We start from the raw sequence: 144,179 nt of genomic DNA, 5'->3' as shown, positions 1-144,179 counted from the left end.
CCAGTGCATTCTCTTGGCAAAACTCTGTTAACCTTTGCCCTGCCTCATTTTGTACTCCAAGGCCAAAGTTGCCTGTTACTCCAGGTAGCTCTTGACTTCCTACCTTTGCATTCCAGTCCCCTGTAATGAAAAGAACATCTTTTTTGTGTTAGTTCTAGAGGTCTTGTAGGTCATTACAGAACCATTCAACTTCAGCTTCTTCGGCATTAGTGGTTGGGGCATAGACTTGGATTACCATAATATTGAATGGTTTGCCTTGGTTTGCCTTTTTATAGGTGTGACATCTGGGTCTCAGTAGGAACAACTATGACCTGTCTGGCAAAATCAGGTGTTAATGAAGCTGAGCTTTGCACAATGGCTATATCATAGCCAATGAGATCTATCTGTGGTACAATTATTGCTAATTGAAAAGTGTGCCACTACACCAAAAGAACTTGAAATGTAGTTGGCGTTGTCAATGGTTGAGAGTCTCTGTGGAGACTGAATTTTTTTTTAAAAAAAGTAGTAGTATTATAATTAGGGAAATTGAAGCTCAAACTCAGGTTTTTGTTTCAATCTAGTGCTGTTTCCACTATGCCATAGTTGGATTTCGGGGATTTTAACTGGCCATTCCTTCTTAAGTTCTAAAACAAATCATGAGATAAAAATCTTGTGCACTGTACTGTTTATTTTATTACCTTTTATTTTTCAATAAATAACAAACTGTAATGATGTACTTGGGGCTCTTAACCTTTCCTGCTTGGGCGTCATATTGGTATTTCAACACCTAATTCTCTCCCACTCCTGAGGTTCTTCTTAAAACACAGGCTTTGTGTTAGCTGCCTCTTTGAGGGACATCACTAGACACTGAGAGAAAGCCTCTGGTAATGATGGGAACTTATTGTTCATTCCTTTATAAAGGATTTTCTCTCTTCCTCTCAGGTTGCATATCAAAACTTGATGGACTTCTTCACTAATGCATCATTTTTTCCTCATAGATACTCTTCAACCCTGTGGTTAAATACAGTTTCTTCTTAATGCTTCAAGCTTAGGGCTCATTTTGAGTTCATCCTTGCCAAGTGGCCACCGCCTCCTGGATCCTGTGTCGTGCCCTCACTCCTAGTTCCGTCTTTCCTTCCTCCTTCATGTTATTTACCTCCTATCCACCCTACAAGTTGGATATTAATTTTATTTTGCTACACTTCATCTTTTTATATACTGAAAACCCTTATGGAACAAATCAAGCAAGCAGCATTGGCTTTTGTATGTAACTGATTTCAGAATACCTGGCTGTTCCAGAGAAAAACCCAGAGATTTTTGTTGTTGTTTGTTTTAATCTAGTTTCGATTCACCCAGCCTAGTTACAGGATAACAACCCTTAGGTTCTATAAGAGGTTCAGCACTGCTTCTGGGCAGTCAATATGCTCATAAAGTGATTAAGTATCCATACAGGAAGTTGTAAGCATGTTTGTCTATGTTAGAATTATTAGGCCACAGAATATTTTGTTGAGGAAAAAGTAGGGAAAAAATAAAGCCTTTCTTATTAGTCATTTGAAAAAGAAGACTAGACAAGGTGTTACAAATTATAGCATGGAAAAAATGCTGGGCTAAAAACTGGATTAACCAGAAGATCGAAGTCTCTCAGTGAAGTCTCTCATTCATAAATCAAATGATTGGATGAAGATTCTGCTTAGAAAAAAAAATCATTCCTTTACATAATATGTTAGTCTCTTACAAAACATTTATTTAAAATATTTCAAATAGTGCCATCCAACTGCCTTCCTTTTCCACTGACCTCCTACCCAGCACCTTTAAATTGGGCAGCAGGAGATGCTATAGTGAACATATTACCTTTATAATTTCACAAGCCTCTCAGCTGGAGTTCAGGATCAATTCTCACACTTTAAAAATTCTTTGGCAGACAGGTTTAAACTACATTAACTGACAAATAACCTGAAGTGTAATTTATGGATCTTTCTTCCATGGGAAACAGTTGCTGGTTTTTAATACAAATTGCCTTCCAGTGCTGTAAAACCTGGGCAATCTTAGCAAAACTAACTGATTCCACAAACAGAAACCAAAAAATAAAACAGAAGAGCAACATCAAAACAGTTGCTAAGTCCGTGTGTTTAATAAGAGACAAATTCTGAACCTAGCTAGTCACTTTACATTTTTCATCCTCAGTCTAATCTTTTTGTATTTTTTAAAATTTCATCAATATTTTTCTGTTACCTCTTCTCAAAAGGTATTATGGTTACTTAATTATTTATTTTTCCTGATTAGAATATTGTTGCTTCAGTAAAAAAAATTTAATGTAATGCATTTAGATGGTGACCTTCTTTGAATTGCACTTGTAAGTTGACCTTTGAACAATGTGGGTTTGAATTTTGCTCATCCACTTACATGTGGAATTTTTTTTTTATAATAAATACTACAGTACTACATAATCCAGGGTTGAATCTGGGGATACAGAACAATAGCTATGGAGAATGACTGTACATTATATTTGGATTTTCAACTGCATAAAGAGTTGGCAGTCCTGCATTGTTTTCATGGTCAACTGGAAAAAATGTCACTTTTTTATCTCATTTATGTGTCAGACTCCATAATGTCTATCCAGATTACCTCATGCATCCAGTCTTTATTTGACATCCATATATAGGTTTTTCCGGTCTTCTCTAGTGGCTCAATCAGTAAAGAGTCTGCCTGTAATGCTGGAGACCTGGGTTCCATCCCTGGGTCAGGAAGAGCCCCTGGAGAAGGAAATGGCAACCCACTTCAGTATTCTTGCCTGGAGAATTCCATGGACAAAGGAGCCTGGTGGACTATAGTCCATGTGCTCACAAAGAGTCAGACAGAACTGATTGACTCACCCTTTTACTTTTCAGGCTTTTCAGAGGATGAACAACAGGTCTAAAACTGCCTTCCATCATCTTTCTCTGTATATAGACCTCTTTCCATGGTCCTGCTTCACTGAATACCAAGGCTTTTTGCCTTCCCTCACTGAGTACATTCAATCCAGTACCTCCTAGAAGGCTAGAAATTCATCTCTTCTTCCCCAGTGCTGTATGGGCTCCTGTGATGTTTAATTTTATGTAAATTTGACTGGGCTAAGGGATCCAGTTAGCATATTAAAAAGCAGACATTACTTTGCCAACAAAGGCCCGTCTAGTCAAGGCTGTGGTTTTTCCAGTGGTCATGTATGCATGTGAGAGTTGGACTGTGAAGAAAGCTGAGCACCGAAAAATTGATGCTTTTGAACTGTGGTGTTGGAGAAGAGTCTTGAGAGTCCCTTGGACTGAATTCAGCGAGATCCAACCGTCCATCCTAAAGGAGATCAGTCCTGGGTGTTCATTGGAAGGACTGATGTTGAAGCTGAAACTCCAATACTTTGGCCACTTGATGCGAAGAGTTGACTCATTGAAAAAGACCCTGATGCTGGGAGGGATTGGGGGCAGGAGGAGAAGGGGACGACAGAGGATGAGATGGTTGGATGGCATCACCAACTCGATGGACATGAGTTTGAGTAAACTCTGGGAGTTGGTGGACAAGGAGGCCTGGCGTGCTGCAGTTCATGGGGTCGCAAAGAGTCGGACATGACTGAGCAACTGAACTGAACTGAAGGGATCCAGTAGCTGGTAAAACATCATTCCTGGGTATCTTTATGAGGATGTCTCTGGAAGAGATTAACATTTGATTCAGTAGACTGAATAGAGATTCACTCTCACCAATGTGGATCAGTATCATCCAATCTGTTGAGGGCCTGAGTAGAATAAAAAAAATGTGAAACAAGGGCAAATTCTTTCTCTCTTCTTCAGCTGGAACATCTATCTTCTCCTGCCCTCAGACATCAAAGCTCCAAAGGCCCAAAGCTTGGGCCTTCAGACTCAGACTTACACTAGTAATCAGCCCAAACCCTCATTTTCTTGGATTCTCAGATGTTTGGACTTGACCTGAATTATTATGCCACCAACTTTCCTGATTTTTCAGCTTACAGGCAGCAGATTGTAGGACTTGTCTCCTCCATAACCTGTGAACTGGTTCCTGTACTTAATCTCATTTTATGTAAATCTTCATATCCTATTGGTTCTGTTTCTCTGGAAAACACTTACTAATGCAGCTCCCAGTCTTGACTGTTCTCCTGGATTTCAATCTTCCATTCTTTTCATTCATTCTCTAAATGGAACTAGAAGGAGTTGATCATATTGGGCCCCCATGTTTAAAACCCTTTGGTGTAGTGGTTGATTTATTTCAGTTCTTTTAGAAGTTTTAAGGTCCTTTCATAGTTACAGGGCTCTTCCAGATTTCCTTTCTTCTTCAGTCTCACCCTTCACCTTCTGATGTCCATTATGTTAGTCTTACCAAGTTATTTTTCGTTTTTATGATGATTTGTATTCCCTTTGGCTCATTGTTGCTCCTTCTCAGGCAAGAAAGGGCCCTTCCTCTGTCAAGGCTCATTTAAGTGCCCCTGCAAGGTCTAGGATATGACTTTTCCTGTTATACTTATTGCCTCCTTGTATTTTAATTGTTTATTTCTTGTTTATGTCTGATCCTCTAGACTGTAAGCAATCTGTACCCTGTTCATCTGCAATGCACAGCACCCAACATGTTATTCAAGTCCTACATTTTCAATAAAGTTTTATTTCTGACTCTCCAGCTTTCTTTTCATATTTATTCAATGACAATTCATGTTATAGCTTCATTGTTAAATGATTTTAAAAAGTACTAACAGATATATTAAAGATTCAACTACATGTGAAATATAAAATCTACTAGAAGCCTATTCAATTTTGGCAAAAATTTGAACATTATTTGATTATGGGAACATCAAAAAGAAGTTATAATTTGCTAAAGATATTTATATGCTACTAAAAACAAATCTTTCAAAGTCTTAGATTATTTCCAGGTTATGCTATTTCTTTTGTGGCTTTTTTTTCTCTTTGGCAAGATTTTTTTTTTCTATTGAGCATAAAATGTAGTGACTATTAACTTGATTATATGCTGCAAATGATAAAGCTAAAAAGAGATTTTAAGGAGTTATTCTTCTGCTCTTGGATAACACTGCCCTTAAAACTTCCCAAAAGTAAATCTGTTTAATTTAAGAACAACCTTAGAATGTATGTTTTAGGAACAATATAACATGAACATTAATTATATCTAATACTTATGTGAAGATAGAATGCAATTCATTCAAAAATTTTATTCTAGCAATGAGTAATACTGCTTAACATTATAAAACAGTACAGTGCATTTTATTGTAGACCCCTGAATAACTTCTTTTAAATACTGAAATATTCATGTATACATTCAAATAGCAAAGATAAAATATCGGTCACATTTTTCCATTTGGGAAACTTTAGAGTTTCTTTGAGAAACATGATAAAAATCTCAGTTTAACAAATAGTGTAAGTTTGTAGTTCATTCCCTGCTCTGTGACTTTTCCTGTTTAGTTTTTAGCTTACTTGGTTACATAACCATTGCTTTTGCTTAAAGGTCAGCCAAAAGTAAAGTTATATCTTGCTGGAGGTGAGATGTAAACAATGTCTGATCTTGCCCTGCCATTTTTCTTAAATCTTCCACAGAGCTGGGTGAAATTGTGCCAGTATTCATAAAAGAAGATTATGTTTTAGAATCTGTATTGTATTATTCAATAAATATTTCAAGGTGTCTGCAAACAGGGATTAATGGGTATTATATTTCAGGAAACCAGAAAGGTATCAACCTGAAGAATTAAATAAAACACTCATGTTTGATGCTCATATAAACTGTAACTTAAAATAAAATGTGTGTAAACTTCCTTTTCCTTTTGTTTCATTTTTCTGTCACAAGATAATACAGACTAAAGTGAAATGAGACCAAAATGAAACGAGATTTTAAAAAAAAAAATCTAAATTTGACCTTCACTCTGAAAAGTAATACCGCTCTTCAATCATCATTGTTATTATGGCGCCTTCATGCAGTTAAAATATCTGGATGAAAAAAAACCATGATTCAGATCCTCAGTGGCACACTGCACTTCAGTCCAATAGAAGGCATCTGAACACGGAAAGACGGTACCATAAAGTTTTTCAACTGAAATTAGGGGTGAGGTATGTATTAAAACTTTGAATTGTATTAAAAATGTTTGGGTTCTATGGAAATTTCTTATTTTTTTAAAAAATATTCTGTGTCATTACTGTATATATTAAGTTAGATCTTCATTCAATACTTAAGAGAATCATTAGTGATCTAAAACAGATGTTTTATCTGCTGTAAAAGTCCTAAAAAGAGCCAAGGTAAATGCCCCATCCCTGTGTTTCTCCCCTAAAGATAATTCTGTAAATAGGACAGCTACTGCTGCCTACAACATCCTTTAATCATTTAAGATGTGTTTTATTCTGGTATTAATTAAATTCATTTTTAATTTTAAATTAAAAAAAAAAAATTGAAAGGTTAGCTCCCCTCTCCTTCAGTTGTAACCTAGACCTTGAGCAGAGTAAAAATAAAGTATGACCTAAAATCTCTTCTCAATGTTATTTTCATTGTTTTTTTTTTTTTTTTCCTTCTAAGGAAAGTCATATTTTTTTAATGATCCAGGTCACATTCTAGGCTAGAGTTAAGAACTTCAGGGAGGGCTGCATCATGACTAATTCTCCTTTTTGTATTTTTTTTTCTTTTTTGGATCTCCAAGTAATTTTTTATTGACTTAGTTGACATATAACTTCATATTAGTTTCAAATGTACAACATAATGATTCCATATGTGTATATGTTGTGAAGTGATCACAACATCATATCTAGTTAACATCCATCCAGGTGATTTTTATGCACATTAAAACTCAAGAAGCAAGGCTTAGATAAGTGACTTTCAGCCCAGGCTTCCAGTTAGGATCTCATGTGCCCAGTCACTCAATGGTGTCTGACTCTTCGACCCCACAGACTGTAGCCTCCAGGCTCCTCTGTCCATGGAATTCCTAGGCAAGAATACTGGAGTGGGTTGCCATTTCCTCCTCCAGGGGATCTTCCCTAGGATATCATATAGTTTTAAGAACTATTGTCACCTGTGCCCTCCCCCACAGATTCCGTCGATTTGTCTGGGTAGGAACACCTGTGTTGCTTAAATTAAGTCCTCCAGGTGATTCTAAGTTAAGGCCAGAGTTAAGGGTGAGAGGTCACAAGTATATTAGGAGAGCTGAGCCTGTGGTCCAAGGCAAGATAACAGACTTTGCTCTATGCGGGTCTGGTAGGGGCAGGTCTGTGCCGCCTGCGTTATCTGGGCTGTAATAGAATTTGGGGGTGTCTGTGGGAGAAGAGGGTCCCTGAAGACAGAAAAGAAGAAACTCAAAAGTTTTTTCTTCATGTAGCTCAGTGTTCCTCAGTCTCTCCTGAGACAACAAAAAGGGTGTTTCAAGTCTCCCCTTCCTGTGAGTGTGAGACCAACAAAGGGTCTCAACATTCTCAAGATGCATTTGTGACTTCACCTTATCTCACCTGAGAAAGAAACCCAGTGGAGGAAAAGGAAGAAATGGACGTTTCTCAGGTAAATGTCATGTCCTGGGTCAGGGGCAGGTTCTCTTTTCCTCCTGAAGTGTTGTGGTCCTAGAACATGCGAATGTTTACTTCCGTTTACTCTGTTGGTAACAAGTTTGTTTTCAGCTACTGTTTTTCTTTCTCTCTTTTTCTGACAGTCAAGTGCTCTTAGAACACGTCTCCCCTTTATGCTAGAGCCTTCTCTCCGTTTTCTCCGTTCAAACTTCTGATGTGTTTTGAGCAATTCTCACTACTAGTTAATGACCTGAAACTACCAAAAATGTTCCCTTTGTGTCAGATCAACTTGGGAATGTGCTGATACCCAAGATTCCTATGTGGGATTGGAGGGGAAGGGGCCTGGGGCATCAGTGACGAAAGCGATTGTATAGTCTTTAGGTCCCATCTGGATACCCCATCAACTCTGTGTTGATGAGGATTAAAAACAGTCATATCAAACAGGATGGTGTTAATGGCTCAGAATAACTCAAAACTTTCTAAAAGAGAAGACTGATTAGCAAAAGACAGGATCTCTAGAACACTCAAGATTAATGATTTAAATGAACTATTAGGGATTACAGATTATAGGCACTCTATTTGGCTAGACATTTGAATAAAATTGGTGTTTTTCGTGATTAGATTTAGGTTGCAATTGACTTGTTTTTCTGGGCAATAATGTCAGCAGTGATTGTGTTCTTTGGAGAATGTTGATATCAATTTATCCCATTACTGCTGATGTTAACTCCATACACTTGGTGCAAATGCTCTCTACCTGACTTCTCTACAACTCCTCTTTGTACTTTAAAAATATATATATTTTTTAAATTATCTAAAAATGTTCAAGAAAATGGATTGAAGTTGAATTTTAAGATGCTGCGTTTCCTATGGGCTCCCCTAGTGACTCGGTGGCTGAGAGCCCACTTGCCGGTGCAGGAGACACCGGAGACACGAGTTCAATCCCCGGGTTTAATCCCCATGAACAGAGGAGCCTGGTGGGCTCCTGGAGAATTGCAAAAGAATCAGACACGACTTAGCAACTAAACAACATTTGTCCTATGAGAAATAGATTTTTTTGTGGCAGGAACCATATATTTTGAGCTTATTATTAACTGGTAACAGTATCAGTGTACCTATCCCAGGAAGGTTCTACTCCTAAATCTTTCTCACATACGGTAATTTACTTGCTCAAAGTGGGGTTCTGATGGCTCTTATTCTTGGCTGCCATTATCTTAGATGTCCCCTCAGCTTGGTCTTTGGCTTCTATTAACTACATGTGAGCCTTGCTGAAAATAGTTTTCCAGATCAGCATCTCCCCAGCATCACATCTCCAGAGTGTCATAGAGATTCCTTTGACAGAATCCATTAAGGTTAACATTAAATTTTAACATTAAAACTTGGCATGAAAAAGAGAGTCTAGGAAAAATACTTCACAGATTTGTTGTTTTGGCTCATGGATAAGAAGCAAGAAAACAAAGCAAGTTTGAATTTGAGAAGCAATTATCTTTGCCTAAACTTTGCCTTTCTTTTCATTTCCTATTCCTTGAAAGTGCAATTATTATTTGGGGAGCTAACAGTTTCCATCTACAGTTAACACACGCATATTAGAAAGTATCATCCTGAGCTAGTAGTAGTGTTAAAATCAGCACGGTAGATGAACTTTCTCTATGCCTGTACAGAAACTTTACTGGCAGTTTCATTTGTCAATTTCCTTAATTAACATAGCCTAACCTACTGCATAGGGAGGCCTGGCATGCTGCGATTCATGGGGTTGCAAAGAGTCGGACACGACTGAGCAACTGAACTGAACTGAACCTACTGCAATAGAATTTTAAACTCCTGAGGAAGAAACTATGTATTATTTCTTAATATCCTTTCTTCCCTTTTTCTATGGTGATACAATTTGTGATTTTTAACTGAACAGATGCTATCCTGAAACTAAAAATTACATTTTCCCGCTTCTGTTATCTAGGAGTGATCTGGTACATTTAGGTTCTGACAGATGGAATGAAAGGAAAAGTGGTATGTCAAATTTCTAAGATACTTGCTTGTTGAGAGAAGACGTGCTTTTCTTCCTTTTCTACCTTCTGGCTGGTGGGAATGTGGACATGATGGCCATAGCTGGCATAGTCACCGTAGACATGAGATGATCTGGGTGATGTAGGTCATGGTAAAGCAGCAACATAGAAGGAGCCTGGGTCTCTGGAAGTAACATACTGAATCTAAGTCACTGACCTCTGAACTTACTTGTATCTGACTCTTATTGATAATGAAGAAGCATAAATGATTGCTTTATGATACCTATTGCAAGCAATACAATTGCTCCTCAGTAGCTTAGCCTATACTAATGAATGAATGATTATAAAATTTTTATGGCATATCATATTACAGTCATGTGCATAATACAGTATTAGAAACATTATTACATTTTTTTTAAAAAACACCTATGATGATAGGCTGATAGGCAATTTTGCTATCAGAGGTATACTGTATTATAATGTAATTCTTTGCAAGCAAAGTTATAAAATGATAGGAAAACTAGCACATTTTTGTAAAATATCACTCACCTTATGCCTATATATGGATAGGCATCAAGTCTGGCACACAGTGTTCTACATCGTGAAGACTTGGGCGACAATGACATAAATATATCTCATTCAGTTTTTGCTCTACCATTTTTACTTTCCACATGAAAACACTCACACACATACCTCATGATTTTCTCCTTATCTGGGTTCTCTTCTGTAGTATTGGCAATCCTTTCCACAGTGTGCCATGTATAATGAATCTTAAAGACCCTCATGACCCCTTGATCTAGAGGCTAATTAGAGATGTTGTGTTTGAGGAAGAGTGGACCACTTTAGTATTTCAGTGTTACGTAGTTCTAGGTGGCCAGGGACGTTGTCTAATATAACAACAACAACGAATGTTAAAAGGCAGCCCCTTACTGGCAAGGTACTTCCTGACTTTAGGGACAAAGCAGTGATGGAACCAATCCAGAAAAACGGTTCTCATCTAGAATTTCTTGTCGCCCAAGCAAAAGACTGGCAGCTGGTGGTATTTTTTTTTTTTTTTCCCTCCCATCAAGGTTCAGGGCTTAGAGGCTTTATAGGTAAGGGCAGTTCTGATCACACACCTATTACATTTGCTCAAAACTGTGCTTTAGCCTATCCCTCCCTGCCTTAAATCCTGGTGTTCACCCCTCTTCCTTACTAATAAATCTACTTTGTAGCATTTTTCCCCAGAATAAGGCACTTCAGGCTACATTAAAAATTTGTTCAGGCAGATATCTTTTCTCCTCAATGACTGTCTTAACGGCATCTGAGAACTCATCTCTGATGTCTTGATTGGTAGAAGCAGCTTCTCCTGTTATATTGACATTTTAAAGCCAAATAAATCTCTTTTTAAAGAATTATCAAGCCATCCTTTCCTGGCATTAACTTCTTTAACTTGAGATTTTTAAAATTTTTGCTTTAAGTTATTGTATACTGACTGATTTTTCTTAAATCCTGTTAGAGTCTTATTGGTATGACTTTCTTATGGCAATCTTGCACCCACATAAAAGCTTAATTTTCAACATGAGAAAAAAATATATACTTCACCAAAAGTGCAAGGATTTTGCATCTGCTGGTGCAGCTGCAGTGACGGCTTCATGAATTTCCTCTTCTTTTTTTATGATGGTCCTTATCATGAAATAAATGTGGGCAGCTGTAGCTGCAGACCTCAATCTATAGCACATATTAAGCAATCCAAATTTTCTTGTCATGTCATGACTTTTCTCTGTTCCTTAGGAAAACTGGCAGCATTACTAGTGGGACTTTGTATGGTTTTCATGATGCTCTTCAAGGTTTACATTTCACACTATGAAAAATATGTGAGAACCAGAAGAGATCACTTTTTACTGTGACATAGAATTTACTGAAGAGAAAACTTGTCACATGGAGATGATTAGCATCACATGGCACTATAAGCAGACACTTGCAATAACAGAAGGTGGCTATGAAACTTTTACAGTAGTACAGTATAACTGTAGTTAAATTTATGCAGTTATGACTTAATACTGCACGTTTACGTTTGTTTACATTTCTCTGAACTGAGAATGGTGCCATGTATGGTTTGTAAGAGTGGTATGTGTAACTTCTGAAAAATCTTAAATTATTATAGTGTATTTGTGTGTCTCATGGTAGTAAAATGATAATATAGAGTAGTATCTACATATATTTTATGTATTCATGACATATCTAACTTTTTCTTAATATTTTGATATTTCTGAGGTGCACAGTTCATCTGTCAGTTTTTTCAAATTGTCTCAAATTTCCAAAAAATATTTGAATATAATTATGGAAAACAAAATCCATGTACAAGTGGACCCATGCAGTTCAAAGCTGTGTTGTTTAAGGGGTAACTGTATACATAAAATATATATCTTATATATATGAGATATTTATGTATATACAATACATGTATTAAACCATCTTTTCTTTATCCATTGATGGACTAGTTTTGGCTATAGTCAGTAGTGCTATTATCAGTATGGGTGGTGGATATTTTTTTGAGTTACTATTTCTGTTTCCTTCAAATAAATACTCAAAAGTGAAATTTATGGATCTATGCTATATACTAGTTCTATTTTTATTTTCTGAGGACCCTCCATACTATTTTTCATAGTTCAGTTCAGTCACTCAGTTGTGTCCAGCTCTTTGTGACCCCATGGACTGCAGCACGCCAGGCCTCTCTGTCCATCACCAACTCCCAGAGCTTGCTCAAACTCATGTGCATTGAGTTGGTGATGCCATCCAACTATCTCATCCTCTGGTGTCCCCTTCTCCTCCTGCCTTCAATCTTTACCAGCATTAGGGTGTTTTCCAGTGAGTCAGTTCTTCACATCACGTGGCCACAGTATCGGAGTTTCAGCTTTAGCATCAGTCCTTCAATGAATATTCAGGACTGATTTCCTTTAGGATTGACTGATTGGATCTCGGAGTCTGAGGGACTCTTCTGCAACACCACAGTTCAAAAGCATCAATTCCTCACCCCTCAGCTTTTTTATAATCCAACTGTCATATCCATACACGACTACCAGAAAAACCATAGCTTTGACTAGACAGACCTTTGTTGGCAATGTCTCTGCTTTGTAATATGCTGTCTAGATTGGTCATAGCTTTTCTTCCAAAGAGCAAGCATCTTTTAATTTCATGGCTGCAGTCACCATCTACAGTAATTTGGGAGCCCCCCAAAATAAAGCCTCTTTGTTTCCCCATCTATTTGACATGAAGTAAATGGGATTGAATCCCATGATCTTAGTTTTCTGAATATTGAGTTTTAAGCCAGCTTTTTCACTCTCCTTTCACTTTTATCAAGGGGCTCTTTAGTTGTTCTTCACTTTCTGCCATAAGGGTGGTGTCATCTGCATATCTGAGATTATTGATATTTCACCTGGCAATATTGATTCTATTTTTTCATAGTGACTGTGCCAATTTACTTTCCTCCCAATAGTGTCCAAGGATTCCCTTTTCTTCATAAATCACAAACACTTGTTATTTCTTTTCTTTTGATAAGAGCTATTTTAACAGGTATGAGGTGATAGCTTATGGTTTTTATTTGAATTTCCCTGATAGGTAATGATTTTGAGTTCCTTTTTGTGTACCTGTTGACTATCTGTATGTCTTCTTCAGAAAAATCTTTTCACATCTTCTGCCTACTTTTTGGTTAGGTTGTTTGTTTTTCTGCTATTGAGTTATATATGAGTTCTTTGTGTATTTTGGATATTAATCCACTATTTGATATGTTATTTACAAATATTTTCTTCTATTTTGTAGGTTGCCTTTTCATTTTGTTTACAAATTCATTTTTAGATGTTACTCATTCTAGTGCTAGTAGTTAACTACAGTACATGAAATGAAACAATGTTATTTTTTTTCTAATTGTTTGGGAAGGATTTCAGTTTAGCAGATTGTATTTATACAGACTGTTACAAAATGAAAAAATACTTTTTAAAGATATAGAATAGATAATTCATGCATAATATCAAGAAATACTCAAAATCATTTATCCCATGGCCTCTTCAGTATTTAAAATTATTCTCAACATACACTTCCTTAAACATCCTACTCTAAATTTTTTTGAAAGATAATCATGCATTTTCTCAGGTTCATGAATTATGTTCTAAAAGTTCCTATGATCAGTCATTCTAAAACTTCTTTCACCTACATGTAGAGAAGCAGTTGAAATTCTATCCCTTCCATTTAATTTGTTAAACTTTTTAGATATATAAATTTGACTAACATCATTATGGAATCTTCAAATAAGTGTAGTTTTCAGGGTTTTTAATTAATCTAATATATCCCAACCTCTGTCTTTGTAAATATTATTTATTGCAAATTGGTTATGCTGTTCTATTTTTGAGTTATAAATGTACTAGATGTTGTTGTTGTTTAGTCACTAAGTCATGTCTAACTCTTTGCAACCCCATGGATTCAGCACAACAGACTTCCCTGTCCTTCACCACCTCCCAGAGTTTGCCTAGACTCATGTCCATTGAGTTGGTGGTGCCATCCAACCATCTCATCCTCTGTAGCCCCCTTCTCCTCTTGCCCTTGATCTTCCCCAGAATCAGGGTCTTTTCCAGTGGTTGGCTGATTGCCTTAGGTGGCCAAAGTATTGGAGCTTCAGCTTCAGCATCAGTCCTTGCAATAAATATTCAGGGTTAATTTCCTTCAGGACTGACTGGTTTGATCTCCTTGCAGTCCAAGGGACTCTCAAGAGTCTTCTCCAGCACCACAGTTCGAAAGCATCAATTCTTCAGTACTCAGCCTTCTTCATGGTCCAGCTCTCATATCCACACTGGAATGTGGATGGAAAAAACAGCCTTGACTAGATGGACCATTGTCGGCAAAATGATGTCTCAAAGCTTTTTAATATGCTGTCTAGGTTTGTCATAACTTTTCTTCCATCTTTTACTTTCATGGACACAGTCACTGTCCACAGTGATTTTTGAGCCCAAGAAAATAAAATCTATCACTGGTTCCATTTTTTCACCTTCTATTTGCCATAAAGTGGTAAGACCGGATGCCATGATATTAGCTTTTTTGAATGTTCAGTTTTAAGCCAGTAATCTTAAGAGTCCCTTGGACTGCAGGGATATCAAATCAGTCAATACTAAAGGAAATCAACCCTGAATATTCATTGGAAGGATTGATGCTGAAGCTGAAACTCCAGGACTTTGGCCAATTGAGAGCCGACTTATTGGAAAAGACTCTGTTGTTGGGAAAGACTGAGGGCAAAAGGAAAAGAGCATGCAGAGGATGAGATGGTTAGCTGGCGTCACCAACTCAATGGACATGAATCTGAGCAAGCTCCAAGAGATAATGAAGAACAGGGAAGCCTGGTGTGCTGCAGTCCGTAGGGTTACAAAGAGATACACAGGACTTACTGACTGAACAAAAATATATTAAGTATATTATTTATATACATTACCATTTTGAATAGTCAAATGACTTAGAATTTAAAAATAGTAAAAAAAAAAAATGCATTCAAACTTTTAAAAAGAAAAAAAATGAAAAGAAAATTGAATCGCCATGTTAGTGTGACTATGTAACAAAAGATCTGTGCTTGAGTGGAAAAAGACTAGAAGGATGTACCAAAATATTAATAGACTAAAAGGTCAGTAAAATAGTATATACTGAAGAGTTTTAGGCAGTGGTTACCAAATGTGTTCTTTGAATAGAATTACTGAAGATTTTTAAAAGACAGAATTGCCTGGACTCCATCTCATACCTATTGAATTAAATTTCTTGTGGGTAGTGTTTGGTAATCTGTATTTTTAGAAAAATTTCCAAGGGACTTTTAGCCCATGGTATTGTGTTTGTGACCTTCCAGTCTAGAGAGTAAAGTATCTATTTGTTTCTTTAGAATATTTTTATTTGTAGCATTTCCTTATTAGAGCCAAAACGTAATATACCCTTCACTTTTATTGATAATGGTTTTAAGAAATGGCAACTTACAGAGCATTTCTGAATGTTTTGCAAATTAGTACTAAGGAGAGGATCAGTGGATATATGCATTAGACATCTGTTTCAGTAAATAGATAAAGAAATAAGTGTGTAACTCAAGTTTGATATTGGTTAAAAATTACAGCTATTCAAGTCATAACTTTCAATGTGAAAAAGTTTTAATATAATGCAAAATAACAACAAAAACTTCCTCTTTTATCCCTAATTCCCTATTTCTAGTCATTTCCAGTGAAATGACCAAAGAAGCAGTTAACAGTTTGTAAGTGTATCATCCATTATACTTTCTATGCACGTATGTTAGTACAGAATAGATTTATCCAGTTTTTTTGTTGTTCAGTCGCTCAGTCATGTCTGCCTCTTTGCAACTCCATGGACTTTATCATGCCAGTCTAAATTATTTTGCACTAGATATTTGTTTGATTTAAGCTATTTTCACATTTTGAACACTCATTATGAACAATGTTTTAAGTCATTTTCCATTATTTAATCATATTTTACCTTATTGTCAAGGTGCTAAGATGACCTTATTTTTCTTTTTGAAAATATTTAGCTCTTAAGATAATGACTGATATAAAATCTTCTTTATCTGTATTTGTGTATAAGGTATATATATTTTAATAAACTACCAGGTGACACTTTATGTCATTTTTTTTTTTAATTAAAGTGAATAATGGATTCTGTTATTATTATTAGGTGGCAGAGCCCACCTTTCCCACAGAGGCATTTTTCTTTCTTCTGGTGTAACTTTACCACTCTGTATCTTGTGCTAATTGAATATTTCCAGGCAGGGGTTAAAATAGAAAGTAGGCATCCAGTGATCACTGACATATTTACTGGTAGCAGGAAAGATGCCCAAGAATAGTTATTAGAAAGGAAAATTCAGGGGATTATGGTGTCTAGTTCTTTCCTCTCACTTTATTTGGATGAACCAGTGTCCAGTCTAACCTGATGTTGTCTTAACAGAAAGTTAAGCATTTAGAATTTAGACAGCGTATGTCTTTAAATATATGCTCTCACTACCCAGGAACCTTCTTTCGTAAATACAGCAAAAAGAGCATACATTACATTGCTATAATGTGTGTTCAGATCAGAGGACCTGATCAAAATTTACAATTTCTTAAAGTATGTAGCAAACCTAACAAAGAATGAGAATCATGCTCTCTGGCTCAGAAATAGAGTTTCTAATGCTGAAAGTGCATAATCTGGGTGCTAATTGTCAGAATAAAAATATACCAAACTATAATATTCCAAGAGGCGACTCATCATAGAAACAAAAGGGAAGGGCATGATTAACTCTCATTTGTACAACGCAAGCATAATGTGTCCACTAATCTAGATTTAGATCCAGGCTAGAAAGTATTTTATGTAAAGAAATTATTAAATTTGCACATTAGCCTACTTTTGAGTTATAATAAATTTCTTGAGCAAAAATGTCCTAAGCGTAAGAAAGGGATTCCTGCTTTGCCCCAGAGAGCAATGCTGCGATTAATTCCACCACCTGGAGCAAAAGAAGTCAGAGCAGAAGTTCTGCCTTCAATACGGCAATCCCTACTGAGAAAAATAATTCCTTACATGTTCTCTAATATATTTTTGTTTCTCATAATATGTAGGACTTCGAATCTCCGTACTGTTGAAGCTTACATGCTGTATGAATTATCTTTTATATTTAGGGTACTTGTCAAATCTTAATATTTCAACTGTAGCCATTCATCCGTCTATGTATTTAATTCACAATCATGCTCTCTATTAGAAAGGGTAGCTTATAGTGATGTTGTGGGTTCTAAGAATGTAAATTTCCCATATATAAGCCTTGTGGTAAGCACCTTACTCCTGAAATAAATATTTCTGACTTTAAAACATATATTTTCTAGTAACTGAACTGAACACTTTGAGCAAAAGTAAAAATATTTTATGTGATTCATAGTTTAACTTCTTAACTTTAAATTGGATAGATTATAATACTGGGACTTGAGTATTTGAACAAAAGCTATCTAGAAATTCTGTTGAGTGTGAGTGGATGGTGGTGGGGTGGTTGTATTAAGGACCAAGAAAAAGTTTCAAATAATTATGCTAGTTTTAAGTGGTTTTTAATAAATTACTTTAAAACTAGCTTTTGCCCCCAAGTAGTATAATGAAATTGTATTCCCAGAGATGACTGGCAAAGATTAACAGTCAAAAGCAGACTGTTTTTCTGTCTCCAGTCTCTTGACTTTACTGTAGTATATGTAATGCCTCTGCCAACTGTTCCCTAGATTAACCACAGTATTTGGGCCCAAGTGACACACACACAAAACCTACTCAAACTTGCTTTTGCAAAAAGAGAATATATTGGCTAATGGAAATAGGAAGAGAGGGGGTGTGTCTCTTCTCAGCCACCCTGAATCTGTAGACTAAAGGAGTCCTTGTCATCCCTGCATCTATTCTGTCAGCTTCTTTCTGTGTGTTACCCTTTCCTGATTTGAAGGGATGCTATCCATTTGGTAGAGAATATGACTGCTCACAGATTGAGTCATATTCATATGTTGGTGAATCATGGGGAAAGAACATTTCTCTCTTCTAGTAACTGTAAATGTCCGGGAAGGGCTCTCCTTGGCCCGCAGTTCACATCCATCCCTGTGACTGTGCACGTGTCCGGTGATTGTAAGCCCCAACAGAACCACGTAGAGTTGGGAAGGGGGATGTCAGTCTGCACCGGGTTCAGGGAGAGAAGGTTAAGGGTCTCAGGAAACAGTACTTTGCTCCTAATTCCCCTTTGAAATCTATTTCTTTTTCCCGACTACTGCGTTGTCCTCTCATCTTCTTACTCCCTGCCTCTCATTTAGACTTAACATTCTGCTCTTTAAAAAAATCTGTTCTCTTCCACAAATAGCTCATCTTAACACAGTTTCAACTAGTATCAGTGCAGAAGCACTTTGAGTTTCTATCTGCTTATATCATTGCATTCATCTACCTGTCACACAAGAGCATGGGTGTGTTTTACAAGTTTATCCATCCTCCAGAAGCTTATAAGCTATAGAAGAAATACAAATAGGCAACATCCATGATAAGGTTAATTTTTCACCAATTTCTTAAATTTTAACAAAATTTTATAGACCACATTTTACTCTTTCCCAGCACTGCTGAGACTTAAATGTGGAGTTGGCATTCTTATGAAGAGTTAGGTAAGAACTGTGACTAATTGGACTGTTTTTCACATATCAGAAACATTAAATGCATTTACCATTCAAAAAAACATCTGAGGCAACTTATTCTCTGCAGAAGAACCCTTTGCAATATAACCTACACTATGACACTGTTTATAGAATTTTCTTGTTCCAGCACTCCTCTAAATTTAGTGACGCCTCTTCACTATTATACATTGGTCGTATTCTTAGTTCATTCCTTCATAAAATAGAAGCAGACAGAATACCCCTTTTAATATATCACAGCAAAGCATAACTTTGAGAAACCAACCTAACTGTTCTGTTCCAGGTACTGCTCACCCCAGTGTGTGCACAACAGTGGACCACCATGGGGGAAAGAAGACCGCAGTCATTTGATTCACGGGGGTCAACTTGACATAACTGCGTATCATCAGTTACAGGAGAGCTAGAGGCAAAATATGGCGAATGCCAAAAGGAAGGAAGCAAGTGTTACAGGAGTTGAGAGGGAGGAGAGATTACTATTTGAAGGGGCAGAATAGATGGAAAAACAGATTAAGGAGATGTATAAGTTTGAGGTTGAACATTTTCAATTTTATGTTTGAGAAACATTCATCTGGAAATTGAAAATTAGAGTTTAGGTTTCAGGACAGATTTCTGCTAGAGTTTGAAATATGGGGACCATTTAATTAATAAAATTCTACAAATGTATACCCATGTGAATTGAATGAGAAAATAATTTCTCAGCCTCCCAGTTTCCCTATCTCAAAATGGGGGAAATAACATATAATGATTAAGATTTCTGTGAAGATTATGAATTTATGTAGGAAAATGTCTTTGCCCCATTTTTATTAACTAGTATGCCATTGTTGTCAGTATCCCACTTGCCATTAACAGCGTGCTTGGCTCTGTCATGCTGATGGGAGTGAATAAAGTTGTCAAGAAATGAATCTAATAGAAAAGACCACCACATTTGACTCTTCCTGTGACTGTATTCACTGGGTATTTGTCACTTTGTCCTGACCTTCTTTCTTCATCTCCTAGGAACTTTGTTCTTTCTGATTCATTCCTTTACTTTTTTTGCTAATGTATTTATTTTTTATCATTTTATTTATTAATTTTTTGTTTTATATATTTTATTTTATATTGGAGGATAGTGGATTAACAATGTTGTGTTAGTTTCAAGTGTACAGCAAATTGATTCATTTATACATATGCATGTATCTATTTCAAATTATTTTCCCATTTAGGTTATTATAGAATATTGAGCAGAGTTCCCTGTGCTGTATAGTAGGTCCTTGTTGGTTATCTGTTTTAAATATAGCAGTTTACATGTCAATCCCAAACTCACAATCTATCCATTCCCTCTGCCTTCCCCAACCATGACCATAAGTTCATTCTCTAAATCTGTTGAGTCTGCTTCTGTTTCGTAAGTAAGTGAATTTGCCTCATGTTTTTAAGATTCTGCATGTAAGTGATATCATATGATATTTGTCTTTGTCTGTCTTGTTTCACTTAGTATGATAATCTCCAGGTCATCATGTTGCTGCAAATGGCATTATTTCATTCTTTTCAATGGCTAATATTCCATCATATATATATATATATGTACCACATCTTCTTTATCCATTCTTCTGTTGTGGCATTTAAGTTGCTTCTTTGTCTTGGCTATTGTAAACAGTGCTGCAGTGAAAATTGGGATGCATGTATCCTTTAAAACCCTGTTTTTCTCTGGATATATGCCCAGGAGGAGGATTTTTGGATCATAAGGTGGCTCAGATTTTTAAGGAAGCTACATACTGCTCTCCATAGTGATCATACCGGTTTATATTCCTACCAACAATGTAGGAGGATTCCCTTTCCTCTATACCCTCTCCAGCATTTGTTTTCAATTCTTTTCTGTTTATGGCCATTCTGACTGATGTGATATCTCATTATAGTTTTGAATTGCACTTCTTTAATAATTTGCTAATTATTGAGCATTCTTTCATGTGCCTGTTAACCATCTGCATGTCTTCTTTGGAGAAATGTCTATTTGGGTCTTTTGCCCATTTTATGGTTTTTTTTTTTTTTTAAAAACATGGAGCTGTATGAACCGTTTGTAAGTTTTAGAGACTAATCCCTTGTCAGTTGCATCATTTGAAAATATTTTCTCCCAGTCTATGGGTTGTCTTTTTGTTTTATTTATGGTTTCCTTTGCTGTGCAATAGCTTTTGAGTTTCACTAGGTCCCATTTGTTTATTTTTGGTTTTATTTCTATTACTTTAGGAGATGACTGGAAAAAAGATATTACTGTGATTTATGTCAAGAGTGTTCTGCCTATGTTTTCCTCTAAAAGTTTCATAGTATCTGATCTTAAATTTTGGTCTTTAACCCATTTTGAGTTTATTTTTGTGTTTGATGTTAAAGAATTTTCTATTTTTTTTTTTCTTTTTTCTTTTAAATGTAGCTGTACAGTTTCCCAACCATTTACTGAATAGACTGTCTTTCCTCCATTGTATAGTCTTGCCTCCTTTGTGTGGATTAATTAATTGACCACAGAGGTGTGGACTTATTTCTGAGCTTTCTATCCTGTTCCATTGATATTTATTTCTGTTTTTGTGCCAGTACCATACTGTTTTGATGACACAACTTTGCTGTGTACAGCCTTCAGTATCTGAAGTCGGGGAGCCTGATTCTGCCAGCTCTCTTTTTCTTTCTCAAGATTGCTTAGGCTATATGGTATCTTTTGTGTCTCCATACAGATTTTAAGATTTTTTTGTTCTAGTTCTGTGAAAAATGCCATTAGTAACTTGATAGGGATTGCATTGAATCTGTAGACTGCTTGGGTACTATAGTCATTTTGACAATATTGATTATCCTAATTCAAGAACATTGTATATCTTTCTATCTGTTTGTGTCATCTTTGATTTCTTTTATTAGCATCTTGTAGTTTTTGGAGTTTGGTTTATTTGTCTCATTAGGTGGCTTTATTCCTAGATATTTTATTCTTATTGATGTGATGGTAAATGGAGATTGTTTCTTTAATTTTTCTTTCTGGTTTTTTGTTGTTACTATATAGGAGTGCAATAGACTTCTGTGTATTAATTTTATGTCCTGAAACTTTACCAAATTCATTTAGTTCCAGTAGTTTTCTGATAGTACATTTATGATTTTCTATGACTAGTATTATGTCATCTGCAAACAGTGATGGTTTTACTTTTCCAATTTGGATTCCTTCTATTTTTTTTTTTTTTTTTTCCTTTTCTGATTGCCATAGCTAAACCTTCCAAAATTATGTCAAATTAGGTGACAAGAGTGGACATTCTTGTTTTGTTCCTTACCTTGGAGAAATACTTTCAGCTTTTTAGCATGGAGTATATTAGCTGTAGATTTGTTATATATGGCATTTATTATGTTCAGGTAGATTCCCTCTGTGCCCACTTTCTGGAGAGCTTTTATCATAAGTGGGTAAATTTTGTCAAAAGCTTTTTCTACATCTATTGAGATGATCATATAGTTTTTATTCTTCAGTTTGTTGATGTGGTGTATCACACTGATTGATTTGTGGATATTGAAAAATCCTTATATCCCTAGAATAAATTTTACCTGATCATGGTGTATGATCCTTTTAATGTATTATTTGATTTGGTTTGCTAGTATTGTGTTGAGGATTTTTATGTCTATGTTCATCAGTGATATTGGCCTGTAATTTTCTTTTTTTGTGGTACCTTTGTGATATCTCTGCTTTTTGTGTCAGCATGATGGTGGCCTCATAGAATGAGAGTGTCCCTTCGTCTGCAGTTTTTGGGAAGAGTTTCAGAAGGGTATGTGTTAAGTCTTTTCTGAATAGAATTTGCCTGTGAAGCCATCTGGTCCTGGACTTTTGTTGGGAGATTTTTAATCACAGTTTCAATTTCAGTGCTTGTGACTGGCCTGTTCATATTTTCTATTTCTTTCTGGTTCAGTCTAAGAATTTGTCCATTTCTTCCAGATTATCTATCTTATTGGCATGTAGTTACTAGTAGTAGTCTCATGTTTCTTTGTATTTCTGTCATGTCCACTGTAACTTCTTTTTAATTTCTAATTTTTTTTGATTTGAGCCCTCTCCCTTTTTTTCTTTGAGTCTGGCTAAAGGTTTATCCATTTAGTTTTGTTCTCAAAGAACCAGCTTTTGGTTTCATTGATCCTTGCTGTTGTTTCCTTTGTCTCTATTTCATTTATTTCTGCTCTGATCTTTATGATTTCTTTCCTTCTACTAACTTTGGGTTTTGTTTGTTCCTCTTTCTATAGCTGCTCTAGGTGTAAGGTTAAATTATTTATTTCTGATATTTCTTGTTTCCTGTGGTAAGATAATATTGCTATAAACTTCCGTCTTAGAACTGCTTTTGCTGTTTCCCACAGGTTTTGGATTGTCATGTATCTATTGTCATTTGTCTCTAGGTATTTTTTTATTTCTTCTGTGATCCATTGGTTATTTCATAATACATTGTTTAGCATCCATGTGTTGTGCCTTTTCCAGTTTCTTTTCCTATAAGTGATTTCTAATCTCACAGTGTTATGGCTGGAAAAGATATTTGATATGATTTCAATTTTCTTAAATTTATCAAGGCTTGATTTCTTTTGCAAGATGTGATCTACACTGGAGAATGTTCTGTGTGCACTTGAGAAGGAAGTGTTTTGCTGCTTTTGGATGGAATGTCCTGCTGCTACTGCTGCTGCTGAGTCACTTCAGTCATGTCCGACTCTGTGCGACCCCATAGACGGCAGCCCACTGGGCTCCCCCGTCCCTGGGATTCTCCAGGCAAGAACATTGGAGTGGGCTGCCATTTCCTTCTCCAGTGCATGAAAGTGAAAAGTGAAAGTGAAGTCGCTCAGTTGTGTCTGACTCTTAGCAACCCCATGGACTGCAGCCTACCAGTCTCCTCCATCCATGGGATTTTCCAGGCAAGAGTACTGGAGTGGGGTGCCATTGCTTTCTCCGGGAATGTCCTAGAAATATCAATTAACTCCATCTGCTGTTAATATGTGATTTAAAAAAAATTGTACTGAATGGCATATGGCATTCTAATTCTTGATTGTAGGTTTTTACCTTTTATCACTTTAAATATATCATGCCACTCCCTTCTGGCCTGCAGAATTTCTGTTGAAAAATCAGTGATAACCTTATGAGGGATTCCTTTGTATGTTATTTGTTGCTTTTCTCCTGTTCCTTTTAACATTTTTTATTTGTATTTAATTTTTGTTAGTTTGATTAATATGTATCTCAGTGTGTTCCTTTTTGGGTTTATCCTTTATGGGACTCTCGGTGCTTCCTGGACTTGGTTGACTATTTCCTTTCCCATATTAGGGAAATTTTTGACTATAATCTCTTCAAATATTTTCTCAAGTCCTTTCTCTTTTTTCTTTTTCTTCTGGTACCCATATAATTCAAATGTTGGTACAGAAAAGAAAAGAAACGAAAAGACTGTCCTCATCTCTTTTCATTCTTTTTCCTTTATTCTGTTCCATGGCAGAGATTTCCTACCATTCTGTCTTCCAGGTCATTACCCATTTTTCTGCCTCAGGTATTCTGCTATTGATTCCTTCCAGTATATTTTTCATTTCAGTTATTATTCATCTCTGTTTGTTCTTTAGTTCTTGGCTAAACATTTCTTGTATCTTCTTGACCCATGCCTCTGTTCTTTTTCTGGGATCTTGGATCATCTTTACTGTCATTACTCTGAATTATTTTTTCAGGTAGATTGTCTGTCTCCTCTTCATTTAGTTGTTCTTGCAGGTTTTTATCTTGCTCCTTCATCTGAAAGCTATTTCTTTGTCTTCTCGTTTCAGCAGACTTACTGAAATGTGTTTGTAGTCCCCTTTCTGTAGGCTGCAGCACTGTAGTTCCTCGTGCTTCTGACGTATGCCCCCTGGTGGGTGAAGCTGGTCCAGAGGCTTGTGCCGTTATCCTCTAGGGGATTTCATTGGTGTGACCAGAGCCTGCCCTGGATATTGAGCGGAGCCTCCCCTTTGCTCTGTTATTGTCACTGCCCTGTTAGAGGTGGGGTCTACTCCATAGTGTTGGGGTAGAGGTTCCCAGATCTGTTTTCAGCTGTGTTTCTGATCTGCAGTGTGAGATAGGTAGGACTGGAGGACTCCCACTGGAGAGAAGCTGCTGTGTATTCCACCTCTAGAGATTCTCATCTGTGAATGTGCTCTGTTGAATCCCCTCTCGCCTGTTGTGTGGACTCACAGAGTGCACTGTTGTTGGCACTGCTCTCGATCCCACCTTAACTGTGGGTGTGCCAGCAGTTGGCCCTGGTGATTCGGAGGCGTTGTCTTCACCTGCCACCAGCAGAAGGTATATGAAGGTGAAAATTAACATCAAGTGAGATTTAATCTCAACAACATCTGTGTTGTTGCACATGCCAGGATTTCCCTCTTTCTCATGGCTCAGTAATATTCATGTGTGTGTGTGTGTGTGTATCTTATTCATATGTTGATCAGCACACTTAGATGTTTTACATCTTGGCTATTGTGAATAATGCTACAGTGAACATGGGAATGCAGATATCACTTTGATAATCCTATTTTCATTTCCTTTGGGTATGTACCCAGAAGTGGGATTGTTGGATCACTTGGTAGTTTTGTTCTTAAAATTCTTTACATATGATTATATTCTTAATCAAAACCACCTTGAGCTTATTTTATAGATTTTTTTCAAAGATTTATCACTGGATTTATCATTTCTATCTTTTAAAAAGTATTAGTCTTTATTTAAGTCAATCTAATAGTTTAAAATATAATTTTTTTTCTTTAAACTTCCTTAAAATGAATACTGTTTTATTGTGTATCTTTTAATTTTGTAAATAAAGGCATTTGAGGCTCTACATTGCTCTCTGAGTACAGTTTTTCCTATATTTTCTAGGTTTAGATTCAAAATGTTCTTAATTTCTTTGTATTCTCACTTTTTTATTTAATGATTTTTCAGGAGTATGTTTCTTAATTTTAAAGTAGTTTGGAAAACTTTGCTTATTGTCTTATTACTTTTTTAGTATCTAAAAATCAATTACTTATCTAAATAATACTAATGAACAATGAGAAATTGAAATTTTTAAATTCCATTTAAAATAGCATCAAGATTGTTGGGAGACAATTCTTTATTCGTTTCTCTCATTTCTGCGTGTCTCATCAGTGCAGACACTGCCTACCTTTGTTCTGAACCAACTTTTAAAGTATGCTTTTGTCACAAGAAACACTCAAAGGCAGAGACAGTGCCTCCCTACAGAGCAAAGGGTAGGCTTGCTGTTGCATACTGTAAAATGTTTCAATCTCTAAGATTGTTCAGTTATCATGAGAACTTTTTTGAATCTTCCCATAGGAATTGGGGCTTGAAGAAGTTGTGCAAATGCTGATACCCTGGCTAGTACTATCACTGTTGATAATGAACTGTCTTTTGTCTCTGACCCAGAACTCAACTGTCTTCTGCCAGCAGCCATGTGGCTGTGACAGGCTAACTTGTTAGCTTGCAAGTAGGGTAAACTTTCAGAAACATTATGGTTTTTCACAGAAATACTTAGAAATAAATCTAACAAAACATGTCTAAAACCTTTATATACAAACTATAAACATTACTGATATTAAGGAAAAAACAGCAAGATGGAGAGGGATAACATTATTATTGATTGAGAATTTCAATATTGTTATGATGTTTATTTTTCCTGTGCTTAGTATATAGATTCAATTAAATCTTTTCAAAAATTTAGCAGGCTATTTTCAAAATATGACAGATTATTCTAAAATGTATATAGTGAATTTAAAATCAAACCAATTTTTAAAAGGAGCAGCGTTGGAAGACTTGTACCATATAATTTCTAGACTGAAGATAAACTACGGCTATAGTGTAGTATCCAGGTAACACCAGGAAAACGAGTTGATGGAACAAAATAGAGAGCCCAGAAAGAGACCAAAAGATTTATGGTCATTTGATTTTTAGTGAGTATGGCAAATCAGTCAAACATGGAAAGGAGAGTATTTTTAGCAAATTGCGCTAGAACAACGGGATATCGATATGAAAAAAGTGAAATAGGTCCCTCTCTCACTCTGTACACAGAACAATTAGAGATAGATCATAAACATAAATTTAAAACTCAGAGCCATAAAACTTAACACTTAGAAATCCACTCTTGTACCTCAAAGTAGACAAAGATTTCTTAAACAGGTCGCAATAAATACAAACCATAAGACTTTAGAAATAAATTGAACATTATTAAGATTTAACATTTTGGCTCTATCAGAAGACTCCATCAAGAATGTGAATGGGGCTTCCCTGGTGGCTCAGTGGTAAATAATCTACATGCCAATGCAGGACACATGGCTTCAATCTCTGAACCAGGGAGAACCCAGATGCTGCAGAGCAACTAAGTCCAAGCACCCCAACTATTGAACCTGTGCTCTAAAGCCTAGGAGCTGCAACTGTTGAGCCCATGTGCCACAACTACTGAAGTCCCCACATGCTAGAGCTTGTCTACAATAAGAAAAGTCACCACAATTAGAATCCCGGAGCACCACAAGTAGAGAGTAGCCCCCACTCTCTGCAAGTAGAGAGAGGTTGCACACCAATAAAGATACAGCACAACCAAAAATAAATAAATAAAATTATTTTTTAAAAAGGAATATGAATAGACAAGTTACTGTCTGGGGGAAAATAATTATAGCAAATATATCTAACAGGGGATTTGTACCCAGAATACAAATACACAGACATACATACACAATTAACAAAAATTCATACAACTCAGTATAAAAATGGGCACGATATATAAATGGTTAATAAATGTTTGAAAAATTTCAACCTCATTAGTGAACAGAGAAATTCAAATTAATATCACGAGATAACATTTTTACCTACTACGGCAGTTAAAATTTTTTTAAAAATACAACATGAAATATTAGCAAGCATGTTGAGCAACTGGAATTCTTCTATATTGCTTATGGGATTGTTCTATGATATAAGTTCTTTGAAATGCTCTTTGGCAGTTTTTCATAAAGTTGGTTATATACTTATCCAGAAATCTCACTCCCATGTATTTACCTGATAAATACATGTACACATAGACTTGTATTCAAATGTTCATAGTAGATTTATTAATAACAAGCAAAGCTTCAGATAACCCAAATGTCCATCGGTGGGTGGGTGGATACATAAGTGTAGTATATCTCCATAAATGAAACAATGCATGGTAGTTATGAGGATGAAACCACTGACACACGCAATAATGTAGATGGCTTTTAAAATTACAATGTTAAGCTAAGATTTCCCAAACAGAATACATAGCATTTGAATCCATTATGATAAAATCTAGACTGAGGCAAAACTAATTCATATCAATAGAAATTAGATAGTTGGTGAGGGGGTTAGCAATCAGTGAAGAGGAATAATAAATAGAAAAAGGTTGGAAGTCTTAGATGGTTGAAATATTTTATAGCTTGTTTTGGGTGATAGATATATATATATATACACACACACATGTATCAAACTAAGCATGTATAATCTGTGCACTTTATTACATATTAATAATGTATATTAATTTAAAATATGAAGATATCTGATGCTTTAAGGAGGTAGAATCATTCGCTTACTTACCCATAGATATGATAGAAAAAATTAAGACACTAATAGATTAGGCACACATTTACCCTTTGGCTGAAGAACAACTCTTGTGTTTATTTGGGCTGAGAAGCAAACAAACAATTATCCTGAAACATCAGTTTAAGTGCTGGGCACTAAGGCAGTTGCCAAGGCATAAACTCTTGTTTAATTTTGCCTGTATTATATTGTATTGTATTTTATTTATGATTTTTAAATTATATTTATTTTTAATTGATGATTGTTTTACAGTATTGGCTTGACTTCTGTTATAAATCAACATGAATTAATCATAGGCGTATGCATGTCCCTTCCCTCTTGAACCCCCCTCCCACCTCCCACCCTTGCGCACCCCTGTAGGTTATTACAGAGCCCCAGTCTCAGTTCCCTGAGTCACATAGCGGATCTCCACTCCTCTCTGTTTTACATATGTTAGTGAATATGCTTCCATGCATCTCACTCTCTCCATTCATCTCACTCTCTCGTTCCCCTCCCCTGCCCTTGTCTGTAAGTCTGTTCTCTATGTCTGCATCTCCATTGCTGTCCAGCATATATATCCATCAGTACCATCTTTCTAGATTCCATATATATGCATTAATATAAAATATTTGTTTTTCTGACTTTGTATAATAGGCTCTAGGTTCATACACCTCTTTAGAACTAACTCAAATGCATTCCTTTCCATGGCTGAGCAGTAGTCCATTGTATGTATGTACCACAGTTTCCTTATCCATTCATCTGTTAAAGGACATCTAGGTTGCTTCCATGTCCTATGCATGCTTACTGTGTCACTTCAGTCATATCCAACTCTTTGTGACCCTATAGACTGTAGCCTGCCAGGCTCCTAGGTCCATGGGATGCTCCAGGCAAGAATACTGGAGAGGATTGCCGGGCCTTCCTCCAGGAAATCTTCCCAACCCAGGGAGCAGACCCAGGTCTCATGTCTCCTGCATTGGCAAGTGGGTTCTTTACCACTAGCCCCACCTGGGAAACCCTGGCTATTGTAAATAGTGCTGCAATGAATGTTGAGGTATTTGTGTCTTTTTCACTTTTGGTTTCCTCAGGGTACATGCCTAGATGTGGTATTGCTGGGTCATATGGTAAGCTCTTTCTTTATAGTTCTGAATAGTGTTCTTTTGTACTCTGCAGGTTTAGGGAAAAAAAACAAACATACATGTTAAATGATTGTGTTCTCTAACTGCTCCATTACAAATTACCCCGAAACTTATTGGCTTAAAACAACATCCATTTATTATCTCATGGTTGGTGTGGGAAATGAATCTAGGCAAGGCTTAGCTGGGTTCTCTGCTTCAGAGTCTCTCACTGGGTGAAATCACAGTGTCAGTTTGGGCTATAGGCTCATCTGAAGGCTTAACAGGGGGCAGAACTACTTCTAAGGTAACTCATCATTTTTCACAGAATTCAGATGTTCCAGGGCTGCTGGTTGAGGACCACTTTCAGTTTCTTGTCATAGCAGGGAGAGAAAAATACTGAGAGAGAAAGAGGGAGAAATTCTAGCAAGATGGAATTTTCAGGCTTTGCAACCTAATCATGGAAGGGGTATAGCATCACTTTTGTCTTATTCTGCTGGTTGCAAGTGAATCACTAGGTCCAGGCTACATTCAAGGAAAGGGACTACATGGGAGGTGAGGATCACTGAAGGTCATCTTAGATTGCTGCCTGCCAAGATATTTACTAATGTGTCTAGTATAGGAGGTACTAAGTGTAAGGTACTATTTTATAGAAAGTTGTATTTTCTGATCTTCAGTATGCATGTAATACTATTTAATAATATTGAGAAATTCATGTGATGTTAAACATAAAATATAACAATCTGTAAATATACTTTCATAATACATACTTCTAAAGGCATAATATAAACATAGGCAAATAATGAAGTAAGCTTTCAAAGTTATAAATTATTAAATTTTTATTACACTTTGTAAACCATTAAATGGAATATGGTTTAAATAATTATTTTGATTCAGTTTCCTAGTCCACTGATCATTTTCAGAAATATGAATTTGGGCCTGGTATAATACATTTTATAATGTGGCAACTATAACATATTGTTTAAACAACTGATTACTTATTGGCTTGATATTTTAATGATAGAACTCATCTTAAACTATCAAAAAATAATTATTAGACTTTAAAGTGGCTTTCTAAAATAATGATTTTTAAAAATGTATTAAGCATACCACTATTATCATTCACTAAAATACCTAGGGAAACAAAATTATTTGAAAATATTTCTAGTATCAGAAAAATATCTCTTTTATTCAGTATTTTGAAATTACCATTGATCTGCTACTAAATATACTAAACTACATGCACAAGATATATAAAATTGTTTTTTGATATATTTGAATCAAACTTCTGTATCATACATAATTCTGGCAGCAAGATTCTTATTGAGGTTATCACTTTTAGGAGAAATTTTAACAAACCAAAAGAATGAAGTTAAGCATTCCATCGTCCTTAAAATATGCAATTTTTAATGTATCTGTTGCCCTGGGTCAAAGGCCACTAGGGAAATATTTCAAATTGCTGATTGTTTTCCTTTAGTTTTCACCTTTCTCTTGGATTATGGTTTCAAATTCTGTAATCAAAAGTCTCTTTCCTCCTTGTCCTGTTGTCTATCCTGATTAGGGTGAGGGGCTGGGGAACAGAGGTGACTTCTTGACTTAAGGACCTTTCAGCCGTGGAAAGCATGACTTTAGCAGGGTCAAAGAAGGGAGTGACTTAATTTCTTTATGCTGAACTAAACATCAGAATTATAACCTGAGGAAATTCCAGAAAAACATCTACTTCTGCTTCATAGAGTACACTAAAAGCCTTTGACTGTGTGGATCACAACAAACTGTGGAAAATTCTTAGAGATGGGAATACCAGACCACCATATCTGTCTCCTAAGAAACCTTTATGCAGGTCAAGAAGCAACAGTTAGAAGTGGACATGAAACAATGGGCTGGTTCAAAATTGGGAAAGGAATATGTGAAGCTGTATAATGTCACCCTGCTTATTTAACTTATGTGCAGAGTACATCATGCAAAATGCCAGGTTGGATGAATCGCAAGCTGGAATCAAGATTGCCAGGAGAAATACCAACAACCTCAGATATGCAAATGGTACCACTGTAATGGCAGAAAGCAAGAGGAATGAAAGAGCCTCTTGATGAGGGTGCAAGAGGAGAGTGAAAAAGCTGGCTTAAAACTCAACATTCAAAAAACTAAGATCATGGTATTTGGTCCCATCACTTCATGACGAATAGATGGGGAAACAGTGGAAACAGTGAGAGACTTTATTTTCTTGGGCTCCAAAATCACTGCAGATGCTGATTGCAGCCATGAAATTAAAAAACACTTGCTCCTTGGAAGAAAAGCTATGACAAACCTAGACAGTGTATTAAAAAGTAAAGATATCACTTTGCCGACAAAGGTTCATATAGTCAAAGCTATGGTTTTTCCAATAGTCATGTGTGGATGTGAGAGTTGGATGATGAAGAAGGCTGGGCACCAAAGAATTGATGCTTTTGAACTGTGTTGCTGAAGAAGACTCTTTGAAAATCCCTTGGGCAGCTAGGAGATCAAACCAGTCAATCCTAAAGGAAATTAATCCTGAATATTCATTGGAAGGACTGATGCTGAATCTGAAGCTCCAGTACTTTGGCTAGGTGATGTGAAGAGCCAACTCACTGGAAAAGACCCTGAGGCTGGGAAAGATTGATGACAGGAGAAGACGGGGTCAATAGAGAATGAGATGGTTGGATGGCATCACTGACACAATGGATGTGAGTTTGAGCAAACTCTGGGAGATAGTGAGGGACAGAGAAGTCTTGTGTGCTGCAGTCCATGGAGTTGCAAAGAGTTGGACATGACTGAGCAACTGAACAATACAAAAAATAAAATAACTCTTATAGCTTAGTTTTTTTTCAAGGTAGTTTTGCTTACTTTGGGAATTATGCTTAGTTTTTTTGTTGTTGTTGTTTTGTTTTATTTTTTGTTTTTTTTTTAAAAAGTTCTTAAATAGTGATGCTGAGAAAATCCTAGAGTCTCTTCAAGGATTTATTTATAAGCAAAGAAAAAAATGGTCCTAAGAAGTTGCTTCTTCCTAGTTGAAGATATTCACATCCTTGTATGTAAAAAGCTTAGTGTCTGTAATGCTCAATGATCACAATGTCCATCAACTAATATTTAAGGAAAGAGCACTCTGGGACTCACTGCAGGCTAAATGAAATATTGTAATGTTATTCCAGCAATTTTAAGTGTCATTATTTCCATTTGTGATGGCTTTTTTCAGCCTCATCTTCCTCATCTTGGCCTTGATTATGTCTTATATGATTCAGAGATTTCCTTTTATTTTGAAACAATTTTGTAATCATATCTTTTATAAATACCATTATTTTTGTTTAAAAAAATTGTTTTTTTTGTTTAAAAAAGTAGCTTATTGGGATTTCCAAGTACCAAAAGTAGTATTGGGATTTCTTGATTATGGAGAGACCCGAGAGATAACTCTTCAGAGTCTAAGAAGTAAAGACTCTAAGATAAAGAGAGACAGATGACGCCAAAGGACTCCATTCAATGTCATGTTCCAGTAACACTATGGGGCAATATTTTGCTGCTCTTGGTGGCATTAGCAGTGCAGTTTTTGGTGTAAATAAAAGTGAGGCTTCTAAGCATATTCTTTTGTGTGTGTGGCTGTCAGGTGTGTTTTTTAAAAAATTTATTAGGATATAGTTGATTTATATGTTGTGTTTCAGGTATACAGCAGCATGAATCAATTATACATATATTGACTCTTTTTTAGATTTTTTTTTTCTGATGTAGGCTATTATATAGCATTGAGTGAAGCTCCCTGTTCTGCACATGTTAGGTGGGTTTTTTGCCAGCACCACACAGCCAATGGCTTGTGGCTTCAGCATATTTAAAATAGTTTTTTTGTTTGATCACCTAGGAAAATTTAATAAAGAGTGTCATATTTAGAGAAGAGAATACTTAGTCTAGAAATCCCTCTAACAGAATTCTGAGATGAATTAAAAGTTTCTGGAATGTATAAATGAGATCCAATTTTTTTATAGGCATACATGTTATAAGAAATACAATAGAACAGATATAAGGTTTGGAGTTCTCTGAATGCCCACTTTACCTTCTCCTGTATCTCTGCACTTGCTGCTTCCTTTCTCTTTTTGCCCCACTTTCCTATCTGTGGTTAAGTCCTTCTCATCAAGACTCTTCTCCAAACCCATTTCACTTTTCAAACTCGTAGGACTGGGTTCTGCCTCATGTGTCCTGTCATAGGGCCCAATTCCTACTTCATAGTATGAATGCAATTATATTTTAATCTTCTCTTTACTTGATTCTTTCCCTTCCTCTGTTTTTAAATTCTTTTAGAGCAGGGGCAAAGGTCTTTAATTCTGTGCCCTTCTTACATACTCATAGCATTCTGTTCTTCACTAACCATTATTTGTACTTAGATACTTATATGTGTGTTCGTTTGATTAACGTCTCCCAGTCCCTAGGCTAAAACTTTGTGAAGACTAGGACACATGTGTTTTACTTTCATTTTATTTCAGTGTTTAGTAGCATATTTGACATTTATAATAGATCCAACAAGAAATGCTGCCAGGACCTAACTGGAGACCTGGGGTTGAATTTATATTCAATACTTATCTGATGAATAATTACATGTAGATTTCAATTACAGTCTGAGCTTTTCAACTTACTATTGACACGTAATCATTCTTCATTGAACCGATAGCAGTGTTTCCTTATTTTTATAGAGTAGTGATTATAATATAACCAATACATACTGCACAGGGTATCCCTAGGATAAAATTGATAGATGGATGGTAAAGAATGTATGAATTTTGAAGGACCTGGTATATGATAGTCATTATAATTACTGCTAAGAGATGGGCTATACCTGTGGAGGTATTGAAGGTAGACATACATCAACCTGGAAAAGGCTTTTGATAAAAGGGCTGATACCCTTCAGGAATTTAGAGTGGATTGCTTTTCCCTTTGATAGTGAGAGAACAGCAAACATCAGATAATTAGTAGTACACTGGGCCTAAAGAGCTGCAATTTCACTTTTCCTGAAGACAAGTGTACTAGTTTCCTGTGGCTGTTGTAACAAAACATCCCAGATTTGGTGACTTAAAACAATAAACCTTTGTTCTCATAGTTTCAGAGTCCAGAAGTCTGAAACCAAGGTGTTAACAGGGCTGCACTTCTTCTGGAGGCTCAGGGTGAGCATCTGGGCCGTGACTCTTTCAGTATCTAGTAATTATCAGCTTTCTTAGCTTGTGCCCACCTTCCCCCTATCCCTGAACACATCTTTGAAGTGCCTTCTCTTACCTGTGCATCTAAGGACACTTGCTGTGTTAGAAGTCTCCTAAAAAAATAAAAAATAAAAAACCGGAACCAATAGGGGATATATATGAATTATTACAAAGTACTGGATGGAGGCTGAGAAGTCCCAGGATCTACCATCTGCATGATGGAGATCCAGGGAAGCATGTGGTGTAGTTTGAAGGCTTGAGAGCCAGAGAGTCAAGGGCACAGATTCTAGTTTGAGATGGAAATCTTGAGAACTTGGAGTGCTGAGTGTGACAGAAGATTGATGGTCTAGCTCAAACAGTTGGGCGGGGCGCAAATCCAACCTTCCTCTGCCTTTTTGTTCCATTTAGGCCCTGAAAGGTTCAGATGGTGACTGTCCACACTGGGGAAGCTCACCTGCTTTAATCAGTCCACTGATTCAAATGCTCACCTCTTCCAGAAACACTGTCACAGACACGTGCATGTGTCTGTGTCCAACTTCTTTGCGACGTCAGCCGTGTCCGACTCTTTGTGACCTTGTAGACTGTAGCCCACAAGGCTCCTCTGTCCATGGGATTTCCCAGCCAAAAATACTGGAATGTGATGCCATGCCCTTCTCCAGGGAATCTTCCTGACCCAGGGATCACTCGCACATCTCTTAGGTCTCCTGCAGGTGGGTTCTTTACCATTAGTGAGACCTGGGAAGCCCAAGTAATGTGGGCATCCTTTGGCTTAGTCAAGTTGACACCTAAAAGTGACCATCACACTTGCTGTTGACATGAGGGCCAACATTGATGATCCAGGATGATCTCTTAATTGCAGAATATTTAATTGTGTCTGCAAAGACCCTTTAACCAAATGATGTATCATGCACAGGCTCTGGGAATTAGAATGTGGACATATCTTTTTAGGGGCCAGTACTAGCAGACTACAACAATCTATATGAGAATGAAAAAGAAAACATGGCTTTGTATAGATGGGCTGTTGTAACCGAATTGTTCTGGTGTTGCTGACTTTCAACACAGATAAATTAGGTAATTGTCTCTGTAGTGATTTTAGTGATATATATAAGACACCTCTTTCAAAATATACCCTAGAACATGGTCATTTCTTGTTATTTTATTACATTGCCTGATAATGAGACTTGCTTGAATTTTTGGTTAGTAGATTACTATTACTGCTATTTATTTATAATTCATTTATTAATTTGGCAGTAATAGTTGTCATGGATTTGGACTTCTAGAGCAAAGAATTGAGTTTGTCAGCACCTTAGTATACTGCACATTATCATGGTCTGTGCAAGTCCCCTTTCTTGTGTGTGTGCTCATCTGTTTATATTTATGTGTTCTCTCTGATTCCTGTTCTTCACTCCTTTCCTTCCTCTCATTACCACTCTAAGATGTTTATGTAAATCTTTATTGTTGAATGTATTGTTATAAACTGTGCTCTATTGTTTTGTGTGTACATGCTCAGTTGCTAAGTTGTGTCCAGCGTTCTGCAGCCCCTTGGACTGTAGCCCATCAGGCTCCTCTCTTCATGGGATTCTCCAGGCAAGAATACTGGAGTGGGTTGCCATGCCCTCCTCCAGGGGATCTTCTCGACCCAGGGATCAAACCCAGATCTCCTGCATTGCTGGCATATTCTTTACTGCTGAGCCACTGGGGAAGTCCCTGTTTTGTGTATACATACTTTTAATTATTAATTGGTGCCACACTAAAATTACCCTCTTTTTTTGCTAAATACGATGTTTTAAAGATCCATTTAGTTGCTAACATGTGCATATATACCTGTTTCTTTTAATAACTCATGCTCTGCATCCACTCTGTAAACTTCCTGCTCTACTAGGGATGACTGCCCAGGGGGACTCCAACTCTTTGCCACCTAAATAACATGGCCACAAATAACCCAGTTCCCCTTGTGGGCCTGGATACATTTCAGAGGGATGGTAAGCATGGAAACAGGTTTGCTGCTTCTAAATTAGGATGACTATGGGTTATTATTGTCTTTGTGTATAAGGCTGGAAACCTGGGGTAACAAGAGAATCTAAGTGCCTGAGGAGGAGGGACTGTTCAAAGTGAGAGAGAAAACAATAATCGGAGGTGCAAGAATATTCAGCAAAACTTTGCCTTTTTCCCAAAGTGAAATAAAGGTCCCAGGATTGAATGGAAAATATAATTGATCTGCAATCCTGCATTTTTTATTTAGTGTCTATTTCTTAATAGAAAATTTCGAGAAATATAGGCATTGATTTAAATCCCAGAGTCAAAAGTTCCTCTCTTTACCTGAGGCTATAAATGAATTTAGGGGCCATGGTGACAAAAAGAAATCCTCATCTTCTCCATTATTTCACATATCTTTGTCAGAGTCATCATGCTAAAGTTATCCCTAATTGCAGTTTTAGCATATCTGTCATCATTTTCGATGGCCTCTTGTGTTTACTACTTTCCCACAATATCTGGTATATCCAGGTTCACTGTCTATGTACCTTATTGTCTGCTGCATATGATAAAAAACACATCTTCATTTCTGCCTTCACTCCACGTTGTTCTTATCTGACATGTGTCACTGTCTCCCTTAACCTCTCAGTCCAGTCCTTCAGAATGCAATCTGGAAAGTACCCTGACAGCAAGGAAATACCCGAAGGCCAATGCCCCAGGCCAGAGGAGTCAGATAACTGGAAGGGACACTACCTGAGAGCTCAGAGGGAAGGACCAGTCACGCTAATTCAGCAATAGGAGATTCTGTGCCACATCCTTTGGTCACACATTTACTACAGAAAACCTTTGGAACTCCTGAATAGAAGATCAGATATGCCCTAGCTTCGCCATCACTTGGAAGTGATGGATTCATTTACACAGCTTATCCAGATAATCAATCAGAACAAGAAGCCTGGGTGTTTAGAAGCTGAGTCATTTTTAACTTCTCTGGGGCTTTCACATTTCTGTGCCTTGTGGGCGTTATCTCTTTAGTCTGGAATTCCCTAAGCTATTTGACAGGCAGACTTTTACTCATCAGCAGCACTCAGCTTGGTATCATCTTCTGAAACAAGCCCTGGCTCTCCCCACCCACGCCCAAGAAGTTAGGTGCTGCTACCTCCTGTTCCTGCTGGGCAGTGAATTGTTGACTTACTACCTCTCCCACTCTGCTCTCTGCCCCTGTCTCTTTCCTTACACATTCTGAGCTTTGGGTCTTTCCTCTGTCTTTGAAATTCTGATGCTTAGCATATGATTTGACATATCAAACTCTCAGTATATGTTTGTTGAACTTAATGAAATTTATGTCTTGTGTTTTTTTCTTTCTATTTTTTGGCCACCTGGCATGTGGGATCTTAGTTCCCCAACCAGGAAATTAAACCTGGGCCTACATTAGAAGCACCATGTCTTAACCCCTGGACTACCAGGGAAATCCTGAACTTTATGTCTTTATATTTCTTTATATGTTAAATGAAGGAGTTGGGCCTGTGGGTAGTTTTCAAATGTTCTCGTGTGGGTAGTTTTAAAGTGGAAGAACCAGTTTTCTCAGTTAAAAATTTAAGGGAAGTACCCATGTGTTCTGGGGGAGTGGCAGGGGGAAAGAAAGTACTTTATTTGAAGTAAGGATGGGATTCCAGAAACCTGTCCACTTGATCTCTCCTCTTCAAACAGAGCACCAGGAGATGGAGAAATACAGTTACAACAAATTGGCCTAGAATCATGATTGCTCATTTCCCTGGCAGCTTTAAAAAAATGTAATTCTGTGAAAGTTATTCTTTCAAGTGGCAACATTTTTTTTTTTTATGTGAAATTTTTTTTCGGTGGAATTTTTCCTAAAACGTAAAAATACTGACCTGCCTCCTTAAAAAACAGAATGCAACAGTAACGTAACTGAACCTTTCCTTAATGACTCAGGCCCTCATTAGGAGCCGGCCCTGCTTCACTGAGCTGAATTCACAAAGGCGTTGTTATGACGTATTTATTTCCCTGTATCTTCCCTGTCTGTCAGCTGTCATTTCTTCTGCTGTCACTTTCTCTGACCTAATAGCTCCCTGAGCTAAGCTCTTTTTCTCAAAGCCCCTGTGCTCTAAATTTTCTGTGAGGTAAAACAATAGAAAATAAAGTTTGTTGAAAAGTATGTGTGCACCAAAAAAAAAAAAAAAAAATTATTAGAATTTGAGAAAGTCAGTGGCTGTTGTGTTGGCACCATGTGAAGGTCATGGAGGTTACTTGAGGTACTAAGAGACTCAGGGTTAATTTCTGGTTTCTCTGTACTTGGGTTTGGGGATTACTGAAGTCATGCTTCTACCTAAATGAAGTAGTTATGTATGTTTTCTAGAGAAAATTAACCTTGGTACAATTTGGGTGAATGTATTGTTGAATGTACAAATCATTTTTAAATCAAGTAAAAATGTGGTGCATTGGTAAAAAAATCTGCCTGCCAAGCAGCCAAGCAGGAGACCAGGGTTCGATTCCTGGTTTGGGAAGATGCCCTGGAGTAGGATATGGCAACTTGCTCCAGTTTTCTTGCCTGTAAATTCCCATGGACAGAGGAGCCTGGCAGGCAACAGTCCTTGGGGTAACAAAGAGTTGGACACAACTGAATTAGCAAGCACACACACACACAAACAATAAAATACTTTAAAGCACAAACCCCTAATTTGTATTTATTTATAAATTATACATACTTCTGTACTAATACATATATAAGCTTTAAAAGATACTTGAGAATTGAAATTGCAAATGATGACATAAGAGCAAATATGAATTCTCATTCTACTGTTTCCTCCTCACATTTCAGAGAATTGTCTTGTGTACCCCTTGAGAAGCACTATTGCACACCCAGTTGCAGACCTTTGGCTAAGGTAGCTATGTAAAAACATTGACCTTGCTAGGCAGATAGGCCTCTAGCCAGCTGAAAAGTAATTTAAGTGCTTTTCAAGACATTAAATAACATTTTTTAAAAAAATCTCCAGAACCTAACTTGTTGCCTAGAGTATAATAGTTGCACAAGAAATGTCTGAATGTTGACTGGGCGATGAAGCTCAGGTAGTCCATTAGAATGTTTTATAAACTCTTTTAATTAGTTCATTTCATTCACTTAGCTCATGTCAGATATCTTTCACAATGTATTTACATATCATCACATCATCATGAGTGTGTACATGACTAGGCAGGAGTGGTTGTAAGGCACCATTGGAATGCACAATTGTTGTAAGGCACGTTGGGATTTCAGTGGCTTTGAATCAGGGCTAGGGTATTTAATTCCAGTAGAAGGCCAGTCCCCAGGGAGCCAGGATGTATCAGGATGACTATAGTGTGCGTGCATGTGCGCTAAGTTGCTTCAGCCATGACTGACACTGTGTGACCTTCTGGACTGTAGCCCGCCAGGCTCTTCTGTCCATGGGACTCTCCAGGCAAGAATACTGGAGTGAATTGCCATGACCTCCTCCAGGGGATCTTCCCAACCCAAGGGTCGAACCCATGTCTCTTAAATCTCCTGCATTGGCTGGCAGGTTCTTTACCACTAGCACCACCTGGGAAGCCCATGACTGTGGTATGAGACATGATAAAAATCTGTTTAATAAAGACATTATGTGATACTCCCTGAGGCGTTTGGGCTGGTGGAGGGGCACAGGCAGTAATAGTACTGAATAAAATGATGATTCTCAAAGCTCATCACGTAACAGTCTTGTGGCATTGGGAAGGGGGTGGGGAGTGAGGGAAGGGCTAGTAAGGACCCATTTGGATTGAGTTCCAGGGCTTAGCTGTGTTTTGGGCCTTCTGTTCTTGCACAGCACGCTTACCTTGGGTGCTTATGACCTTCTTGCTGGTAAAGTACCATCTGTGTGTGTGTATTCCAGACACCTATCCAGCAGCCTCCTGCATGGTTCCAATTAGCCATTTCACAGGTTTCTCAGACACTACATCATCTACATGACTAATTTAGCAGCTTTTCCTCCAAACATGCTTCTCCCGAATGTTTCCATCTCTGTAGGTAATATTGCCCCCCACCCACCAAGATGCAGAAAACTGCAAGTTAGTCTTGATTCCTTTAGTTTCTGTATCCTTTATCTCAGCCTTTTTGGGCTCCATTCCTACTGCTATCATCATCCCTCATATCTAACTTGGACTTCTGAGCCACAATCTCAGTGCCTCCAAATCATTTTACTTATTATTCCAGAGTGGCTTTTATACAAAGAAATTTGGAAAGTATGTCCTCCTTTTTCAAAGTTGATTAAGACCTCTGTTCTTCTCTTCAGCTCCATCCCCCATTTCTCTCCCTTGCATTGGGTTATCCTCTTCCATTGAACTTCTTTCAGGTTTTCAGTGATGCTAGGCTGCCCTCAGACCTCTGCACTTCCATACATACTGCCTGAAGCAATTGTTTCTCTTGTTGGTTTCTTCTGGTAGTAGCAGAGACATACGTTTTCCAGAAACGTTTTCCTGATCCTAGACTAGACTGTATTTCCCTGCAAAGAAGTACTACTGTGGTATTCCAGAACTTCCTCATGGTCCCAGTCAGCAGCCGTTGTTAAGTGGTTGTATATCCATATTTCCTTCTAGACTGTGAGCTTCATTGAAGGCAGTGGCCACATTGCTTATCTTCACCCATGACAGTGTCCTCCCCGCCCCATACATATTACTGAAAAGAATGAGAGGATAAGGGCACTGCAGTGCTCATTAGGAACTAAGCTGAGTATTGAGACAGATGTCTGAACAAATAGAGCGAGGGACTGGGTAAATGGACAGTCTGATGAACACTGAGGAGTCCACACTCAGTTCCTGGGTGTCAAACACAAGGCTTATGGAAGGAGACCTGAGTTTACCTAAAGACACAAGATAGACTTTCAGTTAGACAGACTTGAACTGTAAATTCTAACAGTGTAAGCCTGGCAAGGTACTGAAAGGGCTGATGTAAGAAGTCTTTGGGATAGTTTGTGTATAGACTATACATGTATACCAGGCATGGTTACCTGTTATTTTGATGTGGCTCTTGTGACATAGTCAATAAAGCCTGGCAAGGTACTGAAAGGGCTGATGTAAGAAGTCTTTGGGATAGTTTGTGTATAGAGTATACATGTATACCAGGCATGGTTACCTGTTATTTTGATGTCGCTCTTGTGACATAGTCATTACGCCAAGTTCAACATTACTCGTTAAAATGCTTCTCCTGAATAATAACAATAGTATTTTGAGTATTTTCCTCATATCTGATAATCTCTGAAAATTATTTTATTTAGTCCTTATGGGACCTGTGATGAGGTACTTTTTTTAATTAGTTGGAAGCTAATTACTTTACAATATTGTAGTGGTTTTTGCCATACATTGACATGAATCAGCCATGGATTTACATGTGTTCCCCATCCCGATCCCCCCTCCCGCCTCCCTCCCCATCCCATCCCTCTGGGTCTTCCCAGTGCACCAGCCCTGAGCACTTGTCTCATGCATCCAACCTGGGCTGGTGATCTGTTTCACCCTTGATAGTATACTTGTTTCAATGCTGTTCTCTCAGAACATCCCACCCTCATCTTCTTCCACAGAATCCAAAAGTCTGTTCTGTACATCTGTGTCTCTTTTTCTGTTTTGCATATAGGGTTGTCATTACCATCTGTTTAAATTCCATATATGTGTGTTACTATATTGTATTGGTCTTTATCTTTCTGGCTTACTTTATTTTGTATAATGGGCTCCAGTTTTATCCATCTCATCAGAACTGATTCAAATGAATTCTTTTTAATGGCTGAGTAATATTCCATGGTGTATATGTACCATAGTGAAGAGGTACTCTTATCATTCTGATTTATGAGGCAACCAAGGCATAGAGAGGTTGACTGACTTACTCAAAGTCTTACTGAGCAAGATACAGTATTTGACTGTTTTGGTGATTCTACCACACAGACTCTCCTTTGTTCCTAATATTTTTATTTGAATTTCTTTCCCATTAAAGAGCAAGGTGTTTAAATTTAATTCAAGGAGTTTTTATTGAAACACCTACAGTGTGTGCAACATTAAATACTGTGTGAAATTAAATTAACAAATATTTATCACTATGATTTTCTAGAAGAGTGCTATAATTTGTTAAGTATTCATGGAGTTTAACACCTTAATGAGGGTATTTTTTAAAAGGCAGATAAATATATAAAATAGGGATAGAATAGAATCTAGATACAAAGTTTCCTCAGTGTTTGCTTTCTAATAGTAATGCAGTTGCCCTCAGAATTGATCTGTTTTCATCAAGTGGATTTCAAGCAGTCCAGGCCCCCAGACAAATTTTCAGAGAGTTAAGGCACTTTTACATACACCATTCCTGAAATCTCTAAACTTTAAAAAAAAAAAAAAAAAGCATTTGTTAGTCATAGGTTATTGGGCAGAATGTCATCTGCCTTTTGGGGCAGAATATGGTCTCAATAACTGTCATCAGAAATTTCAAAGACAGGTTTTCAGGTTTAGTTGAAAGTAAGTTTGGCTATACTGATTGTTTATAGGCAAGAAATATGTCTTCTTAATCAATTGGAACCAATTCCAGTTGGTTTCTTGAAGAGATGAAATTCCTGGGATATTATTGCTACCCCTAGAAGGAAGATGTGTCTAATGTACATCTTCTCCAATTTTGATAACATTACTGTAAATTACCCTTGTCCTAAAGAGTCAGGGAATGAGTTTATTCTAGCTTTCTACAAATTTTGCATTTTTCTCTCAATGAATAAAGAGCAAAAGTTATCTGAAGTACTCTGTATCTGCAAATTATTTTATAGATGTTATTCTTGGCTTGTCAGATTAAACTGCAATCAGAACATCTCCTTTGTAAATGGAGGTTGTCAGCTTTTTACTTCCGACCACAAGTTTATCTCCCCACAGAAGTCATCTGTGGAGGAGATATTTGCCCTGATACAGCCGGGGCTTGAGACCAGGGCCAGGGCATCCTCCAGGGTGTCACCCTTTTCCTGGGTGCCTCTTGAGTCTTCCTGCAGCTGCAACAGGTTTTTCCTGTCTGGGATCCTGTTTGACCAACATAAACAAAGAACTGAAAAACAGAATAAAGACTTCTTTAGAGCCAGAGATGAAGAGATTAACTGCTCTGCTAGGGGTCAGGGTTTCAAAACGACTCTTTCTGTATTCTGTCAGGAAAGTGATACTTTTTCATTTTGCACTGTCCACCCTGAAGGCTTCTGCTTCCTTCAAGGCATTCCCATACTGTCAGTGGGTCTCGGGCAGGAGTGGGGAGAGGGATGGGGTGACTCTCTGAGTGGGGGGCAGCCAAGGGACTAGCCAACTGCCTCCTTCCCCCGGGAGGACACTCCCACCCCACCCCGCCCAGCGCCAACCCTGTCGGGCTTTGGCCTCCTGACCCAGACAGAGCCCTGCGCGAGGCACCGGGAGGCCGAGCCCGGGTCGCACCGCCCCCAGCCTCGGGGCAGAGAGCCAAGAGTTCGAGGCCTCTCTGATCCGGATATGATGAAAAGGCGCCACAGAGCGGGAAGCGTTTCTGGAGTGCAGGAGTGGTGGAAGGGGGAAAGAGAGGCAGAGGGGCCAGAGTCCCATCGGAGGGGAACCGGCCGGGCTGAGCTGACGGGAGAGAGGGGGCGGAGAGCACGGAGCCAGAGGAGCGGCTGCCGCCGTCGCCGCCACTGAGGTGTCTGCTGAGCGGGACGCAGGCTGGGAGGGACACCCAGAGGCGGCTGCCGCCGTCCAGCCGCCGCGACCTGCGGCCCCTGCCGGAGCCTCGCTAACTTTCCGAGGCGGAAGAGGAGGAGGAGGAGGAGAGGGCTTTGAGTGTGTTGGGGGATGCCGAGGTAGGTGGCGGTGCTCTCGGCGGGAGGAGGAGGGGTCTGCTCCCCTCCCCGAGCTGTTCCCAAATCCGACCTCCCTTCTAGCGCCTCCCCCTTGAGGGCCCCGCTTCTGTCCGCTAGGACTGGCTGCTGTCACTTGCTAGGTAACAGTTTTCCTCCCGGGTTTCAAATCAAAACTTCCCCGGGGTGGGGTTTGGGGAAGGGAAGCAGAGAGGGAGGGAATGTCCCGCAGGGGTGGTGTGTGCTCTTCTCTCAAAATACTTTTTTTTTTTTTTCCCAATCCTCGCCAGAAGCATTCAGTTCCCTGCACCCAACACCTCCCAGCCCCTGGTGCATCGACCCCGAAAGGCGGCGAGCTAGGCGGAGGCGCGGCGCGGGCTCAGCGGAGCGGCCCATGTCCGGCGCAGGGGAAGCCCTGGCTCCCGGGCCCCAGCGCGGGGCTGAGGCTGGCGGTGGCCGGCTGGGCGCCCCAGCCCAGGGTGAGTGCCGCTTGCAAGTTGCAAGCTCCTTTGTCACTGTTGCATTTTAAAATGTGTTCGCACATTTACTGCTTGGAATCTGTGTGGGGGGAATTGGTGCAAGGACTGAGCCTACCTCGTCGTAGTGAACTTTTGCATAGTTAGCATTATTCAAGCAAGTTCTCCAGGATCGCAGCCTCAGATCAACAACCGGATAAGAGGGCGGGATCCGCTGATCTCTCCACTCCCCCTTCCTTTGGCTGCCGAGAAACTGGATGACAGGATCACTTCTTTCTTAAACATATGCATTTCAGGGCCTAAGACCCAACAGTGTGGGCTCCGAAGCCTTCCCCACCACTTAAGTTCTGTGTCTTCAGCAGATCCAGGACTGCCGCTGCTTTTTGAGAAACCTGCACTCTCCCTTCATCTTTCTATTTCTTGTGGACTCCTCTGCAGCTTTGATAATCCAGGTTTCTGTGACCAATTGCTTTGGAATGGCTCATGCACATGCTTTCAATAACTTTTTTTGTTTTGAAATAAAAAGGTTTCAAAAGAAATGCTTTCCAAGAATGAATTAGCTCTTTGTGTTCATTCAAGTTGTAAACAAATACAGTCTGTTAAAAAAAAAAAAAAAAAAAGTACTCCTGTTCCTGGGAAACTTCCATAAGAAGCTTATACACATGTCAGACAGGATCTTCTCTTGAAGGTAACATACATCAGGTTTTCATTGGTGACAGAGAGAAAGGATCTTAATCTGATGTGTCTTCCTCTTAGTGTGACTCTGCTTTAAAGGGTTCTGACTCATATAAACTAAATAATTTTCCAAGGTTCAGAAACCTATTTTTAAATTTTGATTTCAAGCGTGATATCCCCCAGCCCCCCAGCCTTAAGAATAATGTCATGAGCTTCTTGGGATTCTTTTTGTTAAAGCACTAAAAAGTGGAAGAGAAGTTAATGTTGAACCCACAGTAGGTAAAAGCAGAAAACATCCATGACTAAATTAAAATGTCCTGGCATTCAAAGGCTGTTAAATTGAATTATGTTTATCGTTGTTTTTTTGCTTCTAAACAGTGAGTCATTTTTTCTAAATAGAGAAAATCAGAAAATCAGAACCAGAATGATAAACACATTTTCCCAGAAGCAGCCCATGTTCGGAACATTATATTGCCAAGGCAGTTGTTTTCTTGTCATTTAGGCATGTCCTCAGTAGTCATATGGGCTCCTTGATGGGTTGTTCAGGTTCACACTTGAGCTGTTAATCACTAGTGTTAACAAATGCTTATGTCAAAAATCAAGCTCACACACACTAGAAAAACAGTTGACTTAGAACTAGCGATATCTGCAATGTCCAACTTTAAAAATATACATTTTAAAGTCAGCAGAAGTTGCAGTGATACCTAATCCACCTGTGCAGATGTAATGCTGTAAGGTATCACATGATATGTTTTTAGGAAGCGAACCTCTAGAATGTTCTGAAGAGAACTGTGGACTGCATGTAACACATTATCAATGTGGAAACTCTTGGGATATGTTTTACCTGAAAATTGACTCAGCCTCAGCAGCAATTTTGTTTGTTTGTTTAGTTTTTTAAATTAGTTTACTTTGACTTGCTGCATCCTTAAATAGGCATCAGTTTAATTGTGAATGTAATATAAAGTTAAGTTTTTTACAAAAGAAAATCTTCAGAAACTTATTAAAAGGTTGTATCTCAAACAAGCAGATCTCATAAGGAAAAAAGTTTTGGATCAAGTGGGCAGGGAGAAAATTATATGTAGCTGCCATGGTTAGGGTGGTTTTGTTGGTAAAGATGCTAGTGAAGAACCTTCGCCTGCAGGCCACACTTCTCTAAACTCGTTCTCGAGTTCTTTCATCCTCGTCCTTCTATCCTTGGATTCTTGATCATCTTTTCAGAAGAATAATTGAATAATACTCTGGTAAGATATGGCTGCTTAGTTAATAGAAACCTAATTTTTAAAACTTTGTATATTAAAATCAGTGAGAAACATGGAATGTTCTATGAAAGTTAGTAGAAAATGTCTTTTCATGAAGGAGGAGGATAAAATCAAGTCTTCCTCAGCAAACAAAATTAAATTTATATGTATGTTAATATGCATATGCATATATATGTGTGTGTGTATGTAAAGACATAGAACCTGTACATGTATTACTGTGTTGTGATGAGCTATGTGTACTAACTGACTGAAGGCATAAAAAGTTAAAATTGAAAGTAAATTTGGGGGGTCTCTAGTCTGAACTCCCCATCTTGTCTAGGATTTCTTTCTACATTTTTTCAGGTGGTTAAATGCCTACAGTGTAGCACATTCTGCTTATCAGCATTCATATTGATAGTTATGAAAGTTTTTCATGTTGAGAGCAAGACCGCTCTCTTTACAACTTCTCCCCTTTGGCTGTGATTCTTCTCCAAGGACAGTTCTGTTGCTCTGAAAGCATTAAAAATCTTATTTGTGCATTTTGAGAATTGTCACGGACCAGGATATAAGCTCCTATGCCCCATGCTGTCAGAAGGACCCGGGACGGGGGTGGGATAGGGAGCAGTAGGGACTGAGGACCCCTGGGGAGCTCTGGGCCCCGGAGGCAGTGCTTCTGGTCCAGCTCACTCTTGCCACTGGGTTTAATATCTTCCAGTATTTCAAGAGATACTGGAAATATGGATTTTTATGTATCATCACTCCCTTTTAAAAGTTGGCAGCTAATTAAATCCAATTTTTATCCAGGCCAAACAAAACAACCACACCTGCAGGCTGGAAATGGCTCCAAAGCAGTTGATTTGTGATTTCTGTTATAGAAACTGGAGAGTAAATGTGTGATTTAAAACTATTTCCCTATTTATGGTGAACTTCTGAAAGACTGACTTGATTGTCCTTCTCACACAGAGTACCTGTGTAAGTGTCTTGATAAGTGAATGGTAGTTTGGACCAAACTTCTTTTTGTTTTAAAAGAGAATGCATGTGGATCCATGGCTGATTCATGTCAATGTATGACAAAACCCACTGGAAAAAATAATAATAATAATAATAAAAATAAATTAAAAAAAAAATAAAGAAAAAAAAAAAAAGAGAGAATGGATCTTGTATGCATGGTTCATCTAATTGTCATTTTTTTCTTTTTTGGGTCAAGCATGTTAAAATTCATTGTGCTATCAACCTTGGTAGGCGTTTGCTTTTTTGTGCAGTTACTAGAATCCATACGATTAAAAGAGCCTTTTAATTAAATGCTTCCATGTTTGCTACTTGTAACTAGAAGGATCTTTAGAAATAGCTTAGTTTAGTTGGCTCACTTTCTAGAAGGGATGTCCAAAGAACTTAAGTGACTTGTCCAGGGTCTCATACATAGTCAGTAGAATCCAGGATGGAAGCACAAATTGTGAAATATATGTCATTGTGATAAATGTGGATTGAGGTAGAGAATCAAGAGAACTTTTTTCCTACAGATGGGTGAATTGAAAATAATCAGCTTTGGATACTGTGAATCACTTTGCCTGTTCTGGTCCTTGTATCCCCCCTCCCTCCCCCATTGCATTTGTCAAGATTTAGACTGTTGGACTGTGTGCTGGAATATTCTTTAATGTGATAATGTGTGATTTAATGCACTCTTCTCTCTTGGGAGAGTCCTCTGAGACTATTAGGCGGACTTTTCATAGCAGGATGCAAAATGCCAGTAAAGTTAATTAAAAATAATTTAAAATAGAAGCTAGGGAGAAAATCTTCAAGTTGAAATTACATGAGAAGAGCTTTGACTTAGAAGCTTAGCTGACTTGTCAGGAATTTATAGTGGCTAATCAGATTTCCTTTATGGGAAGCCTGTTTATTTCAATTTATACCACGTATGCTCGTAATATCCATATTCTTTGACGTTTACCATATCGTTTTATCCTTTAAGAATGGCATTCCTCAGAGTGTGTCATCTTTGGGCAACTTCTGTCTCTGGTCCTCAATCAGGGACGAAGTGCCTTGCAGGAAACATTTGGCATCTTCTGGAAACATGTTTGGTGGGGTGGGGTGGATGCTCCTGGGATGCAGTGGGTAGAGGCCAGGGAGAACACTTATACACATCTTACAATTCACACAGTTTGGTAGCCCCTCGCAACAAAGAATTATCTGGCCTGGAATAACGACGGTGTTGAGATGCTACTCTAGCCTCTCGAGGCTACCGACACCTTTGGCTCCACTCTAGACTTAGAGAATCAATCTGGAGAGTAAGACTCAAGAGTCTGCATTTTTGACAGTCTCCAGGTGCTCTTTATCTCTAGTTGAGAATCATTGTTTTTAGAGGCTTTTGATTTTTTAAAAGTCTATTTGTTTTTTATAGAAAGCCTTAAAAAAGTCTTGAGAAACATCTCCCTTTCAAGTTCCAAACTTTAAATCATATCACTCCATGTGTACTGTCTCTTAGAGCTTGCCATCATTTTTATCCCATATCCCAATTAGTGATCTGAACTGAACTGGGGCCTGAGTCTTCATCCTCAAAAAAGTTTCCTGTCAAGATTATGTATACTATTGTACAAATATATATGAATATTAAAAAAGAAATATGTAAACACACATTGAAAAGAATGAGATAAAAATAAGTCAATAAATAGATCTTTTAATTCTTTGTTCTACCACCTCAGTAGATATTTTTGTCCCGTCATCCTGGACTTCTCTCTAGGGATCTCAGCATTTTTATGGCATAATAAGGAAAGAAGTCCCTAATTTTCACATGATCTGTATTCACTTGTAAGTTGGATTTTTGAAATCTGGATTATCCTTTCGCATAGAAACAGAATGATAAATTATGTTTAGCTCAATAATCTCAAAAAGATGGTTGAGACTTTTATTAAATGTTATTGATAAATTATAGGGGACACACTCAATGATACTGGCAACCACATACAGGTAATTAAGAAAAAGGTGAGTGAAACATTTTCAGTACAGGTGCTTGAGAGAATAGGCTTAACTGGAAAACTACAACAAACCTTGTCTAGATTTGGAAGAGGATTTGGGGGCATTTCAAGAGGTGTAGACCTTATGCTCCAAATCCTTTTTCGCTTAAAGGAACTAATGTTCATTTTGTAAGTTTAGAGAAATGCAAGCCTTATCAGCTTGACATAGTCATGTTCCCTCTGCTAAGAAAAAGAATCAAATGCATAAGAGGAGGAGTAACTGGGAGAAATCTAAGAAGGGAAGGAGGAAGGAAGTGGTTAAAATGATATGACTATAGATTTAAGAAAATGTTTGGAGAGCTTGAATTGTTTGAGCTGAGAACTGCGAATAAAGTTCTGAGGGACACTGTGGTATGAACTGAGCTGGGTGGGACCATGTTAAGGAAGGAGATGATAGCACAAAATCTTGAGATAGGCAGGGAGCACTGTTGACTTTGAAGTAGGCTCTAGTATATGTTTGTGGAATAAATGATTGGGTAAATGGAGGGCTTGGTTGCTGTCCAGAACAACTGTGAGTCCTGGCAGCAAATGACAAAGAATAGAAATAGTTTGGGGTCAGGATGGAGGATGGGAATAGGGAAAGCATTTATTAATATATGTTTGTGTTTGTAATTCAGGGTAATTTCATAGCAATTTTCATCCCTACCATACCCTTTTTGTTTGTCCTCACATTGTTTATTTCTGCCTTACTCAGGTGCTCTGTGAATGTTCTATTATATACATACACACACACACACACACACATATATATACAAACACAATATATATAAATAGAGATGATGCTTTGTGACAGATACAGAGAGAGAAATATTGATGAATGAAATTGTTTATTTCTGCCTTACTCAGGTGCTCTGTAAGTGTTCTATTATATATATATACACACATACACACACACACATTATTACACACAATCTATAAATACACAAATACACAATATATACACACAATATATAAATAGAGATGATGCTTTGTGACAGATACAGAGAGAAAAATATTGAATGAAATCTGGGGCTTGCAGTATATTTGAGAAATAAATTTACACATACTTATAAAGAAGATGGAAAGGTGCTATAGAAAGACACAAAGAAAGTGACGGCAAACAACATGGGAGAGAGCATCTCTATCTGGGTCATTTGGAAAACTCAAAAAAAACTCTTGATTTGAGTTGGACCAAGAGTCATAGTCAAACTCCCCAAGATTTGTGGAGATAGATGTGAAAAGCGAGGTCTGTTACAGAATGTGGAGGACTTCACTAAGAGCATTGTATGAGCTCTATCAAGGAGTTGAAAATAAAGTTGTAAAGATAAGCTAAAGTAATTTTGAGGAGGTCCTTGATTCTCCTGAGAGGAATTTGTATATCCTTTCTGTAGGCAGTAGTGAGCTATTGAAAGTTCCTGATAAGGGTAAGGATAGGACCAAATTGGTGTTTTTAGAAAATAAATCTGGTGGCAGCTCAGAGGATGGCTTTGAACGGAGAGGCAAGAGTGAAGGTCGTGACTTTGCAGAAGGATCTTACAATAGCCTGACAAAAGACGAGAGGAGCACCAGTGGGAGTGGAATTGAGACCATGGATTTAAGAACAGTAGCAAAAGGAGGACAGTGCTCTACCTTGCTGTAAGAGAATGTTGAGGGCATTGATTTTTACTTACTCATTTTTGAATCTCCTGAAACTAGGCACAATGTCCAATTTTGTTCAATGGCATTTTATATGGTTGGGTAAAATACTTAATATGGGAGGTGGTGGAAAGATAGAAATTTAAGGTAATTCATAGGTTTGCTTTGTAACCTGAGTGGAAATATAGGAGGAGTTGAGTCTGTTTTTTGATCATGTTGGTTCCATGGAAATTACCCCTAAGCCAGGATGGCCAGTAGGCCACTGAAAAAGAGAATCTGTCAGTAGGAGAGTGGTGAGGGTCAGGCTTACAGTTTACCACCAAGTAGCTGATGGATGGGCACAAGAGTGAGAGAGGGTATTTAAGGACACGATTTAGGGGAATGGCCACCCTTTTGGGAGAAGAAGGGAAAGAATACAGAGAGAGCGTTTATAGGATTGGTCACAGAAATGTTAGATATTTAGGGGCCATGGAAGATGAGAAGAGCTGTAGTTTGTTAGAAGCAGGGTGTAGAGAGGGCTGCTTTTGGGTGCAGAATTTTGAGCACGTCCATCACACACTAATGGAAAGAAAGCCATGGGATAGAAAGAGAAAAGATGAAAGAGCCTGGGTTGGAACCGCAGTGCAGTGGGTGTTTGTTAATTGAAAGAGTAAAATCCTGGGAAGGAAGGGGATGATAAGAGTCTTTGGAAAGTTCCCCTTTGAGATGGGGATAGGAGAAAAGGATGAGTGATCATCTAGAGAAAATTTCATATGAGTAAGAGATTATTGAAGGCCTCGATGTTCTCAGAAAAATAGATGTAACATTTGCTGAGAGCAAGTTGGGGTTAGGATGAGTCAAGAAATTTGAGATGTGTGGAAAAGATTGGGAAGGTTTCAAGAGGGAGTCCATCTGGGGCAAACAAAAAGATTGCTCAGTAACACTGAGAGCTTAACAAAGAATGAGTGGCATGAATTTTTAGTGGACACGGTCAGCATGGTTGATTGCCTTTCTCAGCAAGAAGCATTCGGGACCTTGGGAATAGAAGCAGATAGAATGGATTTTTGGAATTGGCTTAGGGTTGGAGATTGGCAGAATGAAAGCAGTGGGAGCAGGGGCAAGGGAGGAGGATCAGGCATGTGTGGGAAGAGTGTGTTTGTACCAACTGGTCTTGTGTTCCAGGCTATATGGGGAGCTGGAGAGATCAGAATTAGCAGGCTGTGATTTCTGGTCAGCAAGAGTCATGCCTGTGGGCCTTGTTCAGTCAGTTCACATACAAGGATTTAACATATATAATAGAGTGACCTTTACAGGGCTAGTGGGGAAGCTGTGGAATTTTTGGGTGTGTAAGAGCCTTTCCTGTTTCTTTGAACCTTGTTTCCTGGATCATGTTGAGTTGATTTCATGGAAAGGTCTAATAACAGTGTGCAATTACTTTACTAGCATTATATTTTTGTAATAAAAGATTTGGGGGAAAAGGAAACATAAATTGCCGCAATCTAAAAGGCCATTTGCAAGTGGAAAATTAGTTAAAACAACAGCAAACAGAAGAGGGAAACAATTCCACCAAATTGTTTTTCTGAGTTAATATAAGTATTCCACCCTATAAAGGCATGGGGTATGATTTTTATGTTTCTATTCCTAAAAGTCTTTATTCAGTTTTTATTAAGGGGAGATTGACTCTGCACTGGCTAGAGTCTAGATGTTTGCATAGTTGAACTTTGCTGCAGCCCTTCCTGCTGTCTTGATCAGTCCTGTGTTTTGGATGATTCTTTCTCATAATCTGTTTCTGTCTCATCTTTTTCCCCCTCCTCTCTCTCTTGCCATTAACACTGAAGTTTCTTAAGCTTTTAGTATTTTGTTTTTAGGTTAGCCTACACATCCTGAAGGAGCTAAGGTTTCTACTGTAACTTTTGGAAGTTGTATTTTCTAGACTCTAATTGCTTAGAGTTCACTAAGCAGGAACTGTGAAAAGAGTTATTTTAACATTAATTTCGTTTGTGGTTTCTGCTTGCAGTCCACTTCTGTTTTCAGATTCACACCCACATGATCTGAAGTAAGATGATTCATATGCATGTGCTTTTATGCCTGATTTGTAAGTAGTTTCGGGTATAAAGTCTGAAATTCATTTTCTTACTAGCACAATATATCTTACCAAATATACCAACATATTTAAACTGGGAAACTTATGAACAGCTATTTCTTTTGTGCCTACTACGTACAAAATCCTGTGACAATTGAAAATGTGTAACACATGTTCTGCCCAGAGAGAACTTGTAAGCTAAGTGAGAGAGAGGATGAGGTGTGTGTGTGTGTGTGCGCACCAAATCCCTTGTCTGAATATCAGTTCAAGAAAACTACAAGAGCCCTGTGACAGATTAGTTTACGGCCAGTTTCAAGGTGACCGGTTCAGTTCTGGAGCTTCTGGAGGTTAAGAGAGAAATCTCAGGATAGCAAGGGATCAGTCTTGTCTGAGTTAGGCTGTGAGTGATCCGAGCTGAAGACACAGTTTGTAGGTCTTTTTGGTTTGGACTGTGCAGAGTTGAGCACTATAAATGAAGCAGCTTGTGGCTGGGCAGGTGACACACCCCCTGAAGGCAGGTGGCCGAGGACGAGGGAACCAGTTTCCTCTCCCCGCTGTCTCTACTCATAGAAATAGTTCGCCTGCTTTTTTCATGGTGAATCAGCCTTTAATCTTCTGGGTCTTTATGAATATAGACCTACTTTGTTCTTATTTTTCTCGTCACATCACCCAAGCAGCATGCAGGATTGTAGGAAGATTTTCTGAGAGATTTTGCTCTTTATTTCTTACTGAGATAACAAGCTGAAATTATTGAACATGGGAAAGGTGTAGGAATTTGCAACATTAAAATATGTACAATGTTAAAATAACTCTATCAGGTTTTCACCCATATGCATAATGGATTTAATTCTTACTGAGCCAAGGAGTAACATATTCAATCTTTATTTTAGAAAAGCATTTCTATTTGGAAGAGGAAATGAGGATAGACCCTGGTAGTGGATATAGGCAAGAAAGTATAGATTTAAGAGAAATTGAGAGCTATAACTAGCAGGTTCTAGCAATTGATTGTTGGGAAAGGGACAATATGGAGAAAATAGAGAACTGACAGTGATTCTGTGAATACCATTGACCAGTTTACAAGCTACAGTTGGAGAAACAGGCAGGGACAGAAGAGAAGTGGAAATGTTAAGTTTGAATTGCTAAAGGTATATTGGTGTAGAGCTAAAACTTCAAATCTATAGGTGAAGATAGGAACTGGGGTGAACATAGTGGATCTATAAGTTATCCTCCTGGAGGTGACTAAAACTGGAAGTTAATGAGATTGCAGAGACTGTAAAGCCAGAATGGGTTGGTGGTCCTAAAGGAGAATTCCGAGTAGGCAGTGCCCCCAAAGAAATGATCCAGAAGGCCAGAGGATGTATTGATGGATTAAATAAGAGGCTCCTGGTTTTCTCCTTTAGGAGAATTACCAGAGAGGAAGCATCTCCCAACTTCTAATTCATATCCACCATTCTGAAGTCTAAGAAATCAATTTCAATATACTGCAGAGTCTCTCATTATCGTCCTATTTGTGGCTTTACCACTATTTGTAATGCTCTTCTCCATCCTCTCTCACTTATTTATTTCAAGATCAGACTCAAATCATAGCTTAGAAATGCTTTTACAGATTAAAGAACTTCTTTGTTTCAGTTTTGACTTCCATTGGCCTTCATTTTTGTAAATAGTGCTCAATAAGAGTTCATCCCTTAAACAGAGAGCTTGGGGTAGAATGTTCTTGATAGAATCTGTTAGTATAACTGAGAGGTAACAGAGAAGTTTTAAAAACTATGGCACTTAGAATAATGATGATGTTAAAACACTAAAGATGGGTGTGTAACTTTATTTTTTTAAAAGGGGAAGAAGGTAAAGTCCTCAATTTCTTTCTTTCTTTTTTTTTTTTTATTAATTGGAGGCTAATTACTTCACAACATTTCAGTGGTTTTTGTCATACATTGACAATTTCTTTTATAATAGAGTTAATTGCTAAGTAGGGGAACTACTCTAGATAAGGTGTCTCTGGATTTCGGCAGTCATTAAGGCAAATTCTTTCAGGATAGCTTTTTAGATAAGAGTAAAAAGACTAAAAAGTAAAAAGAGTAAAAAGATGGTGACTGCAGCCGTGAAATTAAAAGACACTTGCTCCTTGGAAGAAAAGTAGTTATGACCAACCTAAAAAGCATATTAAACAGCAGAGACATTACTTTGCCAACAAAGGTCCGTCTAATCAAGGCTATGGTTTTTCCAGTAGTCATGTATGGATGTGAGAGTTGGACTATAAAGAAAGCTGATTGCTGAAGAATTGATGCTTTTGAACTGTGGTGTTGGAGAAGAGTCTTGAGAGTCCCTTGGACTGCAAGGAGATCCAACCAGTCCATCCTAAAGGAGATCAGTCCTGGGTGTTCATTGGAAGGACTGATGCTGAAGCTGAAACTCCAATACTTTGGCCACCTGATGCGAAGAACTGACTCATTTGAAAAGACCTTGATGCTAGGAGGGATTGGGGACAGGAGGAGAAGGGGACGACAGAGGATGAGATGACTGGATGGCATCATGGACTCAATGGACATGAGTTTGAGTAAACTCTGGGAGCTGGTGATGGACAGGGAGGCCTGGAGTGCTGCAGTCATGGGATTGCAAAGAGTCGGACATGACTGAGCAACTGAACTGAAAAAGATTATCATGCTTATAAAAGTAGATTGAATATGGAGGCTCTGTCACCTGGAGGAAAGATTAGACTTTGATGGCAAAGAACAAAATACTATAAATCAGTGAAAATTATAAGTCAATTTTAGACGATTTGGGGGAAGTCTTTGAATACTTAAGAACTCCTAACTTGAAGTAAGGTATCTTCTGAGGCTGTTTCCCTGTCTCTGAAATTATTCATGTCTGCTCTCCTTGCCTTCTTCCTGGGATGCTGGATGTTGATATTTTGAACTGAATTTATGTTATCGGGTTGTGTTAAGAGATCTTTATGAGCCCGTGTAATTCAAAATTCTATGAGCCTTGTGAATGTTTGGCTTTAATATTGCTGGTAGGAAGAACATTATTGAACTTGTATTTGAAGATGCAGGAGTCTGGGGTCAGGTATCCTGAAAATACATTTTTAGGATGAGGAACTTTAGATTCTGATGTAAAAGGGTGCAGGAGAGTAAGATGACTGAGATCATGTGTCCTGGTGCCCTGTGTCAGCTTGCGTTTTTCTAACCTCTCCACTCCTTTTTTTTTTTGGAAAGTGCCTAATTCTTCTTACCCCTCATTTATTTAGAGCCCTGATTGTTGAGATATTACTTTGCACTATTGCTGCAGTTTGCACCTATTTACTTGCATATTTGTATTCAATTGCATATTCATATAATTTTAAAATTGTTCTCTGATTTGCTGTGTATAAAACCTATTGTTTTCTACCCACCCCAACTAAACTAGTTGAGTCAATATCATTTTTCTCATTCTTTCAAATCTAAACACACCATAAGCTTCTAACTGCATAAGAAGCCCTTTGAAGGAATGAATTTAGCTTTTGCTCAGAAGTCTTACTATTTTTCAGAATAATGGCAATAACAATTACTTGATTAAATTGATTTAAGCGTTTAATTAATTTAACAAACACAGTATGTCTGATTATATGATAACTTTTGTATATATATAAAACTAAGAAATTTAGTGATATGCTCATTCATGTGCTAAAAATATTTTGGTTTTAATCTTAAAATGTTTTGGACAATGAGATTTTAATCTGTTTTAGAACATCAAGCAAAGCCGGAGGGTTTTGCAATGTTTCTTAAAGGTCATTAAGCTTAAGGGATTATTTTTTTCTTTTTTTTTTTATTTGGATCAGCGAGGAAGTGAAATTCCAGAGCCTCAGGTCTTCCTGAAAGCTGCCTTATCTTTGGTTTTTAAAGGTTACATTTGTAAAATATTTGTAGATTTCTACATTGTCTTAGCCTCTGGGAAATAGAGACCCAGATTTTTAAAAGTTTTTTTTTTTTTTTTTCCACTTTTCCCAAACATTTTAGTTTCAGATTATTTAAAATTTCATAATCCAGAATACACATAGATAATCTGAAATAATGTTGATATTTGAATGGAAGAGTAAAAATGAAATTGTTTATAGATAAAGGAGATGTGAATATAGATTGCATGGCAGTAAGAATATACATATTATACAGATTATAAGTGATCTGTCATAGGTTAAAATAAAATATTTAATTGAAGTAGATCAAGCATGGAGCAGCCCCAAATTATATGCATAAAGAAAGCTGCTAATATTCCTTGCTTTAAGAAATAAGTAAATTATATCCTGATTAAGTTTTATGCAGTTTTATAAGGATATCTGCCAAGCACCATCATTTATACTAGTCTTCCACAAAATATACATATTAAGTACAGATAAGAAGTAGATTTGATGATTGGTTTGTGCATTTACACCTAACCTATGTCTAGTTCAAGAGAATATTTAAGGTAACCTGTAAAAGTACTTTAAAGTACATACATACACACACACACACACACACACACACACACACATATACACACACACACACACAGAATAATGGAAACTAGGCGATCCAAACCTGAGGGAAAATTGAAATGTATAACTGCAGGGTCCAACCCAATGATTCAATTTTATCTGCAAATGTGAGGCAAAAAGAAAGCATTTTCTCTAATATCATTTTCATTGTCCATAAGGGAAAAGAATATATATATAGCTTTTCAGAAGAAGAAATACTTTTCCTTATATTCAGTCTGTAAACAGATTTCTGGCTTGGTTTTTATATAGTGATTACTGAATAGATAGATACTGTTCTCAACACCTCCCTAAGGTTTTAAAAAGGTGCTTATTGTAATGACACGTAATATAGTATTAGTAGCAAGTGTGAATGAGCCCTTATTATATACCAGACAGTCTACTTTTCTACTTTCCAGGCATGGTTCCATTTCTTTCCACATCCACCTCCTGATATATGGACTGGTGTTATTACCATTTTAAAGATAAAGAATCTGACAAAGATTACGGAAATTGCCCAGCATCCATGTAGTTAGTGGTGGACCCAGGTCCCTTGATTTCAGATTCTGTGTTCTTTTTTTTTTTAATTTTTATTTATTTATTTTTTTTTTTTCCAGTGGGTTTTGTCATACATTGATATGAATCAGCCATGGATTCTGTGTTCTTAAACATTTCTCCAGTAAAAAGTACAGTGCAAGGATAGTATTTCTGTCCCTGAGAACCTGAGTCTTTTTCTTTATCGTTTGTTCTTATTCATTGAGTTGTTCATGCATGCTTAGTCCTGTCTGACTCTCTGCAGCACCTCAGACTGTAGCCCGCCAGTCTCCTCTGTCCATGGGATTTTCCAGGCAAGAGTATTGGAGTGGGTTTCCATTTCCTCCTCCAGGGGATCTTCCTGACCCAGGAATCAAACCCATGTCTCCTGCATATCCTGCATTGTTAGGCAGATTCTGTTAATCAAGAAGGATTCAAATATCTGGACTTTTAGACAATATTGTCTCTTTCTTGGAAAATGATGGTTCATGAACAGTATTGTACATGTTTTAAAAGTTTATTAGTAACTTTGACAAGCTCATTTCATCCTGGAAACAGACTACAACATTACTAGATACATTTCTTACTCTTATTTGTTAAAACCATTTATCTATTCAGTTAATAAATATGCTTGACTACAAACTAATGGATAAAAATATCCCTCAGGAATAGTTTGAATGATTGATTGTCTTATAGAAGTGAGTTTAAATTTATTAATTTCTGTCTACAATGGGGCAGAACTAGAACTAGTTAAAGATCACTTGATGGCATATTTATGCGTAAAATAAAGAACAATTTACTCCTGAATCAGACTGACAAACAGTAGAATATGATCCCTTATGAGGTACCATTCCTTGGAATTTTGGAGAAAGGCTGAGTATTGCAATGGGCTTTCTACCCTGGGAGAGATAAGAAATTAGCTAATGGATTCTGAAGATGAAATAAATAAAACATATTAATGTCCTTTGAAAATTGCTGATACTGTAAATATGAAATCATTAACTTATTATTTCAACAAAAGGAAGCATTTTCTTCTTTTTTACTTATTTAACAACTACATATCAGCTAAGTGGTTGTTATATGGCATATATAATATTTTACATGTACTATTATCCAGTGTACTCTTTTATACATTTAGATTGTTCTTTCTTATTAATCACTATTAAGTTATTTTATTCCCCACCTGTTTGAGATAAGTAAAATTAGATAATGCCAACTGGGCAAAATATAAAATTTTAAATCAAATGGAAATTCTATTTACCTAAATCTCATATCCTTTAGCAAGAATAATCAAGATTGGAGAAAGATTACTTCTCACCATTCACACCTTTCTTTAGAAAAATAATAAAAAAAATAGAGTATTGATCCTTCAGATAGTCATTTCTGAGTAGGACATATTATATTTAAATTGACCCTTTAGAATTTTTACCTTTTTCCTTTGACTGTTTGGCATAATTCATGCTCATCATTTTCTTTGAAAATTAATTCAAACCCAGTGCTTTACAGAGTTTTTCTATGATTTTTCTCTTCTCCATTCTAAACACCCTACAGTGTGTGTGTATATGAAGTTTTGGCTCTATTGTTTAGCCTTTGTGCAGACTCAGATTTACAGAATTTTACAGACAACAAAGATCTCTGCAGCCATCCAGCTCAATGCCCTCGTTTCTGGATAAAGAGAATGTGGCCGAGGCCCAGACACACAGCTGGTCAGTCTTTGACCCAGAATTAGGACCCAGGGCAGTTTTCATTCTCTTCTGTTTTGTAGTTGCTTGATTATTTTGTGTGTGTGTGTTCAGTTTTCCCAGCTAGAGGATTCATTATCAAGGACCAAGCTTTTCCCCCTCATCCACTGATTCTTCTGTGTTTCCCTCCTTGGTGTGGGCAAAGGAGAATGTGTGGGGGCTAGCCTCTTGGCAGCAGATGCCAGTGGTATATGACTGTCCTTTGCTCTAGTGATATTTTTAAAGTGTCTTCAACTTTTGTTTTAACTAGATATCTAAAACATACTTCTTAATGTTCATCTCTTAGTAGGACTGTTTAGTGTTATGTGTGGTAATTCAGGTTTAGTATTCTGAGTGTTGTTCTAACATAGAGACAGAACTAAATCCCTCTATATTAATTAGTGATTGGATAAAATTGTATTTTCTGATAACTTGGAATACTGTGACAAGGGGATGAGAAGCAAGGCCTATAGCTCAGTATTTGATGGGCTTTTCTAAGTTTTCTCTAAATTTTACAGTACATAAGGGCTTCCCTGGTGGCTCAGATGGTAAAGAATCTGCCTGCAATTCAGGAGACCCGTGTTGAATCCCTGGGTTGGGAAGCTCCCCTGGAGAAGGATTCCCTCTTTTGGCAACCCACTCCAGTATCCTTGCCTGGAGAATTCCATGGACTGAAGAGCCTGGCAGGCTAAGTTCGTGGAGTCATGAAGAGTTGGACACAACTGAGCAACTAACACTTTCGAAGTTTTCTCTAAATTGTATAGTACCAAAGAGCTTACCTAAAACAGTCCCCTTCAAATCTGGCCGTATATGATGGTGACACCCTCCTTTCTCCATATCACCCAAATTGGGACCCCAAAGTTGGGACTTGTGTATCTTTATGTTAAACATGGTCTATAGTAGAGAGCCAGTGGCTTGGAAGAACAGCATGATTGACATGACGAAGATCCCCTTTTAAGAGAAAGTTACTAAGTTGGGAAAGAGTGCTTGTATATATATAGTTGGGGAGGAAAGGATGTATATACAGAAATCTGTAGAAAGATAGATTGATTTTATGCATCACTGAAATTATTTAATTGCCTTTGACATCATATCAAACATTTCTTTGTCAAATCTTTGTGGGCCTGTCATATCTTTCAGGCCCAAATAGCAGTTGAATTGCACCTACAAACCTTCATAAAGCTAGAAAGGAATCAATTACACCAGGACCATGGCTTCTGCTGCTGTAATTCAGAAGTGATAGGCAACGTAAACAGATAACAGAAATCCATTATTAGAAACTGCTGTTTTCTCCTCTTAATGAGTAGTGGCTGACGCAAACCTATTGAAAGTTCTAATAAGATTGGCTGGACATCATGGTGCCCATTTTGCAGTAACCAGTTAAATCTCATTCTCTCTCAATGCATTTATTCAGTATTAGATACAACTGCACACCATTTATGAGGCTGCCATATTTGTATTCCATTAATATTAAAGATGTGTTAATAAAATAAAAATAGATATGTTAACACATAATAGTCAAGTAGTCACAGAAGTTTATAAGAGTGAAGAATTGGTGAGTCAGTTTAAATTTGGAGTTTTTTCTGAGCCTTGCTTTGGTTCTGAGTGTTAATGATCATAGCAAAAGCCTGAGACCAACTCTTAAGGACATTTAGTTTTCAAAGGAGGCAGCGCTGGGTAGATTGATGATTGTGACTTAATAGTAGTTACATAGTTATCATTTCTTGAATATAATGAGACAGAGAATGATAATTTTCCTTTCCTTTTTCAACTTGAAAAGCTCTCAAGGGATCATCTAATTTTAGAATTTCACAGATAAGGAAACTTAAAAAAAAAAAAAAGATAACTGTCTCAATAAATATTCAGAGCAGGAGGAGCATTGTTTTCTTCTTAGCAGTGGGTCACTACTAAAATTGTGTGTGTATGAGCCACATGACACTTGCATTTAGTCAGTGGAGAGTTGAGAGGGTCTGTGTTTAGCACTTGAATGTTGGACTTGATTCAGATGTGAGTCAAGTGTGTCTAGAGGCTTTATTCATACCTATTTTCTTTTAGTCAGCATTGCTTCATAATGCCCTGGTTTCATGAATTAATTTTAATGGAATTAAACTTGAACAGTTCAAAATTATATAATTAATTTCATTCAGCTTCAATTAGAGTTACTAATTGAATCAAGCCTACTAGCATGACACCTGGCGGCAGTCAGCTACATAACAGTAGCAGCAAGAATGTAGGACTCTGCTGAGGAGAGAGTTCCTGTGTAGAGCTACTAGAAAAATCTTTCCTATTGATCATCTCAGAAAGGCCTTGGGTTGACTGTAGCAGTGGAAAAACTTCAGAAGTTGTTTAAAAAACTCAATATTTTAGTTTAAACTAACACATCTCAGGAAGGTTACATTTTCCCTAGGATAATGCTGAGTAAATGCTACATAAATCTAGAACATGTTGGTTTAGTATGGTTCTAATTTATATTTTACTGCTATCTGAATACAGTTTTGCTTTCTAAAAATACTTAGCATTGAAGACCCTATTTTTTTAATCTTAGCCTCTGGACTTATTCCGGAGTGTCCATCTATTTTCATGTGTTGAAATGTGTTTTATGGTAGAACTTTTCAATTGTGAAATCCCCATGGTACAGGAGAAATTTCTGCATGTGCAGAACTTTTTTTTTTCCTTCCACTGGAAATGTTAATACAGTTGACTAACAACTTCTGTTTGAATCTCTTTCCTTTCCTTGCTTCCATGGCTTGACATCATCTAGTTTTTCTTCCTTCTCTGATTCCTTTCTAATTGTATAGAACCCTCCTGATACTCTTCTTTTCATAGACTTACAGTTTTGGTGATCCTATTCATTTGAATTCATTTGAATGACTTCAAGTTTAGGAAGATGACTGTTTCAGCTATAACTTTGTGACTTGCAAATTCAGATGCTCAAAACTAAACTCATCCACTAGACTGTTGGTTGGGCTACAGTCCATGAAGGTTGGGATGTGTTCTGTAATTGATTGTGTATTCAACTGCATAATACAGTGCCCAAATATCTACTATATACAAATATGTATTTTTATTTTTTAAAAAATATATTAAAAGTTTAGTTGATTTATACTGTTGTGTTAATTTCTGCTGTGCCGATGTACTCTGTCATGGCCGACTCTTTGTGACCCCATGGACTGTCGCCCACCATGTTCCTCTGTCTATGGAATTTTCCAGGCAAGAATACTGGAGTGGGTTGCTGTTTCCTTTTTCAAATTTCTGCTGTACAGCAGAATGATTCAGTTATACATAGATACATATACAAATATGTATTTTATAAATTATTTTCCTGATCTCTAGGTTTTCCCAGTCAAATCCATTCTAAGACAACTCAGTCATCTCCAGCTATCATCTTCTTTGATAGTCTGTGAATCCTCTAATTATTCTCTCACAGTTACCTCGTTTCCCATCTTCTTATCCATTTGACAAAACTCTCATCAGTCTCCCTTTTAGTTTCCCTTACTCTGTTCTCCCTGTTAGATGCATCCATCCTCCAGTGATTCTTAAGGATTTAAGGACAGTTGAATCACGTGGGTCCCCTACTCCCAAATTAAAGTAGAATTTTAGGTTATGAGGAAACTATTTTTTAAGAAGGCCCCTGAATGAGTTAAAGTACTGTCAGGATTGAGAACCTCTGGTGTGTATATAGTTGGTTCATTTCCCCCATGTGTGGCTTTGATTAAACAGTTCACAAAGCTACCATGGCTACTGTCACTTATTTATCTTACTTTAAAATCAGGTCCAGATTTTTCACCTTGGCATGCAAATATCCATAGCATGTCCCTGTTCAGACTTTCACAATCTTATTTCCTAATATCCCTCTTTAAGTAGTTCACAGTGCAGAAAATTTGAACTTTTGCCCAAGTGTCTGCTTTTGGAGTTTTCCCTGCAATTCTTTCACTTGGAATGGCTTTTCTCTCATCTCTACTTTGAAAATTCCTGCTGATCTTAAAGGTTATCCAACATGCACCATTTTCTATCATGCTTTTCTTGAGCTCTGAATTCTGATGAGTATCTTCTTACTTTGAATCTCTTTAGTGCTCTCGACCTCTCATAACATTCATTTAACCTTGTGTTATAGTCAGCTTTTTGCTTATGTTCCCAATAAGACATTACTTTTCCTTACTCATTGGCTTCCTCCCTGGAGAACCCATAAACTCAACATATAAATCTCTCATCATCTTTGATGCTTTCCCTGCCACCCTTGCTCTACATGTATGGACTCACTTCCATCCTTGATAGAACTGTTATATGGCAGATCATTTGTTATGTTTTGATGACCTGTTTACAGTAATCTTAACAGACAATTTTTACAGTAGAATGTTTCTTCAATGCTAGTCGTAAAGTGCATGTGTGTGTACTAAGATGCTTCAGCCCTATGGGCTGTAGACTATCAGGCTCCTCTGTGCAAGGGATTCTCCAAGCAGGAATACTGGAGTGGATTGCCATGCCCTCCTCCAGGGGATCTTCCCGACTCAGGGACCAAACCTCTGTCTTTAAGTCTCCTGCATCGGCAGGCATGTTCTGTCCCACTAGTGCTCCTTCTGAAGCGCAGTCATAGAGTAGATGCTAGTAAATCTCTATTGAGTTAATAACGTATGCAATGGTTAGTAGAGATATTGCTCCTATTTCTTTAAATTATGGCAGATTTAGAAGCATTTGGGGAAAAAAATCTGTAAAAATGAAAACAGAGAAAAATGTAACATTTAATGATAATACATATATATTTTTTTAATTTAGAAAAATGCGATAAAGAAAATACTGAGAGAGAGATAACTCAAGCTACTGATAGCTGCTTCACACATGGAGAGATGCAAGACCAGTCCATTTGGGGAAATTGTTCGGATGATGAACTCATCAGAAGTAAGTATTTTTGGAGAAAATTGGAGTGATTCAAGGACATGACTGTAATAATATGCTCTCAGTTAATCATCTCATATAATTCTACTAGAAATCTGTAAATCAACACCTTACCTGAAAGTGTTTTTCATGAGTCTTTTAAAATATAGAAGTAAAAGCAGAGTATAAATAATATTGTCTGCCAGCTTTCATCCTCTCTTTAAAAAGGAAGTATTAAGCTGAAAATTTTGGACTCCATTCTCAGATTTAAACAAAACTTAATCCCTTCTTGAGTAATAACTAAGTAGAAGTTGGACAATTCTACGTATAAACAGACAGTGAAACTAAAAAGATAAAGATGAGTTAGAGGACAGTGAGGACTATTTTGGCAATGCCATGTGGTCCCTGTTCTGGCCAAGTGACTCCAAACTGTTTTTCCCAGTTAACACTTTTATCATTACTTAGCTTCTTTATATTCTCTTCCTCTTCTTAAAGTTGCTCTGTAGAATATGTAAGAAGCTTTGATTTAGTTTTGTTATACTCTGGGAATGTCCAGAAATACCAGTATCTGTTAAGTGCTATTCAAAATCCATGTTGATGGCAGGTTGCGCTTGTTCTGGCCGCTAAATTCCCCCTGGTGGATTCAAGATGAATTGGCCATGTAGTGAAAGATTATCTGTAGTAAACGTATATATAGAAAGAATACCACTGTGCTGTGCCATGCCAGGATGGCCTTAGGAGTACTACATCTGAAATTATCATTTATGGTAAACAAATCATCCATGTCACTTTTCAGTTTTTCAGAGAAGACAGAGGAGAAGTTTTATTCTGCGAATCAAGTGTTACTTTACTTTTTTTTGTTTTTATTTGTTTTTATTTATTTTTTGTTTTAATTCTTCAGACAACTCTATAATACTGAAACTTTTTTGTGTTACTTATTACATTTACTTTGAATAATTGAAACCAAACAGAAAAAAAACAGGTAGAAGGAAAAAGCCAACTTTGTAGAAGAAAAAAAAAAAAAAACAATAAAAACACTATAGAAGGAGACTTCAAGTTTTCAAGCAAAAGCTCTAAAAGTGACCGTGTTTTAGTTCAATTTTAGAACTATTTTGGTTTTTTACACTTTTCTACTGGGGAAGGGAATAGAAAGGAAGTGAAACTCAGAAATTAGTGAGGAACAAGATTTATTCAGCTTTCTCCAAAGAATCAAAAAAAAATTATTTCAAGTAAATATTTATCTCCAAAACATATATTGGTTGTCTTCTTTCTAAATGTTGACCCTGCTATTGTGAAACTTAAGGGTGTGTAAGATACTGGCATATTTTATCTGTGATTTTTCAGCAACCAGAGAGGGTGAGACAGGGTCTTACAGACAATTTTAACTTTATCTTTTGGGAGGCCTGATTGTTTGCTTATTTTTTTTCCCCCATATTCATAGAATTTTAAGTATGTGTATTTCATTAATTGATTTATTTCACCAGTTTCCCTTCCCAAGGCCCACACTTGGAAAACATGAATAAGAACTCTTAGGACAAAAACTAAAATATAAGCACCATTGCATAAGGATATGGAGAGTCATGTTGTTGTGTTAAAAAATTTTAGTGCTATTTGATGAAACTCATTTTAGCCACAGAACTCATGCTATTAAAGTGAATGGATTTAAAACATACTCCTGTCTCTATTGTCTGTATTGATTATGGACAGTGATAAAAAAATATTGTAAAGTGCATGAAATAGTTTTTTTATTGAGATAATGATGCAGCCTGTATCATGGGGTATTGGAGTAATAAGGAACAACTATCTAGATACATACTAATATATACTGAAAGAATCCAGAGAGAGAGATTTATTACCTCCTTTGAGAGAATGGCTGGGAAAATTGACAGATGAATGGATATCGGAAGATAATGGCCAAAGACAGTAATGCTGCTCTTGCTCAAAACATAAGTTGCCAAGAATTTCCACATATTTGTGGGTGACTTTGGATTATGAATTCTGATGACAGATTTCAGAAACTACAATTTTGTTATTTTCCCAGTCACAATTCTCTAGACAAAGGCTACTCTGTTGGGTCTACAGAAACATTTGATATGTGGATTTTCCGAAATGGAACACTTTATGTCATCTTTAAAACCAACTCAAGTCTGGATAGCATCTGCAAGTTTGATAATCTGATAGCTTTTGCTGTTCCAACTCCCAGACACTGAAGTCTGCTAAGCTAGCCTGACTTTCCATCTTCAGCTTTCCCCATTGAGTCCTTGGCCGTCTCTGCGTCATTTAGCATCTGTCTCTCTTAACCCTGCAGTTAGTGAGATGTGTGTTTTCCTCTTACTTCAGCATCTAGAGCATTCTGGGGGGCCTAGTGCATCTTTGGTCATAACAATAGCCCTGGAAAGAAGGCTGTGGCTCAGAGCTGCGTGGGGAGGAGGGGAGCATCTGCGTGAGTCAGGCCTGGGCTGGCCCCTGTGCCAGGAGTCCTGTCTGGCTCCCTGAGCTCCGAGGAAGAGGCGGACAGCTGGCTCTCATGGAATTGATTTTAGTTTCCCACTGTAGTGCGAGGTTGGCTGGATGGAGGGATCATCAGAAAAATAAGGCCGGCTGGGGTGTGGGAACATTTTCAAATGTGCAACCCACTCTTTTTCCAAGCTTCCATGGGACAGTTCAGCTGCATAAGCAAGAAGCAAAGGGGAGTGACTCTGCTGTTGAATGCAACTTCTTTCTATCTATTCTTGAGAGTGGTGAGTGAGGGCTGGCAGCTAGCATCTCTGTTGTCCCGGATGCCTGCTGCCTTTTTTGTTGGACATTTAAGGCATAATTTATAGGGGACTGTTAGCTGTCAGTGTGACGAGGCTGTTTTTACTTTTCTGAGAATAACTGGGCTCTGGAAAGTCAAGGGAGTGGCTGCTTTGGAAATTGTATTCTAATTAAAGGGTGTATTCTCAGGCCTCATAAACGAGATCCATGCTGAGAATAATTTCCAAATTATTCTGTGAACTTTAACCCTGACCTCAGTGGACCACCCACTTGTGGCTCCCACTTGGTGCAAGTTCTACACAGAAGTTCCAGCTTTGTGAGCCTTCCCTGGTCCTTCTAGAAAACATCGCAGGTGGCAGACCTGAGGGACTGTGCTCTCAAGGTCTGGATTTCAAATCAGTTGTCCTTGAGTTGCTAACTTATTAGAATCCTTTCTTGAAGTTATAAAGAGAAGAAATCCATATGGAATCAAACATTTCGAATAAATAGGCCACACACAATCTGGTCAGGGGATGTGCATAGTAGCTCTGATTCTTATGAAATTTAAATTAAAAAGATATTTCCAACCACTGAAATGTGTTTAAAAAAAGTCTAAATCAAATAAGTAAAGAATTAAAAACATAAGAAGGTTTTGTGAGGAAGTTTGGGAGGGTTTTGTTTTTTAATAATTTTTTTTATTCGTTTTACAATTTAAAAGGCATTTGTATTCTGAGAAAAATATTCTGGTATTTAATTTCTGGAATGGGGCTTCCATTTTAGAGTTTGTAAGAGTCTCTTTCTATGGCTAACACTGACTTTTCCCCTCAGATTGACATATGTGGGACAGTATATAATTTGGAGCTATGCCATGTTTTAATAATCACTAGTCCTCTGATTTGGTGGAATAAATGTTGCAGTGAAGTGACATCCTCAATTAATACTAATTTTTCTATTTAACCCATAATATGCATAAACTGATAACAGGCAATAGGCAACACTTCATGTTTTAATTAGACTAGAAAAGGAATAGAAGTAACATTTTGATCTCAGTCTTTGGGGGTATTTCTAAGGTAGGAAGGAGTGTATCTGAGAGTGTATGTGCATGTGCGTGTGTTACTGTGCCTATACTCATAGGCATGAGTAAATTTTCCTTTAATTTAGGTCAAATTCTACTATTCTAATTATTTCCTATGGAGAGCTTACATTTTTCTTCTTCTTTCTAAAGTGCCTCAGGTGTCTCAGATTTTTCTAGGTCTTTCTGAAAATTCTTATTACTTAACTTTATCCTTGGACATCACTTTTTACATAAACGTCTCCTAATTCTAAATGTTATTACTTCACTCCAGAAATTTTCCTTAGCTTCCCTTCCGAAATAAATTTCCCATTAAATGAAACTATTTTGCTCAGCTAATTCTCTCCTTTGTGATTTTGTAGAATTCCCATGATCTGAAGCAAAGTTAGAATGCTCTACTTAAATGGTAATCCCCATTCTATTTAACCCATTTATTCATTTTGAAGAGGTTTTAGTTCTCATAATAGTAAGCACTTAATTGGTCGTAAAACACAAGCCTCTCTCTCTAATTCACAATCACCTCCTCTTTACTGAGCTGGTATGTCATGCTTTTTCACTCTTGCTTCTACTTGAAATCCTGCTCTTGGCATCCACTGAGTTTCCTCACAGCATCCAGAGGCTCTGCTGTTAGGGACTCTCATTTTTTTTTACCAGCCTTTGCTAACTTATTGCTGATCACACATTAATGAATACCATTTCATTACATTAGAGAACGCTTCCTCTATGTAAAATACTGAAAAGCAGAGACTACTCAGGTGTACTATTTATATACTTAGAGCATTTTTAACTTTAAATGTAAGGAAAGAAAACTGAGAGGTTTGGATTTAAATCTTTTCAGTGGCACTCATGTTTGAACGCACATCATGGCATTATTTGGTTTTCTTTAGAATTCATTTTATACAAAAGAGGCATAAACAAGCTCTCCTCCCACCTCCCATAAGTACCACCCAATAGGACTGGGAAATATGGCTTTCCTGTTATGTTTCATAGTTAATTGAAGATTCTTTGCTTAATACTTCATGCTTCTTCATGTGGGAGTCCATATTGGGAGCAAGTCATGGTGACTTCCATCGTGCTCAGTGTTTAGTCCTCTATTTGTCTCTCAGAAAAATTATCCTATTCAATATGCTGACCAAATGGTTATGTAGCTACAGTTCAGATGCTTTAATTGTTGCTATAGAGAGGAATCTTTAACCGTCAATTATTCCAAAACCAACTCATAGTTTGGTTTCAGGGTTGGGTGGATAATCATAAGCCATTTCTGATGGCTCCCCATATATGATGTATTGGTCAATGACAGCCATTTTAGACTGTTCCAGAATGGAGCTCAAGTTCCCTGACACAGTTTTTCCTAGAGGTGTGTCACCCCGTGCTCATCTGGGTTCTGCCCAAAAAGCTAAGGAGAACCATTGTCCATGTTTTGTTTTAAGTACCTTAGGTTCAGGGTCCTAGAGAGCAATAGAAGCTGAATGCCAGAGTTCAGACCCTGGATATATCATTAGTACTGGCGTAGAGACAGTTCCCTAAACTCTCTGAGATTGTATTTCTCATTTTTAGAATGTAGGTACTAATTCTGTATGTCTCATTGTACTATTTTAAAGGTTATATAAGAAAATGCATATTATATGTTGGTTCAGTTCAGTTCAGTCGCTCAGTTGTGTCCGACCCTTTGCGACCCCATGAATCGCAGCACGCCAGGCCTCCCTGTCCATCACCAACTCCCGGAGTTTACTCAAACCCATGTCCATCGAGTCGGTGATGCCATCCAGCCATCTCATCCTCCGTCGTCCCCTCCTCCTCCTGCCTTCAATCCCTCCCAGCATCAGAGCCTTTTCCAATGAGTCAACTCTTCACATGAGGTGGCCAAAGTATTGGAGTTTCACCTTCAGCATGTTGATTAGCACAGAGCTAAGTGGGTAAGCACTCAAGTGAATTTGTCAGTTTTTATTATGATTGTTCTTGGGCCCAAGTATCAGTTATAAGGGCTTTTTTCTCCACTCTCTGTGATGGGTTATGTGTCCAGACATACTGGATACAGAGACCAGGTTTTTCTGAGACCATTAATACTTATGTTCATGACAGAGGCCAGCACAGTTGCTGTTACATGGTTTATGCTTAATAAATGCTTGATTACTTAAGTGTATTGAATTAATGAGAGGAGGGAAGAGATTCTTTACTCATCTTGCTTCTATTATTTCAGCTTTAAGGTCGTATGATGAACATTCTAAATCATTGCCTTTTCCCTTTTAATCCTTCTAACCCCCTTCTTAGGTAAGCTTCCCAGGTGGCTCAGTGGTAAAGAATCTGCCTGCCGTTGCTAGAGACGCAGGAGACAAGGGTTCTATCCCTGGGCATGGAAGCTCCCCTCTAGAAAGAAATGGCGACCTACTCCAGTATTCTTGCCTGGAGAATTCCATGGGCAGAGGAGCATGGGGGCTGCAGTCTATGGAGTGGCAGAGTCAAGAACGACTGAGCACACACACAGCTGCTCCCTTCTTACTCCCAAGCTACACCTGGTTCATTTATATTAACTTTCAATTTCCACAGATGGTCTAATGATATAAAGCTGTCAAGTCCTAAGCTTGACTGCTGTTCATTGATAAGGCTCTTTTGAAGCATTCTAAGTGAACTGTGGCAGTGTTCTGGATAATGTTTATTGTCTGTGGAGGTGGTTAGGGATGACACTTTGGTTAGAGCCTTTCCCCCTATTCCTTATTTTTCTTGCCTATTTATAAGAAAGAGTCTGAGACTGCTTCAGTTCCATTCCTTCCTTCATTTTTCCTTCCCTTGCTTTCTCCTTATCTCCACCTCCTCCTCTCTCTTCTTTCTCTTTTCTTCTCATATTTCTCCCTGCCCTTCTAAGTTAGTTTTTATGTTTTGTATCTATAAAATATATTTTTTATTATTCTTAGCTTCCTATTAATGTTATTTATTACTTCACTTTTCACCTTTATCAAATACCATGATTCATTCAGTTTCCATTTTACATCCTACTGCTCTTTTGTTAAAGATTAAGATTTTCAGACATTCCTAAAATCTTTTAGTCTTTTGGGGGTCAGTTGAGACGGTATCGAAATACAAGTGGTGGACGAGGGCTCAGTGAGGGAACCAGACTTACTCTTTTTCCGCTTGGAAGTTCATTGAACTGGAGGGAGGAGCTGAGGCCTGGGAACTAGCTTAGAGACCACCGTGAAAATGCTAACCACTGAAGAAATAAATAACTTCAGTGATCAAGACCATAAATACTGCGGTCTAGATAATTTTAGTTCTCAAACCTCAAACTTCCTGGGTCTGAACACTCTGTGAATTTATGCAGAGATTAATACTTGTACAACGTGTTACTATAATGAATTTTCAGGATTAGGAATCAAGCTGTAACTTTGAAAACTGAATAAAAAATTGGTTACATTACAATGGGGTGCTAATAGTTTGCCGAAACTGTGTTGTGTTGAATACAGTGATGAGTGATTCACGAGTGGTCTCCACATTCAGAATTTAGTCTGGTGGAAGAGACATACAGTTCATCTTGAAATGATAGTGTGTGTTTTGAATGCTATGATAAGTAACTGCAGGTGGCTGTGTGTTCACATTTGTGAAACATGCTGAGGTAGAGGAAGGTCCGAGGGGGCGTTCCAGAGGAAATGATGTCTGAGATGACACCTGAAGGAGTTGGCCAACTCAGGCAGAGCAGGGGCAGGGGTGGAGCCAGAGTGTTCGAAGCCTAAAGAACAGTGCACCTACGGGTCTAGAGATAAGAATGTGGCCAGTTTGAGGAGAGGTGGAGAAGTTTTGTGTAGGCTGGGATGTAAATTGTTAGATGAGGAGTGAAGAGATGGAGGGAAAGAATCTGTTAACAAAGGTTAAGGGAAGGTGGAAGGTCTGAAAGGTAGAAATGGCTTAAATTTATGTTTCAGTTTATATTTTAGGATGATTGCTTTTCAGTAGTTTAAAATGGTAAGGACTGAAGGCATTAAGAGAACAACTGAGACCATTGTATTAATCCAGCTGAGAAAAGAAGGTGGCTGGGACTGGGGTAGAGTGGCAGGTGAGGTTGCAGGAAGTAGGTTGACTCAGCTTCAATCAGTAAGACATCTGGGGTAAGGGACTGGCAGGAGCTGGAAAGGAGACCAAGGTTTTTAGTTTGGGCAAATGATAGTTGTGATGAAAGGACAGTGGGGCAAAGGGTTTAAGGACATTGTCCAACGAGGGCTTCAGGTGATGGGTCGTGAATATCAAATGGGTAGGGAAAGAAGTAAAGACTGGAAGCATCTTCCAAATAAGAAAGAAAAACCAGTGAGACTAATGAATCCCTGAAGATTTCTGTTTTTTTTTTTTTTTTAAGAAACAAAAGGTGGTATAGATGCAGTAAGTGAATGGGATAGGTGGAAAGAGAAGACGGATAATGAGAATGGGAAATAGGAACTTAAAGATTTCTGAAGTGGAACAGTCCCAGGTGAGGACAAAGGACTGAGTGTGAACCTGAGGATAGGTGGTGGAAATAGCTTTTCCTAAATCTGAGACTTCAATTGGGAAGAGAATTTGAAAGCTTTGTAAAAATTGTCATATTTGGCAGGTGAGGAAACAGAAATCCATGTTTCCACCAATCAACATGGCAAAGCTAGGACTTTATCTGTGTTTTTCTTGCTTCTAAATCTCTTGAATTTCTCACAATAGCCTAGTGGCTTGGGATAAGGCAGCCAGTTGGTTAGCCCTGGGTCTTTGTTCCTTTGTGCTACCATCAGTCACCTGTTCTGAATGAATACAGCTGAGGACTCTGAAATGAGTGAAAAATAATAAACATGATTTGAAGTTGGTGGTTATCTTTATTGGTAGATTCTAAAGAATCTTCTCCATCTTTCACTTCACTTCAAAGGATTTCTCCATCTAGTAGACATACAGAATTGGAATTTTTAAAAAATAAAATTAATCAGTGTGTGTGTGTGTCAAATTAATATATGTGTGTATTTATTTTTCTTAATGGAAGATGTCTCCTCACAATAGTTAGCTCTAGTAATGTGAAATTGAGTGAGGATATACTGGTGAAGAAGACTCTATTTAAGAGTGTGTATGCTTTCTTTGGCATTGCATTTTTTCCCGTGAGGTGAGTTATCTTATTGGATTAAAAGCAATAATATTTTAAAAAGAAAATTCTCCTGTGTAGCAAAAATGATGAGGTTAAGGGACTAGTTTCCAAAGCTACATTAGATCCCAGTTACCTGTAGGAAATGTAAGCCAGGTCACATGTAAGCCAGGAGATTCCGCTTTCTTTAGGGTCTGAAGAAGACGGGACCAGCTATGTCATTTTGAAGGTAGAGAACTGTTTAAGATGAGAACGCAGGGCCCCTCGTGGAAGACTCATTATGAATTTCACAATGGAAGCCGCAGAGCATTAAACCAAGTGCACGGGTCCTTTTAAACTTGGTGCTCACTGCTCTTGCATGGGTCACATGCCCATGAAGCTGGGCCCATGAAGCATTGAGAGAGCAAGGATTTAGTTCTGGTAAGCAAAAAATATCACCTTGTACCCCATTTTGTAATTTTTTAGTAAGTTTCTGAAATTCAAGAATGAAGTTTTTTTTCAGGACTTGTCACATCTGTTGATAAATTGTTAGTCCCATGCATGAGTAGCTCATATAGCTATGAAAACAGCTGCCAGAAAGAAGGGAGGCAGTGGTTCCCAGCTCTTAACCAGCCATAGAAAGGGTGAGACCTGGCTCCAGCTTTACCAAGGCTCAGTGCTGAGAATGAGGGGCTGTAGCAGATTGACGGAATTCCCCTCCACTCCTTTCAGGAGCCCCATTACTCTTCACCATAGCACAGCTGGGAGTCAATACTGTGACTTGTCCCGTGATTCTTTAAAGAGTCCTTTAGGACTCGGTGGTAAATCTGAACTCCATGGTTCTCTACTGGAAGCTAGATTCTTCCTAAGTCCCTGGGTTCTGTAGCAGGAGACACAGAAGTCAGGGAAATCTCTCTTTAAAACCCTCAGATGCTGGCATTAGAGGGTGAAATTGTATTAAGTGAACCAGAGAAGAGAATGGGTGGAGAAATTTGTTCTGCTTTGGCATGTTATTTAATTAAATACATTTTCCATGGTTCTTGAGAACTTAGATTGGGAGATTTAAGGAAAAAGATTCCCACAATCTCAAATGTCACAAATAATTGATTCATGCTGATGTGATGATAATAAGACTGTATGTCTCATCTTTGGATGCTGCCCATACATTGCTTGTCTCTATGAAAAAGATTCATCCATGTGTCATATATTTAGAGGCCTTCTTTGCAGATTATCTCCTCTGTATTCTTTCTATATCACCAAGGTGCTGTTATAATCACAAAGTGGAATGAAAATGTAGGTTGTGCCAGTGGCAGCAGCACACCTAGCGAATAGTGTGATTGAGCGTAATTAACATTGTCCCACTGGTCCTCTGAGTTAGGCTTTTCTCACTGTACCTCCCCCATATGCAGTAAACTTCTAAAAGTCTTACCCAAGTAGCTCTGAATAAGAAAATTTAGTACTGGGAATGTAATATTAAACCCATATTCTTACATATTTAAGTCTTTGATATTTTTTTACTTTAGCCAATTTAAAGGGGTTGACTTGAGGTCTGGCTCTTTGAAAGAAACAGAGCAAAAGCCATTCGGTGTTTATTTAGATATGAACAACTTGCCTTTTCATTTTTTAAACAAAAGATTCCTTTTAATTTTTCAAATTTCAAAGACTATATATGTATATATAAATATGCATATGAGTCTTTTTTTTTTTAATAGAGGATTGAATAATACTTTTGCCATGAAATTGAAATTTGTTTGGACTCAAACAAACTAATTCAAGGAAGGGTGAACAGCTAATTTCAGGCTACAAAATCTTTTCATCATTTCAACTTTAAATTTGAGTCTAGTTGCCAGTCTGGTGCCTGGAAAGGTGGTTGAGGGATGTTGATGGTGCATTGGTCATTATGTAAACGTGTGTTGGGTATAATATTGTTGTGACTATTCATGCCTTCAGCTCTAGCTTCTAGCATAATCTATGCTTAGTTCAGTTCAGCTCAGTCGTGTCCAACTCTTTGCAACCCTGTGGACTGCAGCACACCAGGCTTTCCTGTCCATCACCAACTCCTGGAGCTTGCTTAACTAGTATCTTATTTGTCCTCTAAGTCAAGCTTCCCTTGTTTGACTGATGTAGAGCTTCTTTTAATTTCTTTGAAAGCACATCATTTCTTGCCCATTTTAACTGTTTCACTCGAGCCATCTTACAAATATGGACATACCTTGGACCTTGCCACCAATGAGATCTGCTCTAAGATTTTGAAATCAGAAATTCACTTTCTCATTTCTTCCTACACTTTACCTTAATTATGCCTAACCTGCTAACTATTTACTTTTTCCCCATAGTCTCTCATCTCTTCCTTCACTTCACCTACCATTTTTTCATGGCCATCTTGGAGTTGCAAATGATCTTTTAATATCCCCTAAATTCTATGAACTTATACTGTATCTGCCAAACTTACGCTGAAACTTAGATAGCCAACCATACCATCCATCTTCTCACTTCATGTTCCAAGGGCTATGGATCATAGACCAGAAATGTTGTATAGAAGGAAGAGGAGCTCTGTCTAAATGAAAGAAAGTGGAAGTGTTAGCTGCTCAGTCGTGTCTGACTCTTTGTGATCCTATGGACTGTAGACCACCAGGCTCCTCTGTCCATGGAATTTTCCAGGCAGGAATACTGGAGTGGATTGCCATTCTCTTCTCCAGGGAATCTTCCTGACCCAGGGATTGAACCTGAGGTCACCTGCATTGCAGGCAGATTCTTTACCGTCTGAACTACCAGGGAAGCCCATGGTATAAATATGTGGTCTCTAATGTCAATTGATACATCTCTGCTACTACTAGATATACAATTTCTGGTTTACTTCCACTTGTGGTCCATCCTTGCCTTTTTATGGCACTGTTTTATAAGGAATCAGATTATATCCTAATTCCTTCATCACTGAGACATTTTAGGTTCTATTTAAGTATCAGCTCCTGGTGTTCAAAACCAATTCTATATAGCTAATACCTTAGCCTAACTTAATCTGTCATGGAATAGTTAAAGACAGCTAAATTAGTCTTCTTATAGGTCACTTTTCTCAGTCCAGTGATCTATTCTCAGTCCTTTTTTTTTTTCCAGTAAAATTTGACAGGACATGTTTCTAGTTTGAAATTCTTCTTCCTCCTGTCACTCTCTCCCTGCCTCTGTATTTATGACTGGCTTTCTTTTAGTCCCTAAGATGCTCCGAGTATCTTTGTTTCTGGGCTTTTGCATTCCAGATCTCCCTCCAGGCTTCACTGTCACTTCCAAAAGGAGGCTTTCCCAGACCACTCAAACTAAAATGGGTTTCCCTATTTCTCTTAGCACCATTTCCTTCCTAACGCTTGTCACAATTCGTAATTGATTGTTGCTATTACATGTCTAATGTTTGCTGGCTTTACATTGCATTCCCAGCAATTAGCATTACTCTAGGATAACAATAAATTTTCAGTAAATTATTTTGGATGAACTGTAGTAATAAATAAATTTTACTTTGTCCTCCACTTCCTTTCATGAACTTTCCTCCTAGCCAAAATATGCCCCTCGCTCTTCCTTCTCTCTGTTGAGGGTTTACTTCTCCCAAGCTTCATGTGAGTTACCTCTTTCCACATCTCCAGCCAGACATCTGTGATTTCTCCCTTGTTTGGATTTGCAGAGTGTTTATCTTCTTCTCTCCTAAAGGACTCATTAATTTCAAAGTTGTAGTGGCTGTGTGGATGGCCTTCTTCCCTGTTACTGAGCTGAAGGCTCCTTAAAGGCAGAATTGGCATCTCACTCAGTTTTGTAGCCCTCACCCTGTCTAGCCCAGGGCCATGCATGAGAGTCGGTTCCCAGTACGTACATGTTAATTGTTGAATAAATGAAAATCGGTACCTTTTGACTATACTTAGCTTCTCTGTAGGAGACTGACAGCTTTGAATTGGTTAAGCTCTAGTAATTTGTCTTAAGAGGTGGACTGACTATCTCTGCTTCTCTTAAGGAGCTAATTTCTCAGTCTATAGTTAATGCATATCAAAGAATGCTTTTTATTAGTTATAGTAACAATGTTATTACTTAGAGCTTTTCACAGTTAATGAAATTTTTTTCATATTGATGATCTAACTTGGCCTATCAGCAACTTTATCAGGCAGGTGGAGTAAATATTATTACCTGTAGATGACATTGAGCTCCGAAAAGTCAAGCAGTGTGCTGAGGGCTGCAGAGCTGATCTTCAGAGCACCTAGCAGTGATTCTCACGTGGGGGTGGGGCAGAGGGAAGGCTAAGGACTGTGCTGTTTGTGGTTCTGTAGAGAATGCATTAAAATCACAGGGGGAAATGGCGGTTTTCCCAGATTATAAGCTTATTCCAAACTGAAAATTCAAATACATTTCCTAGCTGAAATTTATTGCCATTCTACCACTATGAATGATATGACTGCATCCTGCCTTTGTCTTAGGTCAGGAAAAAATGTTGGGAAAATTGCAACCTACTGTACTCCTTTGGAATGTCATCTTTGTTAAATTCAAGGCAATTGCTAGGCTTAATATATACTTGACATCTTAGGAAAATGGCTTCTTTAATTTTCAGAACTATTTACTCATTGCCTCCATGAGAACTTGTTCTCATTCCAAGAGATAGGCAGAGAATCTTGGCATCTACCATTCTTTTTGTGGTATGAATATAGGTGTTTTCCTATTGCAGGGGGAAAAAAAAGATCTTAATAATGGAAGCTGAACATCTGGGGTATGTGGATGGGCGGGAAAATGATTCTACAGTCATACTCCTGTGTGCAAAGCAGTGGTTCTCATCTCCACATTAGCTTAAAAACACTCCAGATCAATGACCTCAGAATCATTTGGGAGCAGGGTCTGGGCCATCATAACTATTAAAAGCTCCCCAATTAGTTCTGAGGCACAGCTCAGACTTAGAAGTTTTAAAGTTTTCAATCAGATGTGTTGCCCTACAACAAATAAGCTTGTACAATAAGCTGAAAATTAGTTTTTACTTTTAAAGACTTTATTATTATTAAGTTGTGACTCTAAGACCCAGAGGATCTGATGGATATGGCTGCCTATTGGGGAGAGCCCAGGTGCTGGCCACTTGGCTTAGCTCTAAGCCTTTGGGGAAGTTGTTTTCTCAAGAGACGTTCACATCGTTCAGAATGTGTTTCTTCTAATTTTGCTATGTAACCCTTTAAGTTTTATAACACTGGTAAGAATGATTATAATTTATACATGTAGCCTTTGTTAACTGGCACAATGAAAAGACTTTAAAATTTGTGACAGTAAGGAATTATGGTGTATCTTAGGAATCTTGACATTTATTAAATCAAAATCAAGGTTTATATTATGTGGGTCAGGTATTTCAAGTTTGAAAACCCTTTTGCCTGTTTTTTTTCTGAAGAATTACAAATGCTTGTGTCTTTCATCTTCTTTAGACACTCAGTCCTGAATTAGAATAGGTTGTCATTTTAAGTTAAAAACTTCTGGAATAAGCAGCCTTCCAAACATTGTAGCAAAATGTTTGTAAATATATTGGAAAGAATATTGCCCTGATTGTTATACCTAGAGTTTGTTCTTTGAGTAGACCAAAGTTTCTTATAATGGAGATACAGTTTACCTAAGAGTCATATTAATAAGTAAAAAAAAAAAAAAATCAGCTTTTTGAATAATATATGAATTCATATTGTATCAGTGATATCTTTGCATTTGGGACAATACATAATTAGTTTCAATTCTCTTTGAGAGGGAGATGTGTATGTTAAAATAAATTGCTGATGAAGCATATACTTTGGAAAAGAGTATATTTCAAAACTTTGTGCAATATCAGCTATTTCTTTCAATGGTATGGAAGTGTAGCTTAAGACTGAGAAGATTTATTGGGGGCAGTTTCAAACCATTCTTAGTATATAAAAGTTCACAGTTTGCTACTTAGAATTGGGCACCATAAAGAAGAAGAATAGCAAATATTTATAGCCCTGCTTAGAAAACATTAGTTTTATACAACTTCTGGCACCATTGTTTGTAGCCAGTAAACCAAATAATAATCATTTGCTTGTATAAAAATAATCAGTATCACAATATTTAAGCATTCAAAAGGGTTTGGTTATATAGTTATTATGCGTTAACCCTTTACAAAATACTGCATAATAGACCTACTCCAGAAAAATAAGCACTTACAGAGTAAGAAAACTTAGATTTATGCAATAAATATATTCTGAGTGAGGAAAGAAGGAATAGAGTTTGGAATAAATTGACTTTATTAAGTAAAAATGAAGAAACTACCTCTGTGGAAGGAACTGTCTTGCTATCAGGAATAAATATTCATACTTACACAGTAGAAAACCTAATCATTCTAACCTTGAAGGACTTTGTTCAAAGGTTTCAATTTTATCATGGACTTTAATCAGGCTATAGGAGTAGTAATACATGTAGTAGCAGATCCTATGCAAGCAGTTTTACCATCAACTCTTAATTTTTGAGACACATAAATGCTTCACTTTCATCATCATTATTTTAAATATGTTCAAGAGTTTTCTTCCTGAGAAATGGATTCCATAACTTAGCCAAAAATTCATCACTCTGCTCCTCATTGTCTTTTTCAGGTTTGCTTATTTTGATAAACACCGAGTTCATGATCAGTCCCTTGTCCCCATTAAGCCTACAGAAAATGAAGGGTTTGTTACAATATTCACTGGGAAGAACTGTTCAATTTAGTTTGTTTTTCTGGTGACATCTACAGTGTTAAAGTAAAAATATTTATGTGGAACCATTCAGAGTGCATATTTAATGTGCTAAAAGCACAAACATGTGGGAGTATTCATTTTCTGCATTTTTTTTTTTTTTTTTTTTTGCTAAAAACAAACAAAAGCCCAACCACTACTTCTTGGACCTAAAAAAACAAAATAGGATAACTCAGCTCACAGAGTCAGAATCTACAGTTCTGACAAGCTGAATAGCTGCGATTATAGCTTGGTCAGTAATAATGACAGATTTTAGTGTCCATTTTAGTGTATGAAACACTAAATTACAATGAGTTGAAAAATGGGTAGTTTATAGTCCTAGAATAATATTTCTTGAGGAGGTAAGGATGACATTGTTAAATCATTTCAGGGTGGTTTTATTCTTTTCCCTTTTAGTTGTAGGTGTAGTGTTGTTTTTACTTCTTTGCATATTAATACAAATGTGAAAATAGTGTGGATGTTCTGCTAGAAAAGAAGCTTATTACTATGTACATCTTCACCCTCAGTGTATATCTATGATTTTTTTTTGGCACACAATATTAAAACTTGGTCCTTTGGCTGGGGTGTGGGGGTGGAAACTTAGTTTTTTGCAGAATGTTATAAAGAAGTTTCTTTATTCAGATGACTTAATTTGTATAAGTCTTCATAAGGGCTGCTTCAATTTTGAGTTTCCAATTAGTCGGGCCTGATGGAATCCACTCTAGTGTGCCTTGCAAAAGTAACCCTGAAATCTCACATACAATTAATGATTATGTATGAAGACTTTGGAAGAACTAGAGGTATAGCTGATGATGGATATAAACATAGCATAGTGGTTTTTTTTAAAAGTCAGGGAAAGTATATATTTGGCAAGCCAGTTAGCTTGACTCTCAAATTCTAAACAGACAAAGCATTTGGAGGAAAAGTGAAAATGCAGTAATGGCCAAAATTTTGACTGATTTTTTCTCCCAGCTCCATCTTGACAGGATTGAGCCTTCTGGTAGTAAAGCAGCAGCCTGCAACAGTGGTGCTCAGAGAAAGGCTGTGTATGTGTGGAGAACAGTAAGGGGTGGAGTCCCGTGATTTGGATTCTAATCTTGCCTAAAACCCATTAGCTGCCTGGTACTGGGGAAGTTACTCACCATCCAGCTTCAGCTTCTGCATCTCGAGAATATAGATGGAAGGAGTACCTTCCCTCACTACCACATGAGGTTGGTAAAGGGTCAAACATGGAAATCTAAATAGAAATATTAAATCTAAGTTTATAAGTGAGTATTATATAATAATGATGAGAGTAACTAGTCCCTGGGTTAAAGGTCAAAACACAGGACCCATTTGAGTTATGCCTTGAAAAGCATGGAATCTCTTCCGTAATTGCATTTTTAGACTAATCCAGAAGTATATTAAGTAGAGGACCAGGAAAAAAAAAAATGGTGTGTGATTCTCTGGATTCTCTCACTGGTTATCCTGGAGCAGGGGTAGAGACAAGTTACTCAGTATCATGGCCTCTTTCATACGATCCTAAAAATAACTACCCAAAACAGATCATCAGAAGATGTGCACTGCATAGATCTTTCTTATCTTTAAAACTGAGTATTAATTTTAAAATAAACGAAGCCTCTCAATCAGATAAGAAATATACACAAGAGAATGCTGTACTGTGCCTAGGCACTCAGTCATGTCCGACTCTTTGCAACCCCCTGGGCTGTAGCCTGCCAGGCTCCTCTGTCCATGGGGATTCTCCAGGCAGGAATACTGGAGTGGGTTGCCATGCCCATCTCCAGGTGATCTTCCCAACTCAGGGATCAAACCCAGGTCTCCTGCATTTCAGGCAGATTCTTTACCAGCAGACCCATACAGGAGAATATTCTTCTACAGAAAGAATAGTCTCTTTGTCCTTCGTTCCTGGTATTACCTCTTGTATTAGTGTTTTCAGTATAAAATGGTGCTTCTACCTATGTTACTAATCAATAGGAATTCATTTCTGTGTGGATTTATGTGCTTAATAAATGGAATTCTGACTCATCTTCATGCTAAATTAACTACTTTAAAAATGGGGACCAATATGCAAATACAAAGATACCAACCATGTTCAACTTTAACAAGTGTTAACATTTTGCCAACTTTCCCTGAGTCTTTTTCAGTTCATTTTAAAAAATAAAACATGTTTGGTTCGACATGGCACATTGAACATATATCCCTTTCTCTTTGGAAATATCCCTTAAATGATAGTAAATTAATAACAATATTTAAGAAGACATGAACTTGAGGACATAGAGGACAGACAAGGACACAACAATGGGTCGGAAATGTTAATTTTCTGGAATATGGAAAGGAGATGGAAAAATAATAACTGACTTAGTAGCACTGAAAGCCAGAACCAAGTGTCACGTACTCTTATGATACAGTACGACATTTATTACCCACTAAAAGCTTAAGATTTTGGAGATAGCAGGGCTCTTGGAGTCTGGGGTAAAATTTGGACTGGAGAAGAGGAGGGCAAGTGGAAAGTGCATGCACAAAGCTTAGACCATCAGATCCCTCCACCTTCTGTATCTGAGCAGCTGTGTTACTCCCACCCTCATAAACAACGGAAGAGTGATGCACTAGAGAATTTAAACCACGGAGGCCCCAGACCCTGGGCATCTGGCATAGCAGAGCACAAGAGCAAGTGACATACTGACCACAGGGAGCTTATTGACAGTCAGCTCCCTGCAGGACAGGACAGACACGGTCCCAGCCTCCTTTCCCCTTAATCATTGATGGTCATGAACCAAATACTACAAATCAGAGAAAAGTACTTATTTCCATGTTTTCTTCTCTTCATTAGTTTTCCAATTTTGGGGGAGGAAAAAAAAAAGGAAGAGATTTCATCTTACCTCCTGTTAGCTACCTACCCTCGTCACTAGTAGCACCCCTCAGCTGTGGACCTTGTTAGATGAGTCCTTGTTGGCTGTGCATGGAAGAGTTCTCTACTACCACTCCTTCAGGTTAATCTTGCTCCCAGTGAAAGTCTGTATTTACGGTGTCATACCTTCTCCCTGCCTCATGCTGCTTACTCTAGAAAAAGAAGAACATTTTAATAACCGTGTTAATAGATATTATCTAGGTGGCTTAGATTTTAAATGACAAGGTCATAATGAGGTGGATACTTAAACTTATGCCTTTTCAAGATTGTTTTCTAGCTTCTAGCCACCATGTCATATATACATTGTTTTTCTACATGTTGATAGTGAATCATGGATTTATAATCTTATAATATTAAAGTTAGGGAAGATACCTTGGAGTTCAGTGCCTTCATTCTACCTCTGTTTTCTCAGTAAGCAGAAAGAAGTAAACATTTTTTCCAAAGGTAATCAACTAGTTAGTGTCAGAAGCTGGGCTATAATTTTTGAAAATTATCTTTCATTATCAGTGAAAATATCTAGTTACCCCTTGCAATTTGTAAACCACAGTGTGGGATTTGAAAGTCCATATTAATAGAAAATAATTACTAGACATTAAGATAAATTTTAAGGGCCCCTGGTAGATAAACTTATTCAACTAACTGTCCAATTGCCCATTTTGGTCTTCCTTAAGAGTTTGCCTTCATGGTAAAAATCACTTTTGGTCAGCATTCTACCCATCTGTGGTTCCAGTATTAGATTTCAGATTCTCCAGTGGAGTGTGCAAGGCAAGAGACAGCACAGTTCCTGGAGAAAGAGTGTGCTTTTTGAAACCTCACCAAGATGTTACTAATGTGTGTATATTGTTCAAATAAACCCTGTAGAGTTAGAAAAAGGTTGAGACATACTGCTTGAGAATTGTGTTTTAATTGAGTAATGAAATCTGATTTAGGAAATTGGAATAAAATATGAAGATAAGTACAAATCAGAGTGATAGAATTATTTCTAAAATCTGAGCAGATTCATAAGGATAGTAGCAAGATTCCCTCACAACCATTCATTTTACTGTTAAAGAACTTCAAATAATTCATGCTATTCTCTTTAGCCTCAGAACAATTTTCACCCAATTTCAATATAAATAGATTTGCACATTTCAGGAAAATGGATTTATGTGTTTCTTTCTTGGCAGGTAATTACAGGATAAGATTTCTATAAATGTTTCCTAATATTCCAAATTGTTGTTTTATTTTACATTTATATATAGTTGATGGCCCCTTTATGTAACTTTCTAAGAACCCTTTTATTGAGAGTGTCTTGATTCACAGTTTTAAGCCAACTTCTGGTCAGTTACACTGAGAGTGGTCTTATCAGTGAATAATTTATCATAGTGAAAGTGAAAGTGAAGTCGCTCGGTCCTGTCCGACTCTTTGCGACCCCATGGACTGTAGCCTACGAGGCTCCTCCATCCATAGTAATGGCTTGTATAGTAAAGAAGCATAATATCTAGGAAAACATTGCCAGGAATTTTTTATGGAAGCACAGTTTATGATTTTTCTAAATTGTAGATTGAATTACACAATAAATATGTGGTCCAAAAGGCTGTGCAAATATTCTCCAGCCACACTGCTTCCCATCAGTTCAGCGGTGTGCTGAGCCCTCTTCTACTTCAGGGATTGTCACAAATTGTTAGCCTGGCCTGGAACCCCATTAATCCTCTTTGCGAGGCCTTGTCCCCTTCAGATCTCTGTGGAAATACCACTCCTGGGTATCCAGACCAAAATAGTTTCCGTTATTGTTCTCTCTGATAATAGTAGTTTTCTTTTATAGCACTTACCATCATTTCAACTTGCATATCCTATTTCTTATTTGTCATTTAATGTTTTAGTCTCTTTTTTCACCTCTATTTAGTCCCAGCACTGTCTGATACATAGTGATGTTCAATAAATATCTGGGGGAAATGTGTACCACAAAGAAAACATAAGTTTATAGCTAGTGAGCACTTTAACCCACTGTTTTATCTTCAAGTGCTAAGATAACAATCTTAGTTTTAGGTGTTGGTTTTTTTTTTTTAACTAGTTCCAGTTATTATCTGTGTATTTTTGTCTACTGTTGGAAAACAGAGCACCATTCTTTTGATTAAAATAATACAAGGTCAGCGGTGATGAACAAACTTGACATCCTCATTTTTCCAGTTCTTGTAAATTACAGACACTAAATGACTGTATAAATTATAAAATGTGTGTGGGATAGCTGTGGAGCTTTGGAGGATAAACACAGTTGCTACAGGTTCTAGAAATCATCCGGATTAAGTAGGCAAAGACTTATCAGAGAGGTGTGGGAGAAAGCCGTTGTGTTTGTTGTTGTTGTTCAGTCATTAAGTCGTGTCTGACTTTTTGTGACCCCATGAACTGAAGCTTCCCTGCCAGGCTTCCCTGTCCTTCACTATCTCCTGGAGTTTGCCCAAACCCATGTCCATAGAGTCAATGATGCCATCCAACCATCTCATCCTCTGTCGCCCCCGTCTCCTTTTGCCCTCAATCTTTCCCAGCATCAGAGTCTTTTCCAGTGAGTTGGCTCTTTGAATCTGGTAGCCAGAGTATTGAGCATCAGCTTCAGCATCAGTCCTTGCAATAAGTATTCAGGGTTGATTTCTGTTAGGATTCACTGGTTTGATATTCTTGCTGTTTAAGGGACTCTCAAGAATCTTCTGCAGCACACAGTTCAAAAGCTTCAATTCTTTGGCACTCAGCCTTCTTTATGGTGCAACTCTCACATCCATACATGACTACTGCAAAAACTATAGCTTTGATTATACAGACATTTGTTGGCAAAGTTATGTCTCTGCTTTTCAATATGCTGTCTAGGTTTGTCATAGCTTTTCTTCCAAGGATCAAGTGTCTTTTAATTTTGTGGCTGCAGTCATTGCCCACAGTGATTTTGGAGCCCAAGAAAACAACATCTGTCACTGTTTGCCTTTTTTCCCTGTCTACTTGCCATGAAGTGATGAGACTGGATACCATGATCTTAGTTTTTTCAATGTTGAGTTTTAATCCAGCTTTTTCACTCTCCTCTTTCACCCTCGTCAAGAGGCTGTTTAGTTCCTCTTCCCTTTCTGCCATTAAAGTGGTATCATCTGCATATATGAGGTTGTTGATATATCTCCCGCCAGTCTTGATTCCAGTTTGTGAATCATCTAGCCTAGTATTTCACATAATGTACTCTGAATAGAGGTTAAATAAAGCAGGGTGACAATATACAGCCTTTCTTTTTCTTTTTTTAATATACAGCCTTGATGTACTCCTTTCCTAATTTTGAACCTGTCTGTTGTTTCATGTCTGGTTCTAACTGCTGCTTCTCGACCTGCATACAGGTTTCTCAGGATGCAGGTAAGGTAGTCTGGTATTCCCATTTCTTTAACAATTTTCCACGGTTTGTTATGATCCACACAGTCAAAGGCTTTAGCATAGTCAATGAGGCAAAAGTAGTTTTTTTTTTTTTTTTTTTGCTTTTTCTGTGATCCAACAGATTTGATCTCTGGTTCCTCTGCCTTTATAAATCCAGCTTGTACATCTGGAAGTTCTCAGTTCATGTACTGCTGAAGCCTAGCTTGAAGTATTTTGAGCATAATCTTGCTGGCATGTGAAATGAGTGCAATTGTGCAATAGTTTAAACATTCTTTGGCATTGCCTGTCTTTGGGATTTGAATGAAAACTGACCTCTTCCAGTCCTATGGCCTCTGCTGGGTTTTCCAAATTCACTGGCATATTGAGTGCAGCAATTTAACAGCATCATCTTTTAGGATTTGAGATAGCTCAGCTGGAACTCCATCACCTCCACTAGCTTTGTTCCTAGTGTTGCTTCCTGAGGCCCACTTGACTTCACATTCCTGGATGTCTTTCTCTAGGTGAGTGACTGCAGGAGCATGGTTACCCAGGTCATTAGACGTTTTTGTTTAGTTGTGTATATTCTTGCCACCTTTTCTCAATATCCTCTGCTTCCATTAGGTCCTTGCCATTTCTGTTCTTTATTGTGCCCATCTTTGCATGAAATATTCTCTTGGTATGTCCAGTTTTCTTGAAGAGATCTTTAGTCTTTCCCATTCATTGTTTTCTTCTATTTCTTTGCATTGTTCACTTAAGAAGTCTTTCTTATCTCTCCTTGCTATTTTCTGGAACTCTGCATTCAGTTGGGTGTTGCTTCAGTCCTGTCTGATCTTTGTGACCCCATGAACTGTAGCCTGCCAGGTTCTTCTGTCCATGGGATCCTGAAGGCAAGAATACTTGAGTGGATTGCCATGCCTTCCTTCAGAGGATCTTCCCAACCTGGGGACTGAGCACCCCTTTCTTATGTCTCCTGCATTGGCAGGCGGGTTCTTTACTACTAATGCCACCTTCTTTGCCTTTCTCCTTTGCCTTTCGCCTCTCTTCCCAGCTATTTGTAAGGCCTCCTCAGACTTATTTATGTTTCTAGGTATGGCAAATGTACTTAAGATTTTATTTAAATGATTGAAATTGAGAGGTATAAAATGAACATTATTGTTTTCTTATTCCATTCCTTCATTCATTCTTTTCTAAATGAACACTTTCTAAGTGCTGGAGCGGATATAAGGAAGTGTTGGGCACTTAATAAGTGCTCATTGAGTGACTATACAAGTGGATGAGTGACATGCTTCTTCCTACAGAGGAGCCTCCTGTCTGGTGAAGAGAGCAGACCTTTAACAAATTTTGCTCTGGAAGCAGACAGGAGGACAATTTGGGGTCAGCATGAGACATTGCTGACCAATGAAACTGGAAGATGTCTCCTGGAGGACTTCTGGGAATGGCATTTTTGTATTCGTAAAAGAGACAGCTGGAATGAGCTCCCTCTTTTTTTCAAGGACTGTCGTCATCTCTCAATGTGGTGTCTGGAGTTGTGTCAAGGAGTCTTGTAACTGTGTGGGGAAAAGTCAGACGGGAAAGGAGACGTGCCAAGGATGGCAGTGAAAATATAGAACCTGTGGAATCAGTAATACTAGAGCTGTCCTATCTTTGGGTTTCTTGTTAGGCTAGATAATACCTATCTGAAAGCTTTGTGAAGGCAAGGTCTTTGGAAGTTTTGTTCACTGTAAATCCCTTATGCCTAGCACAATGGCTGGCGCAAGAGTATGTACTCAACAAATATTTTTCAATAACGTATTTAATTTAGTATGCAGCCAAAGGTACCTTGATGAATTTTGTGTGTTTTAATGGCATAATTAGAGGAAGAAATGTTTGTATAAACGGTCTCAATCATACTCATCTTCAGATGTGGTTAATGAGCTTGTTCCTTTGTGTTTAAGTCATTTCCTGATGCTTATGTTTGGGTAACATTTTATTGTCACAGAAGTTAAAAATGTCTTTATATGTTGGTGAAGGCAAGAATCTAAAATTCACATTCTACCAATCAGGCTCCAAAAATTTAAAGCAACCTTGTAAGGAGGTAGGGGAAGAGATTTCATCTTAGGAGAAGACAAGATAATGAGAAAATAGTGTTATTTTCACTTATGCATTTTTATATTGAAATCTTTCCATTATGTTTAAGTTTATAATCCATTGTTCACATATGAGAATTTTAAATGTGTATTTGTGAATCTACCTACACAGGCTTGGAAAATTTTATTACACCATTTTTCTGAAATTGATGTTCATTTCAGGGATAAGCAGCTTTTTTTATTCTTTATGGAGGAAATACAGGATCTCCTATTGGGGCTGGACATGACAATTAGGACCATCCTAGTCTTAGAGTCAATTCTGAGAACTTTGCTTGGAGACCTTTTTTTCAGATTATGTCAGAGACGGCATTATCCATAATGAGAGCTGTTATTTGAAGTAAAGTATAAAGGTTTCCTTGTCTTGGGTCGTATCTTAAAGAAATTTATTGAAGAGTGAAGAGCCATCCTAATAACAAATACTCACCAATGAAGCTTAACTATTATGTGTTCTGTTAAAGCTCTGGGAAATTCATAATAACAAAATTTAAACTCTTCTTCTGATTTACCTTGTATAAACTACTGAAAATAAGTTGACTTTTTAAATGTGCAGTTAGCAATACATAGTTTTCTCTATCTGATTCTCTATCTCCTAACAAACTTAATTTGCATTGCCACTCCTGAAATCTCAAGGAGAAACCAATTTTACTTGTACATTAAGTTGGATTTACTTTTATTATAGGGAGGAGGAAAAACTTTAAGCTCTATAATTTGGTATACTGACTTTTCCTAGGCTGTTTTCAAAAAGGTCACTTGACTAGTATTTTTGATGTATTTTTCTATGCATAGTTTGATATCTGTAACTGAATCTTTAATTCCCTGTAACAGAGTGGGTTTCTTGAATTCTTCCTATAGCGTCACCATCCTCATATTATGCTTTTAAGCAATTCCCTAGACTCGTGAAGGTGAAGGAAGAAGTTTATAATGGTACTGAATACCAAACTGTTGCTTGATTTATTCAGGAAGGTTGTTATACACTGGGATCAAGTGACAGCTTAAAAGCTAGTATAATTTATCATCATCAGTTAATTTTCACTAGGTGTCCACTGGGTGCTGAACATTGTACAAGGTTTTTTGTCAGCTGGTATGCTCCTGATAAGGTTGATGGAACTCTGAGCAGACAGAATCTTGTCCTTAAGGCACTTGCTATGTAATCAAAGGCAAGTCAGCAAATGCCTAAGGTTGTCAAGCTCTGCATGCAAAACCTATGTAACTGAAAATACTAATTTTAGAAGGGCTCTCGTCAGCAAATGGAGGTCCTGCTCTCATTATTACCTACACAACCACCAGAAGAAAGGGGATGATGTTGGGTAGACCAAGAATAGGTATCTACGATGGTCCAGTCCCTGGCTGACCGGCACCCATTTCTCTGTGTGTCTACACAGATACATTTTGTTCCCTACATATCATTTCAAAATATTCCTACCTAATGAGATCCAGTTTTCTTTTGAACCAACTGTGTAATCTTCCTGTCCCCAATGAGAAACAAGTCACATTCCTATGATACATCTAGAGCTAGTGTCATATGGTTATTATTCCACAGACTTCTGGGTGATCTTTATTCCTCCTCTAAAATGATCAAGGAATCTGATCTCAATCAAATCTGCATGTAGTGCCTCATGTTCTTGGAAAGTATGGCCTAAAACATATCTGATTGTATAATGGTGAAGGAAGTATAGGATAGCTGCTCTGTAAACTCAAGTATAGCATTGGCCTAGGGAGTGTCCATATCACCCTGGTGCAGGATAGTCCACAAGATGCCCTGGCCAGGGACTATCACGTGCGTTCTAAGTTGCTTCAGTCGTGTCTGACTCTTTGCCACCCCATGGACTGTAGCCCATAGGCTTCTTTGTCCATGGAATTCTACAGGCAAGAATGCTGGAGTGGGTCACCATTTTCCTTCTCTAGGGGATCTTCCTGACCCAGGGATTGAACCCAGGTCTCTTAGGTCTCCTTCACTGGCAGGTGGGTTCTTTACCACTAGCACCATCTGGGAAGCCCAGGACTATCATAAGCATCTTTGTTGTTTCTTCCCTAACCTTGGCCTGGCTTCTGTGGCCAGTGGATGTGTTTACCTGAGGATTATCTGCTAAGAAATTTTCCCTTATTGAGCGTCCTTTATGGCCATCTCTGAGAAGGGCTTTGGGGAGGATTCCCTTGCAGGGGCCTTAGCAGTTCTTTTCTTGTTGGTAGCATCAGGGATTGCCTTAAGGTGGAACAGTCACAATTCTTTATTTGCTGGACTAGGGATTGTTTTTTTTTCCTGTAGCTATATAAGTTTTTTAAGATCTTTGTTAGTTGCTTATGAATGTACCCCTCCACCCCAGCCCCCACTTTTTTTTTTTCCTTTGGAGGTGGTGTGGCATGCTTTATTTTCTGGTAACTGGTATAGAAGTTATGTGTCAAATAGTTTGACTCTGGTCCCTTGACTTGCCACTTTTGTTTCAGGATTCAGGGATCCCTGTTTCCTTTAGTCTTGATTTAATGGCTTCCTGTCACTTGCTCTTCTGCGGGTGATGAAGCTTGACCCAGGTCATATGCTTCCTCAGGCTCCTTCCCCAGCTTGTATCCCTTGTCATGGGAGTCATGGGAGCTACTGAGTATGAGGGAGAGGCACTTGAGAGAGCCTGGAGGTTCAGGCCCCTGCCACTCCTGCACCTCCCTAGGATCCCCTCATTTCATTTTCCAGCACATCACATTTACCTGATCGGCACCCTGCATTCAGACTGGAACAAATAATATGGCTGCTGAAATTCAGATAAGAGATCTGAACTTCAGCAGTCTAACCGTTACTGGCTACCAGGACTGTTTCTTACGGTTCTATATTTGTGAGTTGCACAAAGGCAAGTGACAGCTGAAATCTAGCCCTTGCTCTACTCACCAAGGCTTGCACTCAGGCAAGGAAGGCTTTTTGAAATTTGTCTCTATTGAAGGGAGTCTCTGTTTCGATTTATAGGACAACTGATTTATTTGTGTGTTGCTGGGTTTGGCTGTATTGCTTGCAGGTGAAAAAGCTTTCTTTAATAAAACTGTCTGCTTTTTCTAGTCGACTTTCATGTTGGCCAGTTAGGTGGAGTTTGTTGTGTTCTTGCAGCAGCTACCAAAAGCCAGGAGAACTCCAAAATACCAATATATGGGTAGATTTCTGCAAGTCCCCGAAAGCTCCAGCGTTCCTTTGCATGTACTCTGTGTCCCAAGGACTTCAGACTGCTTATTTTAACTAGCCGTTTTGCTACTGTTTCATATTGACTACTGACATTCCAGCTAGGATGATTGTTCAGTTGCTTAGTGTGTCCAGCTCTTTGTGACATCATGGACTGCAGCACGCCTGGCTTCCCTGTCCTTCACCATCTCCCTGAGTTTGCTCAAACTCATTTCCACTGAGTCAGTGACGCTATCCAACCTCATCCTCTGTCTGTCCCTTCTCCTCCTGCCTTCAATCTTTCCCAGCATCAGGGTCTTTTCCAATGAGTCAGCTCTTCCCATCATGTAGCCAAAGTATTGGAGTTTCAGCTTCCAATATGGAATATTCCAATGAATATTCAGGACTGATTTCCTTTAGGATGGACTGGTTTGATCTTGCAGTCCAAGGGACTCTCAAGAGTCTTCTCTAGCACCACAGTTCAAAAGCATCAATTCTTCGGAGCTCAGCTTTCTTTATGGTCCAACTCTTACATCCATACACGAATCCTGGAAAAACCATATATTTGACTCTACAGATCTTTGTCAGCAAAGTAATGTCTCTGATTTTTAATATACTGTCTAGGTTTGTCGTAGTTTTTCTTCCAAGAAGCAAGTGTGTTTTAATTTCATGGCTGCAGTCACCATCTGCAATGATTTTGGAGCCCAAGAAAATAAAATCTGTCACTGTTTCCATTGTTTCCCCAATTATTTGCTATGAAGTGACGACATTGAATGCCATGATTTTCGTTTTTTTGAATGTTGAGTTTTAAACCAACTTTTTCACTCTCCTCTTTCAGCCTCATCAAGAGGCTGTTTAGTTCCTCTTCCCTTTCTGCCATTAAAGTGGTATCATCTGCATATATGAGGTTACTGATATTTCTCCTGCCAGTCTTATTCTAGCTTGTGCTTCATGCAGACCGGCATTTCACATGATGTAAGCTGAATAAGAAGTTAAATAAGCAGGGTGACAATATACAGCCTTGATGTACCCCTTTCCCAATTTTGAACCAGGCCATCGTTCCCTGTCTGCTTCCAACTGTTTCTTTTTGACCTGCATACAGGATTCTCAGGAGGTGGGTAAGGTGGTCTGGTATTCCATTCTCTTTAAGAATTTTCCAGTTTGTTGTTGTGATCCACACAGTCAAAGGCTTTAGAGTAGTCAATAAAGCAGAAGTAGATATTTCTATGGAATTCTCTTGCTTTTCTAATGATCCAACAGATGTTGGCAATTTGATCTCTGGATCCTCTGCCTTTATAAATCTAGCTTGTACATCTGAAAGTTCATGATTCACGTACTGTTGAAGCCTAGCTTGGAGTATTTTGAGCATGGTCTTGCTAGCATGTGAAATGAGCGCAATTGTGCGGTAGTTTGAAAACTGACCTCTTCCAGTCTTGTGGCCACTTCTGAATTTTCCAGATTTGCTGGCATATTGAGTGTAGCACTTTAACAGCATCATCTTTTAGGATTGGAAATAGCTCAGCTGGAATTCCATCACTTCTACCAGCTTTGTTCCTAGTGATGCTCCCTATGGCCCACTTGACTTCACACTTCAGGGTGTCTGGCTCTAAGTGATTGATCACACCATCATGTTTATCCAGGTCATTAAGATCTTTTTTGTATAGTTCTTCTATGTATTCTTGCCACCTCTTCTTAATATCGTCTGCTTCTGTTAGGTCCATACCATTTCTGTCCTTTATTGTGCCCATCTTTGCATGAAATGTTCCCTTGGTATCTCTAATTTTCTTGAATAGATCTCTCGTCTTTCCCATTCTATTGTTTTCCTCTATTTCTTTTCACTGACCCCTAAAGAAGGCTTTCTTATCTCTCCTGGCTGTTCTTTGGAGCTCTGCGTTCAGATGGGTCTGTGTGTCCAGAGGGCCTCACTCCACCCTGACTCCTCCAGGGTTGTTGAAGTTCAGTGGCAATAGCACAGGGCTCAGTCTCCGTAGAGGCAGATGGCAAGTGCCATTGTTGTTCAGCCGTTGGCGGTGCTCTTGGTAATTGCCAATCAGGAGTTGATGCTACTCCTGCTGCAGGTTTTTATATTAGATCAGAGTCCTCCATCTTAGGATTTCTGACTTGTATTGTGCCTTACCAGAGAGCCTTATCATATTTGTTGTTGTTCGATTGCTAAGTTGTGTCCTCATGGACTGTAGCACAGCAGGTTCCTCTGTCCTTGACTGTCTCCTTGCGTTTGCTCAGATTCATATCCATTGAGTCAGTGATGCTATCTAACCATTGTATCCTCTCCCTTATCACATGGAGGAGGGCTAAATGCACCCAGTAGCAGACTGGGTCTAGGACCTATGCCAGAAAGCACTTCTGCACCTATCTAGATATCTCAATGTGTATTGCATGCTAAGAGTATTGCTTGCTTCTTAATGGGATGTCTTCTTATATGCTTTGTGGTCCTTCAAAGCTGCAATTGTTGTATAAAGACTCTGGATGAATCTGAAAATTTCAGATATTTGGGATTTTCCGTATATGGTTTTTTAGGTGCCATCCACCCTAATTTTACTTTTGTATATGCTGCTTAATGTTTGTAAATCCTAACTTGGCTAAGTGTTTTTGATATGTTATTTGAAAAGATAATATTTGATATGTTCTATTCCTTTGTGAGAGAAAATCAGGTGATTTTAAAGTGATTACTTCTAAAAACAAATAATAGTTTTAAAAATCTTTCCCTGTAAGCCTCATGGTGAAATACTAGCAAGGCCAATAAAATGTTTGACTAATGGTATGACTTTTGAAGTGAGGTGTAAGTACCTGACACTTCCTAACTTGCTATTGTTTTGAGAATTTTGAGAAAAAAACTTCTATTTGTTGAAACATAGCATGATAACAGTAGGACTTTTCAAACTTCTGCTTGCCCACTTATTGATCTTAAAATAAAACATACAAAGGAAATGCCTTTGTATACCTAAACATATTCCATTTGTATGTATACAATTTATATTTAATATAAATTTATAATATATATATGTGTGTGTGTGTACCTACCTATCTATCTGTCTATCTATATCTAGGTGAATATGCCCACTATTGCCTATTAGAAAACTCAGAAGTCATTCTTCAAAAGAACATGAAGGCATCATATTCCTTTTAAAGTTATCATATTAAAAAATAATTCAGTATGTAAAATAGAGTTTTGGATTGTGCTGTCTTTTTTTTAATGTATTTTCAGGCATACAGAAAGCACTGTTTAGGCTATTTATTCTCTGTAAAATATTAACACATATTTACATAGATGTTTACAATTATAACTGGAGAAGGAAATGGCAACCCACTCCAGTATTCTTGCTTGGAGAATCCCTATGGACAAAGGAGCCTGGCAAGCTACAGTCCATGGGATTGCAAGAGCTAGACACAACTGAGTGATTAATACACACACAAATAGAGCTATAAATACTTATAAGCAGAGGTCACTTTATCAGTTAAATCAAATGATGGAAAATACCTATTGAGTGAGAGAACAAAGGAGACCACAGCAACCAGAGGCCCCATCTTCACTATGGGATTACATAGGTGGACAATATGTTCTTTTAATATACAAATGAAGCTTGCAGACAGCAATCCATAATGAAACCTGCTAACTTAAACTGAGAATAGTCTATCCTCAAATGTGTGGGTGGTGGGCTCCTCTTATCTAGGTAAGTTAAGTAAAAACTATGATATTCAAAGGCTGGCATAAAGTGAAGCCAAATTTGTCATCCGTTTGAGGATAAAAACATGATGCAACAAAAGCTCCACTTTGAGGGGATATAATAAAGATTTGTATTATTCCTTGGTGTACTCCCTGGGGACTTTCTGTAATACATGCAGATATTAGAAAGAAAATGTAGATCACTTTCTTAATGATCTTTATTTTTATTTCTGTATATTTATTTATCTCTGTATATTTATTTGAAATCTGCTTATTTACAAGAAAGTTTGGGGTTGACTTATAGTGGGGGAAAGCATCTGGTAACACAGAATAAAAAATAAAAGCCAACTAATAAATCAGAATCAAATGGGGTGGGGATTAAGTAGGGGAGAGTGAGGAGGGAGAGATCAGTGGGGTGGAACTGGGAAGACAAATCCTTCTAGGTCCATGAGATCTATCATTTCCTCTCATTGTGCCAATGAATGTCCTGCTGCCCAGGGGGATACAGTAATTTTCTCAAGCTCAGAGAACCAGGAAATACTTGCTCCAGAATTCAAACCTTAGTGGGTCTTGTTTGTAAAAGCGTACACACTTCCCACTATCTGTTGTTGCCAGTATCTTGTTGAAGAAAATACTTGTGTACAAATTGCTCCTGATATTAAGGTGACCGACTGCTCCCAGTTTGCCTGGGACTGTCCTAGTTATAAAACCATTAGTTCTGCCTTCCAGCACCTGCTTCAAGCTGAGCAAGCTGGGATGGTTGATCACCCTGCTGGATTTCCTTCCAGCCATGGTAAAGGTAGAATTTGACAGAGTTGTATCATGCTAGAGTGGTGGAGTAAGGCTGGGATACTTTTCCTACAGAATCACAACATGCATGATTATCCCTAAGTGATAACTGGCTCCTACCTTATAAAGTTGAGCACTTGCTTTCTAAGATCCACCAGAGTCTGTGGATTTGGCAGTGGTCTTTCCACTACTATTAGACTGGTTTGCTTCTTTTTTACTAGTGAAGTATGATGTCTTTGGATCTTTTGGGCTAGGGACAGTTTATGTGTATTATGTGTAGATGTACTTTACATAGTTGTTTATAGGCATTGGTAGAAGCTATGTTTTATCATGAGTCGCAGCATTAATCCCATGGCTAAATCCAAGTTTATTTCTTATGTAACAGTATGAGATGAGCATTCCAGAGAAGAGGCTCTCTTCTCTGCTGCCATGCAGATTCGTGCTGTTTGGTTTTTCCAACATCCCTTAAGGTATTTCCCTCAGCCGTGGTCGAAGCTGGGTTGCTGCCAAGTGCAAGGAAAAAGAAGCATAAGGAGGACACACCCAAGTCGTAAGGTCTAGGCCTAGAAGTGACAGAAATAAATTCTTCTCTTCAGCCCTTCAGAGCAAACATGGTCACGTGGCTGAAACAAACTGCAAGGAATGCTGGGAAATAGGTTAGCTCCATACCCGGGACAGATGGGGAGGATGGATCTGGCAAACAGCTAGCAATCACCCTCTTCCAGACTGTACTTAAAGATGTTCAAGTATTTCCTAAATGTTCTTGTGCAATGGAGAAAAGTGCTTGATTCTCCAGACTTCTAAAAGTTGTATTCTTTTGTTTGGGGAAGAAGTACCTCCAACTCCTGACATCTGATGATTTATTTTGCAATGATTAAAAAGGAATCATTGTTAAAATTGCTAATCTATGTGAGAGCATCAAAGAACAATCCCCTCTATCCTGTGAGATCCCAGTCATGTAACCACAGAATTTAATTGGGATTCTTAAATGGTCAAGGTTCTAAAAAAATTATAATTCCAAAATATATCTCAATATGTTAGTATACACATTAAATAAAATGAAGATGGCGAAGATGTGATGCAGAAGTTTAGAAGCTTGAGAGAGAAATAAATTTCAGAAGGCCCTTGGAGGGGAACTAAGGAAATAGGTAGAAAATGCCAGGAGCTTCCAAACTGTGTTAGAATGCTGGGTCTGTACACTGAGAAGGGACTGTATCACGCTGATTCAAGTTGTCTAATAGCACATTTATTTTAGTTGATTTTAGCCTAAATTTACATCATAACAATAAGTATCAGTAATATAGTTTAGTCATATCAGTGCATATTGAAATAAATAACTTTTGAACCTATTATTGTATGTAGATGTATATTTTATGTATATTTAATAAAATGCTATTTTGTTATAAGCATATATAAAGTCTACATGTGTATGTGTGCATGTGTGGTTGGGTGTCTATTTGTCTGTCTCATAGTGACCAAGGAGTAGCATAGTACTGGGTACCCAACAAAAGCTTTGTAACTATCCCTAGGAAGAGTAAATTCGGTTTATACCAAGTCAGTTTCCCCCTTCCACATTCTGTTCTCCATATTCTATTTTGATCATTTTGTTACTGACAATTTTAAATCCTAAGCGTTTAATTCAGGTTTTTTTTTTTTTTTTTTTTTTTGTATGAGTGCAACAGCCATTTAAAACTGACTAAATGGCATGAGAATTCTTTTGTAATTTTATTAAATCTGACTTGTGTAAAGAGACCAGCAACTGAAGATGATTTGCACATGCTAATAGATTAAATGTTATAGCAGAATGTTGCTTTATATTGCTCCTCCAGCAGCTGCAGTCTCAAGTATAGTTATTACTAGCTCCAGTATCACCCAGTTTTTTTTTTAAATTATCAAAAGAAGTTCATGCTATTGACTCATTACTCCCATACTTATTCTTATTGAAAATCACTACATCTAATTCTATCAGTTTCCTTCCTGATTGAAAACATTTGAACCTAGAAAGCATAGTGTTTCTTAAGACATTTGTAACTATTCATCATGGATATTAAAATTACAATCATGCTGCATTGTGTGAGAAATGATTTTTTGAAAAATCTTTACACATATGGTAAGCAGGTGACCAATGCTATCCAGGTTTGGAGATGCTGAATGTTCAAATAACTGGTATTTGAAATTTTGATGTGTATTGCATTCATTACTGAATATCAAGAATACATTTTTTTTTTTTTTTGCTCATATAGAGTAAGTTTAAAATGGGGTCTTTTGTGGAAGCACCCATCCTGTTTAAAATGATATAACAGATGCTGAATGTTCACATATCAAACAAAATGCCAGCTTTCTGTAGAAAAGAGGTGTCAAAAAGTTTCTTTGTACCTTTAACGCATGTGATTATGTAGTACAAAATGCAGAGTTTGTAAAATTTCTTGAATATACAGGCAAAAAAATGAATAATTCAAAACAACTCATAAGTTCTACATTCTATTGTCCCTTTATAACGCAGGCAGAAGATAGCAGTGCACTCCCAATAGAGCTGAATTTGCACAAGTTACACCTCTGAAAATGCCAGATGGTCTATGGTCTACTTTTGAGAGCTGTCACATATGTAAAGATTTGAAAAAAGAAAGACAGCTGAATGAGAGCAGTGGATCATTAAAGGGAGAGCGAGGGTCCCTAGGCATCACTTGTGTTTTAAGAAGCATTGTGTCGTTCCCATATTAGTGAGCTTTTTTTTTTTTTTTAAAGCCATACACAACTTTTACACAGTAAGGGGAAAATATCTATTTAAAGCTAAGTAGTTATGGTTTAATCAGTCAGTCAGACGTTTTTGTTCTTTATTCAAGAATGCAATCATGTTTCTGATTTGGTTTTAGTTGTACATTTACTGTAAGATTTAAGTCACATCTATGAAAAAGCATCAATGAAGTTGAATTTCTGTTAATATAACTCATATATCTAGGTTTTGTCCAATTTTGATTTGCTTCTGTTTGCTTGCATCTGACAAAATCACAATGTTAAGAAATTGGAGTGAAAAGAAAATACTTGGTTATTGACCATAATACAAACTATACTAAAAATACTTAGGTGGCAGTGAAACGAAAATGAATGTACTATCATTTACCTGCCAACAGAAATAGATATAATTTTGAAGATTGAAAGGTAGATAAATCATTAAGAATATGTTTGAATGTCACTCCGACCATACACAGTAATTTGCAAATAGTCAATTTTGATTCTAGGAATAGGTCAGATCTGTCGGTTTTAGAATTTGGTGGCAAGACCTGATTATCTTTTACCACCTTTATTTTTATTTATAGGGAATGCTTGTTACATAATAATTATAAATTGATCTTGGATTATGGAATATGACAGGGCATTTTTGATTGATAAGTCTCCACAGCATTGGTCAATAACATTTCAACTTAACCCAGCTCTCAATTGCTTGAATTATTCTTTTCAGAGAAGAAGTCGTCCAAAACATTCCATTTATTTGGTGAGATTACTGGAAAGAGCTCTGAAAAGAACACCAAATTAGGTTTAACTATCTTCTTTGGCATCCCGTTAAATACATATGCATAACTGGTTTTATGTTCAATAGCAGTCATTAGGATGTCATTCTAGTTGATACAAGAAGTTACAGGAGCAGCAAATTAATCTCTAGATCAAATGATTGCACACCCATAAGAAATAGATCTCCTTTTGCACAAGCCTTGATTGTCAATTTTAGCTTTGAGAAGGACATATATAGCTGCTAAGCAGAGAAATAACCATTTTCTTTGTTTTTTCTTTGCATCAGAAGTTAGGAAGAAAACAAAACATTTTGATAAATTTTACAGCCATTACTCTGTGCTATTCTCAAATATTAAATGTTTAGATAATTATTCTCCTTTGTCACTAAAAAACTGAGTAAGAGTTCATATATTAGTTTTATAAATTGGGTATTAACATTAATAAACTTGGTCTGAAAGGATGCTTTTGTTAAGTAAAAGAATAATGATAAACTTTTCTTACAATGTGTACATTCATGAGGCATAAAAGAGTCTGGGATGTTAAGATATTTTTCCTCAAGAGACATAGCATATGTGAATAAGAATGGAAGTAAACAATGTGTGCTAAAGACTTGTCTAATTTGTCAAAAATATTTATGAAGTCTTAGGTAGTCCCAAGATAACAGATAATTAGTCCATTTTAGCCATTATCAGTTCTATGTGTAACTGTTACAGTTTTGTGTGCTATACTTATTTCTAAGTCTAAGATCTCTTAGTATTCAGATTTAATTAACATTTCATAACTGTTCATAATCTTAAACAGAAAAGACTAATTAAAACAGCAGCTTCGGATTTTGAAATTCCAGGAAATGATAAAACAGTAAAATTTGACACCAAATGGTTTTTGCTGTTGCTGTTTTTTTTTTTTGGCTGAAATGCTATGATTGATAACTCTGCTTAGGAACTATACCAGCAAGATAAATGTTGATTTTAAGAATTCATTACTTAACCAATGTAAATAGATAACATTTGGGGGGAGATCAGGACTCTTGGCTTCAAAAACCAGAATCCATTTTAGCTAATTTAAATAGAAAATATTTGTTAGTAGCATATAGACTCTCCCAGGAGTTTTACAGCCAAGGATCATGCCCACCAAATGGGTGCTTTCCTAATGAAAAAAATTACTACTACTGCATGCTTTGCCCACTGATCTGCTAGGAAGTGGACACCAGACACTGCACCCACTGCCAAGATCAACAAATGCCTTCTTTACTGTCTGTGCTGAGAGGCTCCACCACCCGGGTGTGGCTGCCGTCTTGCATCTGTACTTCTGCATGTGAGTTGTGCTTCTGCTTGGTAGAATGTAAGTTACATACGTGCCCTCTAACTTGAGGAATGTAGGGATGAGTTAGAGGAAGTTATCAAAATCTATGAGGGTCTTTAGAAATGCTGGGCAGCACAGATGATCACTAGTCACTGTGCTTGTTTTGTGATTTGTTGTCCAAAGAATCAAATTAGTTTTCCCTTTTTAAGTGTCATGCCAATAAAATGTTATTTTATATTTTTCTTTTAAATTCTTCATTTATAGACATTGAAAACATCTGAAATTTCTTTGTATCAGAGATAGACACATTTGCATTTGCATACGCAAGTATTTTGGTGACTTGCTGTCCTGTCCCATTGGTTTATGTCTATGTCTGGACCAGTGCCATGCTGTCTCAGTTTGTGTGTACGTGTATTCAGTCGTATCTGACTCTTTGCCACCCCAAGGACTGTAGTCCACCAGGATCCTCTGTCCATGGGATTCGCTGGGCAAGAATACTGGAGTAGGTTGCCATTTCCTCATCCAGTGGATCTTCCTGACCCAGGGATTGAACTCACCATTCCTGCATTGGCAAGCATTCTGCTGAGCCACTGGGAAAGCCCACTCTCTTAGTTACTGTAGTTTCAAGATAAGACTGTTTATCTAAGTCAAATCCCACAATCCTCTTTTTCTTCCTTAAAATTTCCTTAGTGATTGTTGACTACTCTTACTTATAAAATTTTGGATCCATTTGTCAAGTTCCGCAAATAAGCCTTTTAGAATTTTTATGGGAATTGCATTACATAAATTGGGGATAATTACCATATTACCAGAATTAACATAATCTTTCATTTAAGAGGTTTTTTTTAATGTCTTTCAGTTATGATTGGTCAGTTTCGCCATAGAATCTCTTCCCCCTTTTCCTAGCTTAATCCCTACATACTTACAGGCTTTTTTGCATATTTGCTAGTTGCTTACTGTTGCCTTATAGAACTTCACTGAATTTAATATGGTTTATCATGTACACATCTTGCTAAATTCTTAGTTTTGCAGACTGTATAGTCTCTTAGATTTCCCCTGGAATATTCAATTATGTATCATCTCAAAAATGGTTCTTCCTTTCCAGGACTCAGGCATGTTTTTTCTTTTTGGTATTCATTGCTTTTGCCAGCATAGTGTCACGTAAGAGGGTAAAGGTGGGCATTCTTTCCTTGGTCCTGACCAAACAGGAGCATTTCTGCAGGACTGACTTTAAATTTTGATAAATGTGTTCTATCAGATTAAGGAAGTTCTCTTCTATTCCTAAGATGCCATAAATGGTTTATTTTACAATTTAAAAAAAAAATATGGAAAAGATTTTCTTCAAAATTTAAAGTGGAATTAAAAAGAAAACAATACAACACACTGTCTTATCCAGCTTTGATGCTTGAATTCATTGTTCCTTTCCTTTTATCTCAAAAGGCAGTTGAGTAGTTTATCATTATCAGGGATACTCAGATAATATTGCAGTGTCTGTGGCACCCAAAATAGGACCTGGGACTTAGCTGATGAATGAGTTTTGAATTACATTTTGCAGATTTCCAACTTAAATTTACTTAAAGAAAAAAGAAGCACTGTTTTTTCCTCTTCTTTTTGTTTCCCTTGTGTAAAGTTACTCTTGATGACCCCTTCCCATTTCTCTTTTAGTAATTATGCTTTCTCTGTATTCATATTTATTTGTGTGTCCCTCCCCTACCCCCTGTTAGGATCATGGATGAGACCCAAGAAAGTCTGTTACTGATTGGATTTTGTTTGTTTTCAAATACTCATGTTTTTAACTGGATAAATATTTCCTGTTTTTCCTTTTTTTTTTTTTTTTTCACTTAGCCCAACCTCAGCGCTTGCCTCAGCTTCAAACTGCAGCACAGGAAAGTGAGGAGGAAATAAGCAAGATAAAGAATGGCCACCCAAGTCTGAGCAATGGCAATGGAATCCACCACGGGGCCAAACATGTATCTGCAGAGAATCGAAGACTTTCAGCACCCGTTTCTCAAAAAATGCATAGAAAAATTCACTCCAGCTTGTCTGTAAACAGTGACATCAGTAAGAAGAGTAAAGTAAATGCTGTCTTTTCCCAAAAGACAGGCTCTTCACCTGAAGGTAAGTGTGATGCATATGCATGTTTTACTTAACCAGATGTAAAATCATATTCACTAAGAATTATTTGATCAAGCAAATGTATGAAGAATGTTGCTTTGCCTCCAAACAGGAATTTTGGTAAAATGCAACTTCCCCAAAGGAAGGCCCAGGCTATAACGGAAGCATTGGCAGCTGACATCCTGCTTTTAGATTGTCTTCTGGAGTGAACAGTCATAACTTTAAATATAGCTGCTATACTTCTTGTTAAACCACATTTAAAAATATGAATACCATGTTTTGGTGGAATATGATTGTATATATTTTTTCGGTCCCTGATTCAGTATGTAAATCTCTGATTCAGAGATACCTGCTTGTATTTTTGTCTTGCAGTTCAGTTTTTAAATAGGCAAAACTAAAGCAAAAATTTGGTAATTTTCATGCTCTTGACAGAGAAAGGGCTAGGTGAACTCTTGCTTGACCGACTAGCATCTTCCAGTTACCAGTGCTGTCAAGGGCAGTGCCCCTCAACCAACTCTGCCTTGTTCCTAGCTCATGGTGGTCTGGCCTCTAGATCCTCCCTTAGAGGCACTGGGCTGTGTTCTCGACCTTTCAAGAATTAGCAATTACCTCATTAATGAAATACGATGAAGCAGGAAAAGTTTTCCTTTATTATAACACCAGCCCATCTGTTGGCATTGGGTTTATAACCTACAAACTCCTTTTATAAAAATGACTTGTGAATTTATGTTAAAAAATCACTTTCCCTCAAATTCAAGGTCCCAAATTTCTCTCAGCATATATGCATATTTCTCTGCTCTTTCTCTTCTCCTTTTAGCAGTGTGTGTGTGTGTGTGTGTGTGTGTATTATATATATGATACAAATATTTTTCTTATTCACCTATTTAAATTATCATGAAATCTTAAATAAAGGAAATTCTGGGGATGCTTCTGTGAAGTTGGCCATGCTTATTCATCAAGATAAATTGAGTTGTAAATAGGAAATTGTATCGAGAGTTACTAGTCATGAGTGGGAGAAAGGATATTACATTTTGGCTACAGGTGTCTCAAACTCAACTGAGGTAAAGTGTTAGGTTGATCAAATGATATGATAATAAATGGTCTGCATAGTTCCAGGTCAGTGACACTACTTTCCAAACTAATTAGATTGAAAAGGACATGATTGACACTTTAAAATGAGTTTGACATGTAAGCTGTATGGTCATCTCTGAAGCATAGGTAGGCTGTTAACTAAACTGGCTCTCTAAGGAGTTGGGAAGGCAATGCAATTTTCTTTAGAGGATCTTTGCTTCTAGGTGATTGGGTGAAATAATTGAATGCAATTGAAATCTACTTGTTTTATACATTTGACTTTTCCTATTGTACTCCTAACCTCTAATTTTCCATTTGATATTTACTGATTTTAAAGAATGGTAATATTTGCATGGTAGTCCAACTTGAAATAGCTTATGGAGTTTTATATATTTTTGCTTATTTTTTAATACCATGTCTGAATTTATTTCTAATCGAAGAATGCAGCTTTGTAACTAACATATGAAGGACGAGGAAAACCAATAGTACGTAAATGAAATAAAATTCTGCTCTCCCTCCCTCTCTCCTCTTCCTGCTTTTTCCCTCTCATGTTCCTCTTCCCCTCTCACCCACACATCCTTATGGCTGCTGTGGATAAGGGTGGATAAAGGTGTGGATAAGGGAAGTCCCTTGTAATCCTTCTCTTATCACAAAATCTGTTCCATATTGAATTAGGGGAATGAGGAACAGCAAACACCAGTGGAATTGTCTAAGTATATTTTACAATGTCCTGCCCACTTATTTCACTGCTTTGCTATGCAATTTAACCTGATAGTACGTTCCTTTGTGATTACTTGAATTAAGATGAAAATTCCATTGTCCTATTCATATTTTCTCAAAGATAGACATTGCCCTGCTTTTTGCTGCTATTTAAGGTTGTACCTTCAAATTTTGTTTCTTCTGGCCTTCAGTTTTGAAGGTAAGTTTGTTCTCAGGGACTGCCTTTTTTTTTTTTTAAAGAAAATGCTTTGGATTAGAAACTGAAAAAGAAGTTGGTTTCAGTTCCAAGATTCTGTGGTGCTTGCTTTATAGCAGAGCTGCTTTGTTCTCAGAGCAAGTTTTTTGCTGTGTAGAATATGTGAATCATGATGAGCAGAATCTAATGTCTGTGGAATAAAACACTGGCAGAATTTTTTTTTATTTTAAAAAATGTATTTCAGTTTATAAACATATAATTGATTTACAGTGTTGTATTAGTTTCAGGTATACAGCAAAGAGATTAAACATACATATTCTTTTTACATTTTTATCTATTATAGGATATTACAAGATATTGAGTATAGTTCTGTGGACTGTATAGAGTAGGTCCTTTTACCTGTTTCTATATAGTGTGCATATGTTAATCCCAATTTCCTAATTTATCCTTCCCCCACCTCCTTTCCACTTTCATAAGTTTTTCAAAGTCTGTGAGTCTATATTCTGTAAAGTTAATTTCTGTCATTTTCTTAGCTTCCACATAGTAAACAATATCGTGATATTTGTCTTTCTCTTTCTGACTGACTTCACTTAGTATGAGAATCTCTAGGTCCATTTATGTTTCAGAATCTCTAGGTCCATTTATGTTTCAGAATCTCTAGGTCCATTTATGTTTCTGTGAATAGCATAATTTCATTCTTTTTATAGCATTATTTCATTATTTTTTTATTACTAATAGTCCTTTGTATATATGTACAACATCATCTTTATCCATTCATCTGTCAGTAGACACTGAGGTTGCTTCCAAGTCTTGGCTACTGTAAATAATTTTGTTAAACAGAGACAGCATTTGGATTTCTGGAGGCCTATATGTGAGAACAGTCAGTCTTGAAGAGGCCTGATTTGTGATACTATTAAAAATGGATAGAAATTATTTAAAAAAAAAAAAAGTTTTAAGTTTACATTGTTAATGCCTATTCTTACAGCAAAATGAGCAAACAAGTAGCAAAATGGTATTTGCTGAAAACCACAAAAATACCTAATCTTGCCTGGTCTGGCAGTGTGCTTTTTTTCTGGATAAACAGTGTTTGTGGTTATGATTTTCGTATTGCACATAAACAACAGTGATAACCCGAGAGGCATTTTTCTGGTTCAGATGATGAAATTAAATGTATAACTATTTCATAGTGTTTCATTAAGGGCTGCTTTGCTGACAGTTTGGAAAACACTGCTATGATGTGAGCCCATTGCTAATACAGAGGTACAGATTGACTCAGCCTCGCAATTGCATCAGTGAGGTGGTGACATCTTTTCATGTCTTTAATGTGGATTATTTAAGGCTTCAGGACAAATAGACATGGGTTCCATCAGATTTCTCTTTTTAAGCTATGTTGATTCAGTTGTGAAGATTTGTACCATAGATTATTCTATGTATTAATCTACATAACTTTTCTACCTGCTTCATGCGTATGAAGTCATTTAATCCTCCCAACAGCACTGTAATTCTATGAACTGTATGTAATTATTTAGTTATAAATGAGAGAACTGAGGCACACAGACATTAAGTGAACACACCATACTCAATTAGTGCATGATAGAAATGAGATTCAAACCTAGATCATTCTGGCTCCATGGTATATCCTCGCCACCACTGTTTTATTTTGCCTTAAAGTTCTCTGAGGTAAAGGTAACTTACTGGCCTTTCCAACATCACGTGGGATGTTGATATCATTCCAGCTGTGGGTCAGGCAAGGATCTTGTGATTAGTATACATTTGCCTTCTTTAAACTCTTCCAACTAAAATTTTGAAAACAATTTTCACACCTATGCTCTGTGTCCATTTTCCTTCCCTGCTAGACTGTAAATTCCTGAAGAAGCTTGACTGGGTCTGAGTCGAAATGTTTTTCTTAAATTTACAGTCATGCCGAGTACAATAGCTTCATTGTTTTCCCCGAGTTAATAAGTGATGCAATGTTTTATTCCAAACCACCACCACGAAACTAGCACTGGAAAGTAAAATATGTGCTCATATTCATTTAAAATATGTTCTTTTAAAAAGTTCCTTTTATGCCATAGAGGGGGAAAAAAAAAAAACCCATGTGGAAAAATACATTTTATTTGAATATTATTAAATTAGATTCCTACTTGTTTGTATCATTAAATATTCATACATATATTACTTCAATTTCTTGATGGCATCACCCAGGTAGAGATTTTTTAAGACGTTTAAGATTCTTGACCTTTGAAATAATTATAATTTAGAATCATATAATATTCAAATTGCTAAAAGCTTTCATTAGACTCAAAATGATTTTTTCCTTATCATAGAAATAGTAAATCCTAACACATGTGTGCCAACTATAGCTATTATGATTTTGTAAGAACTAAAGTGTCAACAAAGATAATTTGAGGAGATTTTATACTTTTTAGTGATATTTGCTATTTAACATTTCATAGTGGGCTTCTCTTGTGGCTCAAATGGTTAAAGAGAAAAAAATCTGCCTGCAGTGTAGGAGACCCAGGTTCAATCCCTGGATTGGGAAGATCCCCTGGAGAAGAACATGACAACCCACTCCAGTATCGTTGCCTGGAAAATACCACAGGCAAAGGAGCATGTCAGGCTACCGTCCATAGGGTTACAAGAGCTGGATGTGACTAACACTTTCATACTGAAACATAGATTAAGTACTTACAGAGAAATTGCATATCTAGTCCCGGCAGTTCATTGAATATAACTGTTGAACAAGAGAGTCAGAAGCATCATATGCATGGCAGTACTGAGGATCAGTCTTGTTTTAAATCAGAGAGGCCACACAGCCTCTGTGTGGTCAGAGCACAGACTCTAGAACCAGTCTGCTCAGTTCAAACATTGGCTTTACCAGTGGCCCATGATGTGCCCTTGAGTAGGTCACTTAACCTCTTTGTACCTCAGTGGCTTACTGTAAAATAGGGATATAATTAGTCACCTGTATCATAGCATGGTTGGAAGAGTATTTGAGTTGATATTGCATTCAGTTTTAGTTATAACAGAGCCTGGCCTGGATGAAGTACTTGGATGCTGTTATCATCATCATCATGAAGGAGCACACAGGGGAGGAAGGGTCAGCAGTGTCAGCTTTCTAGACAAGGTAATGCCCGGATGGAGACCTGAAGGTTAAGAGAAGGTAAGGGAGTTGAAAGAGGCATTCAAAAAGACTGAAGGGGGCTTGTGAAATAAGGTGTTTTGTTCAGAGAACCACTAAGTACTTTGCTGCTGAGGAGTCAAATTACGAGAGGTGACTGGAAGGGATCAGTCCATAGGCAGCATGGGAAGTCCTGTTGTTCTAATGTAGCCAGATACTTATGATTTCTCTGAAGGGTATCATTTTATGCCCACTGTACATTTTTTGAAACATTATATTTCTTTTTTCTCCATGATACAGAAATTCCATAGTTGCAATAATGTAAACCCAGAATACAGCTATATAGTAAGCATCTGTACGCTGATCACCTGTATGATCTTTTTGTATTTTAGTAATGAACTATTACCAATAGATAAAATGAGGAATTAGTTATAGACTTGGTGAACTGGGGATGCTAACAAGTTCTTCAGGAAAGCTTTGGACATATATGGATGGACGTCAGTCCAGTTGTCTCCCATTTTACTAGTACCCTCTGCTTGTCTTTAAACTAGCCTCTTGACTTCTTGCCTTTATGACTCTTCTCTGTCTTGTGTTTAGACTCTTCTTTCTCCCCTTTTCAGTGTATTTCCCCCTGCTTCGTATCATGAGTAGGAAGAGGACAGCCATGACTCTGGGAGGCAGTCTGGGTGGGGCACACAGGCTTCAAAGGAGATGTACACAATTGAGCAGGTCAGTTTGAAAAGCCCACTATGTGATTCAAATAGGTTCCACCCCCTCCTTCCTTGAGAATCACTGGTAAAAATATCTTTCCTTGACCTCACCACTTCCCCTTCTCTCCTTGCACTTGAAATTGTGCCTTCAACTGCAAGCACACACATTTAATGACATAGCTGACTGACTTTGCCACTTCTCTTCCTAATATTTCTTATAACTTACTTTGCCTTCATGACCTTTCCATTTTTTTTTTTTTTTTTTCAGAACTCAAGCATCATCTCCTGATGCCCCAGTTTTAGGCTGATTGCTCTTCTTTTGGGTCCCCACAGTGTCTTCCAAATACAAAATGAGGCTGGAGTTTAACTCTTTCTGCACTAAAATGTAATCTCACTGAAGGCAAAGATTTGGTTTTATCCATCTTTTAGCTTCGAGCACAGAGCCTAGTACCTGACTTATCATAACTATTTAGTAAATGATGAAGCAAGTAAGGGACATAAATTGGAGAACACAGGCACTCACTCTTTAACATTTCACAGACGTCATAGTTGATCTCTCAGAAATGCATCACTGCAATCTTCAAGGGAGATTATATGGGGAGATTGAGGGGAGTGCAAATATTTGAACTAAAAGAGGCCAAAAAAAAACAAAAAAAACTTCTAGAAGTACTAGTACTTTAGTGGAAGGATAGTAATGGGACTTCATGATCTGACTATAACATTATAATCTGAGCCTCCAAAAACAAATTTTCTGTGACTTTGGCAAGATATGTTGCTGTGTTCCTCAAAATACTTCATTTGCTTGGATGATGTTTTGTTTTGTTTTCTCAGGCACAGTGCCTTCCATTCCATGTCAGAATAATTGTGTGGGAGAAGGGTTTAGAATTCTGCTTTCTGATGCAATATTTGCCAGTCCATTGGAAAATAGTATTTTAATAATTTTCTTTTCTCAACCAGCAAGTGAATTGAAACAGTAATACAAAAAGAAGGGTGTGTGGAGAACAGGTATGATCAGAGTTGACTATGTCAAAGTATAAATCATTCTGTACATAAAAATCATTGCTTATTTACTTGAAATATTAAATCAACTGTTCTTAAAATTTTTTTTTAATTATCAAACTATAAGTGGTGTTACTTTAAGGCTGAAAATAAATATTTAAGTACACTTCCTTTTGAGTTTAGGAAAATAGGTTAACTTTGTAATCTATGATCTATAGTAAAAATATATAATTTGAGATTTGAAACAGAAACACCTCAAAATCTCAGACAACTTCTTTTATACTAGTTGACACCTGAAAGAAGAGCTAGACAGCTATCCACTGTGTATAGACTCCACCTTTGGTGTTGGTTTCTGCTCTAAGAATTTGAATTAGCTTAGCACTTACACAGGAGTTGGGTGAGGAGGAAATAAAACAATGGAGATACAGATAGATTGGCCAGGAAGCATTGGGGTGTGGGGTAGCTGAGTGAAGAGGCTATCTAGAAACCCAGTTGAGTGGAAAGAATAATAGGCTAAGTGGAAAGAAGAATTGAATAACCTAATAACCCTATTAATATATCAGGGTTTTAATTTTTTCTGTGATGATGGTAAGTTTAGATGATGTTTTCATTAGGTGAAACAGTAATAGGTAAGTGCAGCATCCAGGCTTTTTGTGGATTATAGTCCATTTTCAACCTCATTTTCTTTAGGGTTTCAGGATTGTATCGAGGATTCCTGGCCCAGAACTAGAGTAGTAGTCAGATTAATGCATTTAATCAGGACTGTCATTCATTGTCTAGTTCAGTCAGTTTGGAAAGGGAACTGAAATTTAGGAAATCATGAAGAATAGCTGAATATAGTTTGAGGCTGACCATGAGATGAATTTTAGACCTGTTCAATTTCAAATAATGACATACAGTCCAAGAACATTTGGAAATATATAACTGGAACTTCAGAGAAGGAGTTAAAATCAAGCACACTAATTTCTATTAGTTCTCTTAGAGGAGATATTTGAAACCATGCATCTGGAGAGATTTAAGAGCAAACGTCAGATGGCTGAGAACCTAGTGACTCAAGGATCACTGGAGGCCAGTCAGCTTGGTAGAATGGGAGTGTGGGTTTAGCTTGAGCACTGGGGAGACCATGGCATAGAAAGTTCAGACTTTTCTCTAAAAGTGATGTCAGAGTGTGACTATGGCACTGATAAGATAGCCTAGGGGAGAGGTCAGAAAGCAAAAAGAGGAAGATGATCTGGCCAAGAGGAGTCGATAAGAACGGTGAGAGAACAAACAGACTGGAGAGGGTGGTGTCCTGGATACCAGGCAATAAATGCTTTGAGTCAAGGGAGAAGCTTGCACCAGCTATTGTGACACCTCAGTTGGATGAGAATTGAAATGATTCTATTGATTTAACAATGTGGATGTCATTTGGTGGCTTAATTAAGAGCCATTTTTGTAGAGAAGTCAGAATGATACAGGTTGTGGAATGTGATAAAACACACTAATAACAATAGCTCTAGAAAAGCCAATGTCCAAAGAGGTTTTAAGATGGAAAAGGTTTGTGTTTATATTTGGACAGAAAGGATCCAGGAGAGAGGGAAAGTTTGAAGATTTAAGAAGGTAATAATGATAACCTTGACAAGCTAGCATATCATTTCTTTAGTGGTCAGATCTAGAGTTCAGATTATGTAAATACACATCCATTATCAAAGCATGAGAACTGAGCAACCAGAGAAGCATTTATTGAATTATTAATATAGGTGACTCCACTCTATGGGAGTATTGTTGATAATTGCTTTTTAATCATGTCTTCATACCAAGTTGGGCTTTCCTGGTGGCTCCGATGGTAAAGCGTCTGCCTGCAATGCAGAAGACCCGGGTTTGATCCCTGAGTTGGGAAGATCCCCTGGAGAAGGAAATGGCAACCCACTCCAGTATTCTTGCCTGGAAAATCCCATGGACAGAGGACCCTGGTAGGCTACCGTCCATGGGGTTGCAAAGAGTCTGACACTACTGAGCAGCTTCACTCTCTTTCACTTTCATACCAAGTTATTCCATAAAAGTTACTCAAAAAGCATCTAACTCAAGTCCCCACTCTCCTTCATTCCAGAAGTATTAATTGCATTTGAATGGAAGACACTGACCCAGCAGACATTTATGAATCTGAGTTCCAAATTCCTGATTTGTGTTTAGACCATAAGTTGATGGAAATTGATAGCTTCTTATAATTTAGATTGATAAGGCCCTTAATTGAATTTAATTGTAACTTTTACACATACTATAGGACAGGAAATAGAACATAAACAAGTGACTGAAAGTCACCCAGTCATATCTGACTGTTTGCAACCCCGTGGTCTATACAGTCCATGGAATTCTCAAGGCCAGAATGATGGAGTGGGTAGCTGTTTCCTTCTCCAGGGGATCTTCCCAACCCAGGGATCAAACCCAGGTCTCCTGCACTGCAGGTGGAGTCTTTCCCAACTGAGCTATCAGGGAAGACCAAACAAGTAAACACACAGCTAAAGAGAAGAAAACTGAGGGAAAGATGAAGTAAGGAAATTACTGCAGAATCCAGTAGCTTAACTTTAAAATGTATTTAAAGTAAATTTGTGTTTTAAGGTGGTCTGGTGGTGGTGATTTAGTTGCTATAAGTCATGTCAGACTCTTTGTGACCCCATGGACTGTAGCCCCCCCAGGCTTCTCTGTCCATGGGATTTCCCAGGCAAGAATACTGGAGTGGGTTGCCATTTCCTTCTCCAGGGGGTCCTCCCAAAGCAGGGATTGAACCTGGGTCTTCTGTATTGCAGGCAGATTCTTTACTGACTGACCCACCAGGGAGGACCTTAATGTGGTCTACTCTTCACTGAATTACTATCACAAGCATAAGCTCTAAAAGTTAAGATCAAAATTCCAACTTCTATAAATTAATTGTGATTGTCTCTTACACAGTGATCATTTTTGGTTTGTGGGCCTTTTGAGAATCTAACAACAGTTATGATTTGCATGCAGGTTTCTAAGGTGGTAACAAACACCTGTTAGGTCTCTTGTTATTCCTGAAGATAACAAAAGACCCCAGATACCTTCAGATGTCTTATTCTAAAATGAAATATTGCTAAGACCTAAACAGTAAAGCAGGGCGGCCTGGGGGCCTGCTGTGTGACGCTTGCAATAATTCAGATGAGAGATGACAGGGTTGGATCAGAGTGGTAATAGTAAGATAGTGTTGTATATGAATGTATTTTGAAGGCAGAGTAAGATTTATTGAAGGGTGATATTTCAGTGTGAGAGAAAGACGAGGGTTAAGGATGGCTCTGGGTTATTTGGTCTGAGCAGTTGAATGTATGGAGTTACCATTAATAGAGGTGGGAAGAACAGGGTTTGGTTTTGAACAATTTGAGATGCCCATTTTCCTTCCAAGTGCTACAGTGAAATAAGCAGTTGGGTAGAGGAGTTTGAAGATGAGAGGAAAGATCTGCACCCTGAGCTGTTTTGTGAGTCATCAGAGTACAGTGGAAGGGATCCCCTGGGATTGTGGTTCTCAATCCCAGCACCTGGGTATCTGAAGTAAGAACTTGTGGACAAAGGGAGTACAATGTCAAATATCTGTCTGGGCACAGACCCCCGAGAACCTAACTCAAGTGGAGTGGGGCCAAGGCATTAGCATCCTTTAGAATAGGAGCCCCCAACCTCCAGGATCTAATGCCTAATAATCTGAGGTGGAAATGATGTAATAATAACAGAAATAAAGGGCACAATAAATGTAACGTGCTGAAACCACCTCCCCACACACACACCAGTCCATGGAAAAACTTGTCTTCCATAAAACCAGTCTCTGGTGCCAAAAAGGTTAGTGACCACTGCTATAGAAGTTCTCCACAAGACTCTAACATGCATGCAGGGTTAAGAACTACTGCCCAGGAAGTTAAGTCGATTAGTGATCCAAGAACTGAGCTCTAGACCAGTTCAATAAGTCAGAAAATGAACAGACACTATGAAAAAAAAAATGGGATGAGTAGTCAATGATGGAGGAGGAAACAATAAAGACTGTGTTTCAAGTTGGAGGGAGTGGTCATGTGTCAAATAGCAACTGAAAAGGCCAGTGAGATGAATAAGAAGTGACCATTGACATTGTCCTGTGAAGATCATTGGTGACCTTCATACTTTTGGTGTGTGATGGGAACAAAAGTCTGACTGAAGTGGTAGAGAAAATTAAAGATGGCACAGCTAGGCTACTCTCTTCAAGGGGTTTTCCTAAAAGAGAATAGTAAAAAGGCTGTGAGCTAAAAGAGAATATTTTTAGAGATGGGATATATTGAGTTTTGTTGGTAATGAACTGGTAGAGAAGTAGCCAGTGGATGATGCAGGACAAGGATGCCCTTGAGTCACTGAAGCAGAAGAGATCTATTAGAAGGCACCCCATCTGTAGTTACCGATATCTGTATCTACATCTTATCCCTCTCTGATTTTAGATCATTACCAGAAAGTGACCAGCCATATTTTGAGATTATCTTTCACACTGCCTTCTTTGGTAGGTTCATACACTAAGCACTTTCTATTTATTTAACTGGTGATCTTTCAAATGACCAGTAGGATTTGACATGGTAGATTTACAGTTTTTCAAACCTTCCATCTAAAACTGTCTCATCATTTGTAATGATGTAAAATATGCTAGAAGTTTCCATTCATTTTAGAAGGACTTCAAAAAAAAATTATCTCATAGTTATAATAATAGCACTAGACACTGCATAATACTACAATTCTCAAAGGAAGAAATTTTGGGGAAGAGATAGAGAATGTGCAGGATGTTTGGAATCTTCTGACGAAAACTGGTTGATGACTCATGAGTCTCGTAGTTTGGGAAGTATATACACAAGAAAAATATATTAATTTGTCTTCAAATATTTGAGGTGACCACCTACAGTAAAGCTTTTATCTTAGATGCTCAGGATAAATCAAAACATTGTCCTTATATTTTGTGCTTCACATTAGCCTAAAATTTACCACCTTAACAAAGTATTTTTCACCTTTTAAAAAATTAGTTCCATTTTTTGAGGATAGAATAAAATGATTTACCACATCTGATGAACTGAAGAAAATACTGGTGGATAATTTGTACCTCAGTTCATGCCATGTAGTCCGCCTACTGACAATCTAGAAGAGAAAATTCAAAAATTTTAAGACTAAATAGATAGTTTTAAAGACAAAGGAATGTGAACAATTTTGATAATAGTATGTTTTATAGTATTATCTACAGATACTGTATCTTATTGTTCTCTTTGGTACTGTGGTTTTTTTTTTTTTTTTTTTTCTTTTTTCCTAGTGCTTTGTTACTAGGTTTTTTTCTTCAGTTGCCTCCTTTGGGTGTGTGCCCCACCATACTCCCTCTGCACTTAGAAGATCTAGTGTTTTATTAGCTAAATAGACACTCAAGTGTTTATGAATTGAGAATTGTAATATTGGAGGGAAATTAACTTTGAACAAAGAATTTTTGAAAGAGGAGTCTTAAGGAACAGGAGCATGTCTAGAAGTATGTCTGTTTTGTGCACTCATCAGAGAAGCTTCATCTTTAAAGATCTGGTCTGCAAGTCCAGAATTTTGATTGTCTCATTTTGGTTATTTCTCCAAAGCATACTTTCTATACCTCTGTCTACCTGTCTATTGATCTTTCAACACCCTGCTCTCATTTCTTTTTCTTTCTTTCCCTCCTGACTCATTTTATTCCCTTTGCATGATTTCATTCAACAATTTATTGCAGTTTAGAGGAACTCAAATGGCAATAATTCATGACATTTTCAATAATAATGCTTAATACTCTTTTCAGATAGTTTTATTCTTAGTTTGTATGTTTGCAAGATAGGACTCCAAATTCTCTTAAGACCCAAGGCTAACAATGATTTTTTTCTAGGTTGAATTAAATTCTTTCAGTTGATTATTTTCAGAGTATATAGTTACATTGCTATTTGATTTTTTTTTAATTGCATTCTTAAATGACGCTGCCTGAATCTTCAAACTAATTGAGGTAACACTGAAATACTAGTTTCTCTTAGAAGTTTTCTCAGTAATTTTTAATACTTACATATACTGTTATCACAGTTTTGAGGACCTTTTATATTTAATTTATATAAACCTCAACTAGTATAGTATGAAATAGGATAGAGGGGAGCTCATGGTATAAAGTTGCCATATTTCTAAAAAAAACTTGTAAGATGAAATTTTTTTTTTTCCTATGGAAAGTTTCAGTTGAATACATAAGGAAGCTATTTGAAAAATGTGCTTAAGATCCTCCACTTCAGAAGTTTTTAGCTTTGGGAAGAACCTATGACATTGATGGGGGGCGGGGGGCAATTGGGGAGTAACCTTAATGTCAGTAACCTTTAAACTTTGAAGGAAATTCAGAATTTTACTTAATTATAGATGAAAGCAATAAACAAGCTTATGGTTATTTCAGAAATCATGAAGTATTAGTTATGTTACACTACTTTAAAATTGTAGTACTTATCAGATCATCTCTAGGTCTTGTTTTTAATATGTTAAAAAAGAAGTACTTATCATAACATTAAAAGCTGAGGTATAATAAATGTTTCAACATAACTGGTTTCCATTGAAATCTTTTGTATTTCATTTTACACATTTAAAAATATCTTGTGTCCATGACATTGCAAATAAATAAGAATCCCTGCCCTAGTGCCCTTTGCATCCTAAGCATTCTTTGTAGTATAAATTTCTTTTTTATACTACTTTTATGCTACAGGTAACATACTTGTTTTGTACACTTACATTTCTGTATGCAAGTTGTATAAGACAGAGAACACATTTTTGTAAATAACTTTTTAATTTTTGCTCATATTAAGATATATCCAAATTTCTACTTTAAAAATTATATTAAATACTAAATTCTTAAGTAACTGTTGTAGTTGTCTTTACATTTCAGTGATATTCTTTTACCAAGGCATTGTCAGCAATACCAGGGCATGGAGAAAATTAACTAACTTTGTGGTTTTTTTCTGCCACTGTTTCAGTAATCTTAATGTAATGCTCCATAAATAGGTATGGGAGAAAACAGAGGAAAGAATCAAAGTCAACAATCTGGTGGACAATGTGTTTCAGATTAATCTTCTGAAAGGATTTTGATTATAGGCAGCATAGTGTGGCCTCAGGCCCCCTTCCCAGCACAGATTCTTGATAACTTATAAGGTCTTCCCTACTACTTGCACACTTGACTGAAGGGAAAACGGAAGATGTATACATCTATCAAGTGGATTTAGGAAGCAATTAGAAGAAAATAAAAGAATAATTAATAAACAGTTTGCTCAATCAAAGTTCCAATTTTGAAGGGGAAAATTCATACAAATAAATCATAGTTGTCTCCTAAAGATTGAGAAATCCAAGAGTTTGGGGGAGATGTGCAGATAATTGAAAGAAAAGACTAAAACGGGCTTATATCCTATGACATATTAAACCTGCTTAAATTTCTACTCTGACTTCTCTTGGGAAATCAAATTGGAGAAACCAGACCTCTTGGGGAATAACATCCCTATACATAACATATTTAAATTTGACACTAGAAGTTAAGTTTATTTTTTCCTAATAATTATGTTCAATGAGGAATGCAGAAATTGCATTTTGGAATGACAGAAGAGTAGTTATTGTAGAAAGAATTTTTCAACATCTATGGTAGCTGTCTACCATAGGAGGGTAGCGCTCTCACTCTGTGTTCTGTAGAGCAGAGTGAAAGGAGAACCAAAGGAAGCTTTGCCTCAGGGCCTGCAAATGAGCTTCATCAGGTCAACAGGTCTGCTGTGTTCCCAGGCTTGTGTGCGGAATTCTGTACAGCCGTCCTATTTTAGTCTTTAACCTAGTACCTTTGATTACTATTATAGTTAGAAATAAATATGAACTAAATATGAACATACTAGTTCTTGAACCCCAGTTGACCATTTTATAATTATATATGAGTATATATGCAATGATTATATACTAGTATTTTATATAAAATATAATCTATTATATATATTAAATACATACTTATATTTAATGTAATACTATATTATATAATGTAAATATAAAATATTTAACTATATTTATTTGGAATATATATGTTTGTTTATATTTGGATCTCTTGACAAATCTCCTAATTTCAGACTCTGTTATTCTCTCATACTTGCCTTTCAGAACCCCAAGTCTAGATTGTCTGTCTTTTTATCTTCTCTCTATACCAAGGAGCTGAGTAGTACTCACAAAGCCTTGATAGCCATAAAAACTGCTGTAAATACCCAGGTGTGTCTCGGATCTCACTTTGATTTGCATTCCCTCAGGTACCTGGATACAGCAGCAAACTGTGCAGAGCCACCCTCCCCCATTTTCCACAACGACTGTCTCATTCCATTGCTACTTTTCCCACAAAGTTCTCTGAAACTTTCCCTCACTCTGCATGGGAAGAAGAGTCCGTCTGTGTTTCTTCTCTCTTGTTGTCAGTCTCCTCTGCTACTCACCTTACCCAGGCCTTTCCTTAAATGCTGCCATTCCCTCACATCTCTCCATCTCTTCTCTTTTCATTCTGGACATTCTCCCTGGGCAACTTGATTTTATTCACTCTTAAGAATTACAGCTACCATATACACAATTATACATATACACATTACATATACCATATACACAATGGAATATTACTCAGCCATTAAAAAGAATTCATTTGAATCAGTTCTAATGAGGTGGATGAAACTGGAGCCTATTATACAGAGTGAAGTAAGTCAGAAAGAAAAAGACCAATACAGTATACTAACATATATATGGAATTTATTTATTTATTTATTTTTTAATATATATATGGAATTTAAAGAGATGGTAACGATAACCCTATATGCAAAACAGAAAAAGAGACACAGATGTACAGAACAGACTTTTGGACTCTGTGGGAGAAGATGAGGGTGGGATGTTCTGAGAGAACAGCATCGAAACATGTATATTATCAAGGGTGAAACAGATCACCAGCCCAGGTTGGATGCATGAGACAAGTTCTCGGGGCTGGTGCACTGGGAAGACCCAGAGGGATGGGATGGGGAGGGAGGTGAGAGGGGGGATCGGGATGGGGAACACATGTAAATCCATGGCTGATTCATGTCAATGTATGGCAAAAACCACTACAATATTGTAAAGTAACTAGCCTCCAACTAATAAAAATAAATGAAAAAAAAAAAAAAAAAAAAGAATTACAGCTACCAGCTCTGACCATCTCCCAAGCTCGAGACCAGTGTTTCTGCCACCTCTTGGGCATCTGCCTTTGAGGATCCTCAGATTTAACTTGTGTTACATTCAAAATATTTTAAAGTGAACTATCTCTGTGTTTTTCTCAGTAAATGGCTCCAGAGCCAGGAAGTCACACTTGACTCTTTTCCTCTTGTTACTGCCTCCTAGAGGGTCCTGTCAACTCCTTCTAATCTTACCTTCTTATTCCTCACAGTCATCCTGCCTGACCCCACTGACACTATATTACTACTACAGATGCTGTCCCTGCCTCTCCATTTCTGAAATGGAAAATTTAAGCTTTTACCTGGTTTTCCTGCTCCAACAATAGACAGCGACTCTTATCTCTAAAACTATCACATTCTTGCCTCTGTTTCTTTACATAGCTTCCCCACTACCTAGATCCACCTTTGCTTTCTCTTCACCTAACATGCCCTCTGACCATCCGCCTCTGGGACTTGGCCAACTTAGACAACATGTATTCAGCACCAGTTAATTTTCTGCTCTGCTTTGACTGCTTAACTTTGACTGCTCTGCTTAACACTGCTTTGTGTTCAACCTAGCAGTACCTTTGGTCCAGGCTAAGACAAGACCCTGAGCTAGACTTTGGAATCTATTGTCTATAGTACATTATATCATCATAGGAACTTAGTGTTTGAAAAGAATTTGGAGATCATTCCCCGCCTCACTGTACACATATGGACACTGAGTGAAATACTTGTTCAAGGTTGGGTCACAGAACCTAATAGTGACAGTTAAGTCTGTCTTAACTGACTGGAAAACAGGCTTTAATTTTCCAGATCCTAATAAACAGGATGATGCTTAGCTGTGCTACTCCTGAAGATAGCAAAGTAATTATAAAATGAAACATCTTTGCTTCTCTGCCCCCAAGAATGTCATTTCCTGTAGCTAGAAGCCTACTCAAAACCAAACATACAAACAGCAACAACCACCACAGACACAGCACTTCTTTTGGTGGTTCTGGCATTTACTGCCTGAACTGTCACAGTAGGAATGAGCTGTGGGTCAGGAAAACCTCAACTGGGGAGTGGCCGTGATGAGGTGCAGAGGATTAGGAAGTAACTAAGTGCTGAAAAGAGAATTTTTATATTCTTTTGCACAATTTAAAGTGTTATAAAAAGGCTACAGATTTTTTTAATTAGAAAACTAGGCTTATCTACTCTTGTCAATTAGAGAGTATCGCCAACAATGTGATCATAGATTTTTCTTGGCTCTGGAGTTGTTTGTACACTAAATTAAGGTAGAAGTATTTATACCTTATGATTTCAGTGTTCTGCTGCCCTGTTCCTCTTTGACTTGTGTTGGTGTCTTAAAAAAAAATTCAGATGATTTTGAGAGATAGATGGGTGGAGAGAGCGCACGATGTGGGAAGAGGAACAATGCCATCATTGATTCACAAATTAATTCCGTAAATAACAGGATTCACCTCCTGTGCACAGCTTTGACATGTGCTTTGGTGTCTCATTTTGCCTGAACGTTTTACGCTTCTTGTTCCCCTTCATCTTGCCTGCAGTGTCTGTTGGACTGCTGTGCCTCTTTGGTGGGGGCCTGGCTTTGCTGTCAGGGCCTGGGAGCACACCCTGGGCCTTAAGTGAGGCTCACCCTGCCTGTGTGAGGCCTGCGTGTCCTGCTGGGATGCTGGCCTGCCTCCATGGGGGCTGCAGGAGCTGCTGGGGCCCCTCAGCCCTTTGAACCCTTGCTAAGGAGCGCTCAAGTTGCGGAAGTGTTGTTGTGTCTGGCCCCAGCCCCGCGGATATTGTCAGCGTCCCCCTAGTCTGTTCGTTTACTCCCATGCTGCCACAAAAACCTCACATCACATGGCCAACGCTGGGGGCTCTCGAATAGCCACTGATATTAGCCTACAAATACTCCAGATGGGGAGTACCGATTCCAGATGGTGACATAGACCATCCTGAACTCACCTCCTCCCAAAGACATACCAAATATATAACTCAAGAAGATAAAAGTTCCTCTTTACAAAGGACCTTGAAGACTTGAGGTTTGGAAGCTGAACAACTCCTAAACATTAGGCAAATGAGAAAAAAAAACCTATATCAAAGCAGTTAAGTGGGGCTGAGACAAAATCTTGGTGTAGTGACCCACAACCAGAGGAAACTCAAAACCTGGAGCTTCTCCCTGAGGGTAGGGGGTTTAAACTTCATATCAGAGACTTTTAAGACCTGCAGAGAGATAAGTTCCCAAAACATCTAAGGTTTGAAAAGCCAATGATACTCTCCTTCCATGAGATCCACACGGTTATAGTGACTGAAAAATAGCTCTTAAAGGGCTTACTTGCTTTGACTCACCTGTCACCGGTGCAAAGACAACCAATTGCGAGGTGCCAGACAATATGTGAACGAGACCCATTTGCTTAACTTTAAATATCAACCCGAGGGACAAGCATTTAACACACACACACACACACATCTAGGGCCTACTGAATTTCTCTCTGGACACAGAGGCTGGCGGGCACCATCTCTGTGTTCCCCTCCCTCCAGTCCACTGATATCTCCCACTAAGGGAACTTGTACCCTTCTCTGGGGCTTTTCCTGGTGGCTCAGATGGTAAAGAATCTGCCTGCAATGTTGGAAAACCAGGTTCAAACCCTGAATTGGGAAGATACCCTGGAGAAGGGAATGGCTACCCACTCCAATATTCTTGCTTGGAGAATTCCATGGACAGAGGAGCCTGGTGGAGTATTCATGTCACAAAGAGTTGGCCATGATTGAACACCTTGATTCTTATGAGTGCTCCCCAGAGTCATCTGTATATCACCTGCCTCTGATAGCCACCAGGACTGCTACAGCATACTACCTCACGCCAGTCAGAATGACCCTCATTAAAAAGTCTACAAATGCTTAAGAGTGTGGAGAGAAAAAGGAACCCTCCTATACTGTTGGTGGGAATGTAAATTGGTGTAGCCACTATGGAAAACATATGGAGGTTCCTCAAAGAAACTAAAAGTTGAGTTGCCATATGATCTAGCAATCCCACTCCTGGGCATATACCCAGACAAGACTATAATTTGAAAAGATTACTTGCACTCCTGTGTTCATAGCAGCATTATTTACAGCAGCCAAGACATAGAAACAATCCAAATGTCCATCAGCAAAAGATGTGGTACATATATACAGTGGAATATTACTCAGCCATAAAGAAGAATGAAACAGTGCCATTTGCAGCAACATGGATGGACCTAGAGATTATTATGCTAAAGGAAGTCAGAAAGACAAACACGATATCACTTATATGTAGACTCTAGAATTCTATACAAAAAAACACATCTATGAAACAAAAACAGACTCACAGACATAGAGAACAGACTTGTGGTTTTCAGGGGGGTGAGGTGAGGTAGGAAAGAAAAGGAATGGGAGTTAGCAGAGGCAATCTTACATATAAGATGGATAAACAATGAAGTCCTATTGTATAGCACAGGGAGCTATATTCAATATCCTGTGACTAACCATAATGGAAAAGAGTATGAAAAATAATATATATATATATATATATATATATATATATAGTTGTATAACTGAATCACTTTGCTGTACACAAATTAACACATTGTAAATCAACTGTATATATATAAAAAACTGGAATATTCATAAATGTGCAATGATTAAACAACATGCTATTGAATAACCAGTGGGCCAAAGAAGAAATCAAAAGAGAAATAAAATACCTTGAGACAAATGAAAAGGAAATACAACTTATCAAAATTTATGGGACAAAGCAAAAGCAATTCTATGTGGAAAGTATATACTAATAAATGCCTACCTCAAGAAACCAGAAAAATCTCAAACAGCTTAATTTATACTGCAAGGAACTAGAGAAATAAGAACAAAGTCTAAAGTTAGTAGAAGGAAGAAAACTACAAAAATCAGAGTGGAAATAAGTGAAATAGATAGACTCACCAAGAGAGATGACTCAGAATCAGAAAAGGAAAAGTAAACATTATAAATGATACCACATAAAGGAACACAGGATTCTATGAACAATTATTTTCCAACAAATAGACAACTTGGATAAATTTCTAGAAACATGCAGCTTACTAAGATTGAATCAGGAAGAAACAGAAAACCAAAAAGACCTATTTTTAGGAAGGAGATTGAATCAGTAACGAAAATTAAAAAAAAAAAAATCATTCCAATAAACAAAAGTTAGAACTAGATGGCTTTATTGGTGAATTCTTCCAAACTTTTTTAAAGAAGAATGAATACCAGTCCTTCTCAAACTCTTCCAGAAAATAGAAGAGGAGGGAATACTTGCACATTTTTATGAGACTAGCATTACTCTGATACCAAAAATAAACAAAGACCACACACACACACACAAAAATTACATGACACTATCCTTGATGAACAAATATGCAAACATCCTTGACAAAATATTAGCTAACTGAATTCAATACATCAAAAGGATCTTACTCCATGATCAACTGGGGTTTATTCCAGGGATGCAAGTATGTGATTCAGCATCCACAAATCAGTGTGATATACCACATTAACAAAATGGAGGATAAAAATCATGATTATTTCAATAGATGTAGAGAAAACAGTGGACAAAATTCAACATCCTTTGTGATAAAAATTCTCAAAAAGTAGGCATAGAGGGAGCATACCTAAATATAATGCAAGCCATATATGATATGCCCACCACTAACATATTCAACAGTAAAAGCTGAAAGGGTTTCTTCTGGGATTGGGAACAAAACAAGGATGCCTATTCTCACCACTTTTATTCAGTATAGTACTGGAAGCCCTAGACAGAGCAATTAGGCAAGAAAAAGTAGACATTCAATTTAAAAAGAAGTATAAATGTCTCTGTTTGCAGATGACATGATCTTATGGATGTATAGAAAACCATGTATAGACACTTCCAAAAACTGTTAGATCTAATCATTGAAGTCAATAAAGTTGTTGTATCCAGTATTAATTTTAAAGTCCGTTCCATTTCTGTACACCAATAATAAGCTATCAAACTTAAAATAATCCCATTTATAACTACATCAAAATGAATACCCAGGAATAAATTTAACCAAAGAAATGAAAGACCTCTATACTGAACACTATAAGACATTGATGAAAGGAATTGAAGAAAAATAAATGGGAAGATATTTGTGCTCATGGATTAGCACAAATCCATAATATTAAAATGTCCATACTATCCAAAGCAATATACAGATTTAGTGCAATCCCTATCAAAATGCCAGTGGCATTTTCCACAGAAATAGAACAAGCGATTCTGAAATGTGTATGGAACTACAAAAGATCCAGAATAGTCAAAGCAATCTTGAGAAAGGAACAAAACCAGGAAATCATGTGCTCTGATTTTGACTATAATACAAAATTATAATACAAAGCAGTATGGTATTGGCATAAAAACAGACACATTAACCAATGGAACAGAAGAGAGAGCTCAGAAATAAGCCCACAGATATATGGTCCATTAATTTATGACAAAGGAGACAAGAATATGCAATAGGGGAAGGACAGACACTAATAAATGATGCTGTGAAAACTGGATAGCCATGTTCAAAAGAAAGAAACTGGTTATATCAAAAGATATAACCACTATCTTATACCATAGACAAAAATTATTATAAGACTGAAGACTTGAATTTAAGGCCTGAAGAAAGCATAGGTAGTCAGATCCTTGACACAGTTCTTGGTGATGACTTTTTAGATTTGATCCAGAAATCAAAGGTGTTGCATTTAAAGCAAAAATAAACAAGTAAGCGTACTTCAGACTGAAAAGTTTATTCAAGACAAAGGAAACCAGTGACAAAATGAAAAGACAGTCTACTAAATGGGAGAAAGTATATGCAAATTTGGATTAATTTCCAAAATATATAAATAATTCCTATAGCTCAATAGCAAAGAAACAATCTGATTTAAAAACTACAATGAGATATCACTTCACACCTGTTAGAATGGCTGTTTTCTAAAAGACAAGAAATAAGTGCTGGTAAGATTGTGGAGAAAAGGGAAGCCTTGGACACTGTAGAAGAGAATGTAAATTGGTAGTCACTATGGAAAACAGTATGGAGGTTTCTCAGAAAATTAAAATAGAATGACCATGTGATCCAGCAATTCCACTTCCACGTATTCACCTGAAGAAAAGAAAAACACTAATTCAAAAAGGTACCCCAGTGTTCATTGCAGCATTATCTACAATAGCCAAGATATGGAAACAATCTTAAGTGTCTACTGATTGATCAATGGTTAAAGAATATATGGTGTATATTATACCATGGAATATTAGTCAGCCATTAAAAAGAAGGAAACCTTGCCATTTGCAACAACATGGATGGGCCTTCCGAGCATTATGCTAAATGAAATAAATCAGACAAAGACAAAATATCATTATGATCTTATATGTGGCATCTTAACAACAACTATAGATGAAAGGACCAGGTTGCTGGTGGCCAGAACCTGGAGGTGGGGGGGGGGATGGCGGCGGACAAAATGGTTGCAGGGTGTCAAAAGCTATAAATTTCCCATTATAAAATAAATAAGTTGTGTGGATTGACTATAATTAGTATTACTGTATTACATATTTGAAAGTTTCTCTGAGAGAAAAAATATGTGTAATTATATACAATAACGGATGTTCCTGAGACACAGTGTGGTAATCATTTTGTAGCATATACAAATATATACACCTGAGACTAATATATGTAAACTATACGTCAATAAAAATGAATAAATAGAATCCCATATGGCAAAAGTATTATTTTACTGTTTACTGTTTATATTATTATTACCATCATCACCTTTTACATGATAACCCATGTAGGATACCTACATGGCTTAAAAAAAAAAAAATGCTAATTCTTTTTCATTATATACTTTGGCACAATATTTAAACAAGCACAAATCAGAAAGTGTGAGGCTGAAAGGTAAATTGTAAAATAAACACAGTGGCAAAAATAAAAATGGGAAAATATTAAGCTTTTGGGAGAGATTTCTTACATCATTTTTATACAAATATATATTTTCTTATACTTACTTTTTGTCCTAAACATAGATAATATTGTGACCAACTTTAGCAGACTGTTTATGTAGTGATTCTTTCTAGGAAAAATCCTTTTAAGATCTAAAGTAGATTTTGTTATCCAAAAGTTAAAGTCAACCTTCCTATTAATTAAACTTTTTGGATTAGAGATATTTCAACTGGCCAACTAATAAAGTCAGCACTGAGTAGGTTCAAGTATGGTTTTACTGTCTTTGCTTTCTAGCTTCTTGAGAAAATAAATGGATAATAGTTTAAATATGGGAAAAGATTATTATTTTTAAATCTCCTGCTGTAGCCAAACACACAAGATTGACTAAATCTTTCCAGGCAGATTTCTGCTCCACTCTTCTGCAAATTCTCTTAGAATTGCCTTCTTGAGTCTTCTTTTTAAGTATTTGAACTAAGAACAGAGCCTTTAATAAACCTCCTTAGGTTAAAATAGAATGGCTCTATTTTGGTGTGGTAACCAGAGTGAACAATACATTGAAAGGCTGAGAGTTGTAGCCTCTAGAATAAATATTGTTCCATCGTCATCATTGTTATCACAGTAATAATATTTATTAAGTACTTACATGATAAATTCTTTACTGAGTACTTTGTATACATTGTCTCTTTTAATCCTTATCTTAACCCTTTGAGGACAGTAACTTATTACCAGCAATCAAATATATGATTTTAAATATGTAGAGATTCAGTAAGCTAATATAAATAATACTTGCACCATTGATATTTTTTTCACTTTTCTTTCGCTGCCTCACTGCCCACATACTTTTCTTTTAATGTGTTTTAAATTAAACACTTCTACTAACTCAGCATTTAACTCCCTGGCAGGTTTCTGTCTAAAGCTCCTAGGAAACTTTTTGTTTCACTTTTTGTTTCCTTCTTAGACTTTATAAAAGGTGACTCTAGAAAGGACTACTTGAATCAGGGTTACAGTTAAGTCATGACCAACAATCACTGGATCAAATTTCTTCTGAGAATTAGGAATATTTTAATCAATCAGCCGCAAATCAAGCAGCAGGATCAACAAAGAAGAGAATGGAAAAAAAAAAAAAAAAAAAACTGCTCTCCACTTACTGTAATTTAAAATATGAATGCACTTCCCATAGGAGGAGAAGGGTCTCCAGGACTTGGACACGTGTTAGGAAAATGATCAAGGAGTCTCTCTATAGGGTAGGGGAGAAAGGTGCTGTTTTTCTTCCAGTTCTTTTGAGTTCATTTAGAGGAAAGATAATAGTAAAGGTTATTGTTCAGTTTCTCTAAGTGTGGTCTTTATGCTGCAGTGGAAAACGTAACTTGCTCTCTTTCTTTTACCTCCTGACCTATCTCACTTTCTTCCCTACTAGGAAAATCTTGACTGTGTTTTGGCTAAGATGCATGGCCTCGCTGGGACAGCAGTGTGCCAGAGGGCTCTGTGTGGGAGGCGACTTCAGGCCAATTTATGCAAGCAGCAGGTCATTCTAGGGCCGTAGGCCAGAATGCCGTGCGTCCTCTGGCTTGAACACACACAGCTCCTTGGAGCTGAGCTACCGTGCCGTCTTAGTAAATATTTCCTGCCCCCACAATCACTTGAAGAGCGGAACTCCCTGGAGATGTCTACATCTCGTCCTTCACAGCTGACTTTTCACAGAGGCCAGATACTAACTTAGCCATCCTGGCTGCGATTCAGGATGACCAAAACCCACTTTCAGCCTGCTTTTGGATTTTATTGAGAAACAGTTGCAGCAAAGCAGTATCTAGCCTGCATGGTGAGTCCCCCTTTGTCCTCCCGGGGTGGATGGGAGCCTCAGCAGCTAAAGACATGGAGTCACCTATGGGTGCTCTGACTCTGCTTATAAAGCTAGAGTCAGGTTTGATTGCAGTACAGTTTCCTGAATTACTAATTACACATACTGACTGCTCATGTTTCAGTCTGCATTTGCTCTTTGGCATATCGTTGGCCTGTTGGAAAAAAAATAATGAACCCGTTTCTTTGTATATACTTTACATGATGGGGACCTGATAAAGTATTTTCAAGCATTTTCAGTCATAGGAAGTGTTATTAGAGATTACTCATGATAAGACACATACAAACCTGCCTTTGCTCAAAAATGGGTTGTGGGTTATTCTCAGAATTCACTGCTGTTTGCCCTTCCCTGTACTCTGCTGTTTGGTATCTTTGTTCCAAGAAATTCAAAGCACCTGTCATACCACATCTTAAAAGAAGGAAACTAAAAAAATAGACTTATTTAGAGTACAGCTGAGTTTACTGTACAGAGTTTTCTGATGGCTTTTTGGGTTCCTTTCACTATAACAAATTGCTTTTCTCATATTTGCCTAGTATTTGGGGCTACCAATGATTGGGTAAATCAATTTGGGATAATTTTATTATTAAACTCATGTATACTTACAAAAATAAATCTTCAGTCTCATTTTAAAGAGAACAAAGAGCCTCAAATTAGTCACAGATATTTCCACCAGTCATGTAAGATACTGTTTAAGTAAGGTTCAGTTGTTACCTTCATGGCCTTGGGAAGCTATAACAGACCCTTACCAGATATGCCAGCTGCATGGGATTTAACATTGATGACCTTCCAGAGGACTGAAAGATTTTGTTTGGATTTATGTCTGCAAGTAATCTGTAGTAGTTTTTGTTTGTTTGTTTGTTTGTTTTTAAAATCAAACACTGTGCCAAGTATTTCCTTTTATGCTTTCTTTTTAGCTCCTTGGCTGCTGATTTTTTTCTTTGTTTTTCTAAATTTACAGTAGCTGTCAGTCTTGTGCTGAATTCTCCTCTCAGTAATACACTGAATTGTGCAATTCTTTTGGGCCCAGTTTGGAAAAGGCATCCTTCCCAGAACCTAGTTGGCTTCTCAAAGGTTAAATGCTTTTGGCAAAAAACTACAAATATGACCGAATAAAACCATGAAAACTAAAAACCACAAGAACAGAAGGAAAAACAATTATTTCTGACAGTGAACTACATGGATGCAAAGGACTCATCTTTTTTAAAATTTGTTTCTCCATTTGTCTTCTTAGTTTGTTAATTCTTATAATCCTCTCTTTGCTTCAAGTAAAACCAACAACTCAATGCCTTTTATGATTTTCCATCCCCCTGGGGATGGGAGGGGTAGTAAACTATAACTGCTATTTCTTCTTAGATTATTTTAACCTTTTCGTTATCTCCCGTCACAATCAAACTATGCTTTCCAGAACACAACTGGAAAGAAAAATCCTTTTGGCAAGGAATTCAGATCAGGTTATTACACTGATTTGATAGGATTTAGGGATTCACTTTTTGGCTTGTTCCTTTTTTGTTGTCATATCTGAGTATTTTTCTACTTATAAAGAACAGAAAATGGATGTGGTTTTGGTAGATGTCTCTGTGAATGCACCTTGCTTAATATCACTTTAATCTCTGAAATGAATTTTGAATTGTGGCTTCTTCAGATTTGATTTTTCAGAGCAGCCCAAAGTACTTTGCCAGTAAATTATGCAGGATAGGATAACTATTTTTGTAAGTTTTAATATTTACCAATAAAGCTTATTTTTAAAAAATCTGTCATAACCGTATACTCTACCAGTAGAGTTCCTGTTTACTCTCTACATTGCTCCTGTTCATACCTGAATTTTTAAGTTTTAAATTTAGATTACTTTTGATTGAGACACCATCTCTGTCTTGGCTGCCTGCCCTCTTTTGTCTACTTCACCAATGGGTCTGGAAATTTATGAGTTCTCCAAGTCATCAACTTTGCTCTTTCTTGAGGATAACATTTACTATCAAGTCTTCATTAAAACTAAAATTCAGATTCATCTTTAGAAAGAAAACATGAATCAAGGCTGAAAAAAGATCAGCAAGACAAATCATCAGAACTTAGTTATTTATAACTGACCTCCTCCAGGAAGATGTACGAAATGTTAAAAGTAGTCATCCCCACACCAGCAGCATAGGCTGCTGGATTAGACCATGGGTGATAGAGGGGGATCGTGTGGGCTCCAATCCTAGCTCTGCTACTGCCTGCCTTTGTGACTTTGAGCAGATCTCCTAAGTTTTCTATAAAATCTATCTGTGGTAAAATGGGGATAATACCATTACTGCTTCTTAGAGATGTTATTTGAATCAAATGAATTAATATTTGTAAAGAGCTTAAAATAGAATTTATTACCAAGTTTCATAAATAAAGTACAAGAGTGGTAAAAATATCTCTTCTAAGATAACACATTTCTTAATTAATCAATGCTTTTTCTTCATTAATGCCAGGCTTCTTCTACATAAAACCACCACTGGTATCCATTATAGAAATTACACTATGTTGTTGAACACAGTCAAGGAGTGTTTGATCTATTTAGCACTAAGAATTTATTTTTTCATGTTCTTTGTTTACTAAAAATACAAAGTTTAATAGAATTAGATTCTTTGTAGACCTTGTTAGCTACCAATGGAAATTTGGAGAGAATCTGTTCTTGGCTTAGGGCTTCTGATTTTTGTATAACAACTGTCACTATTGTCTAAGATCTGGAACAGATTTTAATTCTCAAATGAATATGTTCTCTGAGCAGCTATGAATGGTTTAGCTGTGACTGTCACCCTCATTCCTCTTCATCTTGAGGGCAGCTGATTTCATGTCATTCACATTCAGTCACTCCTTCCTGACTACTATTGGTTTCCCATCCCGTTCTGTATATCAGAATGGCTGGACTCCCTTATTCTGAATAAGACACTAAAACTTTTCTATTTCATTCTACCACCAAATTTGTTAATAACTCCCCTTCTTTTCACTTACTCATTAGCCAAGCTTGTCAATCTTCCACTTTACTTCCTTAGTCTATCTGATATCTCCATCTGGCATCTCCAGCTAAAGAAAAGATTTGACTGAATTTCTCTCCATCACTTCAAACTCTCAGTCTAAACATAAACTCATGTGCATCTTATCTCTTTACTTCAAAAAGTCAGTACCAAGAGAGGACAATCATATTTGACAAAGGACTGATGGATGGATGTCTTCACTACATGAAAAACTTCTACACGTCAATAAGAAAAACAGGCAATTCAATAGAAAAGTAGGGAAATACATGACACCTGTTTCAAAGAAGAGGCAACATGAATGACCAAAAGCATGAAAAGATGTTCAAATTTATTAGTAAACAAGTAAATGAAAAGAAAACCACCATGAGATGCCATGAACATGCCACAAATTGGCATATATGAAAATATGACAGTTTCAAAGTTTGGTGAGGATGTGGAGCAGTGAGCATTCTCATACTTGGTTGTGGGAATACATTTTGGAGCAGTCACTTTAGAAACAAATGCAGTATTACCTAACTTGATTAAATATACGTGCATCCTAGAGCCCAGCAATTCTACTGTCAGTTATTTAGCAAGTTGGCTCTAGGAGACTTGCACAAACCTGTTTCAAACATTAATGTTTGGAATAGCAAAACACTGGAAATGACCAGAATACTCCTAAATAGGATGGATAAATATAATGTAAAACAAGTGAACTTTAACTACAAGAATCAAGAAAGGTATATCTGAAACATATAATATTGAGAAAAATGTTACTTACAGGAATTTATGTGGTATCATTTCCTTTCTGATAGATTATGTAGGGATATTTACACATTCATTGTTGTGCAAAGTACAACAAAAAGCAAGGGAAGAGGAAGATGTACTTAAGAAGGGACCAAAGAGGGTTTCAAAGGTATTGTAACCCTCTAAGGCTGGTGGGAAGGCCATTCTTTCCCCTTCAAGATAAGTTCACTACATATACTTCAATGTATGATATATTTCATGATTAATCCATAAATAATCTAATGTTCAATAACTGTGCTTAAGGTACTTCAGTATCAGGTAGTTCTTACGGATTCCCCTCTTAGTCTTGAAATACACACCATTCCATAGCGGAATACAAGTTAAGGTTGGAAGTGTCCTTAGAATTAGTTAATATGGGTATTTGTTTGAAGATATGTTGAATAGAACTGACTTGCTTGCCAGTTAAACACTAACTTCTTAATAGGAATAATAATAATAATAATAATAAAGTCAGCTCTTTATAATGTTTCAGATATTTTACAAATCATGATGATAACATAATCCTACTCTATTGAACTGAGACATATAAGATATCAGGATAAAAGCTTATAGAAGGAATGTAGAAAGAAGGAAAGTAGAGGCTCTCTAGAAACCCAGGACTTCCCAAGGCTATGGACTTGGATCCATGGAATTGATTTTGCTGTTCTCCTGCTATGATTGGATACCATAGTCCCCCCTTACGTATGGTTTTGTTTTCTGTGGTTTCATTTACTCACAGTACCAAAGTATTCAATAGAAGACTCTAGAAATAGACAATTCATAAGTTTTAAATTGCATGCTGCTTCAAGTAGCATGACGAAATCTCATGCCATCCTCTCCATCCCACCCAAAACATGAATCATCCATTTGTTCAGTGTGTTCCACCTGTTCATATGTAGCAACCCTCTTGATTTCAGACCAACTGTCTTAATATCACCATGCTTGTGTTCAAGTAACTTTGATTTTACGTAATGACAGCTCCAAAGTGCAAGAGTACTGATCCTGGCAACTCAGATATGCCACAGAGAAGCTGTCAAGCACTTCTTTGAGTGAATAGGTGAAAGTTCTCAACTTAATAAGGAAAGACACAGACACACACACACACACAAAAACTATATGCTGAGGTTGCTAAAGTCTGCAGTAAGAATCAATCTTCTATCCATGAAATTGTGAAGAACAGAAAAGAAATTCATGATAATTTTGTTATTTCACCTCAAACTGTAAAAGTTATGGCCATAGTGTATAATAAGTGTGTAGTTAAGATGGAAAAGGCATTAAATTTGTATATTTCAAGAAAGACTACATTCACATAACTTTTATTATAGAAAGTTGTTGTAACTATTATATTTTATTAGTAGTTATGGTTACTCTCTTTGTCCAGTTTATAAATTAGACTTCATCATAAGTGTATGCATGGGGGAAAAACAGTAATATATAGAGTTCAGTAGTATCCTGATTTCAGGCAACCACTGGGGGTCTTGGAATGTGGAGGACTACTATAAGGGAAGACTACTGTACTACTAAAAACATTAGAGGAAGACAGAAACTCACAGACTTAGAATTCTATGATCCTTTTCCAGTTGCTCCATAGACCATTTTATATGAGAGTGGGCTTAGCCCTGAGAAAGATGGGAGGAAACACCAATGTATTTTTTTAGCCTCTTTTTTCCCCCCTCTGGCTGAACCAGGCAGCTTGCACGATCTCAGCTCCCTGACCAGGGATTGAACCTGGACCATGGCAGTGAAAGCCAAGAATCCTAACCATTAGGTTACCAGGGAACTCCTAGCCTTTAATTCTACAAACAACTCTGGAGTTTCCTTTTTGAGTTTTTCTTGACCCTCCTCCCTTCTTGCCATCTGGCATGTAAAGTATGTATTTCCCACATTTCCCCCTTTTACAAATTTATAGACGCTACTAAGTTAGAGACTACAGAGAAACAGGGGAATAGTCAAAGGTGAGGGGGGGGTGGTTATGATGGAATACACAGTTTGATGAAACTCCATCAAAGGCACTCAATCTTAAAGCCAAATACAGAAACACATAAGTCATGTCACAGTGGGATATAGATAGGGGATTGTTCTATACCGTCTGTTGCTGTTCTTGGAAGCAGAATCCCCTCATTAAAGCTTGCATCATATGAAATTTTTAAAGAAGGAAAGGAACACAAACACACACCTATAAATAGTCCTGCTAAAAATTCATAAATATTTCTGAAATAAGACAAATGTCTTGTAACATTGGTCTTAAATTATTTTATTGTATGTATTAAAGTCTTCCAGAATAGACATTTTCTTCAGTTGCTCCTTTTACTTGACTCAAAATTCTGAGGAAAGAAGCTTAGAATGTAATCTGTTGATTTCTCACTTCTTTATATCAGTTCATGACATTTGTTGTTCAAAAAGGCATCATTAGAGGTGTCTCAGTAAAGTACTTCATGCATGGGAAGTGGGAAAGCAGTGTTACTGTGTCATTATTCACATTTGCTAAGGTACGTATCCTTTGTTAGAGATAGGCAGAACTATCCCAGAAACAATGGTTGGGGCTAGGGTCTGTTTTTAATTCGTGTGAAACCAAAAAAATCAGGGACCATAAAATTGAGCTAGTTTTATTGAGAAATAAAATATGCTGATCCCAGTTTAATGGATTCCAATTTAGCTGTTAAATTAATTATTCAATAACATACTGAATGTATCATTTTTAAATTTTTTTCCTTGCAGTTTTAGAGCAGGTGGGGACATTGCAGTAACTTTCTGTTTTCTGAAAGACTTCAATGTCATTTAGCAGAGAACAGTAGGATATAGGGAAGAGGGATGAGAGGCATAGAGGTGTGGAACCTAGAACGAAGGACCAGTGCACAGTAATACTCTAACCCATAGGCACACAGACACATGTATAAACAACTACAGTCTTTCCCTCCCCACCAAATGCAGTATCTGCTTCTAAAGATTGTTCATTTAAATTTAACCTGTTTCTTTTCATCCTTCCAACCCACAGAAGACTTCTAGGACTGCCGGTCTTTAGGTTCTGGATTACTTACTTTCATCAAGTATTATTCAGCTTACTGATGATTTATATATTTTGTGTTCCTTCTTTCTCTGACTGTGTGGTCTCCTCCCAACTGAAAATGAAGACTGCTGTGTCCACTGTATCCTGGCCTGCCTGTTCTGTGAATTCCTGACCCTCTGCAATATTGTCCTGGGACAAGCTTCGTGTGGCATCTGCACCTCAGAAGCCTGCTGCTGTTGCTGTGGAGATGAAATGGGAGATGACTGTAACTGCCCTTGTGACATGGACTGTGGCATCATGGATGCCTGTTGTGAATCATCAGACTGCCTGGAAATCTGTATGGAGTGCTGTGGGATTTGTTTTCCTTCATAAATATTTATCTTCTGTTTGCGCTAAAACTGGAGAGTATTTTAAGTTTTTTCTTTTGAGGGGAAAGAAAAGCACGTGGTAAAATTCTCATCAAACTACCCAGTACTTGCACTGTTAACTCGTTATTTTAGGTAATCTCTGAAAGCCTTTTTTTCTCCCTCTAACCAAATCCACATGGTTTAATATGTGAAATGTTAACTACTTTTACACTTGTTAATAGGTTGCAGTGACTGAGGGACATTTTGGCCAAAAACAGAAAAAAAGAAGAAAAAACAACCAAAATGTCTCCTCCTTTTTATACTTATCTCTCTCTGTTTCTTTTAACCAGTCTTAGGAGCCCCTTGCTCCAGATGTATTCTTTGTTGGTGGTTATTTAAATCAGACAACTTATTGTTAATGTTTTTACAGTGGTTACAGTAAGATTCCTTAGAGTAGACTTTGGGGAACACGCCCACACAAGCACTGGGCACCTCAGGCCTGTGTCCACGCTCTGCTGGTTCACAGACGCGGAGCACCTGCCTTGTGTGACCTGCTGCAGCGCCGAGACAGATGGCGTTCAGCTGCCATCCAGAGAAGCAGAGGGAAGTTTAGGCAGAGAGACCTGTAAAGAATAAGCCAGCCCACAGGCATATCAAAGTCATGACTATGAGAGAGAAACTCAAAAGGCTGTAGGGATACACACAGAAAGGAAGAGCTAACGTCTATGGGAATATTCAGAGGGCTTCGAGGAGAATGTGGCATTTGAAGGAGGCCTCTTGGGATGAGTGATTCATCTGCTGCTTGAATGAATTAGCTTTAGGACCAAGTTTTAGGTGACCAACCTGAGCTGACTGTGCCCTTGAGCAGTTACAAGAAAAATGCCTCATGTATGTATTTTCTTTAGTTGTGGCAATACATCTTTCTTTAAAAACTATAAAATTTAAGTTAACTAAAAATAAGCATTTTTTTACATAATTTAGAGGTTATGATAAAGTTTTGATAAAAACAAAGCTTTATTAAAATACCTATATTTTATAAAGAATGTGGAGCACTTTTGAAAAGTTGCACTTAAATTAGGAAAATTTTTATATTAAAATCTCAGCATTTTGATTTTTATTTATTCAAATGCTTTTCTTTTGAGAGCTTTAAGTATTTCACAAGGGGAAGGGTTATTTGGTTAAGAAGCAAACCCCCCAATATTTGTAAGCACAGTTAACTTTAAATACAGATTATTCCTTCCAGTGCAGTGGGAATCTTGACATCCATTACTATGACCAAATTTCAGTATTGCAATTTTACATTAAATCCAAATGGTGGGTTATAAAGATCCTTAAGTGTAAAGAAATAAGTAAGACTTATTAAGTTACTTATTAAGACTTAGTAAGTTACTAAGACATAGAGACTTTGTGTGGTACAGATGAAAAGAAGAGTAAATTTTCCTACTACATGCTCTTCTGCTAAGCTTGATGTCCCCAACTTGTAGTTTGGTTTGATTTAATGTAATACCTTGTAGAAATTTTGAAAGTATATCTTTGGATGAATAGTTATTTTTTATTATTCCAATTGAATATCAAATTGATAGTAAAAACAAATGCATATTTTTAGGAAGCCTTTTAGCAAATGTAGGCTTTTAAGATTTTAAAACCTAAAGCATGGGTATGTCACCAAGAATTTTTCCTTTGAGATGAAACCTAGTTTCCACTTATATCATTACTTAAAAGGCTTAAAAAAGAAAAAAAAATAGCAAACTCTTGAATCCCCCTTTTAGTGCTCTTTACACACACACACACACTTAAATTGTCAGGCGTAAATAGAATTCTAGTAAACAGCTGTCTATCTCTTCCTGGCCTAAAGAGCATTTTTGATGTAACAAATGAAATATGAGAACCTCTTTCTACTATTTCTTAGTAACCAGAATCTGAATATTTACATATATCCAAAGTTAACATGTATATATATTAGGATGTAAGAGTATCAACTTTATATTGATATATAAAACCTTCTAATGACCTGGAATCATTAAAATAGTATATCTGTTATACTGCAAAAATTTTATGCCAAACCATTAGTCTAATATTTAAGTGTATCCTGCTATTTACAATGATGATGTTAGCACTTTTAAAATAATGTTTCTCTGTAACAGAGAGCATTAATTGATAGAATTTTAATCTCATATTTATATTCATAGTACTTTTCCTCTATTGTCTATTCTGCAGTCATACCACAAAGTACCTTGTATGATTTTTTAAAATAAATGAAAAAAACAAAAGTAGCAAATGTGAAAATATTTTCAATATGTATTTTAGAATTTCTGTATGTAAAATATTTTGTTGAATTATATGGCTATCATAAGTGCTCTAGTTTACAGTTACAGATTTGGTCTCGCTTTAAATGTGGAAACGTAATCTTAAATATTTTTAAACTGGACCTGTATTATCCTGAATATACTATTTTGAAATAAAAAAATGATTAATCTAATTGATGGATCAACATTTAAATGAATTCAACTATAATTTAAAAGCTTAGGATTTTCTTTTCTTGTTACATCCTTCTCTGAAAGATTTCTTAGTCTCCTATGTAAATCACATGACTCATGCCCATAAATGAACTATGAAAGATTCAGATCAGTTTATACTGCAAATCATAGTTGACAAATGATTTCAAAACATGGTAAAACATGGTTTTCTGTTAAAACTTCACAGTAGAGCAAAATTCACATTTTTCACATTTGTTTTTTTAGTAAATTGCTTTTACTTATTTGCTTTGGAATTATCTCCCAACTTATTAAAAAACTGTGGTAAATATATATATATATATATATATATATATATGCTGGAATTAAACACAAAAGATCTATGGAATTGGGTATTAATTTTAATGAATTTCACACAAAAGAAGTACTTTCAACTAGGGTTTTTAGTGGCACAATTTGTTAGTAGTAGGAAATGTTTTGTTATTAGTATTTAACCCCTTGAATCACTTTATTTAGGAGAAGACATTTTACTTAGGAGTATAATAATTTTATTTTTTGTGTTCTTACAGTATATTGACTATATCCATTTCCCTCACCTGAAATAGCCAGTGTTTCTCTGAACAGTTCACGGAGTAACCAAGGCAACCTTATGTAATAACTTTTCATTCTTCATCTATACAAACTCTTATCAGTGCCCTAGATTCTAATGTTATAAACGTCAAAGTCACTGCCTAACATAAATAAGATTCGAGTCCAGAGTCTCTGTGGCTTGCCTTCTTGAATTCCAGTTTCAATGCCTAGATTTACCCAACCATCTAATGAATGTTTATTTATTAATAAGATTATTTTTCATACTATTCAAGACCTTTATGCCCTTTCCAATTACGTGTGATTTGTAGGCCTGTAGGTTTATTACATCTAATCTGACAGGCAAGATAAAATTTCATCAGACACTATAATATCCATTTTTCTCTTATTTTAATACTAATATAGAAAAGCATACCATTTCTGTTTTAAATGACAGTTAATATAGGGATAGGGCTTATTCTACACTTACTATTCATATTTTAAAATTGAGGCTTGGGTACTACAATGCATTCTTTTTAACCCTTCATCTCTATGTCCTGTATAATCAATAAATTTATGTGACTGTTTTCTTTAAGTCCCTCAAGGGAATCAGAAAACCCTCAGGATGTTTCAACCTTCGGGAGACGTTTGCCACTTCCCATGAGAAAACTGTTACTGAGGCTACGAATATTTACTTGTTCATTTCAGATTACTTTTAGTGATTATGGTTAAAATGGGAGGGGTTGATGCTGACCTAACGTGGACGGGTGGTTTTCGCAAAAGTCATCACTGGTGACTAAATCCGCCATGTATTTTCACATTGCAGAATTCCCAATGAACACTGACTGCCCTCTCTAAAGGCCTGTGAATGAGTATCATCCAAATGACCAAATTTTAATCAAATTCAACAGGCAGTCTGGAGGTGAACAGGATTCTAAGCAAAGCCACATCAAAGCCTCAACTAGAAAGAATTTCTATCTAGGCAAGCAGAAATCTGCACCATCTCACTCTTCGTCACACTGGGACAGCTGGGTGACATTCTCCACCTGGGCAGTAACTACAGCCCCTGAGCTGCCAAGAGAGTCAGACACAACTGAACAACTAAACCACCACCACCACAAGCAGCCAAATGTCAAAATGAGTAGTTCCTTGCCTTCCTACAGAACTGCCTCCACTAGCTGTAGTTCTGTTTGTCCATTATTTATGCCCTTGATCCCTCCTCACCTTCACCCTTGCTAAAAGAGAATCTCAAATTTATTTGTGAGGTGACTGTGAAGAATTCAATTTAGCTAACCATACCTCAACATATTACCAACAGAGGGTATAGATATATCTGTTAAAGATGAAGTATAGCTCTGCAATTAAGTGTTCACTTTCAGGCAGGTCTTTGAGGTTCAGTGGAGAATGTAATTATTAGGAAAACAGTGAAAAGCAAATTCACACAAATTCTCAGTTTGGCTTGAAAAACTGAAAAGGTTCTTGAGTTCTGTCTGATGCATAAAGGGGTAGAAGCAAAGGAATTACATTCCAAAGCCAAGAAAGAGGGTGTACAAAAGCAGCTGATCCACTTGACATAGTTCATAGCCTTTTGCAAAGGAATAAAAGCCCGTTGAGCAGGGAACCAAAAGATCTCATTATAGGATGAAGCCAGGCCATATTAAAGCTTGTGCACTAGTAACTATGTCTAAAAACAGCCTGCTGTTTTATATTGAACCAATACATTCTTAACTTGGTAGGTTGCAGTGTAAAGATGTACAGAGCCTGTCTGCTGGATGCTATGCCAATTACAGATGTGACGGAGTGGTGTCAAACACCTACAAATAGTTAGGATCTCAAGCAATCTTCGAGTGAAACAAAGGAAGTTTTAAAATGTCATCTCAAAACCTGGGTAGCACAGTTCATCATGTGTGTCTGACTCTCAGAGTCTCAAGATCACCTTTATTATATAATTTAATGTGGACCTCATATGATCCCTCAATCAGAATGCACAATTCTTTCAAGGACATGAATAGTGCCTGAGAGAGAAGGAGAATATCTTTTAAAAGTAACACCTTCAGATGACAAGGCATCTGTGATCAGCTCTGCAGGAACTACGTTTTATTGGTGTTGAGGTGAAGGAGGAGGGAAATGCCCATGAATACATATTAGACTTTGTTAGATCATCAGAAAGAATAATTGGGCATATTTATACAATTACATTTTTAGTAAACTATTATGCCAGCTTAACGATAATACATATTCTGGTAAAAAGTACATTAAATGGCAATCCTAAAGCAATTTGGCTGCTGAGGATGTCATTTTTTTTTTTTATCTAATTATTCACAAATTAATGAATAAAATTAAATTCCAATCACTGAAGAAAATGGAGCAATGGTGAGAATCAGAACTGCAGATTAGTTAAAGCAAAGATATGCAATGCATAACAGAATTAAAGCATTTCTTTTATTCAAACTCAGTGCTTAAAAAAGAACAAATCCATCATCTTGAAATTTGACTTGTAGCTTGACATTAAAAATAATATGAGTAGAATTTTCAGTGGGGTAAGCACAAAACTAGTTCAAGTCGTGTCACTCTCGATTACTGTACTCAGGTGGTGTGCCCATTAAAATTCCCACTTGTGGGCTCCGCTCACTATGCAAATGGGGTCATTACCTGGAGAATTTAATTGGTTATGACACTGGGAGTAGGACTTTTCCTTTCAAAATAAACCTACTTACACACATTTTCACTAGAAATTTGATTGTTATATATATTTCGGATTGTTTTGCTCAATAAATATTTACTGAAATTGGACTATCTTTGCCTACTAATTTCTCACAGATAATTCAAAGTGGATCCAAATTACTTTGTGCATGTAGTTTTGTTTGTCTATAAGACTGGCTAGAATGATTTTTATAAAGCATGTTGCTTAACAAAATATTATTTTGAAACATCTTTGTATCTCTCACTCTACATGTGGGTACATTTCCAACAAGGGTTTTCATCACTGAATAGTATGCATGTTTTCTCTTTCATCATAGTTCTAAATATTTACTCTGAGGGGCTTCTTCCATGTTTCTGCTTTTTTGTCACTTAAAAAAAAAAGTATAGTTAAAACGCTGACCTGCCCTCATGGGTGTATAATATACATAGCATCACTGAGGAGCCATGCTTGTAACATTTGCAAGGCACTTAAATTCACTGATAAGACAGGGTGAAGATGTTAAGTTGTTGTCAGAATTAGTTCTAGAGAGAGTTCCACCAAGAGCCGTGAGACAAGTGAATTTAAAAAGAACAACGAATCAGTACAAAAAGTACAGTTCTCCACACACCTGCCATCTGTTTTCAGTGATTGTGGTGATTTCAACTGGAAAAAACCCTGAGTTTACAGCTAGACAACAAGAATATCGATAATGGCTTGGACTTACAGCAAACACTGACATTACAGTATGGTTTAGTGAATGTAATATTAAAGTGGGCACCCAGGAATTTAGTTCCTAGGCACTGTCTCAACCAGCAGATACCAGAGTGAACTTGAAGTGGGACTGGGATTGCTAAAAGTATTGGTGTAATCTCAGGGATGCCCTAACAGTTACTTGCAAGAGAGGGGTTCTGCAGTCTAAATTTGTATTACTATACCAAGTTGTACAACAAGCACAGATATTATCACTAGCTTGTCTGGACCTGAAGAGAATATTTTTCCTTAAATGAAGAAAAGAATATTCTAAAATAGATATAATTCCAGGGATGATAAAAGAAGAAATACTACAAATTTGTAACTGGACAATTGGGCAGGAATTTTAACATCTGTAACTATGGGAAATTTCCCATAGAATATCAAACATGGATCCAAGTCTCTGACATTCATTTTTCTGATATTTCTAATTGCGCCCGGAGGATAAGAAGGAGTTGGCGCATCCAATAAATATAATCATTTACATGCATGGAGCTCCCTTTGAAGTTAATAGGACCTATGGAAAGGGGAGTTATGCACCACGCAAACGGAGTTCAACGTGAATCTAGTTCTTTCTTTTTAACATGCAGCCGTATTGCCAACACATTTGGATTTTCTTACTGCTTATCTTTTCTTTGTATGTGATGTTTCAGCTGGAGTGGAGCAAAGTGCTCCATGTGTAGAGGAAAGATAGCCTCAGAGAGGATGTGATATTGACAAGCTTATAGTCAGGGACCAGCTTTACAAGATAGTATCCAAAAGGGATCGGGCCTGACATTTGTAGAGCTTTTTAACTTTTCAAAAGGAAACCACATACATTTTCTCATTTGATCTCGGCTGCTCTACCATTTACCTACGATATACGTTTTTTACTTCCATTTTACAGATGAAAAAATGGGGACAGATTGCTTCAGTTCACTACCTAGAGCCACACAGTAACTGGTAGGACGTAGGAAACCTGATTTCTGTTCCCAGGTCTTTCCATTAGAACAATATATTTTTAAAGAAATCCTAACTTAATAAAGAGATTCAGTCACAGCTGCTTGGATTAAAACTGGAGTGAGGAAGTTGGGATCTGAATTTTTCTTACCTTGTTTCTTATTTCCCATCTTTGCTGCCTTTAGTGGGTATCCTGGCATGGGCTCTGAGGGAGACTGAAAATCATAGTTACCTAACTGTGCTGCACATTGACCCCAAAGTCAATCAGCTCACAGTATTCCACTGTCTTGTTCCTGTTTATCAATGACTTTTTCCCTCTAGTTGGATGGACGAGGAGTCAAGAGTTAGATGTTCTTCAAAAGACTGTTTGCTGGTCATTCTCCATATGACCCTCAAGATCTGCTCTCTGTCTCTGCACTGTGCCAGGGTTCCTTGATTTCTGATTCCCAGTTGGCATTGGCTGATGCCAAGCACTAATGGGAAATCAGAAGGTGGGAGGAGAGAGAGGTCAAGGTATTAATTCTCACCTTGCTCCCAGGCCCGCTTCCTGCTAGGCAGTGATTTTTCACAACTCCGTTCCTCCCAGTGAGGTGTGTGTGCAGTGACCCCTCCACGGCCACAGCTCCCTGATCTTGTCCCCTCCAGCATGGGGAAGGAATGTTTCCCATTGATGCCAGTTCCTGGCACTTCAAAAGCCCATGTTTGTTACCTTTTGACTGACTGTTCCTCTGTAAACAGTCCCTATTAAATGCTCTGCAACTAAGCCCTTGGAGTGAGCCATCTGTTTCCTGCCAGTACTCTAATGAGGGAGTGAGAAAGAGTGAGTGTGTGTGTGTACAAATGCACACATTGTCTGAATCCAATACTGTTATCATATGTTGCTAAGATTTATCAAAATAATGTAAATTCTGGTGGTCTCTTAGATGTTTGTCCCTTAAACACAGTTAGTCAAATCTAATACCACAAGAACTATACTAGATACTCAGAAATGTACTTAACAATTCCTAGTTCAATGATCACACATTTCCATGCTAATATTTGACACTAAAACTGGCTGAGGGTGGGAGAGGGAAAGAAAGAAGGTTCCACTACCAGGAGCTTTAGGATTGCTAGGGATAATGAGGCTTTCCTGTTTCCCTACAACCTAAAATGACTCAACAATATTAATATAAGCAGACCTGCAATAGAAAGCTTAGCCTGGAAATGAATCCCTCCAGGAATGTGCTATTTGGAGACTCCATGTGAATGTAAC

At 37.4% G+C, this 144,179-nt stretch overlaps 1 protein-coding gene and 1 non-coding gene across 3 annotated transcripts; both read left to right on the top strand.

Moving 5' to 3' along the window:
* The first annotated feature begins 343 nt into the window (after positions 1–343).
* On the top strand, positions 344–480 carry LOC133073243 (U4 spliceosomal RNA). The gene has a single exon (XR_009696940.1). It is a non-coding gene; the product is annotated as a U4 spliceosomal RNA (small nuclear RNA).
* A 43,420-nt stretch (positions 481–43,900) lies between these two features.
* MDFIC (MyoD family inhibitor domain containing) lies at positions 43,901–141,348 on the top strand. Of its 2 annotated transcripts, none has more exons than XM_061165322.1 (5): positions 43,901–44,332; positions 44,623–44,808; positions 64,917–65,039; positions 103,263–103,535; positions 135,292–141,348. In XM_061165322.1, exons 2-5 carry the CDS (start codon positions 44,724–44,726, stop codon positions 135,537–135,539), a joined length of 729 nt encoding a protein of 242 aa, XP_061021305.1. In that variant the 5' UTR covers positions 43,901–44,332; positions 44,623–44,723; the 3' UTR covers positions 135,540–141,348. The 2 variants fall into 2 exon arrangements, with proteins under 2 accessions (XP_061021305.1, XP_061021304.1); XM_061165321.1 differs by having other exon boundaries at positions 44,620–44,808.
* Positions 141,349–144,179: the final 2,831 nt, after the last annotated feature.

The sequence above is a fragment of the Dama dama genome, chromosome 18, assembly GCF_033118175.1.
Source record: "Dama dama isolate Ldn47 chromosome 18, ASM3311817v1, whole genome shotgun sequence".
Taxonomy (NCBI): Eukaryota; Metazoa; Chordata; class Mammalia; order Artiodactyla; family Cervidae; genus Dama; species Dama dama.
Note: the sequence above shows the minus strand (reverse complement) of the source record. Positions and strands in the feature narration are given on the sequence as shown.

Excerpts from the sequence above, each read along its gene's own strand:
- MDFIC (XM_061165322.1), top strand. The coding sequence starts at position 44,724 with ATGTCCGGCGCAGGGGAAGCCCTGGCTCCCGGGCCCCAGCGCGGGGCT. Across the intron at positions 44,809-64,916 it reads GCTGGGCGCCCCAGCCCAGG|AAAAATGCGATAAAGAAAAT; the intron begins GTGAGTGCCGCT and ends TTTTTAATTTAG. Across the intron at positions 65,040-103,262 it reads GGATGATGAACTCATCAGAA|CCCAACCTCAGCGCTTGCCT; the intron begins GTAAGTATTTTT and ends TTTTTCACTTAG.